The sequence below is a fragment of the Chlamydotis macqueenii genome, chromosome 5, assembly GCF_036417535.1.
Source record: "Chlamydotis macqueenii isolate bChlMac1 chromosome 5, bChlMac1.mat, whole genome shotgun sequence".
In the NCBI taxonomy this organism is placed as follows: Eukaryota; Metazoa; Chordata; class Aves; order Otidiformes; family Otididae; genus Chlamydotis; species Chlamydotis macqueenii.
The window spans coordinates 63,282,900-63,427,078 of NC_141560.1; the positions used below are offsets into that span (position 1 = coordinate 63,282,900).

Consider the following 144,179-nt stretch of genomic DNA (forward strand, 5'->3'; position numbering starts at 1 on the left):
TTACACAACTTCACAAATACTGTCGGTGGGAGGGATACAGCTTAATGTAAGAGGCATTTATTTACCAAAAGGGTCGTTTTGAAGTTTGAATAGCGACTTGAGTGCAAGGTAGTTTATAGATATGACTCCTATAATTTTAACAAATCGATGATAGGATGCAATCCAATAACTAATTAGTATGTACCCATTAACAGTAAATTATCAAGTTTTGATGATATAACGTCAGCAATAGCACTGAAGCCAAAAGAAGTACAACCATTAGCACAGCACCACAGAGACGAGACTCCAGCCAGCCTTCCAGTGCTGAAGCTATTTCGCTGTAATTGGGCCAAAGATTATTTTTAGACAACTTTCATGTGGGCTACAAAGCAAAAGCCCTTCTTAGCCAATGTCTTAAAATGCCACTTAGCCACAGCCTTGTTAGATTGCTTTTTTTAGCTCATGGTTTAGTATTCATATTTTGAACTTTGTCAAGAGCCAAGGAGGAAAATTTGCTGCAGGTGTCAAAACATTTATGACTGTCCAGCAGAGGACATTTCAAAGAAACAGCGAGGCACAGAATGAGCCATTGCTAGCACAATATTGCTGATGTCACTGCCTTGTATTTGATTCCACCTACTTCCAGCCTTCTTTTCCCAGCTATGAAGCAATTTCTTTGAGCTCTTCTCTTCTCAGGAATTAGCCCATTGTTTCACCACCCCACTGCAAGATGTGAGAAGGTATCTGTAAGCAACAGCCATGCTGTCCTCTCTCCAGGACTTATCCTTAGGTCTTAGGAAAACAGTTGTCACCAGACTTCCCATTTTCTTTTGAAATAGACCAGATTGCATGTAATACCTTATTCTTAAAAAACACCACACTGCTCCTAACAGTACGCTTATTCACACGCTTCCTCCTCCTTGCTCCCTTCCCCCTCTTATTTCTTCATCTAGATCATTTTCACAGACAATTGCCACCTCTGATATTTTTGTGACTGTGTGGCAATAGCCAGCAAGTCTTCACTGTATTTGCCCTTCCCTTACCCTCAAGTGTGTGCTTAAATTAGATGCCCTTTTTGCATTCTTGCTACAATTTAGTCCTTAAAGTAAGAAAACAGCAGAGGTGTCTCATAAGTAACTGAAAGCTCATCTTTCATTGGATTAGGGAATTACATTAGCTTCAAACGAGCCAATGTAAGAGACGGGAAAACAATTTTCCAAGAGGCAGTGGAAAATGCCTGCCTAAGTAATAGGCCTAAGTAATAGGCCTGCTTAAACAGCGAGAAGCCCTAGAAAGAACATTAATGCTTCAGGGAAAATATATTTTAACCAAAAGTTAAAGCAAGGGGAAAAAATCTTCAATCATTTCCCTTTAGGACCTTTAAAGTGTTTTCAAATTGGTTTAATAATTTCAGTTAGATAATTAAAAAAATCACTTCTGTGTATATAACTGCAAGATTCCTTCTAGGCTTCCTTTCTAATTGAGTCCTCTTATTCTAAAAAGCCCAGTCCTACTTCTCAACATCTGTCTCCCAGGTTAGGAGATGCATTAAGTCCCTCTAATTACCCTTCCCCACCCCCACCCCCGCCATTGATTTCCATAGCTTTACTCCAGTTCTCTCCATCCACTATGATAATCATAACTACAAGAACCAGGCCTGTCTAAAGGTTGCTCATCAGAAGTGACCATTTTACATGACAACAGACTATCCACCAGAATTAGTATTTCTGAGAGGAATACCTATCACTTTACACAATCTGTATTTTTGTGTCGATGCCTAGAGGCACAGGTTTTGTCTGAAATGCACTAACTTTAAATGTGTGGATTACAATCTGCCCACTACTGAGAGACTGAAGCTTAAATCAAGCGTATAGGCAGCTCTCAGGCAGTTAATGATTAAGGTTATCTTACATCTGATCTTACAGACAGTGGTACTTGGTGAGCTTCCCAAAATCATGTTTATTATCAGAATTGGCTCGACATGACGATGGATGGGCACTCCTTTAAAAAAATAAAATATGTTACTGGTTTAGTGTATTCTGTTTTCTGCTTCAGATTCTTTATATATAGGGTTAACCTCTCTGCTGGATCATTTGGTTTTTCATGATAAACTACAGAAAGAAATATACAGAAAGAACTGCCAAAAGCACTGCTGCGGCAACCAGCTAGCGATAAAGTTATCTAAAGTTATCTTCCAGTAGAGGGGATGAGGTCACAGCAGCTGAAGACAGAACTGCACAGAATCCATTTAAACCATGATATACTATCGATATAGTCCATAAGTCTTCCAAATACTTAAAATGATGGATCTTGCAAAGAAAAAAGAAAGAAATTCAATAACAGACCATGATCATCCCAAAAGCCTAAGATATGGCTTAAAACATAAGGTCATGATTTTTCCCGGCTATTTAAGATTCATCAAATTCAAGCTGTTTATAACAAAAGAGGAAAGTTAAATAATCAGTCACCATATCCCAGTTGCTATCCCTGTTTACAAAATATAGATCTTGTTTGTACACTTGAAAAAAAAATAATCAGCCTTTAGTATTTTCCAAGAAAATGCTACTTTTATGATGGTTTCTGTTCATCAATACATGGCACTAGTAATGGTGAGCAAATGCATGTCGGACTAAATGACATCTTTGTTCTGAATCAGCTATGCTGTACGATGAAAATGCATCTTAATGAAACTCAATGTACCATTATAATACAGTTTCACTGCAATCATTGTACTTTTATGTTTGGCATGAGCCAGTCTCCATTATTCTAAGTGGTTAATGTAAGGAGAGCAGATTGTACTCACTGATATGATTTCCCATTCCTTGATAGGATGTGCTGCAGCTCTGAAGAAAATTATTAGTGAATCAGAGACCATTCACATTCCAATGGTACTATAATTAGAAACCATCTTACATGTCCGAAGTGCAGCAATCCTAATCCCAAGGATAACTGAAGCCTATCTTTTACGGTAACTATTGTCAAGTATGAATAAAAATGCACTTTATATGTCAATAATATTTACACAGTTCTGAAAATATAATCTTACACAATGCTAACCCTTAAAGATATAACAGTTTTTTAGGGCAATGCATAGCCACTAAGTATAGTACAAATAAAGAGCAAATCTTACAGATGCATATAAAGGCTTTTTCTGTTAATTCCTATTTGAATTAATTTATAAGCATAAGCATATTCACAGTAAAATCCATCTGCATTTTAAAGGCTTTGCATAAAATCTTCCAAATAAATTTTGAGATCTATAGGCTACATCATCATCTGAAAATGCACAGATTTATGAGTGTCAACTCCCAACACACAAGGAGAAATATCTGAGTGACGTGTAGATTCTCTTCCAACCTCTTTCATTTCTCAACAGGAAAAAAAAAGAATATGCAACCCATTCCAGTACTATTAAATAAACTTTATTACTGTCAAACCTATTAGTGTTTATTGAGCCGAGATGAAATGGTTCTGCAACAGGAATTTTAAATGGAGTTTGGAGTATGGCATATGAACAGCCAGGAGCAAGGAGCAAGACTGCCTTCAGGATTATTCATGAGTTCTATTATTTCAAAGCTGGCACGGATTGGGCTCTCCTTATTTTTTTATGTGGTGAACTGTGTCTTTTTTGTTCAACCTTATCTGCCTTGATGACTCATTTCATATATGCATGAGGTAGCAAACCCAGATCTCTAGTCTAACGCTCAGTGGAATTCCGCTTTCCCACTCCACAGAAGGTCTCACGACTTCCTTTAGATTGCCAAGTATGCTCCTAAGAGAGTATGATTTCCAGAAGAGATACAGACTATCAAAAACACCATTTCAAAAATGAGGTCATCCTAGAGATATACTTGGTGGCAAGAAATAGGGTTTGACCAAGATTCATGTTTAAAGAAAAAGCACCCGTCATTAACTCAGATGCAAACACAGGCAATCAAAGTACTTCTCTGCGGAATTAGCATGCAGACATTACTCTGCTCTACCAAAATAATCTCATTCCTTCTCCGTCACCCTACACGTACTCGTACACAAGACACAATGCATAGAAGTGGCAACTTTTAAAGATCTTTTTGACAAGTCTGCAGGTAGATCAAGTTTTAATGCTGCCTTTATTCTATATATGCACTCTACCACTTTGTCTTGTAAAAATGTAGCATCTAAATCACTTCTGAAGCCACTGAATTCCCGTTCCTGACATTCTATAGAAGAACAAGACACAATGGGAAAGAAGAGAAAAAACCCCAAACAGAGAAAGCTCACCCAGTTACCAGACTTGAATGCCATTAAACAAGCAACTCTAAGTCTTCCAATTTCTACCTTGTTTTTCCTTATCTCATTTTTGTGTTCTTGGAATAAGGCAGGCATTTTGAATTCGGTAGCACAGAAATAATGAGAGACATGCAGAGACTCATAGTCTCTCTGCCAAAATCTCCAACTTATTGTGGTTGAACACACCATGAACATGTATGAAACATACAGTTTGATCTATACTTTCTATGTAAAACAGCATACTTTCTTCTGATCGTACAGGCTGGCAGAGACTTACCTGAAGAGACAACTAAAAATTCATTTCTTACACAGCTAGTGCTTTTTGCATTTCTGCTAGTCAGTCCAAATTTCCATTTCAGGCACTAAGTCTCTGGTTAATTTTGTATTTCAATTGAAAATTCATCTCTTAAAAATTTATTAATTAGCACTTCTTTCAAGTTGTATAATTGTTAATTAGTTGCTCACTGTTAATTTTAAGTTTGCTGGCACAGACTTTATAAACAGCCCTCTGCATATTGGTTTGTATTGTTGTAATATGACAAATTTAGCAGACCAGACAGATGAATCAGGGAAGGGAGTGGCACACTTCTGAAATCAATAAAACCTATAGATTATAAACTGAAATCAGTATGAACTCAGTAAAAATAATAATATTTTATTAATAACAAATAGTATAGATAAATTTATTGTGGTGGGTCGACCTTGGCTGGCTGCCAGGTGCCCACGAAGCCGTTCTATCACTCCCCCTCCTCAACTGGACAGAGGAGAGAAAATATGACAAAAGGCTCATGTGTCAACATTAAGGACAGGGAGATCTCTAAGGAATTACCATCATGGGCAAAACAGCCCCAACTTGGGGAAACTAAATTGAATTTATTGCCAGTTTAAATCAGAGCACAATAATGAGAAATAAGAACAATCTTAAAATACCTTTCACCCTACCCCTTCCTTCTTCCTGGGCTTAACTTCACTCGCAATTTCTTCACCTCCTTCCCCTCCAGTGGTGCAGGGGGATGGGAAATGGCGATTTCAGTCAGTTCATCAGACTTTGTCTTTGCCACTCCTTCCTCCTCACACTCTTCCCCTGCTCCTTCCCATGAGAGACAGTCCTCCACAAACTACTTCTCCAATGTGGTTCCTTCCCACAGGCAGCAGTTCTTCATTAACTGCTCCAGCATGGGTCCTTTCCATGGGGTGCAGTCCTTCAGGAACAGACTGCTCCAGGGTAGGTCCCCCACAGGGTCACAGGTCCTGCCAGAAAACCTGCCCAGAGTGAGCACCTCTCTCCATGAGTCCATAGGCCCTACCAGGAGCCTGCCTCAGTGAGGGCTTTCCATAGCGTCACGGCCTCCTTCAGGCATCCTCCAGCGTGGAGTCCTCCATGGGCTGCAGGTGGATCTCTGCTCCATCACGGACCTGCATCACGGACGGTGGATCTCTGCTCCATCACGGACGGTCACCACAGGCTGCAGGAGATTCTCTGCTCCAGCGCCTGGAGCACCTCCTCCCTCTCTTTCTTCACTGAGCTTACTGTCCACAGAGTTGTTCCTCCCACATATTCTCACTACTCTCTCTTAGCTGCTGTTGTATAGCAGTTTTTACCTGCTCTTAAATAGGCTATCATGGAGGTGCTACCACCGTTGCTGATGGGCTCAGCCTTGGCCAGCAGCAGGCCCATCTTGGAGCCAGCTGGCATTGGCTCTGTCAGACATGGGAGAAGCTTCTAGCACCTTCTCACAGAAGCCACCCCTGTAGCCCTCCTGCTACCAAAACCTTGCTGGATAAACCCAATACATTTATTCAAATTATTACAATTTATATTAATACACTGTGGTAGTAGTGTTGTGGCCAAGGCCGAGCCGATTGGTAGCAGAATGTTCCGTGATAACGCCTCTGCGATAACGTAGTTAAGAAGGGGGAAACAGAAAAAAAAAAAAAAGAGAAGAGAAGATGTGAAGAAGCTGAGCAGGGGCAGAGGCACAGAGGGGGAGGCGCAGGCCTCATGGGTCTTGCAGGCCTCACCCTCTGGCCTCTCGCCAGGCAGCCGACTGGGCCCAACTCGGCCCGGCCCGGCTGCAAGAAGTGGAGAGGAGATGAGATGGATGATGTGAAGAGATTCTGAGAGGCGTCTGCCAGCCTGTTGTGAAGAACTTTTCTTGTGAGAGGAACGGCTGCAGACGCCAAGGTCAGTTCAGAAGGAGGGGGAGGAGTAATGCGGCTCCTGGCCAAGATTCCCCTGCAGCCTGTGGTGACAACCATGGTGGAGCAGGTTGTCCCCCTGCAGCCCATGGAGGTCCACGGAGGGGCAGAGATCCACTTGGAGCCCGTGAAGGACCCCACATCCGGGGGAGGTGGATGCCTGAAGGTGGCTGTGGCCCGTGGAGGGCCCGCTGGGACAGCTGTTCTGAAGGGACTGAACTCCGTGGAAGAGATGACCCATGCCGGAGCAGTTCCACAAAGGACTGTGGCCCGTGGGAGGGACCCCACGATGGAGCAGGGGAGGAATGTGAGGAGTTCTTCCCCCGACCATGAAGCAGCAGTGTAAAACAACTGACCGCAACCCCCATTCCTTCTTCTCCCCTGTGCCGCTCGGGGGGGGAAGGTAGTAGAGATAATGTTAAGCTTGGGAAGAGGGAGGGGTGGGGGAGGTTATCTTGTTCTCTGTCTCATTATCCTGCTGTTTGTAGTAATAAATGAATAGTTTTCCCCAAGTCGAGTCTGTTTTGCTGATGGTAACTTTAAGGATTTCTCCCTGTCCTTATCTCAGACCTCGAGCTGTTTTTCATTATATTATCTCTCCCTGTTCTCTCAGAGAGTGGGGGGAGTGAGAGAGAGACTGCGTAGTCTGGTCCCGATCAGGGCTGAACTACGACAAGTAGCCACATATCTAAATTAGGATTGGGTCGAACAGCACCAATGTCTTTTCAAATACAGAGAGGAGAGAGCTTCTGGAAGGAACTCCAAACATAAAGAAACAGAAACAAGGGAGAAGGCAGATGCGGTACAATAGTTCACAAATATAGTGGGGCTCTTCTACTTCTCATTAAGAAACAGCATCACAAATGGCATAAATGTGAGAGACAGCATCCGTAAGGAAGGAGCAAAAATGAACAAGGTGAGCAGAAGAGTCACAGCTCACTGCCTGCAAACCCGTGCATCTGAAGTACAGCATAGCAGCTCCTGTACAGATTTTTTTAGAAGCTTTTCCCCTCGAAAGCAGCAAATCTAGTAATTTTCGACAGGGAATCTGAATAACAGATAATAAAGGCTGAGAATTTGGGTACTGAGGGTGGGAATTTGATAGAAAACACATGATTGGACCAATCAGGATCATCAGTATAATGAGATCAACTAAACAGGGCAGAAAAAAAAAAGATGACTAAACTAAAAAAACTAAACTAAAAAGAGATGGCAGAATATCCACGCTGGAAGACCAAAACAACTCTCAACTGAGTGGAAAAAAAATGCGATGTATTAGTATATATTTTAAATAACACATTAGATGCTAAATACAACTTTTTTTGCATAACTTTTCAGGGTATCTCAGTGATGAAAATCTGCCTTTTTTTTAAATGCCATATAAAATCCATTGCAAAAGTGGAAGAGCTGTAGCTTCTGTGCCTTTTACAGATACTTAGAGCGATCTTTGTGAAAACATGAATTCACGCGCATGCACACTCGATACTTTAAAGTATCAGTATTTAAACTGCATATATTGCCAACAGCTGTAGTTTTTCAAACTGTAAGTATCAAGCCAACAGAAGACACTCTCCTAGGTATCAGTGAATGTACCTACAAATGACTGTACATACAGAAGGCAAAAGAAAAAGTCTACATAGCTTAGATGGTGACACAAGCAGTTAACAGCATAGTTTACCACTCCCACTATTTCAAATGTTGGCATTGTCACTGACACTGCAGGCTGCATTGCCTGCTCCTCTCAAACTTCACAACTTTAATTGACTATCCTTAACTTCTCTCAACAGAAAAGCCTTTCAAAAAGTTTTTAAGTACTATCAAGGAGTGGTGGCTAGCATACTGTAACTAGTGCCTTTGTTGGCTAGATAAGTAAAAGACTTGCTTCTCCAAAATTAACATTTTCATGAGCACTTCAAATATCAACACTTAAATACACAGAGATGAATGTGCTAAATTTGTCAAATTAGAACACACTACCAAGCGTATGTATATTGCTCCCTCTACTGGATCAAATCTGTATCATCCATACTGCAATTGCTGGCCCACAAAGTACATATATATATATATAAGGTTTTTGTCTCAAAACTCTGATCTTTTTATCATTTATGGTCGGTTTAGCTACAAAAAAAAATTCTGTCTATATTATGTATTCATTTGCATAACCCTGGACTAAAGGATCCCAACTTTGGAAACTAACTTTGAACCCAAAGAGGAAGGCACATGTCTGACCAGTGTGTAACATTGTATAAATACGGCAAATCAACATACTTTTCTTAAAAGCAGAGTTTTTCTCATGTGTCACAGCATGACATCCCTTCTCCACCTTGCACAAATAACCTTCCTGGCAGGTAGACAGAAGTCTTTCCTCTCCCTTCCCTGCCTGTGTAGACATCAGGGAAGGGTCTTATTCCTGAGGCTTAAGTAGAAAATAATATACTTCTATACTCATTGGTTAAGCAAAACAACAGTACTTTCTCCCATGGGACACATCCATTCTCCCGCTCTACTCCACTCTCATGAGATCCCACCTGGAGTACTGCGTGCACCTCTGAAGTCCCCAGCACAGGAAAGACATGGGCATATTGGAGCAAGCCCAGAGCAGAGCCACAAAAATGATCAGAGGGCTGGAGCACCTCTCCTATGAGGACAGGCAGAGGGAGTGGGGATTGTTCAGCCTGGAGAAGGCTCCAGGAAAACCTTCAGTACCCAAAGAGGGCTTACAAGAAATATGGCGACAAACTTTTTAGCAGGGCTTGTAGCGATAGAAAAAGGGGTGATGGTTTTAAACTAAAGAGGGTACATTCAGACTAGATATAAGAATTTTTTTACAATGAGGGTGGTGAAAAACTGGAACAGGTTGCCCAGAGAGGTGGTTGATGCCCCATCCCTGGAAACATTCAAGGTTAGGCTGGATGGGTCTCTGAGTAACCTGATCTCATTGGGGATGTCCCTGCTTCTTGCAGGGGGGTTGGACTAGATGGCCTTTGAAGGTCCCTTCCAACTCGAACTATTCTATGAGTCTGCAAGGTCCTACTGTAACTTGTATAATTGATTCTTAAGTGCTGAAGACATGTAACAGCAACGTATATAGTGACTCTTCTAATATAAAATTTACATAAACTCTTTGCTGTTTAATACTATCTTTGGGCATGTATTAATAGAAATGCATCACCTCAAGATGCCTATACAATAATAAAAGCAAACCCCAAAATATCCTGACAGCATTCCCCTCAGAAAGAATGTTAGAGTGTAACTCCAGAATGTCATCATCTTAATATCAAAATATCATTATCAAGAACATTATTTGCTTCACAGTAAAAAAGCTATCACTAATTATAGGTTATACAAAGGAGAACATTTTAAGAGTTATGAGAACTGGAAATCTCTGAAATCCGCACTATAAAGATATGTATTATAACCTCTCTAACTCTCCCTGCTGCAGCCTTTGCACTCCTGGTCGTCGTCTTTATTTAATCTCTGTATCTCTAACTTTTGATTCTTGCAGTAACCTTTTCTTTGCTCAGCACATATTTATCTGCATAACTAATGCAGTCAGAAAGAAAAACCAACACTTTGAACATGCTGTAAAAATTCCAGCAGATGGCACCTAAAGACAACATGACCCACTATTTTGACATCAGACATTTATCACACACTTTTTTGCTGTAAGGATTAAAAAAGGAATCTTCAGGTTCATGATTTTAGCATCTAACACATAAAGCCACGTATCACTGTGATTCACTAGTCCACATATTTTAGGAAAATAGAAATATTTATAAACTGTATATTTGACTGATACCAAAAGATGAAAGAAAAATGCTAGAAAAAAGTGTTATCAGTACCTGTGAAATTACACTTGTATTATGCTCTCTCCTCCAAAAGTTTTCCTCTGGTGAACACAGGTACTCTCCTTTTAATTCTCAGCACATTTTTTCCCATTTTGCCCCTTTCAGCTGAAAATCTCTATTCTGTGTTCCAAGAGAGTTATCCTTCTCTTTTCTCTAAGATCAATCTCCAAAAACTTAGAACTGCTGCAATGGATCAAGAGTCAAGATTGACCTTGGCATCCTATCCCTTGCTAGTTGTAATAAATGACCAAAATTGCACAATATACACATGTGTAAATGAATATCCACATTTCACCTCTCACAAATTAAGTACATATACTGGCTTTAACTCTGAATAATGGCATTAATAACCCTATCAAAATGTTTATGAATAGGCTATCCTTGTTTTCCATAAAGGCATCCTTAAAACTGTAAGTTATATTGCAGAAATCCTTGTGCATCACCTATATACCAAAAGATTATTTAGTGTATCTCCAGGGCACGCTAAGATAGTATGAAGCATGCCACTACCGAAGAACAAATAATAGCTAAGACTGTTAACACCACTTTACTGAAAATATTTATCACTGTCATAAATGCTATTTCATGAAACAAATGTTTTTACTAAGGATCTAACCTTTTTCTATTTCTCAGTTCTTTTGAAAAAATTCTTTTAAATTTCTTTTTCGCAATTCTTTTGAAAGCAGATGCTTTGCTTTATCACCCTCTATGTAAGGAATACACTATACAAATTTAAGATTGGGCTTTAAAATCATTAAAAACTTACTGTTTTTCTAATACTCCTTCTCTTCTACCTACATATACACTTACATACACCTTGATATAGTTACATTTTGGTTTTCCCTACTGAATACTAATTAATAATATTTCACCTAATCTCCTTTAATAGTTAAGAGGGGGGGTATCAAGGGTGTGCTTGACAGTGCATTGGTAAGACAGTAGCTACTCTCCTGTGGTGATAGAGAGAGAAAAAAAGAAGTCCAAATCCAGTTATTCAAATTATTACTAATTAAAATGTATGCCAATATTACCCCAATGTCAATTGTGTCAATAAAAAGGAAGCTAAATTAGAGCATAAACAAAGACACATTGAATCAGATTCAAACAAAATAACAATGTATTTTTTGTTTGTTTTGTATATTCACAGATAAACAGGAACTTATTTAGGAAAGATCAGTGGAAGCACGGGGCCTCATGCTGGTTTCAAAAGCAGAGCTCCCTGCAAATTCTGCCTGAGCACCGTTTTGCTTTCAAATGTGATCCACAAAGACTTAGTTAAGGAAGGTTTATTGACTTTTACTATACATTCCCAAATTATTGTGGAAACAAAAAAAAAAAAGACACTTGCACATGCTGTGTCCACCTAAGGCTTAGACTCTCTCCTCCCACTGCCATGTTGAATCAACTATACTGGTGGTTCTTGTCTAACCTACTAAGAACTGGGAGGGTGGAGGGGGGAAAAATCTTATCAGATTTCTCATCTGATTAGTGCTTATTTAAAATATGTGCGTTCCATTCACAAAATATGCAACTTGTACTGGTATTATACTGGTACTGGAATTTTAATAATGTTAGCACACTGCATATTACACAATTGGTTTCAACTCTAAGTCTGAGCACATTCCCTAAACAGTGCACGTAAAAATAAAATAAGGAATTACTCCACCCACTATTTCTCTGCTCCTACCACTTTTCAGGGCACTGACTGTCACTCTTGTGACAGCTAATATCTGTAGACTTGCTAAATTTCAAAAAAAGCATTCACATCAGTATTGGCTCACAGCACAGAGCACTACACTTAAGTACACAGAAGTTCACTTCACTAGAAAAAGGTAATACCAAACTTCTCATTTTATTCCAGGGACAGCTTTAAAAATGGAATTCACTCTAGAGCCTACAGCAGTCTCCTAAGGGCTGTGCATTGTAGAAGCCTGCTCAAGTCTGTATTAGTACTGCAGGGGGCTTTTCACCTCATTTTAAATGAACTTACTGATTGTAACTACCCTCCACAGCCCCTGCAGTCATCAGTCCTTTACCAACAGCACTGGTACAGCACGTACCTCTCTTATTAGGGTTGTCCAGAACACCTCAAATCACCTCAAATCCATCCCAGAAGTCCTCCTGCTGCTGGAAGCCAGAGAGGGTCTTTTTGTCTTGATCTGAGCTCTACAGAAGTAACCAGCAACGTCCCCGACAGCTGCCTAGGGCTGGAGGGAGGGTGTCATGTTTAATGCAAACACAGCTAAGGCTAACAGAATCGTTGCCCATGGAACCGCAAAGAGCCAGTGTTAATGACAGGTCTCGTCCTCAAATCCAAAGGGGGGGAAAGAAAGCAACCAAATAAACACCCCCAAAGCCCCATCCTATAATCCTGAATGTCAGATACTCTTGAGCATTAGCTATCCGTGAGCGAGTACCCTGAAGATGAAATTTACTCTCGCCAACATCCTTCCACCCTCAGTACCTGGTTCCCTTATTTAATGTGTAGCCTGAGGGCAAACAGCTAAAAGACAATTCTTGACAACACCTTCCTCACGTCTTTTAACTCCCTTCAGAACCTGACATGCTCCTGAAGTACCACGTCCCCGGCCTTGAGGTAAAACCTCTGGGTGAAGCACCTGCCCTTTCGCAGGAAAATTCAGCTATGCCGGAAATATCACCCACACTTTGGCTTCATACCGGTCGTGTTAGAGATTCAAAGCTTATTTCGCCGGGGCGTCGCGGGAGAAGGGGAGAAGGGAAAGGAGCCAGCCCTCGCCCGGGCTCCCCGGGCCCGCGACGCCCGGCATGGAGGGCCCCGCGCCCAGCCCGAGGCCGGCCCATCTCCACGCCAACCGCCGTCGGCGGCCGGGGGCTGACGGCGGCCGCCATGACCGAGCAGCGCCCGCCCTGGCCCCTCTACTTCCCCCACTTCCACGACCGCGCCGAGCCCGTCCCACCCCCGGCCGACAGCGGCGGCCCGCGGACGTTCTTCGCAGCCGTGTGCGGGCCGCGGCAGCCCCCGCCCGTTGCCGCCGGGCCGCCCCGCTGGGCCGCGGGGCTGGCGCCCATCGCCTACGAGCCGCTGCGCTTCTTCTGCCCGGCCGCGGCTGCGGAGGAGGGCGGGGGCCCCGTACGGCGGCCCGGGGAGCAGCCACAGCTGGAGGGCGAGATCTGCGAGCTGGGCATCCGCCTCAAGGAGCTGGAGCTGCTGGCGCTCGTCGGCGACGGCTTCGACGCCCAGCAGTGTGCGTGTCCCCCTCCCCATAACCGGGGGGCGGGCACGGGCCCCAAACCGGCCGCGGCTCCCCTCGCTCGGGAGCCGTTGCGGGGTCGCTGCCGCCTCCCAGCACACCTCGGCCTCAAAGGTGGCGGGTTCCTCCATCAGTAACCCGGAAACCTGATGTGAACAGGCAGCCTTGGGTATCGCTGCACCCTCAGCGCCGTAGGCCAGCCAAGGGGACACACAGCGGTGCGAGGCTCCCCAGGCTGGGTCCCCAGCACCTGACTGATCGCGGCAGCAGGTGCCTGGGGGAGCACAAGGGGTGCAGGGAGCAAAACCCTTGTCTGGTGTCATCTACCCCTGTCACTGGTGTGCTGGGGAAACAAATTAAAGGAGGCACAGGAACTACGCATGTGGTTACTTTTGCACAAAGGAAGAAAACCTCCAGAGTCATAAAACCCCCAAAGTCATTAAGCATTAGCCAAAACCAATTCAGACACCTCTTAAATCAGAGGGAGTTTGTACATGCAAAATGTATCCCCACTAATGAAATTCTGTGGTTGTAAATCAGCATTGGTGTAAAGTAAAGGCCACTGATGACCGCAGATAGTTGGAGGCATTAAAAAAAAAAAAAGTTTAATTAATTTGGCATTTTAATTCTAAAACCTACTAGCCATGAAGGAAATACAGGAAATAAAATAGTTCAGCAGATAGTGATTATCAAGAGTTCCAGCAGGGAGGCCAACAACTGTAAGGATGTGATGCTCATTATTTCCTTCAAGGCCACAGGCTGCCAGTCAGGAAACTTTCAGGAGTGCACAGGTTACAAGAACGCAGAAGAATTGTCCATCACATACACACATACAAAGGAAGATCTCAAAAAAATTGCAATAAGTAGTTTTCATACATTTCAGAACAGGAAATTAATAGGTTTTTTTTCCTTTGTCATAGCAATACATACCTTTTTCCATTTTAATACCTACTATTTTCATTATGTGAGAAACTTTAGTTTTCAGGTATTTGCTAGACAAGAAATTGTAAGGAATGTTACTAGTTTGCTTAACACATTATTTGATTTTCTTGAAAGTATTGGGAAGTATTAATGACAAAAGTAATGACAAATTATGTTTCGTTCCTGTTTAGATAAACTTCTGAAAGCACTGAAAGAAGAAAAGATACAAAGCATGAAAGCAAGGCAGAAGCTGAAGAAATAGCCACCAACAGGATGAGGATTATTTCAGCTGGATATTCCGTCACTATATCACTATAGAGTATTTTAATAGATCTTTGATATTATTTTTCTACTTCTTACATGCTAGTACACTAAATTAAAAAATACAGTATATTTTCTTGTTGCCTTTTCTTGTGTGTGATTTGTTTCACATCAGTTAATGATAACACTACTATTTTCTCCAATTACTATAGGCAAACAGGATGGATACTCTTTTCTTCAAAAACACTAAGAAATTAACACTGCTGATGTCAGGATTCCTAGCAAGCCATTCATGATCTTCAAGATACATGGAGCAGGGAAATACAGTAATTACCATACAAAATATAGGGCTTTTTTGGTTTTAATTCTAAATAGGTTAAGTAAGTATACCTGAGAGTAAATAGATATAGTAAAAGTCCTATGCCTCTAAGCAAGCTTTAGAAAACTACTCTCACATTAGCATAAAAATCTATGTTACAATCACAATTTATTCTTTTATTGTCTTTAGTGCACCACAGAATTACAGAAGTTATGGCTTGAGTTATTTTTTGACAGAATAGTCATATAATAGTGACTTTTAACTAACATTTTGCTATTAGTTTAGGATTAATAGTACTTATGCTAAAGCCTGTGGCAGTTTTTGGAGTGACAACTTCCTTATGTTTGGAAGGCTTGTCCTTTCATGAGAAAAAAAAAATGGACAGAGGCAGAGATGACAGATTGAAAATTTGGAGAACATCTGCCATTAAAAAAGTAAACCCATGTAGGGCATCGACAATAACCTAACAAAGTAGTAAATAGGCTCATCAGACTGATAAAAGGATACCAATTACTATTTCCTGTTCTAATTCAAGAGCAATAGATGGCAGCATGAAATAATAAAGTTACCAACCCTGAAGCTATCATATTTTGGCAAGAAGCTTTTTTTTTTTAAAAAAAAAAAAAGTAATATTTTAATCTGTTTTTTCAAAACTGCATTCAAGTTGCTTGACTGTGTAGCATTTTAACACAATACGATATCAACATTTTACTTCCTATTACTGCTTATTAAAGCATTCTCTCTTTTACTATCTTAATCTTTCCAGTCAGATTTTGATCTGCCTTACACAGAGTTTATATTAAAAACATACCTAGTTTATAACTCACATTTGTCAATCAGCGAACTATAGTAATCACATTTTATCAGAGCAGCTAGATGATGTTAAATAGGATTCTTACCATTCGCAACTGCTGTTGTCAACTGGGTGTCTCATTTGCCAATATGGCAATTCACAGTTTTGTCTGCTAATAAATATGTTTTTAATGAAACAAAGCCCGAGCGGGGCTGAGGGGAGTGCACTAAGGCCAGGTTTTGTCCAAAGCTCCCGTGTGCCTCAGGCAGGGCAAGGCGAGAGACCAGGCCCCCGGCCCATGCAGGAAGCCCAGGGCAGGACCGGACACAAAACTACCTGTAACACAGGCCCGTGGCAGGTCTCACGCTAAAACCTCAAAGCGTACTCACAGACACGCTTGCAATGCAGCCCAGGCCAGGGTGGGAGCTGGGGCCGGTGTTTAAGATGGGGCTGCTGGGCCTGTGGGGCAGAGAGCAGGGAGCTTAGGGCAGGGAGGAGGCTGGTCAGGGCCCCTGCAGCCTCCAGGTGGGCCCAAGGCCCCGACAGCCGCCTGCGCGCTGGGTCGAGTGTTCACAGATCAATAGTAGCTACCACAAGCTTCCCCATTTACACTACAAATGCATTATTCACTCCTATATAAACACTCTCTTTCTTCAACTTTCTGAAATCTTTTCTTTAGGCCCACCTTGGCACCATTTAATTCCTGCTTAGCTCTTTAAAGCCTAATTAATGGCATTGTGCTTCTGGCTAAACAGTTCTGTTTTCACTTGTTGGCATCTTTTAAGCTGTTTTACTCCAGACAGCACACCACAAGTAACTTCCAAAGTGGGTTTCTTAAATGAGCTAATTTTATACCTGGTCAGAAACTGCTCACATAACCATCAATGATTTATCTCTTTTTTCCAGTCACATCTTGGAGGCTGAGGTAGTAAATATACAAAAGGTAGATCTAGGTGCCTAAAGAATCAAATTATTACCGAAATACCTTGGAAATCTGTGATTTGGTGTTTTATAGCTCCCTCTGCAGAATGAAGATTAAAAGTCTCTCAAAGTGTTTTGAGGCTAAACCTATGAACAGAAACTGCAATGGTTAATTACTCTGAAAACAGGAACCATATTAGTGCTTAACTAAATACTGCAAGACAAATTTGGACAGGACAAAAAAAGTATACAGGGGCCTTCAAAGGCTTTGCACAGAAGTAAGAGCTTTTAAATCACGTTAGGTAGCACAGGAACTATCTTCATCTCCACAATAATTTCACTCCTAAATCACTCTAAGATTCCAATGGTTATTGCAAGAGCCTAAAAGGATTTCCATTACATATTATCACTGCTCGATAACTATTACTTCCCCTCATTGTTTACCAGCTCTTTCACTTTGCATCCAGCTTTCATCAGCCATTACTCACTCAAAGTTTTCTTGGCTTAAACAAAGCTACTTTTCCTAGGCACACAGTTCAAATCTTTTTCCATCTGTTGTTCAGTTTCTGTCATATGGCCTTTATGCTAAAACAACATGTCATGTTTAATTACCGGGTGATAATGCAAGGAATAACATCAGTTGATATGTAATCTCAATTAAAGTTGCCTGGGGACACACATCTACTGAAAAAAAATAATTTAGTTCACATGCCAAACCAAGGCAGAATCGTTTCCCTTGGCTGGCATCAACCAGGGCACTCTGCTATCAGGTCAAAGTCCTTTCACTGAGGCATCTCAGCATTCCAAGGAGATCATTAAGGGATGGTGGCTATCTTCACTGGAAAGCCAATTTGGCCTTCTGTGTGTGAAGTAGCAGTTACAAAAGTAACTTAAGAGACTGTAGGGAAAACACGGGACATAGGATGAAATATTTCTGCCTTGAAGGAATCCCTGTTTGTACACTCAATTGGAAATACTAAGCATATGCATGTGTATGAATTTGGTGAAAGAGTGATAAGCTTGTATTAGCAACCTAGACAAGCAACCAGTTAAATATAATGGTGCATCTGTTGATTCTCATTTGTCCATGAACATTTTATTTACCTTTACTTTTCTTCTGTTTCCACCTGACCTTGTTACATCTGGTAATTTTCCCTCATCTCTGTAGGCTTATGGGTTCATCTCAAAACTCATCTATTCATTGCTTCCTTTGTAAAACTTAAACATATATTAAATAAAATAAAATGAGCACTCTTAACGCAGGGTTTTTTAATTCATAAAGTATATATCATTCTTTTTTTTTTAGTTGTTTCTGTTCTCTTTGACTGCTCCGGGAAGGCTAAACCTGACATTTAGATGCTGGCACAGCTCAGATCTCTTTCATATAGCTGCCTTGTGACTCAACAAATCTATCTCTATTGCATTCAAGAAAGAAACATTAGGCTAAAATTTTGATTCACGGGCAGAGATCTCAAAACATCAGTAGGTTGCTCCCATTTCCTATTCTTAACAAAGAAGGTTTCTCAAAAAGCAGAGTGTCACGTCCTCTCAGCCAGCCTGAGGGCTGAGCAATGACAGCTCTTTCGCTGAAACAGCCGTGTCTACACCTTCAGTGATACTCAGGTGCTCCCCAAAGAGTGCCATCAGGTCTTTCACTTCTGAAACTTGAAGCAGCTTTGGCTGCTTTATGATGGGGAAAATTCATTACAAAGCCATTTCAAAACAAGAATACATTTAATCTTTAAAGTATTTTATACCAAGCAGTTGGATCCATCAAATTTTAGACTGCTTTATTTTAGAGTTTGCTATGTTAAAATTCTCCAAATAGATACTCAGCTATATTACAATGGATCATTACAATGTCAATTAATCTTCAAGTAAAGCTGCATTAATTAGCTCAGGGACAGATTACAGAGGAAATCCAAAAGCACTAAGCTATCAGAAAATTATCTTTCTGTGCTCAGGAGCGAATGCTGCAGGATCGACTCACCTGTACTGAAAATTCAGAGCTAATACCTCAACATAAAGTAGGGAAATCAAAATTATCTTAGAATCATAGAATCATAGAATCACATGGTTGGATGGGATCTATAAGATCATCTAGTCCAACCGTCTTCCCACTACCATTGCTGCCGCAGCTACTAAACCATATCCTGTAGCTTCTCATCAAGCCGCCTCTTGAACACTGCCAGGGACGGAGACTCCACCACCTCCCTGGGCAGGCCGTTCCAGTGCCTTACCACTCTTTGAGAGAAAAAGTTTTTCCTCAAGTCCAATCTAAACCTCCTCTGGTACAACTTGTGGCCATTTCCTCGGGTCCTGCTTGTTGCCTGGAAGAAGAGGCCAAACCCCTGTTCATCACAACCTGCCTTCAGGAAGCTATAGAGTGCAATGAGGTCTCCCCTGAGCCTCCTCTTCTCCAGACTAAACAATCCCAACTCTCTCAGCCGCTCCTCATAAGACTTGTGCTCCAGACCCCTCACCAGCTTTGTTGCCCTTCTCTGGACACGTTCCAGGGCTTCAATGTCTTTCTTGTAGTGAGGGGCCCAAAACTGAACACAATACTCGAGGTGCGGCCTCACCAGTGCCGAATACAGGGGGATGATTACCTCCCTGCTCCTGCTGGCCACACTATTTCTAATGCAGGCCAGGATGCCGTTGGCCCTCTTGGCCACCTGGGCAGACTGTCGGCTCATGTTCAGCTGAGCATCAACCAACACCCCCAGGTCCCTTTCCTCTTCACAGTCCTCCAGCCACTCAGCTCCGAGCCTATAGCGCTGCATGGGGTTATTGTGGCCAAAATGCAGGACCCGACACTTGGCCTTGTTGAACCTCATGCCATTCAGCTCAGCCCAGCTCTCCAGCCTATCCAGATCCCTCTGAAGGGCCTCCCTACCCTCAGGCAGATCAACACCACCACCCAACTTGGTGTCATCTGCAAACTTACTGAGGGTACACTCAATCCCCTCGTCTAGGTCATCAATAAAGATATTGAACAAGATGGGCCCAAGTACCGACCCCTGGGGGACACCACTTGTAACAGGCTGCCAGCTGGACTTGACTCCATTAACTACTACCCGCTGGGCACGGCCCCCTAGCCAGTTCTTTATCCAAAGAAGGGTATACCTACCCAGTCCACAGGCAGCCAGTTTCCCTAGGAGAATACTGTGAGAGACTGTGTCAAAGGCCTTGCTGAAGTCCAGGTGTAGACCACATCAACAGCCTTTCCTTCATCCACCAGTCTGGTCACCCAGTCGTAAAAGGAAATGAGGTTGGTCAAGCACGACCTGCCTTTCGTGAACCCGTGCTGGCTGGGCCTGATCCCCTGGATGCCACTCATATGCCAAGTGATCTCACCCAAGATGATTTGCTCCATAACTTTCCCAGGTACTGAGGTCAGGCTGACAGGCCTGTAGTTCCCTGGATCCTCCTTACGGCCCTTCTTGTAGATGGGAGTCACATCGGCAAGCCTCCAGTCCTCCGGGACCTCCCCAGATAACCAGGACCGCTGGTAGATGGCCGAGAGCGGCTCGGCAGTCACCCCCGCCAACTCCCTTAGCACCCTAGGATGGAGCCCGTCCGGTCCCATGGACTTGTGGCAGTCCAGATGGAGAAGGAGCTCTCTAACTGTCTCCACCTGTACCACAGGGGGTGTACTCGGCCTGGCATCCCAGACTTCCAGATTAGGGCATAAAGTGCCCTGAGGATAACTGATCTGCCTATTAAAGGCAGAAGTAAAGAAGGCGTTGAGGACCTCAGCCTTCTCCTTATGCTCAGTGATCACATTCCCCGCTGCATCAAGTAAAGCAGCACTTAACTCTAGGAAGCTTGTCCTCTTTTGTTTGTTTGGGAGCTAGTGTTTCTTAAGATCACAGACATCTAAATACTTCATCAAAGAGGTACCATAAGAGGTGCTAATCAGGAAGCAGTCAATAAGTTGTGCATTTGGCCTTTCTAAGGAAAGATGTAATTATTAATAACACCAGTCCGTTGTTTAGTGTTACACGCTACAAACATACACTTGCAAAATAGGCTGAGATTTTGGTATATCTTGAGAAAAGCCAGAACAACCCCTTGAGACAATTTAAGCACTCACAGTCACAACTTATACATATATATATAACTGTATCTTAAGTATACCATCTGTCCAGAACCTTAGTAGTGATACGTACACTAGGAACTTCATTTATCCTCTATTTTGGGAAGATCCTTTCCAACATCTCTTTTTCTCTGAAACTACAAAGACAGGCTTAGATGTGTTCCTTGTAGTAAAATGAACTTTTTATTCCAAATTTATTGCATCACAAAAGCACTACTGTCAAAAGCACATACCTGCATTTTCCCTTTTCTTTTCATTTCACTTCAGACTGATAGCAGGAAACTTAGACCTGAGTAAATATCAATAAAAATCACAGTAACTGACTGAATAATAGGGGAAGGTATAGAGGATGTTAAGGTGAGAACAAAAATTCCGAAAGGAAACACAGGATCATAAGATGTCCTCAAAACCCACGGTCTTGCTGGTTACTCTCCTCACCTCATAAGGCAGGAAAATGTCTTTCTTCAGAGGGAACACCACCGCTGATATACATGATTTTAATTTGTGGAGTTCTTAAAATTCCTTTCCTGTTGTCTGCCAGGTTCTGCCTTAAGAGCATGAGCAGTGGGACCCCTACACAGCCCAGAGGCCTGGCAGCTCCAAGGCAAAGGCATGCTTATGCTTTAAAGTACCTGATCTACAGAAAAGGACACGGCAGGAACAACCAGTAAGTAGCAGCATAGATTTTAAGACATATTTTATTTAATGTGCAAAATTGCCAAGAAAAAAACATGTACAAGTTCAACTAAGCTACAGCCACTAACATGAAAGAAACTATTCTTTGTATTTGTAAGCTTCATTTCTAGAATCACCCTATGGTTCAGAGTAAAAACAGCTGTTTGGTAATGACCCAGAACATTTTAAATGCCTCCTTTTCAGCGATACATAAAATTCTACCATTGATAAGGTTTTACGTCTGTCATTGCAAAAGGAACCAGTTCTTGGAGATTCCCTTTCTGATTGCATAGTATAAATTTTAATTAATTATTTTCTTCCTCTTTCAGTTTAATCTCTACACTTAGCTTTACAAATCACGCTCTTAACTGGCTTCAGAAAACTAATTTTCCCATTTACAGCTGAAACACTTACAAATTTTGAGCAATTTTCACAGACACAGCCATTACAGTTTAGTTGAATCAAGCTGTGAACAACAAAGATAATATGGATATTTGTAATCATGCAGAGCTAGTTCTTTCCATAATTCAAAGATGTAAGAAAAGTTGATTTCATCAGAAAGTGAAATCTGTTGCAAGAGAAATGAGACAATTTATTGATATAACATCTCTGTAAAAAAGCGTAGAAGCTGTTTTTGGAAAGGCTTCCTAGAACATACTGAAATAGTATGAGGAAGTGGAGATTTTTTCTTGTAAATTCATGTATATTTAAATGCTACCAGAGGAACAGGTAACTTACAGTCTTGAACAATTACCAAGCTCCATTAAATAGTAAGTAGCGCTTCATACTAAAGTATCCACTTCCACTCTAAGGTTTCAATTTTTTTAACATTATGAGTTCATTCAGCCTCTCACCAGCGGTGTGAGCAGAGACAGTCCCTTCACCGTGCTTTATGGAGGGTGACACTGAGGCACAGTCAGATTAAGCACCTTGCCCAGGACCAATCCAAAATTATGAAGAAGGGACAACCAACTTCTTATCTTCTAATTTCCAGCTACCCATAACTAGATAGCATTGCACAATTTAAAGATACTTGTGATAGTTAATTCACTGAGATAATACTGGATCAATCCTGCTCTCCTTGAGCAGGTATTTTACCAATAACTTCAATGGAAGACGTTATCTATATTCATGTCACCTTAATACTAATATGACATCTGTAAGTATCACAAAGCAGAACATCAGCCAAAAGCACACAGTGCCATAGCTAATTAAAAATGATATCACATATATTTGTTACTACTTCTGTCACACCAGCAGTATATCAGCAAGCTAATAAAGAGTGCACCTGTTTGTGTACACCGATGTAAAAGTCAAAATCAAAATGCACACCTACAGCAAGAAAGAAATTAAATTAAAATAAAGAGTCAAAGGATATAGTATTATCTCTGCTGTACACGTATCCTTTCTAACGAGACCAAAAAAACTGCCCAGAACAGACCCTTGGTTGGGTCTGAGCTGTTTCTGCTGGGTTCCTAAATCCTAAACCAAAATTCAAGCCTTAGTAAGATGGGTTGTATCTTACTTTCAAAGATTTTTGGCTTTACAGTCTTTTCTTTTTTTCTTTCATATCAGATATGACCTTGAACACAGTTTGAAGAAACAACACCAACGTGAAATGAAAAAAGTCTTCCTGGTCTGTCATAGAAAGAAATACTAAAATTAATTTGGTGGAGGGTAAAGTGGTGTTTTGTTTTGTTTTGTTTTTATTTGCAGTGTTGAAAGCAGTAGATAAAGGAAAGGACAAAGAATAAACCTCAAGTTTACTTACTTTCTGATGTCCCATGTTTGTAACTCTGAAATAGAATATGCTGTTAATGTTGCTATTTTGGCACTCTTTAAACAAATGAAGAAATCAAAAGCTAACCAAATATATAAAATCAATTCTAAGCAGTTAACGTCAAGACTCTTTGACCTGCCATGGTAATCAATTCACAATTACTTAGTGTCCATCCACTGCTGAAATAGAAGGTTTACCCCCTATCCTTCTACTATAGTCACTTGCTTTTTGGATCCTGGTGAATGCCTGGCATAGGCTGCTGTATTCTGCTGCATCACATCTCAAGGTATCCATTGATTAAGTTTGCTGATGATGCAGGACCTAAAAGCCACTGATTACTTGCAAAAAGCCACAGTTAAGGACCCACAAATTTGTGTTTTAATAGTTTAAAAAAAAAAAAAAATCTTATACACAGGCACTCTTTAGAAGGTCCCACTGGAGGTTGCAAAAGGCAGTGCTGCTTGCCAGATAAATGAGATTTTAACTGATGCCAACGTGTGTTAATGCTGTTTAGACATTGGTTTACAAAGCATAGAAATGCAGTAAGCTGCAGTGAGGAGGGACATACTTTGGAAGGAAAAAAAATCACGTCCTCTCTAAATACTGTACTCAGTGGAATGAGCTTTCTGTGTAATTTACAATCCTTTGGACCCATTATTGCCTAAGTTACAAAATTATTTACAGAATGTAATATAGTTTCAAGCTACTTCTTGGGAAAGAATTGAGCATGGAAATTCATGAAAAGTCAGGCACTTTTAAAACAAGAATTATTTTTAACAAATGCAAAAATATCAAATTTCTGAAACATCTCTTCATGTTATTGTAATTATTTTTGAGATATCTGCTATACATTTGACCACCTAACTACTTAAAATCCATTTCTCGTCTTTCATGAGCTTCATAACAGAAGAACTGGGAGCTAAGTCTTCATTACTGCCTCTGAACACCTTAAGGAACCTGAAGTGTATGAGGACAAAGAGATGGATAAAAGACCTAGTTTTCAAAAAATATTTTTTTACATATTTTTTGGTATCATCCTCAAATATATATATATATATATATATATGAGGATTATACCGTATTCCTATTGAAAATCCTTGAGGATTTTTCAATAGGAATATGGTATCAAAGTGATTTTTAAAACATGAAATATATGATTTTGGGGCATCTCATCAGTTTTAAAAATTAGAATCTAAACCACCTTTCTGCCATACCACTTTAGTGGCTGTAGTTTTTACATCTGTTGGTATTAAGGACTGCTCAAAGGGCAAGTGTGTTACATAGGGTAGTCTGTCGCCCTCCAGAGCCCCATTGAAATCCCTGTCCCATCTCCCATGTCTTGTATACAGTCCAAGCAATAACTTTCCTGGATAAGAGGAATCCCCAGATGTGCAGTTTTCAGATTGTTTTTCACTCACTGCGCGTGGCAAAACATTTTTCATCAAGAATGTGGAATGCAGTTATTCTCAATAGAGATTCTGCAGTATTAACCAGGTATGCCTTTATGACTTGGCCATCTTGAAACTTTCTTTTAAAGAGCAAGTCAGTACCCAATTCATTTACTAACCTATATAAATCTCATTTCCACAAGTCAAGCTTTGCATTATTTATTTGTGGGAGAAAGGCAAGACTTAAAAAAAAAAAAAATTCTAAATGAGCACTCATTCTCATTTTGCATGTCTACACTTTAAAATGGAAAAATATAACTTTGAAATATTTTGATAAGAAAAAAAAATCTTATTCAGTTCTGGAGTTATGGTCAAAAAATTAACCCATGCAAAGGAAGTCTAGCACAGAAAGTATAAGTTAACCTTTTGACATACCAACTGCATATAGCACTGTTAAAAAGTCTGCAGTGCTATGCCTAAATAACATTATAGTAAACAAGCTTGAGCTAATTCATTTCTCTTTGAACACATACTGCTTTGTAAAAATTGGTTAGCAGACCAGTAACGCATCTGGAGTCATCACAGAGAACTCGGTATATGTTATTTACCCCATACACTTATTTTTAGAGTTACATCTGTCTTACTCAAAAAAGCTGTATGCTTGTACCCTTTTATGGAGGGGGGAGTAAGGGGTGAGAGGAGAGATCTCCTCCATCAGCCACAGCAGCACGCTGAGCAGAAAGGGTACTCTGTACACACTCTGACTAGTGAGCAGTCCTGATCTTAGCAGACCAAACTTTCCCTTTTTCATAAAGTCTTTTTTTTAAAAAAAAAAAAGCCTAATGGCATTGATATGCTAAGATACTGTATGATCATGTCTTTTTTTCCCTCCCTTCTAATGATGTAGTAGAATATACAGAAGATGCCATACTACTCGGTGGTTTATTACAAGAAATTACTCTGAGTAACTGGGAACCACTCGTGTTAACGATGCTACTCTCATGTGGAGCCACACAGAGAATGAACATGGCTTACAAGAAGGAGTGGAAGCATTAATTGATACAGTCTTTTGTGATAGGACTGAGTCTTAATTTATACATATCTGTCATTGACAATGAAAGGAATGCACTTTGCCAAGGACAGCTGCCAAACACGACCATTTTCTGGTAGGTGTGATTTAGCACACAACAGAAGATTCATGGCTTCCAGACTGTACTCCTGACCTGTTAAGATCCTTCATATTATCTGACACTTGTTCTCTTCCTATCCCATTTCATGTCAGTGAAGTATGGGAAGCCACTGAGATTTGCTTATGAACAAGAAATGCAAGGTCAGGACCGTAACTGATTTATAGCATCCTTGGACACTACTCAGAGCTGCTCAGAGATCTACATGATGAACAAGGTCAGCAAAATGAAGTGACTTCTCCTGCCAGCTCAGAAAACTTGCTGCTTTCAAGCTCCCTCAGATTTTTACAAGAGTTAACTGCCAGCTTCTATTTGCAATGCGGGACTGAAAATGTGCATTAAAGTGTAATTAATTCTTTACATTCAGACATCTTGAAATATAACAAAAGCTGTAGTTTGTACATGTCATCAAACAAGACAGAGGCCTCACTTCATTTCTGCCACTCAATCCAGTGCTGCTTTTTCTACCTACTTCGCATTTTTATCTTACATTTTCTTTCCTCCATGTCTCACCTTTTCAAAGTCAGTCTGAAAAAGAAATGATCATTACTGTCGTGGTTTTGTTAGTGAGGGGGGGCCTAAGGTGGTAGCTTCTGTAGGAAACTGCTAGAAGTCGCTCCCCTTTGTTCAGTGGACTCGGCCGGGCCTAGGGCGGGCCTGCTGCCGGCCAAGGCCGAGCCAATTGGTAGCAGAATGTCCCATGATAACGCCTCTGCGATAATGTATTTAAGAAAGGGAAAACAGAAAAAAAAAAAAAGAGAGATGAGAAGATGTGAAGAAGCTGAGTGGGGGGCAGAGGCGCAGAGGGGGAGGCGCAGGCCTCATGGGCCTTGCAGGCCTCACCCTCTGGCCTCTTGCCAGGCAGCCAACTGGGCCCGACTCGGTCCAGCCCGGCTGCAAGAAGTGGAGAGGAGACGAGAAGTGAATAAGATGTAAAAAAGATCCTGAGAGACATCTACCAGCCTGTTGTGAGGAACGGCTGCAGACACCAAGGTCAGTTCAGAAGTGAGGGGGAGGAGTAAAGCAGCTCCTGGCCAAGATTCCCCTGCAGCCTGTGGTGACGACCATGGTGGAGCAGGTTGTCCCCCTGCAGCCCATGGAGGTCCACGGAGGAGCAGAGATCCACTTGGAGCCCGTGAAGGGCCCCACACCGGGGGAGGTGGATGCCTGAAGGTGGCTGTGGCCCGTGGAGGGCCCGCTGGGACAGCTGTTCTGGAGAGACCCCAACCCCCCAACCATGAAGCAGTGGCATGAAACAACATGTGATGAACTGACTGCAACCCCCATTCCCTCTTCCCCCCTGTGCCGCTCGGGGCGGGGGGAAGGTAGTAGAGATAATGTTAAGCTTGGGAAGAGGGAGGGGTGGAGGGAGGTTATCTTGTTCCCTGTCTCATTATCCTGCTGTTTGCAGTAATAAATGAATAGTTTTCCCCAAGTCGAGTCTGTTTTGCCCGTGATGGTAACTTTAAGGATTTCTCCCTGTCCTTATCTCAAACCTCGAGCCGTTTTTCCTTATATTTTCTCTCCCTGTTCTCTCGGAGGGTGGGGGGAGTGAGAGAGAGACTGCGTAGTCTGGTCCTGATCGGGCCTGAACTACGACAATTACTTATGATAATTTCCCCATTGCTATAGAAAGAATTTACGTGCACTTCTATCAAGTTCTATCCATGATATTGTTAGATACAAATATTATTACTATTATTACTACACTGAGTGCTAGAGCTTCTCTCAAATCCAAATAAAATGTTTTCCTCAAAATAATACTGACAAGGACTATCTTTTTAAAGTTACTGTTTTACTGATGTTCATAAATGTCACACACAGTATGCCTACTGAGAGTGGTCCTTACACACATACTGAGAAGTAACTTTACGTGCGCTTCATTTCCAGATGTTTCTACTGGTGATTTATAAGTCTGAAGACAAATAGTGGTTGGAACATCAACTTTTTGTACACAGAAAACAGTATTTTCACATAAACATTTAACATAATTTTAAAGAAAACTGGGACATTCAGTAGAAAAACCTTAATGACTAATTTGTTATCAGTAAAAATGGAATGAATATATTTTGATAAGGTTATAATTTTAAACAGGTATACTTTCTTCTTTTAAATCAATGTTGAAAAACTATACTGTAGTTGTAGCCATACAAAATGTTTATTATATTACAAATTATTTGTACACTGTATTTTCATTTTATCATTTCTTTGTGCTCAGACAGTATAAATATTACAGCATGATTTTTCTTTCCCAGGAATGTCCTTACTGTCTTGGTATAATCTTACTTAAAAAAAAAACATACAGGAACATATTACAAACAAGATAAAAAGCCATTACGAATGAAGAATGTAAAATATCTTTGTGAATAAAGTGCACCACAATGGTTTTAGAGTGATGGTTAAGGGAATATTCAATAGACTGCACATCGTCAATACAATACCAAACAAAATTAATTTTGAAAGTCTAACAGGTCTTCCTCAGTGGTATGAAGAGTACTTTGTTTAACTTTATTGAAATATTTTTTCTTTCTAGAAGGCTATTTAAATGTTTTTATTTGGGATTTTTCTATTTGTTCATTTTGTTTGCATGTAGGCATTCAAACCCTGCACATCTACATAATTTCCAAACTTTTACATTTTCAGTATGGCAAGATATACACTTCATCCTGTAAGATATACAAGGCTTTACCCTAATTTTCAGTACAGATTTGCATACAAAGCTGTATCTCAAAGATGCTGTTTAAATCTGGTATGTCCTACCTCCTCTGACTCTTTTGGGAGTATATCATAACATCACCCTTTCCAGCTGTAGGGCTTCGACACTCCCATCCATGCGATTGCTGCTGCTTCCATACTCGCAGCATTAGAATAACTCTGCAAAACTGGAGTCTAAGATATAGAACTGTGTTTCACAGCACATTTCACTCCCCATTGCATAGAAAGGCCTATCTATTTGCAAAATTTCACTGGGCTAAATAGAAGAATCATTTAACAGCTGAGGTAATAAAGCTGATGCAAAACGTGTCTGGCACAATTTACTGTAGATTTCACTTACCACGTTAGCATAAGTCAGTTATGAACCAGCTTGGGCTGCATAACAATAAACCACTCTTCAATTATGTCTGCACTTATGTTAGAGTGATTTAAATGGCTGAAAAAATAAGTAGAATATTGTTCTGCTTATTGTATGAAACTTGCATGTATAAACAAAACCCAATAGAGAAGAAACTCAGCCTTGCTGTCAGTTAGTAAAGTTCCCACTGAAGCCAACCAGAACCAGTCTTTTTATGGCATGGTGAGTTTGGCCCAGTATTTTTAAGTTGTTATTTTTAAGTGTGATATTCCTAGGCAGCTATTAATTCAATACAAAAAGACATTTGGATGTATTGTATTACACTGATAAGATCAGTATTAGTTAGCTGATAGGTAATTAAGACAGTCGCCTGTCTTTACTAGGCTTATATTTATATGAAAGATTGAGTTTCTTTGGTTGTTTAGTATCCAAGTCACCCAAATGTATATTTTTGTACTCCAGACATAGCATGTTTACAGTGATCATTAAAATTACTAGGGGTTTTTTTATTTTTTTTTCTTTTTCCTTTTTTTGCACTTGGTTTATGGAAATTTTCTGACCATAGCAGACTAGTCACATATAAATATACAGCACATATATACATAGGAATTACAAAAATACATTTTATTTATATTTGATTTTTAAATAATAAAAATGAAATTTCACATTTCTTTAAAGATTAGCTAGCATTCAAAAAGCTTCTGCACTATTTAAGGTATTGGAGCAGAAGATATCTGTTTATTCTAGGATAACTATGTATCACAATCTCAGTCAGGGTTTATAATATAATTATTTGGGGAAAAATAGCTCTAAGAGTTTGTGCTTTATCAATTTCTTCTCCTATTTCCTATTCTAGTCTCCCGTCTCCTCCTCTTATTTTACTGATGTTCAAAAAGCTAAACCAAGTTCCCTTTCTCATCTCAGTAAAGACCAAAGAAACTCAGGGAAATGAAATGATCAGACAAAATAGCATAAGCAATTAAGGATAACTAAATAACTTACTGAAATGAAGGACATTACCTTTGACTCCAGTTGACATCAAACATGCCCAACATAACAAATTTTGCAACAACTTCAGTTCTCAAAGCTACTTGTCGAAGGAACTAAAAACAATTGTTCATGATCTCCAATTGTTTTGTATAACTGCAAAAGATGAACTATTGTCCCATTCAACTGGTTTGATTTTCTTTTGGGATTGGATTCATACAGCAATGCAGTTTAACAATTAGTGACCTTTATCTTGCACAATATAAAGTTAGCATAATTTCTGGAAATTATCCCTTTTTCACAGGACATTAGTATTTTTGTTAATTCATGTAACTGTTTACTTATTTACATGTTAATATAATAATCAGGTCCTCTACATTCAGAATTTCCTGGGTGTGCATTCACTGTTCCAGTGTAATCAAAATCAACTGCAGCTTCACGTAGCACTTTCTGGCATCAGTTTAGTAGATATCATTGTTTAAGAAAGAGAAAAAAAGCACTGTGTTAAACAGAGGTTTTCTTGTCCAAGCAGGTGTATTCATTATTCCAGGTTGGAAAGATTTGCTCAAAGGTCTCAGGTTTACCAGCTTCACATGCATTCGAAGTGAAAAGCCTGAATACAGAGCAAACGTGAATAACCTTTTTTCATTTCTCCTGGAAGCTTCTAGCACCAATATCCTTTGTTGGCTCTTCATGCATTGTATTCTGCCACGTTGAAAAAAATCTCTTCCATAACTCATCAGTGGCATTCAGGGACAAGGTAGGCACCAATTATCAAAATATCATTCACCTTCTTCACAGTCTTCTCTTCTTTCCCTTCTTTGTACTGTTAATAGGATGAGAAGAATCGGGGCTATTTACAGGACACTTATTTGTATTAGTTACTCATCTCGAATTCTTTTGGTTTGAATACAGTCTCTAGAATGAAAAGGCTGAATGACTCTGCATTGCTGAATTCAGCATCCCTTACACAATGTCCTGCAGCAAACAATTAACATGGCCACTGTCACATCTACTGTGGCCTTTAGCCAACCATGTTCTCCTGTATTTTCTTTAATCAAAGTTTTGACATGTAGAAATTATTTTCAGCAGCTCTACCTTTGGGCCTGCAAATGAAACATCATGTGGCGCAAACATGTTCAGCAGCATCTCTAGTGATGATGGGTCATAGTATGAGAGCTAAGTGACAGACAATTGCATATGATCTATCTTATCCATATTAAACAGTTACCTGGCAGCATTTCCTTAGCTCACAAGCAGAATTATGCATTTTCAGAGTCCTGTTGCTCTACTTTAAGTCATTTCATAGTGTTGAGTTTTCAGACAGAGAAAAATTGCCATCACTTTGGCACAATTCACAGCAAGTTTGTAACTGAAAATTAAGAGTTGCTTTCCTGGCTACACCCCAGGTTGCATGATACAAGTACCGTGCACAAAATATACTAGACCTGGAACTCAAACATATCTGTTTGCTTCTTGGCCAGTTTAGCAACTTCTTCTCTTATTGCCTTTACAAGGGCAGCTGTAGAAATGTTGGTGAGAGGAGTGTCAGACGGGTCATTTTCTGTCAGGCTCTGCTGAGAAGCTGCAGTGGATGGCAAAGGAGCTTGTTCCAGGCTGGGATGCATGCTCGCTTGCTGGCTGTATTGGCGAGGAAGTCGTGAAGGAGAATTATGTTGGTAGCGGGGCCTCGGGTAAGCCTCGATGTATCCAGGCAGTGGTACCTGTAGAGCATTGTAATTATACAAAATTATACAGAACAACTGATCTGTAATGCCACCAACCAGGTAACACAAACCTCCATGGGGCAGAGTAAGATGTAACAGATAGGACCACATGAAGAGAACATAAACCTCATACTCCTAAGCATCTGTTTGCAAATGTCTATCTTGGCATGTGCCATTTATGCCCATGTCAACATACCAAATACTCAGCTCCTCAGACTATGGCAGCAAAAACACCTTGCAGGGGAAAAATTGCATGTCCTAATTTATCATCACTGCAAAAAGTCAAAGCAGGAAAGCTTTTCTGAAAGTGTGTCCCCTGCTTACTATTCCTCCTAAACATTTCAGTTTTAAACAGACAGCACCACTACATTTCAGGACACTGAAAAGCCTAGAACAGAAAAGTAGAGTTTGCTGATTTGCAGCCACTGTCTAATACAAGTAAGTCAAGTCTCTGGACTTACTGTTCCTAAAAAAACCTCATTAGATCCAGAGAACATGGATAAAAAAGTCTATAAAACAGGAATCTACAGCCCTTCATTTTGAGGAAGGCTTTATGTTGCTACAGAAGGCAACCCATAACCTGTTACTAGGACAAGATAATTTCTTCTTGAGAAAAAACTTACCAGTTAATCATTCTAGTCAATGCCAATGACAAGTAATTAAGGAAAGTTCAGTGATGCCCTTTTATGAACTGAGTGACTCAGAAAACTACACTTATCTACACTATACTCAGAATACTACATTTATAAGTTAACTGATAGGTTTCCACAATGTTTAATTAATGAAAAGTTAACTTTGTAATTCTTTTTGCTTTAAATGGGGAAACTACCTGTATTTCACTTTCCAAATACATTATGGTTTTATGTAAGGGTATAATACAGGTGGTTGGGCAGATGCTAATTTTTGCATTTCAGTCAGACAGAGGTGTAAGGTGCTTCATCCACTGGAGCTAAGGCTTTGGCAGGTATGCCAGAAGGAAAATTTCAGAATTGTAGGTGTCCGCTCTATACGATCCATCAAAAGATGAAGAGAATGTCAAACACTTTGAGTATGGTGTGATAAGACAAACACAGGAAGCAGCCATGATATGAAAGTGATCGTTAACTGCAATTGCCTGTCTTTAGTTTACAATAGATTATTCAAGACAAACATTTCAGTAGTATAACATGTGAACACACCACTAGAGGCCAGCAGGTTACTATTTCCACTAAGCAGCGTCTAGCAATTTGGAAAATAAATGCTTTGTCGGATACAGTTCCCTTTTCCCACAAAACTTAGTGCTTCAATACTTACCTTTTAACTGAGAAAATTGTACACTACAGTAAATTGAGCTTATAAGATAACTCTTTGTTGTCACATCTCCTGTTTCCTGTGACCCCGTGTTTATAGTCCAGCTCATGGAAATGCATGAAAAGTAAAGAATTTCAATTTTCATCCTATAATTATTAAGCCTCTGTTCTTACTAATTGTCAGGAAAACCTTGGAAACATGATCGAGCTATAATCTAGAGGCTCAGAAAGCATCCAGAAACTCAAACTCCAAGGATTACTTTAGATTTTTTTTTTTTTTTGCAGTTTTATTCAGGCTTTCTGACAGTATTATGTTGCTCACACTATTACTAGTTCCTCTAGTAATGATTTTCAAATAAAGACAATTTCTTGACAGATTTGCAATCATTGGGAGGTGCATGGGTAAGTGAAGTTAAAAGGAATGTTTGTTTCCTTTGAATTCTATCTTGCCATAGTTATTTTTTACACAGCTTCTTGCATCCCTCTCCATTCCTCTGTGGTCCACCGGCACTAAGTGTCTTCCCACCTCTTTCCCTGAAGACAAGGAAACCCACAACAGGGTTACACTCTTTTCCTTCCAGAGGAAGGAACTGGGGGCTGGAGACTTGCATTCCAGTTTTGTCCAGTTTGTTTTCAGTCTCCTCTTTTGACAAGTGATATCTGACTTTTTTTTTTCATGGAACTGCAGCCAAGGAGTAGGGATACAAAAGGGAAAAAGAATGGAAGACAAGTAAAATACTTCTCTTGTTTTGCTTTGTTTTTGTTTTGTTTTTTTTTTTTCTTCTTAAAGAAAAAGATTTAAATGATTGCTCAGATACAATAGGCCTCCTGGATTTAAAATGTCAGCAGGGTTAGAAACAACCAAAAGAACGCAATCCCCAAATAAATAAATAAAACAATGACAAGAAAAAGAGTTTTCACGCTTTAAAGGGCAGCTCTGGGAAGGGAATCTGTACGTTGGCATCAAAAGCCTCCAGGTGTCAGGGGCACATCAGCAGATGTGCTCAGTTTACAGATAAACATACTTATTTTTTTCTTGACAGTTCAGCCTACAAATTCAGTCTTGCATCTGACAGTCAAACTGAATTCTTTTCCTCGCAGGCATCAGGAGCAGTAATAAAGATTTGGCAGCAAACAGACGCCCCCAGGAACATTTATATGACCGTGTTGTCTCTTGTTTAGCTGCTCAAAGCCCACTATTAGACTCCAACTGCAAATCACTAAAATATTCTGTTGATGATATGCACAAGGAAAGAGAATCCATTTCCCAGTTTGCTTAGCTGAAGTGGTTCTGCATAAATACCAGATGTGAGCTTGAGCAGCAGAATTTATCTTTTTTTTTCCTAGTGGAAGAAAAGCCCTAAATTTTAGAAATTGTTTCAAACATGATAAACTAGTGCAATTCATTTTAGGATGTCTCAACTTTATTTCTTTGAAATGTAGGTATACTTTGGGCTAAAAATTACATCTGTCTCAGACTAGGATTGTGCAATTAATTATTTAATTTATGATCTGTCACTACAGCCTGCAGTAGGGCTTGAAACTGTGCAACAGGGCTGCAGCAGAGCCGGGAGCAAGGATTTGGGAGTCAAGCTGTCTTGAGAGAAGCCTTCAGGAGGGAAAGATGCTCCCCAGCTTCCAAACAGCACACAACCCATGTTGAGAGCCAGCATCACCTACTCCTGCCATGTGCCTGTCCAAATATTTAACCTCTGTCATGGGAAAGAAAAGCGGTACCTAAGCCGCCAACTGTGAATGCGTGTCAGTCCCTAACATAGTGAGTGATTTAACTCTTTAAAAGACCAGTTCATAGGATGGACAGCTGAAGTATTTATGCCCCCTCTCATAACTTTTCACTACTAGAGATGATTACCATTCAGGGAAGAATTATCTTGCTCAGATTCTTTGCTGATCACTTAGCAGTGCTTAAAACCCCTCCTCTGCAAATCACAGAAAATATAGGTAGCTAGAAAAGCAAGGATGCTTACTGAGTCTGCCCACTGCCCTGGCAGTTCATTCTCTCCAGCATAGGGCATCCAGGCTTGGTTCCTGTATGCGGTTGGTGGTGTTGGGATAAAATAGCCTGTGAAGCCAGGTCGGTTTGCTGCTGGTATAGCAAACACTGCTGGTACAGTACTTCCTATTAGGAAAGAGAGTAGATATAATTAATAGCTGACATTTTCAGTTATAAATTAGAAGAAATGCTTATGAAGTAACTGGCCTCAGTAATTTTTTTTTTTTAATTTGTGTGAATGATCTGACTAGAACATCTCTGTAATGCTGGGAAATACTGGAGAAGGCAAGACTTGCAGTTGTCTATATAATTGTGCACAGCCTTCAGACAAAGATATGACGACTTAGTCCTTAGGACTTGATCCTTGTAACAACTGATCTTCATCAAAACTTTGAATCATTAGAAAGAAAAGGCTTTATTTCCTCTTACATTTGCTTCCTTGTATTCAATTTTTAGCTGTTGTTACCACAGGTTTCAGAGTAGTGCCCCTTTTTTTTTTTTTCAACAGCAGTTTATAGAGCATTCAGTTTACACAGTAAAACTGTCTTAATATCTCTGGGCACAAAACCTACAAAAACGAGTGAGTGATACATTTAAAAAGCTGTAATCTCAACAGCCCCATCATAAAACTTCAACGTTCCCACAAAAAATACCAAGGCTCTACCTGCTCAGTTCCTTTTCCAGGAACAGTCTATGACTGCAATAAATTATGCAGCTATGAGTTAAATATTTCCAAGGAAACTTGTTGACACCAAATCTGGTTTATCCCATCTTGATCAAGATGTATGCATAGAGATGTCCAGGAAGCCTTCTACTAAAATTCCACTACCGTACTCCAAGTTGAGTGGGAGAAAACAGACTTCCTTGTATGAGGTTCAGCCAAATCTCTGGATATAGTTACATCTGCTCTTTCAGGTAGGGTTTATAACTGGGGCTCACAGAGCTGCAGAGAACAATGTGCTTCTTGCTGCAATTACACAGATTATCCACAGGATATAACACTAGTCTGTCTGGAAGATCAGCATCTTCTCGCACACTCCCGCTATTTCCCTTGAGAGAAGCCGTTATAACTCCATGTATTTCCCAAATTTAGAATAAAATATAAACAACTTGCTTGTCCAGTAAGATTTCCTTCCTCTAGTGTCTATTTAGATTCGAAGACAGACACCAGCAGTGTACCACTGCTATACTATGGTCAAATAAAATCCTCATGCATAAACCCTGGGTGGGAAAGCTCTGTATCATCTTTATCAGGTAGAAAATAAAGCATGTAGATGATGTGCTTTGAGTACTCAGTTTTAATACATGTATTTTACTTTTCAGATTCACAGAATGTAGTAAAAATAACATCATTTATGTGACAGTAGAAGAGCCAGTAATCCCGGTAATCATCCTTGCTCCTGAACACTTTGCAAGAGGGTTACGCTGCTTACTGTGATAGAGGCTGAGAACACTGCATGAGCACATACACAGAGACAGAAAGACTCGAACAATGACACCCATCCCCAACGTAGTCTCCACAAAACCAGTGATTTATAAGTTTTCAACAATTGTCTGTGTAGTTCTAGGCCAGAAGGGCTATGGATGCAATCAGGGCTTGCAAAGAGGAGAAAAGTATCTTTCGTAGCACAATTCTCTCCAGAGCAGAAATGTATCACCTGTTTCAACACTGTCTCAAAAAAAAAAAAAAACAAACGTAAAATCATTTAAAAAATGGAAGAACAATGACAGATATGCTAAAATATAGACTAAAAACTTCTATGTTATGCTTGACATTTACACAGTGTTTTCTACTGTTAGGGATTAAGTCTTAGATTTCATTTTGACATTGAGTTGTAGTGGCTTTCCACCTATGTCAGGGAGGATGTTGCAGTTACTCAGCCCTCAGAGAAGCAGCCGTCATGAAATTGCTATGGACCAGTGGGATCTATGACGTATGCCTGCACAGCTGGTAGCCATATGGTATCTTACAGGACCTCTATCCCAATTCCTCCAGCCCCTTCATTTGGAAGGAGGCGGGCTAAGAGAAGAGGTGTGGGCAATCTTTGTTCTTCCCGAGTCACAGACAGCACAAGGTTTGCTATTTTAAATGAGTTAGCAAGGCTGGAAATAAGCATTCTTCAGACATGTACAGAGAAGAAAGTGCTGCTCCTGTAGATGACACATGGCTTCTACACCAAAATGCTTCTTTAATTTAACCACACCAAAATGAGCTCCTATTCAAATGAACACTCAATTAGCTGATATAATACCTTATCCCAATTCTTACTGCAACATAATTATCTTAGAGCTGATGTTGACGGCTGCATGAGAGCAACATTAGGCCTTTTCATGCCAAATCAGCACCTGCAGCAATGTTTCTTCATGTATTGAGGCAACAAAAATTTATTTTCTTATCAGAACATTAGAAATCCTTGTTTTACAGTATCCTGTATTGCAGGTTTCTCACAACTCTCCTTGTCTTTCCCTGTATTACAGCCTTTTGTAGCATCTATCATTTATTAAAGTTTCTTCCAACTACCCCCAGAATAATTCTGCCAAACTCCACAATGTACATAAAGGTCACTTCGTCTTTTCTGAAATGCAGCCACTCTGCAGCGGTGACACAACATACCTGTTTTTAACATACAGTAATAAAGTCTCCACATCACTGGAAATTATTTAAAAAATGTATCACACAAAACACATTATTGCAGACATAGAGAAAGAGCTCTTGGTAGTGTGGCATATTTTATAGCTTGAAATGCTTTAAAATGAGAGAGTGAGCATCTGCTCTTTTCAGATTCACATGCACCGTTTGCAGAAGGTATGACAAGAAGCAGGAGTAGAATGGATCCTTCAAACCTACTGTATTTAATTAATTGACAACACATTTGCATATCCACATTATTATTTTCAAAAAAAAGATGTTGAATACAATGCAAATAACTATTACTTCTGAGGAAGCTAATTTCAAAAATTTTTTTTCTGGCAGATTATCAGAGCAATGTCTAATAAACCTACTAATTTCAAAACTTTGAAGTGACAATCTAAAATTTTTTTAATCTTGTAAGCTCTTTTCTATAGCTCTTCAAGAAAACATATTTTGCCAATGAGAAGCTCTTTCAAATATTTTCACAGCTAAAAGTTATCCAGATATCATCAAAACAGTGTATTGGCTTAATCTCATAATTAAATCAACTCACTGATAAACAAAATTCCTATCAAAAGGACCAGGAACTCACTAGGCCTTTAAAACTGGGATATTTAGACTCAAAACAAGTTCTGCACTTGAGCAGAAACTACCTTCTCCAAAACAGGAGGGGAGATGAGCTAATGGATTACCTTTGACAATGCAGAAGCGCTGCTGCCTTGTATTTTGAAGGGAAGGGGGCACATATCTTCAACTCACCCCCCTCAGCAGCCCATTGTGACAAGACTAGGGGTTACGTTTTTCAAGAGGAAATAGGAAGTCATAAAACTCATCCCACAGTCAGCTTGGAAACCTCAGTCTTGCACATGCTATTCTTCCTGCCCACTTGTTTTTCCTCCTTTTCCTTACAAACTAAGCAGAGCTGAATGCTATTAAGCCTCCTGCAATACTACTTACAGCTCCATCGTAGATACTCTGTTTTCAAGTGCTTGGCCTGATATTCTTGACAGATAAAATTATGGAAGGATCCACCTCATTTCTCCATTCCACTCAGAACCCCATTATCCGTCTCTCCCACTTTGGTTGTTTCTGCACAACACAACACACGAGTCATGCAGCCGTCCCAGTACTGCAACTTTGGCTTTTGCCAGTCAACATCCTCCATGCCAGCTCTAAAAATTCCACTGGATTTCGTGGTACAGATGAACTGTTTTGCTGGGCTTTAATAATTCAGAGTCCTTATCACTGAGCCAGCAGAATGCCATACTTGAACAAAGACCATCTGGTACACTACTGCTGGATCTTACCTTCAGAAATGACCATTTCCTAGTCCTTCTCCAGGATGAGTGGTATTTTACAATGCTGCTGATGCTGCATTTACAAAGGTGCAATCCTTTGTAGGTCTCCCTCAGTTACACCAGAAAAAAAAAACACCTAATAGCCTTTCTCCAAATAACCATCTGTATTTGCTATATCCCATACATTCATTTATATGCAAAATAAATTCTGAGGCTCTGAAAGCTGCAAGTTTGGTGTGTGTTATTTTTTCACCTGAGTGAAAAGCTGATTGATCAAGTGGACCAACAGACATTGGAGCTCTCGAACCAGGTGCAAAAGATGCCTGATCATGATGCTGGACCTGATCTGCACCACTGGACTCAGGTATTCTCACTTTGCTGCCAATATCTGATGTAGACCTGTGCATTAAGAAAGAAAAAAAAAAAAAGAAACTTTTGTCATTCTGACTGACAGATGAGATTCACCACCACATACATGCCTATCAGCTACAGTATGACAAGCCAGCTAGGAACGAGCTATCTGATCTTGCTCTGGCATGACAGAAGTTTGGGGAACAACCAGAGAGCTGTAAGTCTAGAGAAGTCTGAGAACAACTTCTTCAGCCTGGTTGCTGCTTTGCCAATGCATGTCATTACCATTGCTTAGAGTCTTTGCTTGCTGCTTCAAACAAATGTCTGTGACATGCAACACAAAAACCACAGCTTTACCACAGTCATTCAACACAAGACTGTAGGCAATACTGTGTTACTACAGTATATATGACATGGTCTCATATAGTAGGAGACTACTATGGTAAGTAACATTAACTGCACTTGGGAGGTACTAACATCTTTTAAAATGGTGTGTCCCAGTTGCTGTAGAGCTAAAATGTAATGAATGAACAAGAATATGTCAACAGACAGCGTCCGTATCCTGAATATTTGGACACAGTTATGGTATCGTTAGCAGCCGCTCAGAAGTTTCCTTTGGCCTCAGTGCTCCACAGCAACTCTCAGCAGGCCTGTGGTGCCTCAAATTGCAGTTGGCACCAGGCAGCATCTAACAGCACAGCACCGAAGGCTAAATGAGTTCATCCACCAATAAAAGTGTAAAAATTCCTTGAAATGCATTTTATAGAGTGCCTCACTGTGAGGAAGAGGCAAAATATATGCGCTGAGCTAAGGCAATCAGGCTTTTGCATGCATTTGGCTTCAGAAACGCAGGTATGAGATATCTGAAAGCTAGGCAGAAATCCTCAGACACAGGGTACTGAGAAACATCTTACAGTTCATCCATATCCCATTGCAAATCCTTACAATAGAGAAAAGCAGGGAGAATGACAGTGCGAATTATCTACCGCACATCTGCAATACAATACGCCATTATGCGTGTTAAGTCAAAGCATGTTTTAGAAGAAACTGGAGCCTGGATTTCCTAATGTTATTGAAACTGATTAGCTAATAGAAAGGAAAAATCACTGTTACTCCTTTCCTCTTTGTGTTAAAATGAAATAAAAACAACATGTTTCTAATTTCATGAATGTGTCTTTATAAGTGGTTTGTAAGTGTCTCTTCAGGGTTTGCCCCAGTTATTATTACAACAGTGTTTTTTAGAGCTTATACCTAAAATAAAACAAGATATAAATACCTCCTAAGAGAGGCAACAGCCACAGGACCTGTTCTGGGAGGGACAGGAGGAGGAGGAGAACCCATTACCATCTCAGGAAGCTGAGAAAATCTGTAAGCCTGTAAAGGAGAAAAATTAGTCTTTTTCTGAAACACCAATAGATCTCGCTCAAATAAAAACAAAAGAAAGTCAGAAATGAAAAACCTGCTTTGTGTGCTGGCCAGCAGGAAGTTAACTTTTGCGGGATCAATAGTAATTGCATTTTATTTAAGAATTTACAGTGGGTGATTTTAGGATATGGAAGAAAACATGAACAAATAAGTTCAGAGCCAAGACGAAGTCTAATTAAAATAAAATGTATTAAACATTATCTCTGTGACATTTCTAACCTTGCTGGCAAAGCAGATCTGTTATGATTACGTGAGACTCAACAGCTTTGGACTCACACACAAAAAAATCTCGGTATTTTCACTTCCTCCAGAAACAAAGTATTTTAAAGATACAGAAAGCATCCTCACAGCAGCATCTAATGAATTGAAGCTGCCTGTGAGCAATGCATATTTCAAGCTCTTCCTTTCAGCCTTCAAGAGATGAAAAGAAAATTCTTCAGAAAATCCTCAAGCTCTGTAACTTTCTAAAGCAATAATGATGGTCTCAAACCATTCTGAAGAAGCAATACTTTGTTCAGAGGAACACAGGACCAACCCACTAAGTCACAAAATTAAGCATCTTACCCATAGTAATTCTGGATTTAATCACTAATACATGTAAAGGACGAATAAACGTGTGTGTGAAACCCATGGCATCCAAGAAATTATATGTAGGGTAATTTTTTCTTTTTTTCTTACATTTTTTCAAGTATTAAAAAATTTTTTACTTTTTTTTTAAGTAAAATTAAAATTTGTCTTCTAAATTCTTTGTACTTGTATAGTTTGTCAGTCCAAGCACATATACAGGCTGGATGTAGAATGGATTGACAGCAGCCCTGAGGAGAAGGATGTGGGGGTACTGGTGGATGAGAAGCTCAACGTGAACAGGCAATGCGCCCTTGCGGCCCAGAAGGCCAACCGCATCCTGGGCTGCATCAAGAAAAGCGTGGCCAGCAGGTCGAGGGAGGTGATTCTCCGCCTCCACTCTGCCCTGGTGAGACCCCACCTGGAGTACTGTGTCCAGTTCTGGAGCCCCCAACATAAGGAGGACATGACCTGTTGGAGTGAATCCAGAGGAGGCCACAAAGATGATCAGAGAGCTGAGCACCTCTCCTATGAGGGCAGGCTGAGAGTCTCTCCTATGAGACAGCCTGGAGAAGAGGAGGCTCTGGGCAGACCTTAAAGCCTTCCAGTACCTCAAGGGGGCTTATAGGAAAGATGGGGAGAAACTCTTTAGCAGAGCCTGTTGCAATAGGACGAGGGGTAATGGTTTTCAACTAGAGGCAAGTAGATTAAGATCAGGCATCACGAAAAAAATTTTTGCAATGAGGGTGGTGGAACACAGGAACAGGTTGCCCAGAGAGGTGGTGGATGCCCCATCCCTGGAAACATTCAAGGCCAGGTTGGATGGGGCACTGAGCAACCTGATCTGGTTGGAGATGTCCCTCCTTCTTGCAGGGGGGGTGAACTAGATGACCTTTGAAGGTCCCTTCCAACCCAAACTGTTCCATGATTCTATGATTCTAGATTAGAGGTCATAATTTTGCTAAATATGCTTAAAGACAGAAGAGTGATATCTCTCTTGTATTTCATCGACAGTTTTCTTCAACACATAGGTTGTTTGTTTTTTTTTTTTAATTCTGCTTTTACTGACAACGCTTCAAAGCAATGCACAGGATTATATATCAGATCACAGCAATAGCAAATAACAACTTATGAGGAGGCTGTCCAGTATCAAGACATAGGCATTTTAACAAAAACTGGAGTTCAAAGTCCAATGGTGGAACTTTCGCCCTCTAAGCAAAAGATGTCTGGTTTAGCCAAAGAAGCTCCCTCCACAAAGAGCAGAGAAAACTAAAATCACGTTACCGTGGGATGAGTCACTCTCTCTCTCCTGCCTGTAGAAAGAGCCTACAGAATTTACATGATTAGCGGAGACTTAACACCTACATTTAGGTTTGAATTTGGCAATATAAATCCCACACTAAATATCAAAAACCACTCTCTTTCAGTAACCATCTTTAAAAATTACACATTTAGACAGTGTTCCAGTACCTTCTTTCTGAAATAGCTGCAAAACCAGGTTAACACAGAGGAAAGGTAACCTATCAAATACTGACTTTTGATGTCACTGTCTTTAAGGGAAAAGCGATACAGACTAAGCATCTTCCTCCCGCCTCTCACTGCCACCTCTTTTCAAGCAGGGTAGAGTCCCTCAAAGGCATGTCTATGAAAATAATTCTTCCTTTCATGCTACCTACAAAGTCTCCTAATATTTATTTTCACCATGCTACAATGGTATTTAAAGTATTTCTAAATTTAGGTGGGAAAAAAAAAAATTGTCTAAAAAGGCAATGGTACATTTCCTAGCCAGGGGTCAGAAATACTGATTTTTAATGAAAGAACTGTATAGAAAAAAAAAATGCTATTTGCATCAAAGAAAACCTCAATTAGATTTCTTCTAATAGTGCTGGACTTGAAGTGGTCCTCAATGCCTCTTCTGCATCTGAAAAACTGGCAGTGCTCCCACATGCTGAACCAAACACTTCCTTCTGGCTTCACAAGCTTTTCATCCCATATCTTGCTCTCAGCATGCATTTGTACCAAGTACAAAATTCTTCTTTCCCCCCCCAACTCCTCTGTTTTAAAGGAACAGTCTGTGAGATAGTGTTCCAGAGTGGTCGGTGACTCCAGATACTGTTTGAGCATAACAGGGTATACAGAAACACAGAGGTAGATTTGGGTTTTCTCTTGTGTGTTAGTGGATGTGCTTCAGAATATGGACAAAGGAGGAATTTTAAGGGATCACAAAGAACAGTTAAAAAAAAAACATGCTGTGACTTGCACTGAAAATTTTTTGGGGAAAAAAGTAAAATAGAAAAATGAAGCACTTATTTTTCTGCTTACATAGGAGATGAACAATTTTGAGTGAGTGGCAATACTTTGCTAATGGCTGGGCAGAGGGAATCCTGTAAAGGTGAAAAATCCTGTTAGAAGATCTACTACACCGCGTCGAGGAACAGTCTGCCCTGGGAGACAGCAGTCAGTCCTCTGTGCTGAGCTTCCACAGACACCAAAATGGTTATGAGAGGGAGCTCCAATAAAATTTCTATAATTTCTCCAATGGGTTGGGGCTTTAGTGTTTTCCTGCATGCCACACAAATGAAAAAAAAGATGTTCAGAGGCTGAATTAAACTAGTTTTACTGTAGAGGCCTGTCTGTTACAGATTTAGATGAGTCCTTAGGTTCTAGGCTAAGAGGCACTTCACCAAAATTCATACACTGTTGTAAATCTAATCAGAAAAAAAAAAACAATCCTGATTTTTTTTTTATCTGATTTCACAGAAAATTTGCCTAATTTTATTCTTCAGAATAAGTTTACCCTTTTAAAAAAGTGTTTTATCACTTCTGTTGTTCACAAAAAAAATACCCAACCAAACAACCACAAAAGCAACTTTAAAAAACCACGTATTCTGCATGGATTCTAAACTCTGTTTTGTTGAAAAATGAGGACTTGTGTAATAAAAAAGGCTATAACAATCACTGGCAGAGGTAATCAAATTGAGATTCAGGACAGACTGCACAGGTACGAGACTGCAGACCCCACACCACCCATTCAGGAAGAAATGCCAGTGAAGGAGTCTGTTGTGGCTAAAACACAATTTAAAAAGCAAACCACTGAATAATTTTTTAAATGTAATAAGTGCAATTTAGCAGAGAAACTTCAGCCTTTGGGCCCAGGTGATATGCAACACAATCCTCTGGAAGATAAAGTCCAGCTATCAGTAGACGCCTGCACCAGTGTCTTCTACAACCCACAAAAGTCTAAGGTACCACCTGTCAGAATGCAGGAAAGAAAAATTAAATCAGCATATGATAACTAAAATCTAAAGGAGAAACTTTGCAGTTAGCTTTAAGGCTACATTTCCTTGGTTGCAGTATTAAAATATTTTTACCACCTCCAAATAACAGATTTGTCTTGGGTGAAATTATTCAATGTTGCATTTTAATTACAGAAATTTCCATCTCCTTACATCTCAAAGGAATTAAAGAGGTAATATCTTTGTTTACTCATTGAATGATTTAACTAAGTTGATTATTAAGTTGCAATCCAGGAATAATGCAAACTTATTGATTTCAGCTGGATTTGGTTTTGCTTTGCTAGGTGTCCTGGTTTATACTTCATTTAGTAACTGTTATTGAAAGTGGTTGAACTTTGGTAAAATACTCTCACTTTACCTCGTTAAATGAAGGGAAGCTCTGAGGACTGGACCAGTCACTCAGCTTGCAAGTCTGTCCGTCAGCACCTGTTGTACGGTGCTAGGTCTCACCTTGAGACCCAGAGCTCTGTTACTCTCACTCCTCTTTCCAGAGCACTAAAGAGGTAGGAACTGGTCCAGCCTTGTAATCAAGAGGTTTGTTTTTTGTTTGTCTTTTCCCTGGCCATAGCTCTCTGCTCAACTCAGCTGTGTGAATTTCCAAAGCAGTAACGTGATCTGCCAAGGTACAATGCTGGCGACTGGGCTCAATGCTATAACTCCACCTTCCAGTCATAGCATACCAGCTAGATGACAAGGAGCCAGCTAAGTGTTGCTCATCCCATTTTTTGAGGCTCCAGAACAGCACTAAGAGCTGGCATTTTACTAGTTTTTCTCTCCCAGGAGAAGGCACAAGCCCCATATGAAGCAATCCTGCTATCACAGGTCACCCAATGCCTGTTTTGCAAACAGGCATTCCCTCACAAGAGCTACAGATAGTTTAGGTATTAATGTTAGCATGTAAAAGCCACAAAAGGTCTCAAAAGGGAAAAGAAAATGGAAAAGGAGAAAGATGCATGCACACACTGGAGAGATGCACAACTGTTTGATGGTAGGAGGTAGGACTAGCCAAAAAAAAAAAAAAAAAAAAGCTAAAAAAAAAAAAAAATCAAAGATCTATAACTTGGAGGAGACCTGAAGAAATGTAGACCTGAAGAGCGGTGCTGGTCCCTTGAAAGCATATGGCACAAATACTTAGGAACAGAGGCATCACTGAGATGGAGATCTGCATGCAGATTTTTGCTGATTTGCCTCAATCCATTTACCATCTCTGCTTTATAATGGTAGAGCATGTCTGTGCTAGAAATCTTATGCAGTGCTTGTATCACCTATGAAATGCCTTTGCATTCAGTTTCATAAAAGCTAAAGGTGCGCTCAAGTTACTGGAAAGTTTTTGAGATCTTGTAAAATGTTTAGTCTAGTCTAACTGGACTGCGAAGAGCCAGATCTGAGAGTCAGGGAATGAAGACCATTATATTTGTCTTGTATCTAAAGACCCAACAGTAAAGCCAATGTCCACGTGTGTTCCACCTAAGCAGGCAAAATGCTCCTGAATCCAGATTTCAAATTATAATAGCATTGTTAATGTTGACTTTTAATTGCCACTAAGCACTGAATTTTAAGGAAGGGCAAAAATAAATAATTCTTGGTTTGCAGAGGTAACATGCTGTCCTGTATTACAAACATCCCTAAGTTGCCGGAGGCTGCTCACTCACCCCTCAGCTCGCTGAGCACGGACACCTTCTCCACGTGTCAGCTAACCCATTCCCAAGCACTCCCCATCACAGCTGAGCAGACATATCCCAGGCAGGCAAACAGCTGCTAGGGTGCTGAGGGCAGTAATTCTTCCATGTTTTCCGACCCACAAGTCTCTTCCCACACGTCTTGACTGGATATTTTCAATTCCAATCCCATATCCCCATTTAAGAACAAACCAGTAAATGGTGTGGTTAAAGTACAGCTCACATTTGTGAAAGTCATAAGCAGTAAACTATGAATTAATAGCCCTTATCCACATTCCAGCAGACTATGCCTATCCTAATCTGTGCCAATCAGCTATCTTCAGGGAATGTTTTAACACTATCTTCAAAATGCCAGAAAGATAAGCAAATGCTTAGAATCCTAAACATGCAGATAATTTAGAAGAGTGATAAGTCTTAGAAAGAAAACAGTGAAGCATTCACCAAAACAGTATGGCTATTACATTTTTTAAGACATATCTGTCGCCATATAATATTTTTAATTTCATTTTAGAAAGACTCTCTGAAGTGTCAATGTAATTTGACTACCCATTAGCTGTCTCTTAAGCTTGTAATTGAATTCTCACCATAAAATGAGATTATATGCTGTATGAAGTTCACCCAACCAATTTCAAACTGCCAGAAATAACCTTTAGCATGATTTAAATAGCACCAGCCTGAACCTCTGCAGGCAGTGCCATTGGCTTTCAAGTATGTCCAGAATAGTTCAGAAGCAGCATCCCTTAATGTATTTTTTTATTGTCATGGAAGGAGGTCATAGTAATAGTTATTTTGAACTGAGGACATTTTTCTGCATTATCCTGTTATTCTACTAGAGTAAGGGACTCAATGTAAAATGCATTATTTTAAAAAAATATATTCTTTTCCACCAAAAAAAAGCCTTAAAATGAATAAACTTTCACACTGATATTGATAGATGGGCTATTTCTCATTTAAAAGCAATCATCTCTGATTTAGATTTGTACCTGACATATAAGAAGGAAAATATGTTGTTGAGTTTCACAATACCACATGTGGGAATTCAGGCATAGTTTCACACACCAAAGGTGTGCACAGTGCTACTGTGACCGCTACTTAGATACCTACAAAATTCCATTAACAATTTCCACCCATAGATTTAAGTTCTTAATTCATTTATTACTTCTCTGAGGTAAGGACATGTTAGTCACAATTTGAGGCTAGAAAATGAAGGATAAGGAGTGACTTACATAAGGTCAACCAAGAAACCTGTGGAATTAAACCATCTCTAGAGTCCCAAGTCAATAGCTATAACTGCAAGGTTGTCAGTAACATCTCACATTTCAGGTCACTCTGATTATTACGTTTGGTTCACTCTCTTGCGATGATGTTCTTCAGTGGTGGACCTCATGCAGGAGTGTAGAGTGTTTCATACCCCGCTGCCTACATAGTTCTACAAAACCAGATTGCTTCCTAATATGCATTTAGTGAATAGTAGGAGACATGCAAACAAGTTCTTGATCTGTTGAACAGCCTGGAGCTTAGTGCAGCCTTTTCTTTCAAGCACAGTTTTACAAGGCAACCTTGCTGCTAAAATAGATACTGAGTCTTCCTACAAAAGACAGGTATGGGTAAGCATATATGCATACATACACTCCACTACCCATACTTATTTACTCTAAGCACAGCTTTACATCTGGTTTTAAGCATGTAAACGGGGCTGCTACTTTAAGAAATGTGTCTCAAAGTAGAAATATCTGTTTGATATTACAGTATACTAAAGAGAAGTTTCACTTACTGGTCTTGGTAAACTGTACTGATACAATTCTGGTCTGTATGTGGGTACCCACTGGACCCCCCCTCTAGGTCGGCTCATGGTACCAGGAGCACTGGTCACAACCTCCGAGTAGGGCAAGTGCGGTGCTGAGCTGTATGCCTCCTGCCTGCTCTGTCCTCCGTGGCCTGCAGAGGCCAGGCTGAAAGCCTCTTCCAAGAGCATATGCATCTGCTGTCGAACCTCATCAATGGAGGGCTGAGAACTTAAAGTTGAGGTCTCCGAGTGGCCTTTGGCCTGACGGGACCTGGTGTAATTCCGAGGCTCGTTGACACGGTCAACATTTGTTTCTTCTATTAATTCAGGCTCAGTCTGTTGGATGGAATAAAAGCACGTATATGTAAAAAGCTTACAAGACAGTATTCATGCTGCTTCACACAAAAAACATTGTCAAACACAGATGTAACATAAACAAAATCAGGAATTGTGACAATATAGATGCATGACAAATATTGGAAAGGAGTGATATGATGTAGGCAAGTATAGCAGCCAGGGACTCAAAGACTCATTTATATCCTCCATTGTTTGCTGTGAATGCTACAGAGCGTCCCTACTAGTTGAGTAAATTGTCAATGATTCACTTAAAAACAATTAGATTTAATGTTTAAATTATTTTCTTAGTTGTTAGTATCAATGGGAGTAGAACTGTGCCAGGAGGAGTATGACTCCCTAAAGAGAACCATTACTATGCAGGACCCCTTACAAGGGACTGCTTGTTATAGCTGCATGGACTGAAATTCTTTTGTCCATTCTCACACGTTAAGATTTCAGAAGAATTAAAGTTTACGAGTTTTCCTGAACTTTCTAACCCAATGAGGACCACTACCAATGACACCACAAACTAGGTCCTGTCCCTTGCAGAAAATATCCTGACCCAGCTCAGTCATCTTACCTAGCCACCAAACAGCAGTTATTATAAAATTTATCCAAAACTAACGTGGCAACAGTGAATGAAGTATGTATTCTAATGAGCAGATAGTACTTGTGCAGCTTAACTTGAAGGAGTTACTCCTAAGGTAATTCCTTCTCTATAGATAACTATAAAGAGAAATCACTTCCCTGATTTTTTTTTTGCCTGTACCTCCAAGACAGAAAAAATCATCATATTGTAAGAAAACAGTGAAATACCTAACTTCATCTATCTTCTGTAGGATTAGTTTTACAGACTATAGTTTTTTTAAAAAATAGATGTTAAAAAGGCAATCTGAAAAAGTAACCAATTTCAAATTCTTTAAATATCAGTAAAATAAATTCAAGATGCTAGGATAAGTGGGATGAAGAATAGGATATACACCTTCTTCTATATATAGCATGTGGTTAGAATTGTGTTATTTAAAATAGCCACAAATGAAAGCATACAACAGGATGTTATTATTAAAAATTCCAGCACTACCCTGATAATTTACTTGAGTGCTCTGTAGCTCCTGCTGTGGCAAACCTTTTTTTCCATTAATAGCACAATAGGTTTCTATATACCCGACTAGATAAGCAACTGTGCCCTCAACCTTTTGCAAGCTATGTATGGTCATACATATTATAGGACAACCATAGTACGCATTTCTTTATCTGCAGAGTCAAAGAACAAGCTGCCTTTCTTCTGCTATCAGCCATTCAGAGAAGAGTTACACGGTTAGCCTAAAAACTGACCATAAGTTTAAATAAAAGGTCTTAATTTGTTTTATCTCTCAGCTGTTATAAATAAAGCATTATTTTGTATTTAATGACAATAGAGCAATTAAAAAAGTAAAATGAAGACAATAAATAATCATTTCAATATTAGAATTTAATCGTAATTTATACATTTATATTTTTATGATATATTATCCAAATTCAAAACGACAAACCCAACTTTAGGCTTCCTAAGAGATACACACATCAGATTGCATGAGGAACAACGTAACAGCACAAACTTATCTTCAACTGAAAAACTTTGTAGGAAATCTTCAACTAAATAGTTTCAGTTCATTTTCTTCCTGCATTTTGATTCCGCTGTTATTTTTGTTGTTACAGGGTAGGGTAAATAAAAATCAGGTGCATTTTAGAAGCTTAACTATAAAATGCAATGGTATCTTGTATGCATAAGTGCAACCAAAGAGCCTCTGAAATCACACTGTCCCAACTGGATGATTAAGAACCATGGCTCTATTATTTCCTCATGACTGTAAAAATGTCAATGAATGGAATCCCACAAGAAACCAATTAGTACCCAATGCTGAAATGAATCAGGTTCTCTACTACAACCCTCTTGGTGAAGCCATTAGACCTCTATGAAATGTTTAAAATATATCATATAAATAAAGAAAGCATATTAGCACTCAACAATAAGTCAGCTTTGATTTAGCAATATAAAAATTGGCATGAATATTTTGGAGGAGACTGGTAGCTATTACTTTTCCTCAAGTTTTAAAATTTATTTCAATTCATCCTGTCACTTTCTGATGTATGTCATTTGCTTTCCTATCAACTGAAACACATAAGTATCATAAGTAGATGTCATTATATGTTAATGTTACCATTATAAAAAAAAAAGATACTGTTCATACATCATTACTGTAAAATACAAGGAACTGTAATTACATTAATTACATTACATTAAGAAGAAAAAAAGTCCTGTCCTGAGAGACAGACTTTACAAACTTCTGGCATAACTCTGCTGCTGCAATTATATCAATAAAATTATTCATGTGAAGTTTAATCCATAAGCTTTTTTAAAAGTTGCATTAATTTAAATATATCAATAAAATTATACCATTATTTTCTATATTGATCTCTTCAATATCTATAAGGTCATTTTCTTCCTTTTACACCAAAAACAGCCTAAGTATTTTCTGCCCTAGTATAAAGCTCATTAGCGGTCTAGATGTTCTAGACTCTTTCACTGTAGCATTTACTGTACTCACCATTGTCTGTGAATGTGTTGGAAACAATAAATATGTTAATAAAGTCTCCTTAATCTACTTGCTAGGTGATGATACTAAACCCTGTTGGGATTATTTAAAATTGAAAGATAGGTACTGTTTAATACTAATCCATTTATAAAAGATGCTCTAAAGACAAATAATACACTCAGAACATCAAACAGTAGAATGTATGCTCCAAAAGAATACGCAAAGCTATGTATTCTATACAGACAAGTATGTAACTCATATCCTGAACAGTTTCTATCTCTGAGAAAAAGAACCATGACTCAGAGCAATATCACAAAAAATATCATTATTGGGAATGAAATATTTTTAGAAAACCATAATGGAAATACTAGAAAGGGGAACCACAGAAACCCAATAGTATGAAATGGCAGATTTCTGAGCTCTTACTTCCTTCTCCTATTGAAAGGACAAGGCAAAAATCAGGCAGATCATAAACTCTCAGGGTTTGGTTGTGCCTATCAGTCTAGCAGTCCTTAAGGAGTTTTCTTCAAGACTCTGGGGAATCTTAGTCTCTTTTCTTAAAAAAAAAAAACAAAAACAAAAACAAACAAACAAGCAACAAAAAAAAAAACAACCAAAAACCAAAAGTGCAAAGCATTTATCATGGTTGGAAAGATAAAGCTCAACAAATAACCTAGGCATACTGATAACAGCTAAAAAAAAAAAAAAAGAAAGCAACTTGTTAATCTGTAAAAAAATCTCATGACTTGAAGATAATATGGGCTATTTTCTTCATTAATTTAATCATTTGGAACCGCTTATGAAAGACAAATTTTGCCATTCTTCAGTGGGACTTGTTGCTAAATAATCTAGGAGGAAGAGGTCAGTAGGAGTCTGAGAAAGCTGGAACCTTTAGAACAACAGATCAGACGTCAAAAAAGTGCTACAAGATGTAACTAGATAAAAAAGAAAGGGCATAAGATTCAGGATGAGAACTAGCCCTTTTTCAGAGACCTTTTTCACACATTTTCAGAGGTCATATTTACAGAGGTGTTCAGTTGCACCACTGGTGAGATCCATATGAATTCCATGCATATATATCAATATATTCCCCGCCTGTAGGTATCCTGGGAGACCCAGCCTGTCAGACGCTTGGCACAGTTCTGAGGAACCTCAAACAGGAGCGAGGGAAACCAGCCCACACTGCAAGCGGAGGCTTGGGAACTAAATTTCAATATCCTGTCCCATTTTAGCCTGGCATCTTTCTGCTTTCACATGGGAAATACATTCAGAGTTAGAAGAGGTGCACTGCGGTGAATTTGCAACGCATCAGGCAAAAGGAATTTTATGTAACTTATCAGTAAAAAAGATTGTGCCACAGACAGCTTGTCCAACTGAAATCTTAAAAGAAAGGCAAAACCAAACTTGTATGCGATATGCACAGATGTCTGAGTTTAAAATTACTTTTAGGACATTTTAGAATCTGTGTAAGCTCATTAATCTACTTTCAAGGCTTTTAACAAATTTTCTTTAAAATATATTTTATATATCATATATACAATATATTACAATATATTTTTAAATCTTCTGCTAAATAGTTATGGCATATTAATTTTGAACTAATAGCAGGAGGCCATGCATGCTGCTGGAATATTTTCAACATTCATTTTAGGAAAATATTACCTACAAAAAAACTAGCTTTTTATTAGCATCTTAAAAAAATTCCTGGCTTTCTTGAAACATATGATTTTCAACATACTGAGGGAAGATTGGCTTGACAATGTTTTTATCTAAGAAAGCTCCAAAAAATAAAGGAAATGTAAGGAGGGGCAGAATCTTCTCTTTGCAAAACGTAAGATCTATTTCAATAGGTTATACCTTTCTTTTTCCAGGCTACAGTGATGTATTCTAATCCCTCAGAAAGCAGTGAACCAGTCATTCTACTTACATGGCACAACATGACTCATGCAACCTGATGGGAGGCGTCCAAATGCTGGAAATCATTTAAGAAATCTGACACCTACCACATGCACCAAAGAATTCTGTAAGACTTAAACTCCCCTGAACGCATCCCCTGACCTTGGTACATTCCCTCACCTTGCTAAAAACGCATCCCTGGCAGCTGAGTTGACGATTAAGCCCCACACAAAATGCTTGTCATCTACAGTTTAGAGGATGAACAACCACCAGATGAACTTCTTTATTTTCCAGAATGGTTTAGACCTTTTCTAGGGACTGATCCCAGGAATGGCTGAGCTACAGCATTTTGTACATGCGATGAAGGATTGAAAAATTCTACATGACCTCAGTGTGGGGGCTATTTTTGTCCTAATTCTGGATGCACACAGTGTCAACTTGCGCCCAGTGTATGTTCAGTCTGCACAAGACAACTCATTTGCTTTGTGTTGGCCGCATGAGTTCCTTGGATCATAAACCAGCATCTCCTCTGGCTGGTTTTGACATTTACCTATTCAAAACTCTCCCAATTCTGATGTAGTAAGAGAATAATATCTATTCCTAGGGGATTCCCACAAAACACTGGCATCTGGACTTAAGCGAAATTCCCAGAAGTTGGTTGTTCACTCTTCTGAATCAAGAGAGCAGCATCAGGGGTACAAAACAGAGGATTTTAACAACAATGAAAAAAGCTCACTATCAAGTAAGTGGCCACATACTTAGAACTATCTAAATTCAAAATTCAATACTTTGGCAAATAATGAGTTTCATGGCAAATGTTTTGTTTGCATTTCAGACTGTAAAATGATGTACAGCTGTAAAGTATGTGAAGAGTTGGTTCTCTGCGTATCCTGAGCTTTTTTCAGGTTGCTGAGTGCACACAGCGTACTGTAACATTAAATACCCAAGGGCACTCTGGCTTGTAGCTTATCAGTAGTCTCCTGGGTTTAGGAGTAAGTTAAGACTTTGCTGAGCAAATTTCACTGCATGTATCTCAAACTTACATCATATCCACTGTTGCGGATTCCACGCCTAGGTCTTTCTCGAGTCACAAGAAGATCCATCTCAGTTTCTCCTGGGCTAGGACTGTTCAAAGACTGCCTGCTTCTGTATACAGAGTTCTTCATCGGTTGCCTAGAAAACATGAAACAAGAAAAGAGTAAAACAAAAAAAAAAAAAAAAAAAAAAAAGGACAGGCAGAAGTTTTCAATACTTATCTTTATTCTAAAATTATGAGGTTCCTAAAAATGCCACTTTATTATAGAATATTCTTTCTATGTATATGGAAGTGCTAGAAATCAGTAACATTATTAAAAGATCATTAATTTTGTTTACTGTTAAAGAATATACAGCTATGTAAAAGACATGGATATCATATGTGGGAGCTTATAAGATGAAATATAGAATCATGGAATAGTTTGGGTTGGAAGGGACCTTTAAAGGCCATCTAGCTCACCCCCCCTGCAAGGAGCAGGGACATCTCCATCCAGATCAGGTTGCTCAGTGCCCCGTTCAACCTGGCCTTGAATGTTTCCAGGGATGGGGCATCCACCACCTCTCTGGGCAACCTGTTTCAGTGTTCCACCACCCTCATTGTAAAAAAACATTTTTTCCCTATATCAAGTCTGAATCTACCTCCCTCTATTTTAAAACCATTACCATATATCCCAAGAAGATATCAGAACCCTTTTAAACTCAGCTGATATGGTTCAAATTCATGAAAAATAAATAGGTGCTATTATAAAAAAAAACTAATAGAATCTCCCACACACTTGGATGGGGAGCAGAGGTTTGGTTGCTGATCCTGAGCAATGAGAGAGAAATGGAATAATGCTCCACTCAAACAAACACCCAGCAAAGCAAATGGGAAGAGGGAGAGGAGTGGGAGGGAACTGCTTGCAAGACACTGGTTTTAGATAGCCAGTTTGGTAACTGGCCACAACTTTATCAGAGAGCTGTACTCCCTGGGATTAAACCGCTTCCAGCACAGCTCCGAGCAGCACTGGGGCAAGGGCATCCCTAGGCATCGAGCTTTCACCACTGTGTGCTCAGAAGCAAGGGGAGGCAAATGTAATAGAAAGACAGCATATATCTCAGTATCCAAAATATCCTGTAATCTTTTCAACGCAACCATTTCTTCCCTTGTTACTGGTTACAGAAAAACAAATAGAGCATTCCTCTGTAAGATACAGAACATATCTGTACATAAACTCTTCAAGAGTGGTTGCCAAATTGTGATACAGGAACTTCATGCTTCATCAAGTTGCATCTTTTAAGAAGGCTACATCTAAACCAGAAAAGTTTAGATATTGTTCTCATAGTCTATCTGGCCATTGGACATTTTCTTGCATATCCCAGAGGAGTGCTTCTCCCATTGTAAATCAATAGCAGATCAAATAACAGCATGCCAGTTTCATTTATTAACACAGTAATTACACTGTTGTTAGAGCCTGATATAAAGTTATCCTTGCCTAGGCATGCTATTTTTCTGCTTTGTTCAACTATTCCATTCAAAATATTAAAAGTAGATCAGGTCATCTGACATGTCTGCTGCATGTTGCTTACTTTGCACAGGGGATCTGAAGATCTCCATAGTGAAGCAAGAGAAGTTGCACTATTATGGCTGAATTCACACTTTCAGTCTCCGTTTGCAAGGTAAGGTCTACACCTAAATACTTGCATCGTGCTATCAGATGGATCCCCAACATGAGCTGGGGCCCACTGGACCAGCCCTGGTGACTATGCTTAGCAGACAACAGTAAGAGATACAGCAAAGGTGGAACAACAAAGGTTTTGAAGTGACCTGCTTCTTCAGTGTCTGCATTTGAGTCAGATGGACAGCTATCCATATCTGCCAGGATACATGGTCCCTTCCTCCACTACTTGAAGACAACAGTTCTCAATTAACCCTCACAGACTGACTGGAAACGTGCACTTATTCCTTGTCTTCCAAAGGTTGTCCTGGGTAGCTAGTACTGCCCAATTAGGGATGTAGTGGTGTTGTGTGTCCACAATATTATTTTGCTCAGTTATTAGTGAGAAACATCCTTAGTGTATCACATTCATCCAAGTACATTTTTACATTAGAAAACTTCAGAAATGAGAAGCATTTTTTGGCCTTCAATCAAATCTTAGCAAAAGATTGCTGCGGTGGTAGGAGGTTCTGCTCAGTGGCAGGATGATTTTGAGTCTACAGCAAGGGAGGGTTTCAAAGGCAACAAAGATCACTCAGAGCACAACAACATTTCAGCCATAACTGACTAATTGTGGGAATCAAGAGTTGAAAGCAGAAATCTGGAAGGGGGCTGTTGAAGGGAAAAGACTTGAGTGGCTTTTACGACATTCTCCTATGCTTGCCAGGTAACTTGAACGATATCTTGTACTGAGATTTGATTGAAGGCCAAAAAATGCTTGCATTAAAGTTAAGTGAGCTTAAGGCTGAGAGCTCTATTTGAGTTAATGAGTGGGGTAGAAGTAAGGTCTCCAGAGTTTGAAATGTTAGAGACTGCCTGAACTGATTACAAAGAGATCTACTACAATATCTGAGATACTGAAAAGCCTAGGACCATTCCTCTACGTGACATAAGAGGAAACCACATTAAGTAGCCTGGTCCATTCAGCAATTACAAAGACTTCATGGTTTAACCTCTCAAGAACCATAAATGAAATGAAAAGACAACACAGTCCAAATGAATGCACTGATAAGAAGAAATAATTCTTCAGATATTAGAGATTTGGTTACTTTTTGCATTGACAGATTAGAGCAGCAGAAATTGGTTTGCAGAAATCCAGAAAGATATACATTTACAGGATCAGACAGGATAAAAGGTAGGACAAAAAAATTTCAATTTCATGCTTCTGGTTAAACAAAGTACTCCAGGATGTACTTAATTTTAAGGCAACTTTGAAAAATTTGTGTGATTTTTAATCAATTCATGCGCCTGTTTGAAAGTCCCAAATGGATTGTCAAAGCAAAAGACAAACAGAGATTTTGGAATAAATTTCCCCTATCAAAACAATATTGAATAAATTCAAGTGCCTTATCTTGTTTCTTCCAAGACTATGCTGTCAGTATTACCAGAAAACATAAGGAACGAGGTTATGCTAAGGCTAATCAGATCTGACAATCTTTACATTCCTAGATTAAAGGTCTCTAAAATTTCATACATGTTTTACGATAGGTCCATAAATACTCAGTTGATGCAGTTGTGATATATTTTCTAAGAGATCTGAATATACAGTGCTCTAATACAAGCAGATTCTTGACCTGATTACAGACTATTAAAGAAAATCCCAGAGTAGTGCATATCATCAGTAGGGTCTTAAAAATTGCCTTCAGATTGCCAATTAGCTCATTTAAGAAAGTTTTGCTAATGGGAAAGGAGGTATGAACGCTAACAACTGGCATTCAAATGGGTTAGCAAGTGCCTTCTGGGAACATAACTGGAACATTTTAAAACATGAATTCTATGGTACGGAAGACTAAAAGGTACTAAGAGCATAAAGCTGTTTGTTCTTGAACAAATCAAATTATTTAGTAGCAATGTTTTGTAAAATCACTTTTAAATACAATTTAAAACAAATCCAAAATGTAAAGGTGATCTTGAATAATGTCATCAACTGCATCTTTATTTTGTGATATAATGCTGGAAATGTTGTAATAATGGGATTTAAGTTGTGGAATATATACAAAACAAAAAAGTGGAATAGACCTTTTCCCTAGAAACTTCGGAATCTTTGACTTCCTCCCAAATGAGAGGAAGCTTCATTTTTTAAAAAAATGAAGCTATTTTTCAGTTTTTAATTGCTCTAACTATAATGACATAAAAATTATTCAAAGCAGAAAAAGCTAGAAATCAAATCTTCTAAATTTTATACTAACTTAGATTGCTTTATAAGCAATTTTATTTCATTGCAGAAATACAATTTTATTGATTCATTTATCAATAACTGAAACCCACATTATCTTGTTGTATTATTCAAGGTTTTCCTCCAGCATATGCCATATTAGACATCTTGTTTTTAGTTAGAAAAATGACGACAATAATTCTGTCACATACATTGCAGCCTATCAAGTTCAATTCCAGGTCTTAGTATAGAAATTTTAGCCTAGACTTTGGAATTGGTTTGTTTGCAAACACCTGCAACATCTGTGAAGTTCACAAAATGCTTTGTGTCTTTATAGAAAGTGCATCAGAAATGGTTCTTCTCTCTTCTTATGTAGGGATATAGGCTATATATTTAACAAGTAGATCCATCAGTCAGCCTTTTATGGTTGAGCTACACAATGAAATAGCCCTCTACAGCAGTATACCTGCCTTCAAGCAGTTTGTATCATGCCGGTGATCACTATCTCAAATAGACTATGACAGGTTTACACAACACATCAGAAAACACGCAGGAAAAAAAAAAAAGTATTCCAGGACCTTTCAGCACATTGGCACAGGAAGAAACAAACATCAGTATATTTAACAAAAAGCAGATGGCTAGCATTAAAGCTTCATGTGTAATGTTTTAAACATTTCCTACATGGCATGTGACACAAAATAAGTATCCAAAGTAATGCCTCAGTCCTTCTCTATATGTACAGCACACAGTTTCTACTGCTCCATCTGTATCTTCCAGACAGACCATGCAGACAGAGCAGGACTCCTATGTACTAAGGGTTCAGTATCTTACCTTTTCAGTGTGCTTAGAGCAATTTATTCCTCCCTCACTGGAAAACTGCACAAGGAAATGATGCCCCAGACCCTCCAGCAAGGACATAACACACAGTTAAGTCAGCATCCTTTTTTCTTCAGTGACCAATGTGACCCTGGGAAACCGCCCATCAAGGGCAGTATCTCTCAGTCATTTACCTCTAGACTCAGTTCATCTGATCACAACTTTTGCCCATATTCTGAGCCAACGCTGCTTTTATATTTCCCATTACAGTTGTCTTCATCTGTGTGCCCCAAGGGTAATTGCTGAAGTGGCACTGTGTGCAAAGACTGTGTCTCCACCAAAGCTTTGATTGCAGTCATGATTTATGCTCATAGGAAAATTTTGGTCTGAACTTTCCAGGAGATGGGATGCAAGATTGCACCTCCAGGCATGAGGGCCGTTTCCAGAGGAAATGTACTTCAGTATTGCTTTTTCTCTCATGGATCAAGTGCTGCTGGTCCCTGATTACAGTAAGAACCAGAGCCCTCGTGGTGCAAGGCACAGTGGCAAACACACTCTTTTATAATCCTTCACACCTCCACCACTCCTAAGGAAGAGGAATCGGCACACTATGCCATTCCTGAGGTACGACTAGTGTGATCTCAATGTGTCAAGTTGTGCTTCAGAGAGCACAAGCAACAGAGCAGGTCCACCCACCCAGCCACCCACCGCAGGCTCAGGCAGAATCAGGATGTACACTCCCGCCTCGTTTCTAAAATGGGGAGATGAATACTACCAGTGTGCCATCTTCAAGAGACAGTGAAATGTTAATCAAATATTAGTACTGTTATGCAATATGCCAGCTTCATGTCACAGATGAGCAAATTATGACTATCTGTTAAAGGCACAGGAAGATCACCAGTAACAGGTACACACACAACCTTACAGATACCATCCCTGCAGGAATTACCGAAATACATGGACAATGTACTGGTTGTGTTATCTTATGCCTACCACAATAGTTATAATCAGATAAAAATAACAACAAAATAATAACACCACTGAACATTGGAAAAGAATGAATTCAGATGCTAACTTCCTGGCTTAAGTCCACTCTTAGTATTATCAAAAACATTACTACCACTTTTTTCTATTTACCTTACTTGGAAAATGACTCACAAGAACTTGCATCAGTCCCTTCCCCTATTTTTTTTTCTATTTCTTTCTTTTTAATCACATTGCAGTTGTATCAGATGATATATTTTGATAAACAATTACGGGTTACATAAATTTTCTTCATGAAGTAGGAGGGGCCAGCTGACCATACAACAAACAGTTGGCTCATTAAGAACGGCCCCTTTGATTCCCTACAACCTCTGGACATGAACTTTTCTCCCACACAAAGAACTGCATATAAAAAGTCTCACCTGTTCTTAGGCTCACCAAACGGAGATGAGACATCTGCATCCGGATCCAAAATGTGGTCAAGTTCTTTCTGGTTTTTTTCATACATCCTTTTTCTCTCTGTCAGCACCTTGCTGTTATCAACCTGCGGGAAATCATAGTACCCTTTCCTCTTGGCTTTCAAGCGCAGCTTATTGCGGTAATGTTCTATATCGGACTTCTGCTTCAAAGCCTTGTTCACCTAGAAGGCAAAAATTTGTTTAAAGGATGGTGCTGGGCTGGCTACTTCCAAACGATATTGTCAGAGTGTGTTTGATGCACTGCATGTGTCATTTTACAGAGCGCATTTTGTAACACACCGTGCCATCTGTAAGCAGCGAGGAACTGCAAGTGAACAGAGTCGCTGCATTTTTATTGCTTGGCAGATGGTTAAATAATTTTAGCCTAAAAACTATGTACCATCACAACAGTGACTCAGATACACCCACTGAAGAACAACACCAATGGTGTTAGCCAATTGTCGTGACCCAACACTATGCTTGCTTTTGGGCACCGCAGGGAGAACTCACCGATGAAAACTCTTCTAGGGTCCAGTAAGTACAGAGACATCACCCCTGACTACACAAAACCTTAAATAAGTCATCACTGATGGCTGTGGAAGAATTCCTGTGAAATATCATCATATGTTCCTTTTATTTATATGCTTCCTTACAAATCTGCTATAGGCCCCTGTCAGAGACAGGATCCTTAAATAAACGGGTGTTTGGTCTGACCTGGTACAGGTCCCATGGATGCTCCTAAATATTGAGAAAATTTCCCTTCTGCTTCAAATTATCAGTTACATGGAAATGAGTAATTTACTTGGGCTTTGTGCTTCCAGAGTCAAATTCTACAATCTTCTCACAAATATCAAGAAATGTATGTACAAGAGATCACACAGCACCATGCATGCCATCCTGTTGACTTACAGAAAATAGATGCTGAAATCTAAATAAGCCTTTCTCTGAGTTTGGAAACTACGTGGCACGTCAGGGCTTAAAATACAATTATGAACTGGAGCATGACAGACTGCTCTAATCCAGGACCACATGGGAAGCCTGATGACACTGTCATTTACTGTGTCTCTGGCAGTGGCCCTCCCTGTTGCTTTTAAACAGCATCAGGGTGATTCTGACCGATCTTTAAATGATTGTCATAGTGCAAGTTTGCAAGCAAGACACCTCTGTCATGTCCCCACCACATTTAACAACTATATAAAAGCTTCAGTCCTTTGTAAATGGATCAGTCTTGATTAAATCTACATAAAAACTTGAATAATCATGCAAGTGTTGGAGCCAAAGCACTGGGTTTGGCCAGCACCTGGATCAAACGCTTGTGCCATCCCACTTTGTTCCCAGGAAGAAACTGTACCCTCTGTGCAGAGGCTGGAATCCAGCCTGTGCAAAGCTGTGGTCCTGTTGCATCCCTTCTTGCTCTGAATGAGGTGTCTTGCTCAGTACAGAAAGATCAGCTTGGCACCCAGATGATCTATATACATTTCCATGCTCAGCCACAGGATTCACATAGACAAAGATCTTATTCTGCTCTCTGCCTTCAGTACTCATTTTGTTAAAATGAATATGGTAGAAGAGAAGGATATTGGGAAGGTACGAATATAGAAAATTGCATCTTCAAAGGTCACATGCATTCATAGGTGCATTGTAAAAGAGCAGATCTTAAATTTTCAGACCTCAGAGCCCACAACGCTAATGGGACTTTAGCATCAGGGTGAAAAGCTCTTACCAGTCCTCAACTCTGACAGGCACAGAATTGTTCCACCTGTGGATGCAGTCAGAGAAACAGCTGGAGACATTATCAGACAGTCCTTACCTCTCCATTAATCATGGCAGATTCCTGGCTCCTGTCTGATGCAGCATGAACAGCAGGTAGAGCCACAGGTTTGATAGCTATCAGCTGTACCGATCCGGAAGAGGTGTCGAAGGGGTCAATGGCAGATTTGGCAATGTTATCAAAGAGAATGCCTCCTTCCTCTTCATCACTTACGGGCACTAAAGTACATCAAACTTATTCAGCATAAAGACACAGATATTTTTACTGCATGTTCAAGGTGAAATTCAGCGATTAATGATGTGCTCAGTATGCTCAAGGAGCAGACATGGGAGACATTTACACTGGAAAAAAATCCTATTAGATTATAGATAACATTATGTATTCAATGGATTATCTGGCACTCCCTCAAAGAAGGTTGATTTCCATTCTGTACTAATAATATGCAAAAAAAAAGAAGAAAAAGAATGACACAGAAAATTGTATGAAAATGACAATGAAAGTCAAAGCACATCTTTTCCTAGGTTTCACATGGAAAAGACATTATACACGTGCACAGGCACACACATCTCCATCAGTAGTTGATACTCCATCAATATCAGCCAAGGCATCAGTAGTTACACCTGATCTGACCCAAGTGCTGCTCTTGTGTCTTATACTGCAAGAGCACTGGCATTCTCAAAATTTGAAAAATAAACCTACTGATTTTAGCAAAAGTTATTAATGCTAAAAATGCCATCTGTTAAAATGAAAGCCTTACTCTTGTGTGTTAAAACACACTTAAGAAACTGATGGTGTCCAAGTTTATGTTATTTTTTTGCTTTGCAAAGCAGCACCTCAGGTGGCTGTAAAGTTAAACCATTACAATTTCTTAAGAGATAGGAGAAGGCTTCTGAAAATCTTTACAATTAAATGGCATGGCAAAGCATCTTTAGCTTTAGACTTTTATATAAAAGGATAACTCTCTCACATACAACTGAGCCCTTTCTCCTCCAAATTTTGTTTGTAAACCCACATCACCTTGTCAGCTGTTGAATCTTAAACCTTTTATCCTCATTTTGGAAAAAAAGAATGACTTCAAAGCACGAGCACAAATTCTACAAAGAGATTCTTGCAAGCATTTTTGCATAATTATGCTATTAGAGGGAAGAATGTTTGCTCCATCTCCTAACTGACAGGAGCAGAGATCCTCTGCTAAAGAACAAAGTGGGCTGCTCTAAATTTATTTCCTCTGAAAATACACTCTGTTTTAATATTTAATCACTGCACAAATTACAATGGACTTGTATAAATCCAGCAGTTTAGACAGACAGTGATTTTAGTAAGAAAATATTTGACGGTGGTAACATAAAATATGAACCCACTGAGTAAGCTCATTATCTATCTGTCTGTACTCAGCATGGACTGGAGTTGACACTACTTGAGCTTTTGAGAAATAGATGGGTTAAATCACTCTGTCATTAAATATTGTCCCTCTGGCACCACAGAACTGTCCAAATACAGCAGAGCAGTCTTTAGTGGGTCTGAAATCCCGTCGTCCCTACTGGGGTTGTTCAAATACTCTGAATTTGTATGCTCACCAGAGCGAGCAGATCACAAACCTGGCTCAGTGAAATTACCTGCCAGACTGCCGCTGACAACCGTGCCGCCAGCACACCACACCAGCAAAACCAGATGAACGAAGAGATACTTGCCTGTCACAGATCACACTTGAACAAGAAGGCATTGACATTACAATGAGTATAAAAGTGAAGCATGGATGTTCTTCCCTGGGGGCATTTTGAATCAGTTCAGCTCTCATGTTAAGTCACCAGATGCAGTTCTGGAAGACAGATGTTGTCTGTAATTCACTGCTGAAACTTCCACGCTGCCCTAAAAAGGTACCTCCACTGCGACACGACTATCTCCAAGAGAGAAAAAGTTTGTCTGAATTGTATTTTTCACCAGCAAAGATGGTCTTTCAGGATGATTACAGCTCAGGCGAGCCTGGATAGTATCTCATCAGCGGTCCAAGTACAAGAAGTTGTGGAATTGCTTCCTTTGGCTGCCTGTCACAGCACTTGCCTGAACTGGATGAGCCTGAAAACCCTGGCTAAGCATCAACTTGCAAAACGTGGTTCTTTCCAAACACCCTCTGTTGACCCTACTTCAAGCAGAATGGCCATCTACCAGCGCTCCTGGTTATCTGGGGAGGTCCCGGAGGACTGGAGGCTTGCCGATGTGACTCCCATCTACAAGAAGGGCCGTAAGGAGGATCCGGGGAACTACAGGCCTGTCAGCCTGACCTCAGTACCCGGGAAAGTTAGGAGCAAATCATCTTGGGTGAGATCACTCGGCATATGCATGGCATCCAGGGGATCAGGCCCAGCCAGCACGGGTTCACGAAAGGCAGGTCGTGCTTGACCAACCTCATTTCCTTTTACGACTGGGTGACCAGACTGGTGGATGAGGGAAAGGCTGTTGATGTGGTCTACCTGGAGTTCAGCAAAGCCTTTGACACGGTCTCTCACAGTATTCTCCTAGGGAAACTGGCTGCCCATGGACTGGGTAGGTATACCCTTCTTTGGATAAAGAACTGGCTAGGGAGCCATGCCCAGCGGGTAGTAGTTAATGGAGTCAAGTCCAGCTGGCAGCCTGTTACAAGTGGTGTCCCCCAGGGGTCGGTACGTGGGCCCATCTTGTTCAATATCTTTATTGATGACCTAGACGAGGGGATTGAGTGTACCCTCAGTAAGTTTGCAGATGACACCAAGTTGGGTGGTGGTGTTGATCTGCCTGAGGGTAGGGAGGCCCTTCAGAGGGATCTGGATAGGCTGGATCACTGGGCTGAGCTGAATGGCATGAGGTTCAACAAGGCCAAGTGCCGGGTCCTGCATTTTGGCCACAATAACCCCATGCAGTGCTATAGGCTCGGAGCTGAGTGGCTGGAGGACTGTGAAGAGGAAAGGGACCTGAGGGTGTTGGTTGATGCTCAGCTGAACATGAGCCGACAGTGTGCCCAGGTGGCCAAGAGGGCCAATGGCATCCTGGCCTGCATTAGAAATAGTGTGGCCAGCAGGAGCAGGGAGGTAATCATCCCCCTGTATTCGGCACTGGTGAGGCCGCACCTTGAGTATTGTGTTCAGTTTTGGGCCCCTCACTACAAGAAAGACATTGAAGCCCTGGAACGTGTCCAGAGAAGGGCAACAAAGCTGGTGAGGGGTCTGGAGCACAAGTCTTATGAGGAGCAGCTGAGAGAGTTGAGATTGTTTAGTCTGGAGAAGAGGAGGCTCAGGGGAGATCTCATTGCACTCTACAGCTTCCTGAAGGCAGGTTGAGATGAGCAGGGGTTTGGCCTCTTCTCCCAGGCAACAAGCAGGACCTGAGGAAATGGCCACAAGCTGTACCAGAGGAGGTTTAGATTGGACGTGAGGAAAAACTTTTTCTCCCAAAGAGTGGTAAGGCACTGGAACGGCCTGCCCAGGGAGGTGGTGGAGTCGCCGTCCCTGGCAGTGTTCAAGAGGCGGCTTGATGAGGAGCTATAAGATATGGTTTAGTAGCTGTGGCAGCAATGGTAGTGGGAAGACGGTTGGACTAGATGATCTTATAGATCCCATCCAATCATGTGCTTCTATGATTCTATGAAGAAATGCAGCTGTGTTTCCACCCCAGTGTTTCAGAAGGACTGCGCTTGCTGAGACCTCAGCAGTGATCTCCAGGCACCCGCAGAGAGCATTGACTACCTACAGATGCATGGGTTGCCTCCACAGACCTCATTTCAGGATCAGAAACAGAGAATTTTGCTTAATTAAACAGAATTCCTCTGGTTCAGAGACTCATTAAAGGAAAGAAAAAATAAGGATAAAAAGAATCAGGAATCACAGATGACAGCTACCTTCTGATGTAGTAGATTAACACCACAGAGGACCCTCATCAGAATCAGCCCTCTCATTGGTGAGCACATGGCCTGAATCTAGTGTAGAGCTATTGGCATGGAAATAATAGCCAAATGGGACTAGAAATTGGGAAGTCTCTTCCAATTTAGCTTAGCATTTGTTCATTAATTGGCATTTAAAATATAAAAGTAGTTTTTTCCATTGCCCTTTTTTTCACTGATGAGCAATAAAGAGAGTCTGTGACCAGCAGTTACTGGCACGCTGCTGCCATTTGTATTGGCACTGAACCATAAGCAAGTACTGGGGGAATTTTAGTATTTCCTCCTATCCATCTCTTTCCAAGAGAATTTACAGCAAGCATTTCTAACATGATTGAACCACAGCAACCTCTAAACTTTAAAAAACAAACCAAGGGGAGCTCAGAGAAAAGTCAGAGTCCTGGAGTGTTTGTTTCTGCTGTGAATCCCTGCCCTGGGACAGTCCACCCATCTGCACGGCTCAGTTGGGCGAGCGACTGGCCAGCGCAGGAAACCTCAGAAAGCTGCCCAGATATTCTGTATAGTTGCTTACCATAAGCATACTTGCTTATTATAATTAGCAACACAGATTTAAAGTGATCCTTTTAATTTCTGCTCTTAAACAGATGTAGACCAACATTTTCAAGGATTTATTGTTCTTCTACTCTTGCTTGCCCTGTCTGTGTGCACACATAGCAAGACTTAAGTTCAGCAGTGGAAAAGGGCAAAAAATGACTTAATCACCTGCTTAACAGTAATTTCCCAACTCTGAAACATTTTGTGTTAGATCTCTCATGCCACATGATCCATTGAGACTGAATTACTCCTAACTAAAGTAGGAGTGACTAAAGTATACGAAGATATACCCAAAGCAATCATCTATTCAGATCAAGTGCCAACTGCAGTGAAGATCAGCGTGGCACTGGGTCTCTGAAGCGCAGTACCATTGCTGAAGCTCTATCTCCACATCACTGCAGCTATCAGTAGTCAAGATTTGCTAGATAAAGATAAAGCTGCTTCAGGGATACCAGCCTCCCCTTTCAGTGTAGCTCTGCACTCCTTCCCGCTGGCAATGCCCACTTGTGCCACCAGCCCCAGCCAGGGGAAAAGGGCTGTAAAACTGTGGTCTGAACAGTTAAGAAAGAGTTAGACAGGTGGAATATTCTATTTTTATCTAGTTATTAATTTATATTCAAATAAATAAAAGTTATACTTTAGTTGGCCTAAGATTTCAATGTGAAGGCCATAGAAGATTTCTTCTCTCCTCTCATGCTCTGCCTTTTCTTTGGCCATTCAATGAAGCAGTAAAAATTTTCAGGGATTTATTTTGCATGAAGGGAATGCAAACATTGTAACTATACCTATAGTGTATGCCTATCGCTTGACAAAGGACAAATGATGCCAAAGATGTGAAAGACTATCTCCTTAGGAAAGAGCCTGCACATCAGTATTTCAAACAGAAATCCTGACTCCTGAAAGTAAATTAATAATGAGGAAATAAATTTAATTTTAGATAAAATCTCTCTATATAGAAAAAAATAGACATTTTCTACACCATCTAAATCGTTCCATTTTTCAGCTGACTGTCTCCAGAAAGGTATGAACAAGAGCTGCTAGCAATAAAGAAATGTATGCTTCTGAAGGAGTTTATAAGTCTCTAAGTAAAATACAAGGTTAACATCAATATCTGAACCTATTCAGGATGAAATACCTCTCTATACGATACTGCAGTGTAACAGAATATATACTTGTGTATACACACCCTTTCCAAAACAATGCTCAACTGTAAGACAGTGCAATTCTAAGGCTTTCATGAACAGCAGAAATCTATTTTCAAAGAAGCTGACAGCTCAAAGACTAATGGAAGAAGCTCATGATTCCTCCTGGATATTATTTTCCCATATGCAAAGTCCGCTAAACACCAGGCTGTGTGTCTGACGTGTTGCAGTCCTGGGTTTGCCTGCAACCCTAAAATAGGCATTAAAATAGGCAGGTCATTTGAGATGTCTAAATTGACTCTTACAGGTTTTTAATGAAACTGTAATACATGGTATGTCTACTCTTCTGTTAGTTCCTTACTACATTCACTTTCTATGAACATTTTTTGTCCTTATAAGCAGAAGCAAAGATATATTTCCCTGTGGTTACATCTTCTCCTCCAATCATATCTGCCTCATCTATATATCAAAGTCTTTCAAAAAAGAGACCATGTATGTCATAATGTTTATACAGCATCCATCAGACCCTTTTCTTGGCCAGCACTTCTGTAATACCATCCTAGGCATGTTTAATAATTTTAAAATAAATATTTAACTGACACAGATGATGACTATACAAAGAAGATAGGAAAGGCATGAGAACTTACAACAGGAGCAGCTTATTTAAGAAAGTAGTGCTCTATGAGCTTTAAAAAGCTTTACAGAAAGAGTTTTCTGTTTGCACAATAAAACCATGCATTTGTCGTCTTCAATGCTGACATATCAGTGAAAAATCACAACCATCCAAACTGCGGCTGATTCCGATGGCCTGAACATCTACACGTGCTTCGCACCGTTGCTGGGATGAGAACTGCTGCCAGACTCAATTAGTGGCAGAGTAAAGCCCATCCAGAGGGGAAGGCAGACGATAGGTTACAACACCTGGCTGCCTCTTGCAAACCAAAACCAAGCGGAGAAAGCAGCAGGAAATGGTATTGGCTATATCTGCAGAAACTAAAGGTTCACTGTGACCAGCAGGATGCTAGCAGGGTCACAGCGCTCTCTGTATTTAAAACACACACACCAAAAAAAAAAAAAAAAAAAAAAAAAAAAGCCAGTGGAAGACATGGAAACAGCATGGGAAATATTGGGCTATGTCACATAAGCTAAAATCTTGGGACACAAAAAAAAAACCAAACCAAACAAACAAACAAAAAAGAAACAAAAAAAACCACCAAAACCAAAAAATGAAATCAACATGTCAAACTTTCAGGAGGGTCAAGGAGAATAGTAACTGGTACCAATAAAAGGGATTTCATCTGAACAAGTGGATTCTGTTAATTCTTCCCCCCCACCATGGTTAAACGTCAGGAAGTTACTCCAGAAAAGCCTAGGAGTTTACTGTGAGGGGGTGAAGAGTTAGATAAAGATCCCCACTAACACTCTTTCTGGGGCAAATGAAGCTAATGCTTCAGGATAAGAGTGAATGATGAAAATAACAGACTCCTCTCTCTGCAGCACAAATTCTTCCTAGCACTCTGATTTCTCAGTCTGTCAGAGACACAGGCTTCACAAAAGGGAATCATCTCACTTAAAATCTGCACATATGCTCTAATGCTGCTGCTGGGCTCCTTCCATACTGGAAAGAGAAAAGTGAGCATGGCCAGAGCAGAGAGATCTGTCCCGATTAGCTATGGACCCTCTGGAATCACTAGAGGGTCTACCTGGTTAAGTCAGGTTAGCAAGCCAACTTTCAAGGACCAAAATTCAGCAAGATGAAGCCTTTCCCACCCTAACTTGCATTTCGCCCCCAGCAGTGATGGGCAGACAAAGAGTGGTGGATGTTTGCTAGGATATGCCAGATCCTCTAGCTAACTCTGTGTCAAAGCAGACTGCTACATCGCTGCTACTGGATTGCTGTTGCTGTATTTCATTTTCATTCGAGTCACTACAGACAACTGCTCAAAAATTCAGAAAAGCTGTCTCTGATGCTGAGCTGCCACATCAGACAGTGTGAAAACTATTGGCCCGCACTTCTGCAGAATAAAGGAGGTAGTGTATCATAGCCTGGCTGAGGGACATCCAAAAATCCTTTTGATTTTAGCTAAGCTAATAATACAGCCAAGTTTTCCTCCCTAGTATTTTGTTCCCACAGACACCTGATTTTCAGACATGCCTACAAAGAACAGAAGAAAAAAGAATTAAAAATTTATATTACAGCTTCTGCCTGGACAGAGAAAATTATAACCTTAGAGTCTGATGTTTTAAAAAGGAGTGATACCCTTGACTGAAGGACTTCTGAAATGTTACAGAAGACAGTATCCAAGCATTTGGAAGATGAGAAGTGCTCCAGCTAGGATTCTTAAGAGGAGGAAAGGAAGGTTTCTTACACAAGTCTGACTCTTTGCAAACACTCACCTGCGACACGTGTCATTTTGTGATGATCAGGTTCAAGTATAAAGCCAGACTCAACCATGAGTTCTCAACCCAAAAGGTATGTAGTCATACGCTTCATTAAGAACTGCTAGCAAACAAAAGCTTTCATTTTTCTCAAAACAAGCAATCATGCCCTCTCAAAGATGCTAACGGGGAAGACTGCAAGATCAAACACTTCAGGGTTGGAAAAATGATGCAGATAACTTTCAAAGCCTTCATTTTGTGAGGAGCTGGTGAAAGGAAATTTTTTATTTTAGGCTACTATATTTCTTGAGGTACGTGTGTGTTCAGCCATTTGCTTGCCTCTCCCTGAATGATGTTAGGCCTGATAAAATGATAGGTGAAAGTGCTAATATCCTGTTGTTCTCTTCCACTCTCTCTTACAAACCTGTCTCAGAAATTGCCAGTACCTCTGTAGGCTGATTCATTCATCTCACAGTCCTCTAACATCTGCAATTGAGCACTTTAAAAAAAAAAAAAAAAAAAAAAAAAAAACGGTTTTAATACTTCCCCACCCCCGACCCCCCAAGTCCCCAAAGTAAATGAAAGAAGAACTCATCAACTTTTAGAAAGGAAGCTTCCTATTAAAGTATTAATAAACGTTTTAATGTTTTCCAAGAAAACAAAATGAAAAAAGTGCAATTATCTTACCAAAATTTATCACTATTGTAATCCAAAAAGATATTTTATTCATGTTTTCTGTAGAAATAATGCTCAGTTAGAGTTCTGCTGATCCTCCAAAACGTCAGGTCCTTAAGGCAAGCCTGTCAGTCTATGCTGGCTTCATATTGATCACTCTCAGCCCTGACACACTCCATTTGGAGTCAATTTTGATACAAGCCATATAAACTTTATGTACTGAGGTAACATCCAGTGCTGTCATTTTCCCAAGTAACTAAATGTCAGCAAGAAATAGAATCTAAAATTGGTCTGTAACTATGGCAACTAATGAGCCATTCTAACTTGGAGTCCCCAAATCAAACATGTGACCATCAAGGGATTCATTCCAGTTCTAAGATGCTGCTTTTCAGAGAAGAAAATATGCTGCTGCTTTTGCTGACATGCGTATAAGAGGCGTCAGCCTACAACCGGGCTAGAGAGCTGGAGCAGGTTCAGACAAAGAACTCAGAGAAAAGTAGCTTCTTTCTTAAACTGGAAGGAAAAATAGCCAACATATTCTATTGATGCTAAATCATGCTGGATAAAGATAAAACCCTGCAAAACCAACAAAATATCAGATTGCAACTGTTTGAAATCATAGTACAGGGGAACAAAGCGTATGCTCCATGATGAAAAGTAATGAGTGCCCTTAATTTAAACTTCAATAGGCATTTGAGACTACACAACTCAAAAGCCAAAAACATAAGTATACGAATAAATGTGGAGCCAGCTCCATAATTCTGGTAAGGGGGAGGCCATTTCATCTCACATGACCATGTCTTCCTTCTCAGGAGCTGTTCTGAATGGGTTGTATGAGGAAACTCTCTTAAACATATCTTAAAAGATATGCCTACAGCTAAAAAGTCTCCATCTCTTTACCAGGGAACAATATATTTATTCCCCTTCATATCTGTGTCTGGAAACTACCATGTGACCCTTTGTAGGGCCATGACAGTCAAGTAAAGGAAGTTCCTCTAGAAGTAGCTGAAGTCTCTACCAGGAGGACTCTAACTCTGCAGAAGAGGTGTTTCATGCACAGGTTCCTTCAAAGTCATAATAGTCAGATGGAAACAGCCTGTTTCATATTTTGTATATACGCTGTACTACTACTTTTTAAAAGGGTAAACCCAGCTTTTCCTTTTTGCCCCAGGAACTCAAGATTTTGGTCCTAGCATGTGGTAGGAACAAATGACAAGAATTCATATTATGAATGGAGTTATACACTGAAGATGTTCTCCCTATGGTGCTAGAACTAGAAATCATTTAGGTACTTTTAACAAGGAGCACCTTGACCATATTAAGTAACATAAGTATTCAGCCTTTTTTTCAGAAGACAGAAAACATAAAATAAACACGTAAATAAAGCAGTTATTAGTTTTCCAGCATAATTTGAAAAGTGCATAGTTTTTGTTATAAGAAAGTTGAAGCTAAAATTATAATGAAATTAAGATTTAAAATAAAGTGTCACTATTCCCTTGTACTACATTGAAAGGTTTAAGTAGCATGTGTATGTTCTAGAAACACACTACAGTCCAGATCAGAAGAGAGAATGTTAGGTGTTAGTCAGCTCTTTAACAAAGAAACTGAAAGTTCTTACCAATTTTCCTCGAAGATTTAAAACCTAACAAAACAAAAAAAGACCTTCGCTAAATTATTTCGCCTACACGCGTAAACATCACCTGTCATTGGTTTTGAATATTGGCTTTCCTAGGTAGGGAGAGAAAAAAAAAAAACAAACTAGCACAAATTACAGCTTTTAACACTGGAAACCATAAATGTTGTTGTCTCGTAAAATGAGCTACGTTTGAAACAGTGAAAAAATAATTACAACCCTTGAAACTTAGAACAATGAAATATTGTTATGCTGTCTATGAAAAAAAGACCTCTCTGAGAAAGACCAGTCAGAACACTTATTACAGGTCTGGAGTAATCAGTAAAGGCACAGGTCTGTCAGAGGCAGGCAGTACAGGCGACAAACACATAACAAAAGAAAACTAACAACTTCACTTCTCCATGCGTGAATTTGCAAACGTGCCTAAATCTCAGTGAAGCTGATGTAAAAACAGAGTACTGCAGTTCTGTCAGTGATATGGTCCCCACAAGATGCTATGCTCCACAGGGGACACTTAAAAAACACCGTATGATTTTACTGTACAGAACAAAGGCCATGTCTGGTGCTATGCATCTGTCTCTACCGCACCGTATTCCTGCTAAAGCAGCAAGGCCTTTGCGTGACACTTTAGTATTAGGTGTAACGATCACCAAGGGACGATATGATTTCATACCACGATCGCCTCCACAGAGGTTACTCAGGTGATTTACTGGAGAAAGGAAAAAGAGCTCTACACTCATATTTTCTCTTTATCCGAGTCCTCCTTTCCACACTGACATTTTTAACAAAGAAGAATTACAGACTTGTGTTTGTGACAGAATCTGATGAGATCACATCCAGTTTAATTACCTCCCTTTACAGGGAAATGATCAACTGGTTCAACCACAGTGTTTTCTATTCATACGGAAAATATAGGTATGGAAGCAAAGCCATAACTCAGGAGACACAAGCAGAGAGACAGACCAAAGAAAAGCAAGGAAGAAAGGGGATTGCATTCTACTCTCATCAGATGTTCCCGATACATCTCAAGTCACAAGGTCACCACCATCAACCAAGGGCTTGTAAAAAACATCCAATGTAACTTCATAGGAGCATCAGGAAAAGCTGTCATGAAGCACTGATAACAAAAAGGTATTATGAGGAGGATAAGAGATGGAAAGTTAAAGCTCTGGACGTCTCACATTTTCTCAAATTATTTTTTGCCTAATTTATTCATCTTCATCAGACCCAGGCCAGGTCAGCAACAGCAGTAATGGAAATTAATATCTTAGTGGAGAAAAAAAGCTGTAAACCCTGTCCACCTACTATACAGCTTAATGTCTTCATTCCTTTACTGCCATTTAAAGAAAAAAAAAAAAAGAAAAAAAGAAAAACAAAAGAAAGAAATCTTGCAAAGCCCCACACAAAGAGTAAACACTGTACTGCTTTATGTGAGGTTGAGAAACAGTTATAGCAGTAAAGGGAAAATAAAAAAATAGAAAAACAAACCAACTACAAACAGAAAATGCCTAAGTACTGCAGAAGGTAAAGGAAGATGGTTTCAACACAGCTGGGGCCAGCGTGGGTATGGCTGCAGGGGCGGCTGCAAGCAGCTTTCATCAGGAAACACTTCTCACCGTTTCTTTTCCTTCCTTCGTCCTTTGTCACTTTTTGCGGTGCCATTACTTTCTGGAGGGAGCTCCGGCTGGAGCTGGGTTTTCCTGACCCGTTGCTGATGATGGAGCCGTTCTGACTTGGGGACCGGCTGCAAGTAACCATAGCAACAAGGGAGGCTGTGAGTTCTTCCTTATAAACCTCGTTTCAAGGTTATTTCATTCACACAGTTTGCATCACTGAGATTTCAAGTCTGATTTTGTACCAAAAGGAGACAGAATATAAACTGCTCACAGAAACTAAAGGCAGGAAGAGAGTGACGGCAGGAGAACACTTCTCAATTAGCTTAGGGCTGATAGGCATCTTAGTGGCACCGAAAGCAAACACTTCTCACGCACAACCCCCACAATGACAGAAGCAGCAGTGCAGAGTACAAAAAAAAAAAATCCTGTTATCAGAATCCTGTCATTTATACAGCTAAAATAAAGCAGCCCTTTGTTTTTACATACATGGCTAAACTAATTCCTTTATTATTTAGCCTGCATTTACACTCAACTGTTTTGTCAGCCACAATGCAAAATTCATTCACTTCACAGTTACGCAAACACAATGTGATAAGAAAATACTTTTTTTCCACATAACGTGGTTTAGCCAGCATCATTATTTGCTGAAACTCCTGAGAAAGTGCTTGTTTTACTCAGCCATTGCATATCCTCGCCCTGAAACTGGTCCCTGCAGAGGGGGAGGAGGGAGGGCAGAGCAGAACCGCTGCCAGCGTTCAGTCCCAACGAGGGGCAAGAACAGAAATGAGCAGCGCAACGCTGAGCTGCACTGGGACCAAGCACTCAGTAGATGTTCTCACCTTTTGGAGTGGGTAAATTACTCAAACCCTAATGCACAAGTTGGGAAACACAGGCCAAAGTAGATGTTAAATTTGGTGCTACTCCACATCTGAACACAGAGTGACATTGTTTCTACATGTGAAAATTGCCTCAACGGGAATGAAAACTCTCTACAAGACCTGTATGGTTTCTCACACACCTGTCTGCGGTCATGGCCAATGACAGGATAACATAGAGAGGTTGCATTGGAGAAAAAAAAAAAAAAAAAAAAAAAGAAAAAACCCCACCAACTTAGTCACAAGGACTTTCATTTACAGAGAAATAATGAAATTAAGTTCTACTGCTGTCATAATGGCTTTATATCCAGAAAATGGTACTGAAGCAAAACAACTGTAAACACCATCCTGAAAATTATTGCCAACACTACATTGCCAGCTTGAAACATTCATTTACTTCCAGTTCTGACTGCCCTGTCTGGGGTAAGCAGAGAGCATTTACCGTGGTCAGAACAGGAAGGGACAAGTATGAGAAAAGTCATTCTTAGGGACTCACTTTTGAAGACAGCCTAGATGGAAATTTATATAATTTGAGACAGGCTCTTTCCGGCTGCAGGACTTTAGGAGAACTCAGCATGCAACCCAGCTCAGCCCAGCCTGGGGATCTTCTTATGAAACTCTATTGAGACTAAATAGTCTTGAAAAGTAGCATTTCTCCCCTATAAATCTGTCTGTCACTGCTAATGAATAATCTCAGCCCAGTAAAAAATTCATCCAGGGACAGACCAACACCTGAAACAAATCTGGTCTACTTGGGAACAAGGAAAAGAACCAAATGCTGACAGTTTACACAACGATTTCTGCTGCCACTAATCTAAATAGTAATTCTTTTTAAGTGGCTGTCATGTTATTAACTGTGAAGTTTCTGATCAGTTACCAGCCACTTCGTGGCAGTCTGATTTAAATTAACCTTTCCAGGCTGCAAAGTAGCCTAGATGAAAGAGCAAATACATAATGGTCAAGAAATATTTCTTCATCTTCAGAAACCATTAAATTCCATCCCCAGACACACCTCCTGGGAATGAAAAAAAGACTAAAATTCTGCATATTCTCACTTACTCAAGTAATCACCCTGAAGGAGGCAAAACTAACTCTTAGTTATTTGCTTAGAAAGGCACCAAGGTTCCACCCATTTTATAAGGAGAATAACTTTCCAGTGAATTCCTGGATCAATTTACTTAACACTGTTTGTTTAAAATTGTGCAGATTAAGTAGATTGGGATTTCCGTGCTCATTCAAAGGACTGAGTGAAGTGCTTAATCTCTTTTTTTAGAGGATTGCTTAATAGGGATAGTTTACATTTTTTGTGTGTATTTACACATGGCTTTGGAGAGGCTTCAAAACATTTTAAAGAACAGTTCCTGCAAAGACTTAACCTGTGGCGGCCCAGCACCAGCAACCACAGCCAGCGTCATGGCCACCTTCCATTTGTCACTTCATCAGAGGATGAAGAGTTCAAAAAGGACAAGTGCTGTTTGTTTCATATGGACTATATAACCTGACCCTCGTGGAATGAGTGATTTATGGTGTGAACAACACATGGCTGACAGTAAAGGGCAGAGTAAGTTTACACCCAAACCCAGCGAAGCAATTGCAGGAACGAGGGGAGTTCTCAGCTGGCTTACTCTTCTCCATCGGTACTCCCTGCAGACAGTTCTCTCCGTATTCTAGGTGAGGCACTACACAACCAGAGAAGTATGCTAAAACAGATATGCCAGGTCAGGATTCCTCTGGTTCCATTTTCCTGTGGGGAAAATGTCAGTTTATGACCAACAGGGAGGTCTACCTCCCATGAAGAGCAGCAGCGCCAGATCCTCCAGCCCCGTGCCGTGCAGGCAGACACCTTCCAGCGCAGATGGCTCCAGTGCGTCCCTGTCACAGTACACAGCAATACTGCGCTGAGTTTTCCAAGCTTTTCCATTACTCCAAAGGGGTAAACACCATTGTGCATTGACAAATACAAGATGAGGTGACAACTATGGAGATTTGATTTTCTGTAGAATTTCTCCGCACTCGTCAGATAATTTTCTTTTATGTTATCAAGACACTTCAAGAAGCAAGGACTGTGTGATGCCAGTGAACTAAACAACAGCTGGTACCTCTATTCAGGCTGTCTACCTAACAGTTTTATTTTCCTCTATTCCCTTCAGTGTCATTCTTCAGCAATAAAAAGTTGATGATCCTCCACTCTAAATAAATGTCAAAAGAGCGAGTCACGGAAGAATGGACTTGAAGCATGCAGAACAGCTAGGATAAAGGGATAATGTGCTTTCCCTGCCTGAGATGACTGAGACAACAAATAGTGACCTTCAGCTATTCTGAGGAGGATTCAGGGTAGACATGAGGTAAAACTTCCTAATGGGAAAGGCAGCGAATAACAGATTGCTTGAGGAGGCTGTGGTCATCCTACCACTGGAAGACTTTAAAAAAAGGTAGATAAAATTCAGTTAAGGCTGTATTTGACCCTGCAGCGGACAAGAGGAAGAGTTAGATAACTTCCTGGGGACTTCCTGTGGGATCTGTGATCCTACGACCCTGTAGACTTACTATGAAGAAACTGCAAACCCTGGACATTTTACCCTAGACACTGACGTCATCTAGTCTATTCTTACACTCTCAAAAGTTTTTTCCTGCTGTAGAAGCTTTGGATCTAGAGGTCTTGCATAATTTAGTGGATGTTTAGGCCCTTCTGCTAACAAAAACATTGGGTCCAATTCTGGAGTGACAGAGTGTCAGCGGAGCTATATCAACTTAGAGTGGCTGAGGTCCCGTCTTTTGCTTCACTTGAGAAATGATCAGTGTTCATTCTCCAGATCCCATGTTTTGTTTGTTCATCTCTTGTACAACATCAGCTTGCATCTGAAAGCCACTTCCCATTTACCTCCTCTATGCATGTACAATCTATGAAGACCTCACCTCATTTTATCTTGCATTTTGCAGTAATCTTACACATCCAGCACAGACCAGTGTTATGCCAAGAATACATCATGGAGAAACCATCTGCCACACACAGATCCTGGGTGCCAAACCTTAGAGTTTTCTTCCTAAGCAAACAGCAGTATGTACCCATTTCCACCCAGCTCCAGAAACATGCCAGTCCGTACCTTTTCCTTGTTTCGTTGGATTTGGCAGTTTTGATGGTGCTCCCATCCTGAGTAATTTCTCTCTCCTGGGAGGCAGGAGCATCTCTAACTGGAAGTGGAAGTACGACAGTCTCCTGAGTTACAGGTAAAACCTCATCTTCAGCTCCCTGCTGACCTAAGTGTTGCTTGGCATAGTCAAAGCCTTGTACTGGCTGAAAAAAAAAAAAAAAAAAAAAAAAAAAAAAGTAGGAGGAAAAAAAGAAGTTTCCAGCATGTTAATACAAAATTTCCACTTCAATATAAAATTTTCCACTACTCTTTACTGTCTTGAATTACATAAGCTACAGGTCAAAATATGGAGATTGCAATATGAATGCCCAACAAAGCAATTTTCTGATGAGATCTCCATTCCACATATTTTTTACATGATTATTTATCATAAAATTGATGTTGGCTAACCTTTCTTACCCTTCTGAAACACCCCCAGAAATTCCTTTAACAGACAATGGAAGAGTGAACATAGAGAAGAAATAAAAAAATAGGAGGGAGAAAAATAAGCCCATAGAGAAAATAGAAAACTTTCTCTATGAAAAAAAATCTCTGAAGAGGATGGGAGTAATTTATTCCAAATCAAGACAAAGTAAAAAAGGCACATATAAAAATTTCATGGGCAACATTTTCCAGAAAATGATCTTTTGCAGATCACTGAAATTATATTTCCCCTGGCTTGCTAGCTGCCTACTGGGAAGGTTGTTATTGACTTCACTTGTTTCTCTCGGGAAGTTGCATTTGCAAGAGCCTTGCAGCAAGGCAGCCGAGGGCTGTGTGCCCTGCCTCTCCTGCCCCGCAGCCCGGCCAGGCTTTCCCTGCTGCCTTTGCAAGGAACAAGCAGAACTGATACATGCCTTCTGGGCAAAGCAGTCACAGGAAGGTGCATTCTCTTAATGGAAAAATTAAAGCATTTAAGTAAAACTTTACTTTCCAAATTGCATCTTCTATTGGAAAAAAGAGAGACTGAAAAAAAAAAAAAAAAAACCAACCCAACAGTCAATCACTCAAAGAAGTTCCTGAACCACCTCTGGAAAAAAAACTATGTAACATATAAAAATGTTCTTGCGAGACTACATCGAATTAATTGACCAAAAACTGGAAGGATGCTCTTCCTGAGGTACAAAGAGTATTGACAGAATGCTAAAAAAGCACCATAAAACACTTCAAAGGTGAGCAATGGTGATTTTCACCCTCAAACATACTTTGGAAAACACATCTGAATTAGACAGTTAATACCTGAAGTGTCTCTCAGGTTCCTGTCATGTTGTCATTGAAAATTATAGTTCCAGAAGAAAATCAGCTGGATAAAACAAAAAAATGATTCTCTTGTTCTGTCCCTTACTAAATCTAGGCTATAGCTATAAATACAGATAAATTTCATAGGCTATCTCAGTCTGAAAAAAAAAAAAAGGAGCTGTCTTTTATTTTTCAAAACAAAACATGCTTTTTGTTTACGGCGATCTGCATCACATTCCCAATATTTGATCTGAGGTTGCTGATTTCCTATGTGCTCATGGACTTCAGTATTCCTCTGGTAAGTGCATTAAGGAAATGCTACCTGGGCTGATGCTGATTTGGGAGAGCAGATATCTCCACACATTACCACGATGGAACCTGCAACGTATCAGAGAAATGCCAGTTCACCATCACCACCCATGGCACGTCATTATGATATCGCCCCCGATGAAGCCTTCTGCTTGCCCTCCTCCAAAGGCAGGGTACCACAAAAACAGCCACCAAATTAGCTACAAAAGGAGGAAACTAAGAAAGGGAAGGGAATGAAGAAAGAGGAAGCAGAAGTTGTGTGAAGGACAGCTACAAACAACTACTACACATCACCCTAGATGGTAATATTTTTTACTAAAATAATATTTTCCGACATTATTATCTATATTAGCTGTTAGCCAAAACCATTCTAGTTATTCTGCAAAAAAAAAAAAGATAACAAAAGAGAATAGTAATTAAATTGGTTATTTCTCCCTTTATGCCTTTGAAAGAGTAGAAGTTACAACCTATACTTCATACCTTATTAAAAAAAAAAAAAAAAGAACAAAAACAAGCAAAACCAAACCAGAAGCAGCAGAACACAAGAATTTCTGCAGAGCTCTGCTGAGTCCCAGTTTGGATCTGCCAAAGGAAGAAAATGAAGGATTATTTTAATCTCAATTCTACTTACCACCATGTCTAGTAACAAACTGCATTAAAGGAAGAGCTGAAAAAGCCATCCTCATCAGCGGACATACTGCGTTAAATAAAATTTGATCTTGGAACCCTGCTCTGTAAAAGCCCACAGGAGCAGATGGCTTTACCACCCCTGAAGGGAACTGGCAAGACTAAATCACGATCAGGCACTGCTGAAGCACTGCAAGTATAGATGTCCAATACGGCCACAACACTGAGAAAGACTGAAGGACTAGGATTTCAATACTGCTTCTGAAATAATAAATGAATTATGAGACCATTAAATTACACTGCCTGGCAAAGGGCAGACTGAACATAGGGAGATGTTTATGGGACTTTTTTCCTTGTAATGATCATAAAAAAAGACATTAATATTAAAAAAAAAGAAGAAAGAAAAAAGAAAATAAAAGAAAATAAAAGAAAATTAAAAAGGATGATCAGCCCCTCCCCTCTACATATATAATCAGGTACACAAACAGTTTCTCTGATCTTTTTTCCCCCATGCCCTTTATCAAATTGATAGTGGTTGTCTTCTCATGGCCTGCAGTATTTGCTTTTGCTTGCAGGTTTTAGACTGCAGATCTTATCTCTGTTTACCTGCAAGCTTATTCTTTCATGCTCTAAAAGAAAGGAAAGGTGACAAATCAGATTACAGCCTTTAGAAAAGCATGCTGTGAGTTAGAGAGCAAGGGAGGTAAAAGCTAACAGCTATCCAAAACCTCAAAGTAAAAACAGTATCTCAAAATAAAAACATTAAAATGAATTCCAACCAGAATTTCACCAATCTGAACGTATACTACTTTTAATTTTACCACTGGAGAGTCAATTGCAAAAAAAACTGTAACAGTCCCTTTTCCCTGCAACTTAGTCCAGATGTCCCTGACTGCTAAGGCAATTCAGAAAAGCAGCACAATTCCTAAGAAAGACACTATCAACTACACTATGTACGAGAGGTCATTTCTCAAACTTCATTTATTTAGCCTTCAGTCTGTTACAACCAAAAAGTCATTCCTTAATTACCAGGCACAGGCAGCACCCCTGCTGTCACATTACATCACCTCCCCCAGCTACAGAAGGATATTTAACACTAAATGTTTCGTTACCCCTCCATGCTGTGTTCGTGCATCCTATCCCGCGGGCGCAGGATGGAGCTTCTGGAGGGAGGTGGCAGGCAGCTCTGCTCTGCGAGGACCCACAGCCTCCCGCTGCTCCCGGCAGTGACAGGACTGCGGCGATGAACAGGCAGCTCTGCTCTCTGCCAGTCCCCTTGGTACAGGACTTTTGAAATCTGAACACATAAAACGGCACCACTGAAAACAAAACTAGCCGAAATCCAGGGTTGTGGGTATCCCATAATATTCTTTTTTCCTCTCTACACTGCTTGTTGGATATTCAAAAGGTATTAAAAAAATCGCTCCAGTGATTCAACAGCAAATCAGAAAAAACACACAGAAACAAAATATTAAAGCTGTTTCTTAAACTAAAAATCACTCTGCTGTGACTCCACTTACAGAACAGATTCAGCATCGAGTAGTCGCGGGCACTTTTCTAAGCCATGAAATACAATATATTCATGTAAAATGTGATACAGATACGTGCCCAGCAGCTATTTGTATTGCCAAACTGCATGAAAAGTAGCAGTTACAGTTCAAGTAATTACCACTCTGCCTGATATCCCTAACACTGGAATTGAAAATAAAACTGTTCTTTTCAAAATGGCCTTATTTCATTATCTTCCCAAAATACGTTTCTTAGCCTTATTTCAAGTAACTATGCTGAAATCAGGAATGACAGAACCAGTCCATTCCCAATCCCACTGCAGAATTTATCTTCCACAGTCCGTATACCAGCACATACCCTAAACTAGACCTGGCTGAACATTTTTGATGGACCCATCACTGTGCAAATAAGCGAAAAATCAATTTAGCGTTCATTTTGAAGTGCATCACTTTTTATATAATGAATTAAATTAAATTTTATGGAGACTCAAAATATACTCCAAAAGGGGAAATGCGCTCTAGAAGCGGACTACTGCACTCCAGTTGCAAATGTGAGCAAGTCTGCAGGAAAATCTCCTGAAACAAGCATAGTGTGGATGCCGGGAGCTCAGCATCAGTTGTTTCGTTGTACAGATCCAACTCTTGTCTGACCACATTGGCTGCTGATACAAACATAACTTGACTGAACAGGTTTTAACCTGACCATGTACCTTACAGCCTGATTAAATCTGATTTCTCAGGAAATAAAGGTTCAACTTTCTCTTTCTTTTTGGAATAACAACTATGAAATATTAAAATACTTTCAAGTTTTTTTCCATGCTGCAGCTTCAACTAGCAGTCTTTTCTTCTCAATAGCAACTTTCTTCAACTGTAAGGCGCCCTATAATGATGGCGAGCTTAAAACCATGTACAAATGTAGTCTCATTTTTATCCTATAGCTGGGACTAAGACTGGGAACCAAGTGGTGCTTGGTGTTTGCAACAGCCCCTAAATAAAGCATGATCTGCATTTTAGAGGTTTCAATGGGACTTTACATGATATCAACGCAGTGGTATTAATTTTTGTTTGTGTTTGTGATATTGCTTGTTTCACTTCTGCAGATCTAGTCTTAACACTAGTTTGGTAAGACTGGATAAATAGATGAGCATACTAGAACTCAAATGGAAATTTCTTTTTTGTATCATTTTTGATAGAAATGTCTTTTTCCAACTGGCACCAGCTGCACCCATCTGCAGCTAACCTAAGATGAGAAAGCTGTCATATGCATCATGCCTCCCTTCAACATTCCTTCCAATCTACATTTTTCAGCAGAAGCAATAGAGCTGAAATGACAATAATCCTGCTGTCTGTAGCACTAAGAAACCAAAGAAGAAAAATTATCATTTCAATCCCATGCCAGTGTAAAAGAACAAAGCCAGCTAAAAGGGTGAACGAGCAGTATGACTTATACACACACTTTGTAGGCTAAAAAACTCCTGTTCAAGTGGCCTTGTTCAAGAACCATTTAATAGCAGAATTAAGAAGGCAGACTTTTTCCACTACAGAGACAAATCAGTGTTCTGTCACATTTTTCTGTTAGAGACAGAAATCAAACTGGAAACACATTTGATTTGGAAAAAAAAAAAGTCCTATAATTGATATGGGTCAGTAAATTTAAGGAAAATGTAATTGTTCTAAACCCAATCAACAATATCCATAAATAAATTAGAAAGTCCAAAACATCTGGGGGGAAAAAAAAAGAAAAAAAAACACCAAAAAAACACCACACACCAGCAGTGGGAGAAATTTCCCAAAAAAAATTCACAGAAAGATTTTTCTGGATTAGCAGTTGGGTGGAGAACCTGTGCTCAGGAGCAGGTCTGAACTCCTGCCAAAGCCCAGAGCTTCAGACATTGCCATGCACAGCAAGTTGGAGCAGCTCAGGTCATGGGTTGGAGAATGAGGTCCTACAGGAGACGTGCTGCTGACAACGCCTAGGCATGATATCCCAATTCCTCAACTTTATGAAGGAAGCAACTGCCCTGAGTAAAGCCTACTCAGCCCTAATGGCTCAGTGCCTTGGTTATTCTGTCAGTGCTACCTATGCGGCAAGGTACAAGCGGTAAAGGAAGTTGATGAGTCCTAAGTAAAACAGAAGGGCAATTGCTGTGATCGGCAGTAACAAGGACAGAGAAGTGCAAAGATCCAACCTGTAAGTAATGGCCATTTCAATTCCAAACATCCTTCAACTACATCCAGCAGAGAAACACAGTTAAAACCTCAGAAAGCAAATGGACATCTTGGATCTGGAGATCAGTCACTCACTTTAGCTCTCTGAGGCAGGTTCATCATGGTGTCTGGTTTGAAGTCGTTCTTGTTCTTTCTGCACAGAACCGCTGTGATGATGATGATGATAACCGTCACCACAGCAATGGGAGCCAGCACCGCTGCAATGATCCACAGGTTGTTCGGGGGGTTCTTCACCACAGCTACAGAAAATTGCAAACCAATGTTGGTAGGTTTGACTGTGCAAACGCAAGATTTAAATTGCTTCCAAAACAGTCTTCAACTGGCTCCATAGAATAACTAGTATAAAAGCATTGTTAGTAATCTAGCTATACCTTTGTATCCTTTAAGAAAATGAATCAACAGTACCGTTGAATTCACAAACCCCTGGGCTCTCTTATTTTACTTAGTTACAGCCATCAACTCCAAAGTGAAATGCTAGAGATGCCATGTTAGAGATCAGTCCAATGGTTCATTTAGAGAATAAACAAAAAAAAAAGTAAAAGTAATACATCCTTAATTATTTTTCAAACACAAAACCAACTTATAGTAAGGTAGCATGTGTGTTAAATTTATACACACGGAGTCCACACCTGGTGTCAAAGACTTACTGGCTCAGCAAGAGTAAACCAGGAGAGTTTTTTCAAGAACAATGAAGGTAAGCACGCTGTCGTAGTTCAGTCCCAATCGGGACCAGACTACGCAGTCTCTCTCTCACTCCCCCCAGCCTCCAAGAGAACAGGGGGAGATAATATAAGGAAAAAAGGCTTGAGGTTTGAGATAAGGATGGGGAGAAAATCCTTAACGTTACTGTTATGGGCAAAACAGAGTCAACCTGAGGAAAACTATTCATTTATTACTACAAACAGCAGGATAATGAGACAGAGAACAAGATAACCTTTCCCCTACCCCTCCCTCTTCCCAAGCTTAACATTATCTCTACTACCTTCCCCCCTCTGAGCGGCACTGGGGGGAAGAGGGAATGGGGGTTGCGGTCAGTTCATCACATGTTGTTTTACGCTGCTGCTTCATGGATGGGGGAAGAACTCCTCACATTCCTCCCCTGCTCCAGCATGGAGTCCCTCCCACGGGCCACAGTCCTTTGGTGAAACTGCTCCGGCGTGGGTCATCTCTTCCACGGGGTGCAGTCCCTCCAGAACAGCTGCCCCAGCGGGCCCTCCACAGGCCACAGCCTTCTTCAGGCATCCACCTCCCCTGATGTGGGGTCCTTCACGGGCTCCAAGTGGATCTCTGCTCCTCCATGGGCCTCCATGGGCTGCAGGGGGACAACCTGCTCCACCATGGTCGGCACCACAGGCTGCAGGGGAATCTTGGCCAGGAGCCGCATTACTCCTCCCCCTCCTTCTGAACTGACCTTGGCGTCTGCAGCCGTTCCTTTCACAAGAAAAGTTCTTCACAACAGGCTGGCAGACGCCTCTCAGAATCTCTTCACATCATCCATCTCATCTCCTCTCCACTTCTTGCAGCCAGGCCGGGCCGAGTCAGGCCCAGTTGGCTGCCCAGTGGGAGGCCAGAGGGTGAGGCCTGCAAGGCCCGTGAGGCCTGCGCCTCCCCTCTGCACCTCTGCCCCCACTCAGCTTCTTCACATCTTAAATCCCTTCTTAAATACCTTATCGCAGAGGCATTATCACGGAACATTCTGCTACCAATCGGCTCGGCCTTGGCCAGCAGCAGGTCCGCCCTGGGCTCGGCCGAGTCCACTGAACAAAGGGGAGCAACTTCCAGCAGTTTCCTACAGAAGCTACCACCTCAGGCCCCCCCTCACTAAACAAAATCAAAACACACGCTAATAGTTATTATCAATATCAACAGGGCAATAAAGGAAATTCTTCTCTTGTGCTCTAGAAAGACTTTATCATAGTTAAGGTCAAAATGAATTTATTGTTTCTGAAGGAGGGGAAATGAGGAGGCTGGAAAGAGCTACTTGCAGATATATTAATAAAGGCATCAGGAAAATGGTACACTTCAGAAATGCAGTGATGCTAAAACATTTTTGATTCCATTTTATCAGAATAAAGTCTCTTAGTATGAACCCTCAACTCGTACACACATAAAAGATTCTCCTGTGACACATCCCTGATTTTCTCACTTAATTTTTTTCTGGAAAAACACCAGATAATCTCCTTATGATGCTGTTTTTAGTTTTAGTAAAATATTTTGTGGACTTCACAGTGCTGTCTCTATTTTCCCATGTCCACTGGTTGGTGGTGTGGACAGGCAATTGTGAGAATATCAGCGTAAAGCAGTCTTTCCCATTTCCTAAGGGACTAGCACTTTCAAATGTCATTGAGCTTATTAGCTGTCAGAGACACTCATCATCTTTCAGAATCAGACTTCAAACGCTTACCATTTGTTCAACAGCAGTTACAAAAGCCAGCCGAAAGTCTGTATGAAACTTGAGCCTATTTTCTGTGTAAATCCACAACTTTTTGCAAAGCCAGCGTAGGTTGTTGGGTGATGTAGGAATAGCATCATTAGGTACATACCTTGCACACAGTGTAACAGTAATGGGATGCTTAAAGACTGTCCAAAAAGCCAGGTTGAAGCCTTTCAAGGTTCACTTCAATAGACTTGCATAATTCTAAATTCTTGACTTTGGGCATTTAGTTTGGAGTGTGGTGAAGGAAACTGAACCTGAATTTTATCAGATAATAGCAATTATAATTATAGATTGCTGTTGTGGGAGCAGCAAACAGTTGTTGAAAAATTATTCTTCTTTCTAGGGAACACAGAGGAAATTATGACCTTATGTGTAATAAGATAGGCATTTAGGAATCCTGATTTACATCTTTAATTCAGTTACCAGCTTCCAATGTAAAATGAAGTCAATCCATGGTTCATTCAACTTAAGACTTCAGTGGATTTTGAAGCAAGCCTTTCATTTTGCTATAACTCAGTCCCTCACTTCTAAAACAGAAACATCCATATTTTTTGTTATTATTCATCTGTCTTGTCTACCCAGACTGCGAGGTCCTGAGGGCAGATGTCTTTTCTTACTGCATTTTGGTAGAGAACTTTTCATTCTGCTATAACAGATATTATAATGAGTAAAAATGAAATGCACACAAAGTATTTTCTTTGGGAATACAACGAAAGACTACAAATACCATGTCCAAAACGAAAGAAGTTGATTTTTTCTATAATAAGGTATAAAGATAGAACCATCTCCTACATTTCAAATACTCTAGCTTCAGAATCTCAGTTACCTGAGGTCATAATTTCAATTTCTGTATATTCTCTTCTTACAGTATTCTGTGCATATTTAACTTGTATGAAAATCTACAGATTAAACAAGGCTGCTTTATCAGACCACGGAAGTACAAAGTTAGATCATGAGCAGCAGATGTCATATAATTACCTAAGTAGTTATATAAATCACAAAACTGCACAAAGAGTTAGGAAACTGATATATATTATCTATAGTTACTTCAGCAAAACTTATATTAAATAAATATTATCATGGAAAACAAAGTCATTTAGAACTTAAATACTAGACTTCATGGGAGCAGGAATGGAGATTCCTGGTTTTAGTCCAATTAAAGTCAGTAACAGACCATGATAAAATTAAGGATTTGGTACAGTATACAGTGCATTCTCTGGAAATTATATCATACTTTATTCTTCTAAATCAATCACATGTTTATGGATGATACGTTGATTACTTATTACAGTGGTTCCTTCTTTTTCTATCACCATTATATGTAATTATTTCAGGATCACTACTCCTTCAGGCAGAAATAATGGCACCAGGGAGCCCCATGTTATATGCTGTTAAGCCAATAAGGAGATCCAGTACAGAAGTCCACTATATAATTTTAATTCCATCTGGATAAATATCTTCGCAAAATGGAGAGATTCAGTCAGCTAAAGGCATTGATTCATACATTAAGCTGTTATTGCAGAAAAAACCTCCAATCTCCACAAGTTTATGACTGTGAGTCAACTATACAGGAATTAAAAAATAAAAATTTAAGAAGACACCTGTGCCCACAATCACTCAGTAAGTGATGCAAGTCTTAAAAGAGAAATTCAAAAACACTTTACTTTTTGCGAGTGGATTACTTTTTTTGGCTGCATTATTCTGGATGATGCTACCATATCTTGAATCTGAAAATTGCCCGTACACATAAGTAGCTCTGCTGAACTTCACTTATCTGATTTCTGTCTAAAACATATCTTTAACAACCATGTGGTCCACTCTACAAACGTCTTACTGAAAACAATTATTAAAAAAAATAAATCCCTTTGAGACAGAAATTATTACATTCTTTTAAACAAGTCAGAAATACGGGACATTTTGATAGCTCCCATATTTTACTTTGGGACAAGTTATCTGAATAGCAATTTAGCCCCAGCAGTCATTACCCTGCAGTCTCATGGTTTCGTCAGCATCAGAATTAATTCTGACTTTACAGTTCTATAAAGTTGTTCAGTTCATAGAACTGTATGTGCATCAAACTAGTTGTATAGCAGCGCTTCCAGTGATTGGCTAAAAAACAGTTGGTACATAGCTTTGATTTACTATGAGAAATTAAGAATAGAAGAAATAAAAGACTAAACCACAGAATTTTAAAAAGGACTCTTACGATCAGCTTGAACTTGGATAACATAACCTAGTGTCAAGGCCATCCTCTGGGAGTCAACAGTACTCAGAATTTTGGCAGCTGCAGTGCCCAGCAAAGGTTTCCCATTGTACAAAGTATAGTATGTCAGTTCAGCCGGCTCCTTGGGTCCTGGAATACGTTGGATTTTTACCATCTTTCAGGGAGAGGAGAAAAAAAAAAAAAAAAAACAAACAAAAAGAAAATGAGAAAAATAAAAGTAAATAAACTGTGTTTATATTATACCACTGCAAAGCCTGCCAGGAGCTACTTGAAGGCAGTGCACACAGGGAACTCCTTCAAGACCCCATATAAGCACAGGCTCCATGCAAATTTTCTCACAGGATCAGAGCTTCTCCCCTTCATAGCCTAGGCTATTAGATTAGTGAGGACTGACTGCCTTCTTAAAATCTTTTTAAACATAATCCTAAGGTAAAACCCTATGCTATGAAAAGCATGCAGTAAAAAGGAGGAAAGGATCAAATGTTTGGATGCTACAGTCCTCTGTAAAGAGGGAATTCTTAAAAATCTGTCCCAATACTGAAAATTATACTTGCAACGTTGCAGTGGAAAAATTCCCTCATATTTTACTTCTACACTCACTATTTTTCATCCCACACTGACAATAAATAGAACCATGCTTTTTACATTTTATTCTGCAGAATATCAGCAGAATTTTTACATTGTACCTCTGTCTTTCTTGAGACTAGAGGAAATGTCAAACACCTTTAACGATGGGAGGGAAAAGGAGTTTTGTTATTCTTCTCCGTTATGTTATTGACTAAAATATGTCATGTTTTCATGGAAAATTTACAAAGGTTCACACTTCTGGCAAGTAAAAACATATTCCTTCATTTAAGTTCTTTCAGTGGGGAAAAACACAGAATTGTGGGCAAATGAGAAAAGTAGTAATTTGTTTTTATATCTCACAACAAGCAATTACTGAAAAACATCACGTAATTAAAAAAAAGCAGTAACTTGTCATGCAATTTTTGAAGACAGATCCTCTTTGAATCCCCCACAACTAGCATCAGGTGGCTAAATTAGTGACAAAACAAAACTTGATCGTTTCAAAATACTGAAAGGGAAATGTTGCTAAATAAGAGAAAGATGATTAATAAATTACTCAGGACTGAAATCTCTACTTCATAATGTGATCTGTAGTCACATGATTTGATTACTAACCTTCTATAAAGACTGCTTCATACATTTTTTTTTTTTTTAACAAGAATTTCTAGCTTTATTGAGTTACCTAGGAAACTTTTTTTAAATCTAAGAACAAAAGCCTGGAACTCTTCATTATGCTGAACATGAGACTTTATGCTAAAATACGTACTTTGTACCAATCCTCATAGCAACCAAAGAGATAGTGGTTTTTAACACTGATTAACTAATGACAGTTTTTAGAAGATGAGAGGCATGCAAACATGGCTGACTTTAGAAAAAGAAAACCATTAGTAACACCATGCATTTTGCACTTGCAGCTTTGGTATTAATGAAAAAAGATGGGAAACCTCAACCCAGTTAAACAGGGGTTTTTTCACCCAAACTGAGACAGAACACATGCAAACAAAGCCCCTTTTTTCCACACATATCTAGGCTCAGTCGATGTTGGATTGACCACCTGCACAGTGTAGCTGCCCACGGTCGTGGCACGTTTGAATCGCCTTCCTTGCTGATGGGACATCATAAACAGCGGGGCCAAACGCTGCTCCATTAACCTCGCAAAGCTCTGATTGTTCAGTCCCAGTAACGCAATGTCAACCCCTTGAATAACTGTGGGAATGGAGAAAATCACATATCAGCACATTTTAGATGGACAAATGAAGTAACGCGTGGTCTGCAGGGCAGTTTGGGACAGGGATGTACTGACTAGATTAGAATAAAAAATAACTGGACATAATTACACCCCCTCAGAAATTCCCAGCAGGGATATAATGTGCTTCTGTTTCAGCTCCTGCACTGTTGTTCCCTGATAATGTCAATGATGTGTCAGAATAAAATCCTCCAAAAACAGTCTTAGGCCCTCAGTTTACCAAAATGGCTCCAGCAAGCACCTAATCTATGATCTTCAATGTAAAAAGTAAGGGAAAACCTATCTGAGAGCTGCCAGTTTTCACGCTTATCGTCAGATGCTCCTGTTAACTAAACGACAGTTTTTCATCCAGCAGTTCTGAATTCTGAAGTTAGAATTTTGTCAGTTTGACTCAGTTTGAAACAAAATGCCATATGGTTGAGAGCACTAAAAACTAAGTAAACATTTCCTAAGTAAAAATTAATGTAAAATTTAAAAGACACTGACTTTCCATAAAGTTCAAATAAGTGATATTGCATGCTAATTTCATTCATACAAATATATGATTTTTCAATATTATTTTTTAAAAAAATCTTTTGGGACCACTAAGATTTTTTTTTTAAAAAACACTGCTTACATTGTAATTTCAATAATACTCCACTACAGCAAGTGCACAAATCTATTTCATGTCAGGCTCGTTTTCTCTTGCTCTCCTGAGCAGTAAACAATTCCAGGTACAGACGCACCTATTAGAAAGGCTTTAGTATCATAGAATCACAGAACACTTTGGGTTGGAAGGGACCTTTAAAAGTCATCTAGTCCAACCCCCCTGCAAAGAGCAGGGACATCTCCAACCACATCAGGTTGCTCAGAGCCTCATCCAACCTGGCCTTGAATGTTTCCAGTGATGGGGCATCAACCACCACTCCGGGCAACCTGTTCCAATGTTTCCTTACCTTCATTGTAAAAAAAAATTCTTCCTCTTGTCTAATCTAAATCTACCCTCTTTTAGTATCTACTCACTCAAAGATATCTGGGGAAAGGGTCTCTTCTTGACAGTTATCACTTCTAAAGTCAAAATGATTGTGAATGAGAACGTGATACCAGTGAAATGACTGTGATAAAACAAGTATTGTGAAGCCCAATAGCATTCTCTGCACCTTCTTTTCCACCAACAGAAAGTTATGTGCTTAATGGTTCAGATGAAGGATGCAAAAATTCCTGGACCCAGACAGAGTCAGCAAATCACAAACTTCCGCAGTTTAACAGAGCGCCTTTCTTCCTGGATTATGTCTACAAACCTGTTTTGATTTCAGATTTAAATCCAAGTTCCAGGGGGGTGGGAGAAGCTTATTTGCATTTTAAAACTCTGAGAAGATAATACTGCTCTCAGAAGTGCTTAAACCAAAGTGGCATAAACTCTGACATGAGTGTTGGACACAGGAGATGTCTCTGTTCAAGATGATGAATCACAGTTATGCCCCAGAGTAACGTTAAATACATTTGCCCACTTGAATGCAAGAGGAAGGTTCAGTGGGCAGCCACTTACTTCTGTGTAAAATTACTGCACCAATGTGTTTATATAATCAAGCACTAAAAATTATTTTCTGAAGTGCATGGAAGAGCAAAGGAGATTAAAATGTACCTGTTATCACCCAGTAGTCTCTAGTTGACTCTGAGACATCAAGGTTTGGATACTCCAAAGCTTTAAAATAAAAGTTGAAATTATGTCATCATATTCCAACATCATACACATTATATGTCCCAAAACTATTTGGTTAACCAGAAAGTGGCAAATAAATTTGAACTATAGCCCAAGAGGAGAGCTGGAGGCAGAATTTTCAGGATTGCAATCTTTCTTCTGTCTGAAAAAGGACATCAGGTGCAACCAGTACAGGTGCTGCCATACAAAGTGGAACACACATCTTCTGTTGTCAAAATATTGGCTGGTACATTGTCTGGGGCAAAGCACATTATTGCCCATTAGTAAAAATTATATATAATATGGACATGTTTATGTTATATACATTTCTGCTGCTTTCTCTCTGAGAGTAATCCCCTGGGGAAAACAAGATTACATTCTATGGTGATTCTGTGATTTAATCCTTACTTAACCCAGACCACTATTTTAACCTAAAATAATACTAAAATAAACCAAGATCAGATTCCACCAGTCACAGAGTGTAGTTCCACACGAATTACAAACGAGACTAAGGAAACTGTGAGCACACCTTAGACTGTGGTACTCCCACTCTGCACCATTTAAGGTATTACTATCATATGTGTTTACATCTGTGAAAAACTGATGTTTGCCGTTCTGATGCCTTTTGTTAGCTTTCCCATCTCCAAAGCGCATTAGGCTGTAAAGTTCAATATGCTGCTAATTCATTATACAGCTCAGCATTTTTTCAATAGATTTATGCAACACAGAAAGCATTAATACTTGGAACTTAATTCAGAAAATATCCATGCCTTGCATGTTGATACACTGCTATTGAGTTACCTTGATTTTTAAATTCCAGAATGGCTCAAAATAGTAAACAATGTAAAGCATCTGATTATGTACAGTAACTGCTTTTGGGGAGGGATTTCAGAGTGTGTCCTGAGCTGTGCATTTCCGTGACAGACTGTGAAGACTCTGGAGGAGCCCCTGGACCCTACTGGGAAATAACACACTCCGAGAACAGCAGCGGTGTTTGATAAACTGAAACTGCACTGCCACATAAATAAGCATCGAACGCTTTTCAAAGTACACATTTGCACAAGACACGCTATCAGTCTGGAGCCATAAACACTACGTGCACATTAAGTTCATGAGTTTGCAACATACCTGCTGTGCTGGGAATAAAACCAAGATCTCCAAAATGAAATATAAGCCATTAGTTGTTAAAGGACCGCCAGCTAAAGACTTTATCGGGTCAGTTCATCATGTGCGGGGATCAGCGGGAGAACTGCGATACCACACGAGAGACTTGCTGTGTGACAAACAGCTTTCACAGCTCCCAACTACCAAGCCTATGCCTGTATTGCCTTTGTGAGAAGCACCATAACAGTTTTTCTATGCAACAGGTCAGACACTTGAACCAAGCGCAGGCATCATCAAAACTTCCTCAGGCTTTCTCCTTGTGCTCCTGGATGCCCCGCAAAGACAAGTCCTGCACACAGGGCACTTTTTGGACAGGATCATCCACTAGCCACGAAAACGCAGAAGCCTGTCTCATGATGAATGGTGCCCATCCCTTTCTATGTCCTCACACACACCTTTGTCAACAGCCTCCCTCCATCTCCCCATGTCTTGATGAAAACACAAGCGTACCCTGAGATGTGGCTCCTACCCTGTGATGAAAAGTCCAATTCAGAAGTACACCAACGTAGTGCAAGAGCTCATCATCAGGCAGCTTCACCTATTTGTTTGCAAATATCCAATTTAGACAAGTAACGCCTCCAAGAATAAGACACGCTCCTTCTTTTTCGAGGATTTGCAGAGTCACCAGCGTTAGCTGTGATCCCTGCCTGCCTCGCACCGGAGAGCGACCGCTTACCCCACAGCAGAGTGCTCGTTCGGCAAGTAACTGGTGCAGAATTGCACAAGGTAATTGCAAACAGTCCAACAGCATCCAAGTGCTGTTGGACTATTGGCAAATAAAATGGACCGACAGAACGTAATTTGTGTTTTCCCCAGTGCTCACTTTCCAGCAGCCCGGTTCTGCTTTTTCTTAGAATCAGAAAATGAACAAGTACCTTAATAATTTCATTTAAAGCTACAAATCCCCTCAGTTCAGTGTTCTGATCATAAAGATGTATTTGGCTCTATCCTCACGTGCCAAATAATTTTAATACTTGTGAAATGAAAAATTACAAATTACTCCATCACTGGTGTAGCCTTATCAGTGAGTCTGACAGTTACCAGAAGCTTAACAAGATCTTTCCTGGTATTTGAGCACAGCATTTCAAATTTAACAAGCATCTCGTGAAGATTTACATGCAGTGAGATCAGCTGAAAGCTGCCCTTCCCTAACCAGAGTCCATCACCACACACAGACATACCCACTTTGTCCCTGCCTCCTCTCACTTCCAGTGAACTCTGATCTCCAGTGAAGGGATAAGCTGGCTCTACAGTGAGCTTATTTTCACATACTAAGCTTAATAAGTAGATTAAACAGAAATCCCCATAATCAAATGTCTTGTCCCTTCATTCATTTTAGGGAAATTAGCATGCAGTTAGAGAGCAGATACGCTGCACAGGCTGCCAGACACACAACTTTCCCTTCCTCTCTGTACCTCTGAAAATTTAAATACAAGCAAACTATTGACACTGAAGTGCTCAGACCACTTGTTAAGCTGAGGACGAAGTTCAGCAAATATACCAACAACTTTTTAAACAGAGAAGTGTAGATTGAGCTCACCCACTCCCCAAACACGCACCCAAAGCGCGCAGCCCAGCCCTGCGACTGAAGCAAGCACCGGGGGTGAGTCTTCCACCAAAGGAAAGGGCTACGCTGAAAATGAACTTTATGTGCTGTGCTAAGTTTTCCTGAAATGGAGAATTGAGGAAGTTTCATGGATTGTTTTACATAAAACTACAATTTTATTTTGTTTGGAACCTGGTATGGGTATTTTTTAATTAACAACAGCATATATGTGTTTTTCACAATTATCTGACAGTGTTTCCAGCAGCTGAAGTAAACACTTAACTCAGAACCCTGCCCTACCTAATCCCTCCCATCTTTTTTTTTTTTTCCTTTAAGAAAAAAAAAAATGTTTAAAAAGCAGTCAGCAAAAAAAACCCCTACAATCTGTGGGCTTATGGTGCTTGCAAAGCCAAAGCCCGACACTGGCTAATTAAAGGAGCCACGTGCTGGGAAGCGCGTACTTACATTCTGCAATGGTGAGAGGCGGGTAGGTGAGATAGAAACCCACCAGCTCTGCTGACAGTTGATTAAGGAGGTTGCTGGAAACAGTGCCATTTAGAGTTGTGCTTTGATTGTTCACTACGTAAAACAGAGTGACAGCTTGGGAGACATTGGAGGTGTTCAAAATCTGAAACAGAGGTAAAGAAATAATGTATAGTTGTGTTTCAGCTCAGCTGGAAAAAAAGAAAAAATAAAAACAAACACCAACAAAAACCACAGTGCAAACAAACTGGGAAGAAGTTAAGTTGAACAATGGATTAGATACAGCTCACTCAGCATGAGTATGTAAAACAGTTGTGATACTTTAATTCCTGCTTTAGCACATGTGGAGTTACTGGAGGACAGCAGCAGTCAGAAAAGGTGCAGTCAGGACTGAAAATATTTTTCCCCGTTTTTTACCAGGAAATGTAAGATGAGGGAGAGGATGCTTATCAGAAAGAAAAAACATTCAGTATTGGATGCAGAGGAATTAGGCCTGTATGTCTTGCTCTCTTTGCTGCCTTCTTGGTGCAGTTATCCAGACCCACACCTTTTCCATATGAAATAAAGTGATACCATGTCTCTTCTGTTCCTAGCATCGTATGATCACTGGCTCTCCTCCTCATGTTAGCTCTATGTCAGTCTCTTCCTGGGCCCAAATCTGATCACTGTATTTAAGGAACAATTCTATTTGTTGAGTACTGGATCAGATCCTCAAACATCAGTTTCAGGCAGGAAGCAGATAGGCAAAGTTGGGGCAGGAACAGAAAAAACATGTTTTCTCAGAAAACTCATGCCCGAGGACAAGAGGGATATTTTTTGACTACTGATACTGTAGGTAGGGCTGACAGCATTCATGAATGTTATTTAAATACCCTGGTTTTATGATTTGGATCACTAAGTAAAAATATAAAACACAGTATAATAAAAGCATGAGAAGAAGAGTTTGAGGCCAGGCTAAAGGTCTGCCCAGCTGAGGTCCACTCACAGACGGCCGGCAGCAGGTGGTTGAAGAACAAGCACAGGGCAGGAGGAGAGCGCTTTTTTCTGCAGTGTAAGGTTAGCCCACAGCTATGATCTGAGCCATAAATTACATGCTTGGGTTTAAAAAGGGTTGATGACTTTTTATTTTATATGTTTGGCCAATTGCTTTTTGTAACTTTCATGTCTTTTCTCCAGTTACATCTGGTTATCTTCAAGATCTAATTACCCACTCTCTGAAAGGATTCGTTTTTTCATTTAAACCTGAGTAGTTCTGTTATGGGAAACTCTAAAGGATCACTCCTGATTCACTACACCATTCATGGTCAGAGAACCACGGCCAATTTAATTTCTCCTTGCGTAGAAGTTGTTTCATGCCTTCTACCCATGTTGCTGCCATTCTCTCTATTCTTGTAGTGCAGCAATGCCTTTCTGAATCAGCTCCGCCTGCTCCCAGACTGTTCCTCAGTTTGTAATTAATCTAAAACACTCAGTACTATTTTCTGTTGCACTGACTTAATCTTTTGCATGGTACTGGAATAATTTCAGAAAAAATGTACCATGAAGATCACACCCTTGAGCATACTGCAGGAGGTCATCTCTTGCCACGCACTCTTCTGCCTCTCCGAGTTCCTCCAGTTTGAACACAAGCTCACAAAAGACAGTACTAAATAAGCAGAGATCTGCTGATCATTTTTCTCCTCCTGATAAGCTACGTGCAAATTGTTCTGAGGAGCTCAAGTCCATACATGGAGTTTTATCACATGTCAAATAAATATCATAATATCACCCAGAGGATAAGTTATTTATTCCTAAAGTATTGCACAGAGCATAAGGCTGTTGATTAAGCATACAGAGTTCTGCAAAAATCAGGCCCTTAGTAATGAATTTAGGTCTGCGAGCGTGGGACTGGAATGCACACAAAAAAAGAAAGAAATATATTCCATTAGCTTAGATCTTACAAACATCTATGCGTGACACTGTCTTGATACCTGAATAGCCTTGCTAAGAGCAACTAGTGTGTCAGAATAACATATTCAGTAAAAATATAAATTTGGAAAAATATTTTTTTACATATGTATTTTTATTTGAATTTCACTTAAATGATTTAACTGCAAACAGTAAAATTCGAATTCATTAAAATAATAGTAACAATCTTGTATGAATCATGCATTTAAAAGTTCTCCTGCAATAAATAAAACAATCTTATTTCATATAAAAGCATAAACTTACTTCCATAGTGGCTATCAAAGACATTCTGTTGAAATACAAGCATACACACAGGAAAGAATAACCCAGAGAGTCTGGCAACAGGCACTGGCAAAGCACACAGCATTGTACCTGAACTGTTAAGTTGTTGCTGGTGTTTAAGACCTTTCGTTCAGCATCCTGAAACGCTCTCTGTAACCGTTGCTCCATGGTCTGAACAAACTTGCATGACTGTATGTTGTCTGTTTGACCTACAAACTGCAGCTCTGGAAAAGGAACAAGGTATTTGTATGTGGACAAAATATTCTTGGTTGCATAATTTCTGTAATGTCTAACAGCAAGATAATCAATTCACAAATTAAGCAGGTGAAAATAATGCCATATAAGATCAGTTTATATCATTCAAATGCTGCACTAAACTAGCCTTAATTAAGACAAAATGTGAGAATTAAATTGCATTATTAGAGCTGATACTCTCCACAAACAAATAGAGGTTGTTTCTGCAGTGATATATAACATGGTAAGACGAGCTCACTGTACAAATATTTACTCACAGCCAAGCAGTAACTGAAATAATTCTCAAACACAAGTTATACTCTTAAATCTTGCAGGTCATTTCCTCCTGCAAGACCTGCTCAATCACAATATTGATTCTCATTCTGTTTGTGCTAGGAAACACATCCTTAACTGGGTAATTGCAGTATATGTATATAAACATGTAAGCCCACACATAAGAAATCTTTTTACAACAGAACATGTTTTACAGCACTGTCTGCCCCCTCGGAGCTGATAGGGTTCTGCTGCACTGCAACTGCTCTGTGCTGATGCTTGCTACAGAACAGAGGGGTTGCACAGCCACCCTGGGTCCGACAGCTGGGACCCGCATCAAATCCTGTGGGTCCAGCCAGAACCATATATACATATATCACATCGTCACGCTTCTCATCTGATCGTCTTCAAAAGAAATGCACTGGGTTACTGCACAACCCCTCCATTAAAGTCCATTTTAATAAAACGTCAAGCATATTGGTGTGACTCATCCCCAAAGCTATGCCGCTTCATTTCACAGCAGTGCCAACAGAGGTGACAGCAGAGCATCATGCGGGACAGGGATGCACACAAAGCATCCCTGCCTGCACCAGGAAAATCAACACATGAAAGCAAAGCAGAGCTTGTCCTGCTGCTGCGCTAGGAGCAAGGGCTGAGGCAGGATGGCAGAGGGAAGGAGGACCATCGCCCCTGCGCACTGAACCAGTAACACACACACACACACACCCCCAGCGCAGGCACGCAGGACCTCACTCACCTGTTTTCAGCTGGAAGTGGTACGCGGGAAGGGGCTTCCACGGCAGGGCCAGTGCCGCGACAGACTGGAGATGCGGTACATGCTGCTTTATGTCTGCTGTGGCATTGCTAACACCGTAAGCAAGAAGCCTTTCAATTACAGCAGCTGGCATAAAAACCAGTCTGCCCCGTGTAACATAGTAACCAACGGTTACATTATTTGACTGCTCCAGGATTTCAACCTAAAACACACAGGGAAACATATTTTTCAAATTTTGTTTGCAGTTCAACCACTATTTGATGGGACTTCTCATCCTGAATAGAGCTCCCTTGCAGGGTTTTTATCCTGTAATCCTCTCTAAACCCTACAGAACCAGTTAGTGTCATACCAGACACCGTATTAGCAGAACTGCTCAGGGAGTAGTTCAGATCCAGCCCATGTAAATCGTGCTCCGAACTGAAGCAGTGCAGCATTGCTACCACAGCTCACACGGCTCTAATTTAGACTGGGGCTTCATTAATGTATAGGCACTGGGACATTTTACTTACAAAGGTTAAAATACAGAGGATCCAGAGAACATCCAACTCCTACATCGTACCTGAAGTTCACTGACTTTGTGCAGTTGTCTGTCATTACAGTTTTGGAGACAGATTTTTGAAAGACAAAAGTTTCCAATATTTGGTTCTTCAACCTCAACTGTCTCTTCTATACTATTTTTCCTGTACTGTCGCAGATGTTTAAGCTATCACCTCTATTAGTAGAAATGACAGGCCATAAGAATGAACACACTGTGAGCCAAAACATGGGTTGACTTTTACCTCATGTTTAGGTAAAACCTTTTACCTAGCTGGTTTCCTCTGTTAGAAAAAGGCAGCTTCTCTCAGGTTTACAAGAAGTTGTGAGAATAAGTCTGACAGTTTTCATTGCTGCTCCTGAGACTCAGGAATATACAATTCCCAAACTCACTAACATCATCCAAACTTGCAGCAATAGAGCATGGGGACAAAAGTCAACCTGATGCTCTCTATTTTGAGCAAAATTACTTTTCTCCTTCCCTGTGGCTTGGTGAATATAACCCATAACATCCTTGGAGTCAGCACAAACCCCAGACTAAGCGCAGGGAACCTGTGTTGCAGAGAAGAGTGCCCCAGCGATCCAGCTAAGGCTGCTCTGGCACGCAGCAATGCAGAGCTTGCTGCTATTTAGCTGCAAAGCGATGAACGTGTCTCCCTCATTTATTTTCAATAAAACGTGCTTTCTCCCTGCTGGGGATTTTCATCCCTGTGGAATTGCACTTGTCAGGTGCTGGGTTTCCAAACCAGGGAGCGAACTGACAGCTGTGACACCTCATTTACCAGCCCTGCTCTTGCCATTGATCCAGGCTGAGCAGAGCAGCACTTGGCTGCCAGTGAACCAGAGTCCCTCCTGTGCTGCAGGGGGAGGAGGAAAGCGCTGTCAGTAGTTGTTTCCCAGAACAAACAAACAAACAAAAAAAATTACATTTCTCCCTTCCACATCTTCAAATAAAATGGCAAAAGCTTTGGAGCAGTCCTTATATTTCTGGAGCCCAGAGTTGGTGCCACCTATGCCTGCTTTTCATAGGAAAAGCTCAGTGCTCCTCTCCAAGAGCCTTCCTGCATCTAGAAAGTCCACCGGAGCTGCAGCCAGCTAGGATTCTCTTGGTGGGAGAGCTGTTTCATTGAGATCATGCAGGCAAGCCAAGCATGCTTACCTGAGCACTGACATTTTGGCTGAAAGCTTGTCTCAGCGCTTGATTGAGTCCTTTTCTCACACTCTCCTTGAAGGCATTGCTGATCAGCATCCTTCTTGTGTTCATAAATAGAACTGTGGAACAACAAAAGCCACATGTTGGTTTAATACATTCCCATGCTACTGCTTGCCTTTTTTTTTTTTTTTAATTGTTTTATGTTGAGCTAGCTGGGTGGAGATCATCAAAGCAGCAAGGACTCGCAGCAGCTCCAATGGGAGCAAGAAATGCAGGGGCTCAGCAGTGTCCTGGAGCTCCCTATTCACCCCACAGCAACAGCCCGTTGTTTCCAGAGTGTGGTCTAACAAATGCAATTTCTTTTGCAGCCACAAAAAGACTTTGCCATGCTGCCATTCTGAGCGAGGCCTGATGCCACTCCATTGCTTTCAGACAGACTGGTACAGCATTCCCAGGGCACTGTGCTGGCGCTGCGCAGGCAGCCCTACGTAAAGGACATGTGCTTCACACCTTCACAGCTGGCAGTAAGTAAACAAGGAAACGTGTTACTCCACTGCTACAATTATTTTCCATTTAGGAATTGTCTGTACACTTTCTTTATTAGCATTATCACCAGCTTTTTCTTTTTCTCTTACAATTTGCAGAAAGATTGTTATAGCTGCGCTTAAGTCCTTTCAATCATATACTGTATACAAGCTACTACTATCTTTAGAAATAGTTGTTGCACTCATCATGCTACTGATGTAGATATTTAGCACCTACTAAACACATATTAGGTCCCAAAGCTGCTTATTTCATAGTCCCCAGTATTATTCAGCTCTATACAAGGTCATAAACCCTTTTATGCAGCTATTCTGTGCTGAGATCTCCAAGATACACACATTTTCTGGCACTGTGGTGTGCTGCCATAAGGAGCGCATGTGAAGCCTGGGCGAGGGACCTCTCCAGACCCCTTTAGTTCAGAGTTCCTACACCTAAGGAAAAGCTGTCTGTGAAGAAAACAGCTAGAGCCAGAAGTGGTTCTGTTCACGTAGAAAGCTCAAAATCCTCTTGGTTTGAAGTGTACAACTCTAAATACTAAACACTATTTTCAAATGAATTTTTAATGATAGAATTAGGTGTTCATAGAAGAACAGAGTTAGGTATTCATAAGTAAACAGGGCCAAACGCTGACACAGGTCAGCGCACTGTCTTCTTCAGTGACACAGACTCCTTGATGCAAAGCAAGAACCAAACCATCATGTTATATGGGGCTGTCCCTCTGCAGAGGTGGTGGGATCAGCTAGATCCCTGCAGTGACCCACTGAACGTCAGACCACCTGGTCTCACTACCTCACCTGACACATTCATTGTGAAATCCAAGCGATGAATAAAGCTGATGCCATCCCTAGCAACCCTGCTTTTTTATCTGATTTGTCAGTGCAGCAGCCTGGACCTCAGATTAATCATTAATGCCCCCACCTCCTTTGACGCTTGAGTACATTGCCCACTCAGCACCAGTTGCCCCTCACAGACAAGCGAGGTCCTTTCAGCAAATCTGGTGGCCCCACGTACCTGTTTTAACCATAAGGTTCCTGGAGAGCCGGCAGTCCAGGGAAGGAGCTGCTGTCATGTTAGCAAAAGCGGCCGCTGCTGTGGTTTCGGGAGGAGCAGAGGTGTTTTCCACAGGAGTAAGGGGAAGCCTAGTTGTTTTCGCTGATGCTGTAACAGACGTCAAAGCTGCTGTAATTGTCAGTGGATATGGGGTTGACGTTTTGGTGATTTCTGAGCTTGGGAACTTCTGGGTGTCAGTTACTGTTGTTTCTATCTGCCTTGGTACATGTGCTGTGGGTGCAAGTGTGGAAACCGTGACCGTGCTGCTTTCAGGGGCTATAAGCACGGCTGTCGTGCCCATGGGTGACGCAGTTGTGGTTCTTGTTGCAAAAGGAAAATCTGTATGTGTTCCTACTGAGCTTAAATCCGATGCCAATTTTGTGGCAGTGTTATTTTTTGTTAGTGTCAGTATCGGTGTGCTTAAAGCCATCACAGATGGCAAAGGTGTATTTTCAGTGCCTAGAGAAAAGAAGGAAGAAGCTGGCACTGGTGAAGCTGGAGATGATTTTCTTGTTAGTGGTTTTGCTTCTGAAGTTCCTACTGTAGGTATTGCACCAGAAGATACTCCAGATAACACTGTAATGACAGAATGGGTAAAGTTGGTTGTTGACAAAAAAGGAGAAGTTAGTGGTGTTGGTGATGCATGGACAGAAGATATGATGACTGATTGCAGAGCACTGGTGGTAGGGGTTTGCAATGGGATGCCCTTGGTAGCTTTATTAGAGGTATTACTGGGAACTAGACTGTGTCTTGTAGCACTTGCATCCCACTCCTCCACACTAAACATAGCTGGATTTTTATCAGATGTAACCAAATAACCAGAGGACTCTAACTGGTCATCTGCAAATTCCAGCCAACTTCCAGAACCAATGTTGTAGTCTGTAACAAAACTGTGCAAGAGAGTCAAACTCGAAGGCTTGGTTAGAGGAAAGGGGGCCTCTGTTGGCAGTGTGCTGTGCATGGCACTGTCTTCATGGCTGGCTGAAAGAGTCAAGTTGCCAGCAAGCTGAAAAGCCAATGTTTGTGTTGTGCCTAAGGTTTTTTCCAGTAAAGTAATCTTTCCAGCATCAGTTGTTTGTGATTCTAGAGAGGTGGAGAAAGCACCTGTATCATTCACAGAAGGCAGATGTAAACGGAGAGGTGCTTCATAGTGTGTGTTGATATTAATGTCTCCAACAGTAAAGAAAGCACCAGCGTTTTCAGCTGTGCTTCCACGCTTTTTTTGCAGGGAGTCAGGCATTGTCAAAGTGGTAGCAAGGGACGAATACTGAACAGGGGATGTTTTCAGTGCAAATGCATCTATATCAAATTCTGGAAAACCATTTGACTTATTTCCAGCAAAGGGTGAATTTGAAATGTTTTGACTAGAGTTTGCATATGTATGGTTTGCTGGAGGGGTGGAAAAGAGTGGCTGCTTATTTGTATTCCTTTTCTTTTCCAGACTTGAAACTACCGAGTATGGTGCATGGTACTCGGTTTCCAACGGAGGGGTACTTGGAGGAACTCCTCTTGTCGCCATTTTTCCTGTAGTTTTTACCAAAGGAATATTACTGCCAGCTGAAGACAGCAATGCAGTACTGATCCATGTAGAAGCTGAACTTGCTACTTCAGCAGAGCTGACAGAATCTAAATTACTTTCAGAATCCACATTCGAAATCCCGGAAAAGCCAGAGCCGTGGCTGTCCATCACAGTTGTCATGGAAACAAGTGATGGCAGCATACCCCACACAGGAGGTACAACAGAGGCGAGCAGCTTTCTATCAACTGAAGGTAATGTCTGATCAGAGGTAAAATGATTTAAAGCTCTTGGAGGTGAATATTCTGCATGTGGGGTCACAACAGTGGGTACTCTCATATTTCTGTCCTCATTTGCAATTACATCTGGACTTTTGGCAGCACCAGGTGGAAGATAAACAGTCACAAAGGTATCAGGAGCAGATGTATTTGTGATAGCAGGTTCAAGTTTAGAAAGGCTTGTAGTGGAAGTAATTAACAGCCCTGCAGCTAGGTTAGGACTAGTCACGCCTGTTTCCAAAGTGCCTAGCATCTTTGATCCTTTGAGGAGTTTACTGGTTTGGATATCTGGAGAAACTTTGGAAAGCTGAGATCCATAAGGCAGAACACTATCAGCATTAAAGTTCACAGACATCTTTGCTGTCGCCCCTCTTGTGAAAGGTTGTTGAGCACTTCTTGCCACAGGAAAGCTATCAGAAGTTGGGAGCGTATGTGCAGAAGCAGTTGTCATTTGCACACCCTTTACCTGATAAGCTCGATCAGTCAGGTCTTCTTCAGAAGTCTGATTCAGAGCCACCACCGAGTGCCACAAGGAAACAGTCAAAGGGATTTGCAAAGTATCCACATCGGCTGCTGCCGTGCTGGGACTGTTTGTGCGTGCTGTCCTAGTAAAAGTATCATTTGTCTCACTTAGCAATGGAGACCTTGTGCCTGTTGAAGAGGAGTGTGTTGCATTTCTAAAGAGAAAATCTGTTTCGCTTCTAAATGCTCGTAGTGGCAGCACTGCATTGCGAGTGTGCTTTGCATCTGGAATAAGTGATTTTGGCAGTGAAAGGGAAGACATGCTCCCTGTTGAGCTGGAGACCTCAGCCAGGCTCTTGGAAGCTGATGATGTGAAAGGTGCACTGGTAGAGCCTGTAGTGCAATTAGTCAGTGCTGGAGAAGACTGAGGATTACTCATTTGGGGTACTAGATGTGGAGGACCCACAGGATGGAAGACTGATGTACGAACCTCTGCTTTATCCTGAAAAACTCGTGATGGTAGAGGAGCAATGTCACTATTTCTGTCAGTCAACACTGGTTTAAATGGCTGACTGTTTGATTTTACTCCAGTAGAAGATACATTATACATACTCTCATTAGGAAACCGTGACAGGCTTCTGGAAGTTACTGGCAGGGAAGACTGATATGTTTTTGACACAGGAATATCAGAGTATACAGACAAAAAAGAGGTCCTTTCTGAAGAAGACCCTTTTCCCACTCTTTCTGTGAACGCAAAGAGATTGAAAGGCATGGTACCCGTAAACAACTCAGGACCCTTTCTGTGATTCACCATACTGGAATTTACTACAGTAACCATGCTTAGAGGACTATTTCTGCTTTCACTAACCTGAAAGCTGGCTGAATCTGTATTGAAGAAACCTTCAGGATCTGCAGACAAAGGCACTTTGATGGGAAGTACAGCTGGTTTAGAAAAAATAATGGTATGAGGTGACTGAATTACGAATGAGGAGAATGATGGTGATGGAACAGCAGCAAGGATGTCTGATCCTGATGTGCTTTCTTTTGACATGGAGGGTGTTTCTAATGGTATTAGCTGAAATGGCACAGCTGTACTCAAACGTGTCACTGACGGTGTAGTGGACAATGTGGCAAACATACCAAGTTGAGGCAAACCTGATACAGCAGCTATTTCATCTGCATCTTGAGATGAAGACCTCAGAGGCGACTCAGCTGAAACTTCAGCAGGTTCCTGGGATGCACTGTTTCCACTGCCTTGATAAAGGGTGGGCAACAGATGAGTTTGATCTAAAGTCCTGGTACGTGTGCCAGTCAGTGTTGTCTTAATCATCTGCAGCAAGTTTGCATTCTCCAAAGTCTGTCCCATAGAAATATCAGCTACTGAGGAAGTCTCAGTTTCTGTGGAAGGTCGTGTTGGTGATAGTATAGATCTCCAATTAGGAAAAGATCCTGTAGAAGGAGCAACGTTGATATGCCGTTGCCTGATGCCTGTAAAATAATAAGTAAAATGAGTATATTGTTCCCCAAAAGGAAGAGGAGTTGTCTTGTTGCAACAAATCATGACACAACACGCATTATGTTTAGTAAAATTAGGGAACTTTTGTTTTGTATTCAAAGAGAAAAAAATTAGAGAAAGTTAAAACCACCCCACAAAAAAAAAAAAAAAAAAAAAGAGTGAAGGCTACAATCTGATAGATTATAAACCCCCCAAGTAATTTTATCTGACAGAAGAATAAGGAAAGCTTCCTAGACCATACTATCTAGAAATACTACTTTTAACTAGGATGGTTCAACCTACTAAAAGACACTTTCTTAAGCTTGGAATAATTCTTGAGGTTATCATCAGTCACCCTGTGTCAAAATATTATGTGAGAAGATGGGTTTAGAAGCAGTGTAGAAAGGGAATGGATTTTGACAACCAAGCTTCACTGACTTGGCATGCAGTCTGACACGGGAATAGAGTCAGCATTGGCTGGGTTCCTGCAAGATGCATCTGGAGGTGTTCATCTTGCCAGTTCTAATAATGCATGCAATTATAGACACAAAAGGAAGAAAATAAAAGAGGGATGAACATGAGGAAAGGGGGATAAGATCCAAAACAAATTAGGAAATTAAACTCCTTTTTTGATATGTGCAGATGTACAACACATCATTTCAAACACCAGCTTACTCTACATTCAACACCATAATGTTCCTAGGCTTTGTTTTCTCAAAATGATTACAGTTATTCTAAAATTGTAGCATGGGAAATCTCACATTTTTACTAATTTAAAGATTAAGATTCACTCAAGAGTAAAATTTAAGGGTTGTTTTTTTTTTTTCCCCTACCCGCCCCCACCAAGATAATGGACTAAAACTCAGTACTGGCACTGGATACCACATCAAGCTGTGCCCCTTGCACAGCTAAACAGGGGCACAATACGGAGCCAGTCCCTGCCCTCCACCTCCAGCGCATCTGGATCAGACACAGAGGATGCCAACCTCCTCCATACCCATAATGGCATGGAAGAGTAAGCAGGGGCAGACCTTCAAACACGTAATTATAAATGGACATGAGTTCTAGCCACCAACAAACCCAAAGGTCAGAGCCAACAGCATTGAAGGGGATCAGCCTGCACAAAGAGGGGCCGGCAGCAGAACACTACACAATGCAAGAGAGGAAAATGGGTCATGCTGCACCTATTTAAAGCCAAGTTTCTTTCTTGTGATGCCCTTGTGCTACACCGCCCATCATCCATATGCGCAGGCCAAAGCAGATGATTAGACTAGCTCCTTCGGGCTCCTGTGTGCATTCAACAGGAACATGCTGGAATTATGTTCAGCATGGCATTTTCACTCTATAAATAAAAACAACCCACAAAAAAAAAACCCCAAACAAACAAATCTTAGATTTTCCATTTTATCCCTAAATTTAAGAGTTTTAGCCATGGTGAAGAATGGCCATTATTATCTTTCCTCCACTGAAATGCACAAATGAATACAGAATCCAGAAACAGGTCTTTTCAGGGGAGCAGCTCCAGGATGGATAACAAAACAGAGCTCTGTCCTTCTAGTAACTAAAAAAAGCCCCCAGACCTTTCACTTAACATAGGTTAATTTGCACACTAGTATTTTGGAGAAAAGCAAAGGTAGGCAGGCACAGGGCTACCTACAGCAACAAGAGATAAGCAGGCAAAGGGCAAACCCAATCAGCTTTTATGAAGTTGCACCAGAAGATCAGCCGGCTGGACAGGAGGCTGCAGAGTCCACCAAGGAACCTGACCCACCAGCACAAAAGTAATGCTTTTGTATTTGCACCATGGCTGCTGATGTGTCATTGGACCTGAGACCTAAGTGAGTGGTGTGGCCTAATTTCTGACGTTCTACATGCTCCACCATATGCTGGGAGGCACACTGTGACTTAGACTGTGTTTTGGTGGCTTTTCCTTCCCTGGTACAGTCAGGCAGCTTTTTAACAGAAGGTAGGAAAGAAGACTACATGTATTTTGCTCAACTCTAACGGATTCAAATATATGCTTGAAATTAAGAACAAGATGACATGCTTTGCAAAAATCAGGCCTTAGGCAACCTGCAGCTTAAATTTCTGTGAGGTCATCTCTGCTGATGAAGTCATAATTATCTGATCTGTTACATCACAAACTGTGTTACATCACACCTCTGAACTGAAATGTGGTGCTGAAAAGTGAATGCAAAGCCTTCACATGTGATTTCATCTAGCACTTATCAAATGCAAGTCCTAAATGGGAATTAAACAAGTCAATGGTTTCTTGCTTTCTAAAACAGCAAAACCTGTCAACATCAATCCGCACAGAGTCTGCGCCACTCTTCAAATATTTCTTCACACTTTGGTTTAATGACAATGATTACAAGCAGAGAGACAATATAAACCTGAAAAAGTGTTGAACTGATGTTACCACATTTTGACAAGAAGTAAAGGAAAGCTCAAATAATGCAAAGAAGATAAATCACTAAATAAAAATGTCTTCTAACCACTGCTTAATTCTAATTCTTCAGCTCTTGTTTCTTCCATTCCATACCAACTGTCAACTTTTTTCTTTACTTCCATTAATGAAGTAAAGCTCTTGAGCAACTGAAGGTTAAAAAAAACAATACAATGCTGGTATTCCAGTGCCATAAATTTAATTGCATTCTACCTTTATGGAAAGATACTGACTATCAGCACCTATTTCAAACTTCTCCCATAAATCCAACATCCTGGTAGTGACTGGACACAGCACACAAAAGGCAAAAATCAAGAAGTCCATGTACTGGGAGAATAATGAAGTACATACTTTTCACTTGATAATTGATGGGATGATATCAACAACTACACATCCTTATCAAAAAACTGTGCAAACCAAGACGGTATCATGGAGAAAAAGGCAGACATGGGAAAACACTTCATTTCTACATCTATCAACAGCTGAAAACACTTGATAAAAGGAGAATGCAACCAATCCAAACCAACATGAATGTCACAATGAGAAAACCATCCTGCATACATTGTGCGCTGAGCCATTGCTTATACATACCAGTAGCTGTTTCTCACATTTCAGGATTACCTGTTATTCTTTCATACTTCAGGTTATTGACTAACTACCATCTCCAACAAGCCTAAAACCCATTTAACAGTAACCTCATTACAACAATCATCATTGATTAGGGATTCTTCCATTTGCAATAATGAGAAACATCTCCAATATGCCACAGCAGGAAGTTAAAAATTCATCTAGTTTAGAGAAAAATCACAGCTTTATCATTTTTAAGATGATTTGTGCACACCTAAAGGAGTAAGAGGTATCGAAGAGCAGAGGTGACCAAGAGGAAGATCAACATCTCTTCCCACCTCACCTCCACTAAAGTAAAAGGGATGGCAATGGGGAGCACATTAGCATATGAATTCTGTGCCTGTCTAAAGGTTGAAGATGATGCATATGCCTAATCAATGAGTGACAGTAAAAAAGGACAATGAAGTTGTGCACCTCTGGAGCAACAAGTCTCACTTATCATCCAACTTCTGCTACTGCTCCCAAGACACCACAGTTGCATGTTGGTCTTCACAAAGACTTGTTTATTTCTAGTGAGACAACAAATTGGAAAGCAAATCTGCCCTGGAAAAAGTAGCAGCTAACAAAAATGCCTGTCTATTTGCCATGCCAATAGAATATCTCAATTTGGAAGGGATTCATAAGATCATCGAGTCCAACTCCCTGCTTCTTGGAGGCCTACCTAAAACTAAACCATATGACTAAGAACATTGTCCAGATGATCCTTGAACTCTGACAGGCTTGGTGCCATGAACCACTTCCCTGGGGAGCCTGTTCCAGTGACCGACCACCCTCTCAATGAAGAACCTTTTCCCAATGGCCAATCTGAACATCCCCTGATGCAGCTTCATTCCATTTCCTTGTGTCTTATCGCTGGTCACCAGAGAGGAGATCAGCACCTCCCTCTCCACTGCTCTCCTTGAGGAAGCTGTAGACTGCGATGAGGTCATCCCTCAGCCTTCTCTTCTGCAAGGTGAACAAACTGAGTGACCTCAGCTACTCCTAGTAAATCTTGCCCTCGAGGCCTTTCACCATCTTGGTTGCCCTCCTCTGGACACTCTCATAGTCTGATGTCCCCTTTAAATCAAGGTGCCCAAAACTGCATACAGTACTTGAAGTGGGGCTACACCAGTGCAGTATACAAAGAGATCAAATTGCTTATCTGGGTTGCTGATATTTAAAAACATGGTCCTGTTTGCTTTATGCCATAAGGCAGTAAAGATCTGTGACATGCAACACGAGCATTCTGTGGACGTCACAGCACATACTCTCTCGTCTGTCCTGCCTGCCTGCTGGTAGGCAATCAGCAAGAGGAGCAGCCATGGAGAAACCTGTAGGACCCCAACAGCAGAGCTCCTCTCAGGACAGATGAGTATCTGTTGGTTAATGTGCTCACAAAATGAATTCATCTCCAATTGAATTAAAACCAAAAAAACACAACCAAAAACCCAAAACAACCCACAACAGTCAGGATTCAAACATTTCCCTCCACAAAAAGGCTAAAAAAAAAAAGTTTGACAACCTCAACTGAGTAACAGTCTACAACTCTACTGAAGGAAATAAAATGGCTATCCAGAGTTTCCTTCACACTGCCATGGCAGATGACAAATACCATTTTACCACTTTTGAGTCATTACGAAAGATCAGCTCAAAGGTATCTTCAAATGACAGAAGACTTTTGTTGTCTTGACTTCCACTTCATTATTCACAGATCATCTGTGTTAGTAACATTTAAGAGTGAAGCTGATTAAAAGGACATTTGAAAATTTTATTGTATGACTGACCAAGACATCCTCCCATGATAAGTCAAGTACATATCTTTTCATGACCTTCAGCATATTGAAAATAGGATTTCAATCCTCAAATGAATTTGCTTTAATCATTAATTTCTGAGACAAAAAAAAAATGACTAAAATTAATTCACAACTGCTATTAACTCTTGTAAAGGCTAAAGTTTAATAATACAACAGTATCTACGCACGAGTAACTAGAGCCATCTAAAGCACAGAAGAAATCCAAACATTAAATTACACAAGCAATCTGGATTTTATACAGGTCTAAATCAATCAGCCCGAAAGCAAAGTGATTCCAAAGGGAACTCAAAATAAAATCAACACCTCCCCTCAAAAAAAAAAAAAAAAAACAAAAAAAAAAACCCACCCCAGCTTGTCCAAAACACAATTACTTCAAACATATAAAAAAATAACAGCCTGCTTACAAGATAAGTACTGTTGAGAGTGACCATTTGCCACCTTACTCCAGTCTACCCAGAAATAGATAGCACTGTCCTAGGGCTGCATCACCTCTTAAAAACAATGCCACTATTATATCAAAAAAGCATCTTTTTTCCCCCTTCTCACAAGTATGAAGTTTCCTGCTTATTATTGTTTTACCATGAGAGGCTGAGGGATCAAAGATGAGATGCGACCCATATGGGATACACTAGGGAAATAAACAGAAGAATCCCTGTTACACCAGTGGGAAAAGGCACCACCCTACCCAAAAAGTTATACAGTTTACTTCCACTGTTGGAGGACATTAAGCCTACGCAGGCTGATGTTAGCATCAACATGCACGTTATCTGAGCTACCCCATAGTTTCAAAAAAAATCTATTTTTTTTTATTCTTGAATAGTTCACATTTGGAGAAATGGCACAAGGAATACAGATTTCATGGGTCAAAGGATATGAAATATGCTACCAATAATGCACAAGTACTCAGTAAAGCGTTTATAAAAATGTAGCATACCAAAATTTTATTGTTACTCGCTGTGCAGGATGGTAAAACTTAATTATGCCCTCATAATATCTGTTATTCCAGCCTTCCTTTGATGAAATTATTACATCACAACTTGTGCATGCTACACATCTGACCTTTGGCACCATTCCACAAAGACATTTGCAGCTTAATTTCACACCTTTGGCATATCGTTTAACCCAGAAGTCATTTCTAGCCAAGTCAAAAAGCCTACGTATAAATAACACGTACTGAGCCCTGGTTCACACGCCCTGTTTCTGCAGTGGCTGTGGTTTGGCTTTTCCCCCAGAGGAACCCACCCAGAGGGATTTCCAAGCTCAGTCAGGTCACTGGAAGGGAGAGCACGCAAATACATGCATTCTTCTCAGCTGCAAACCCACGGGTACCACAGCAGGAAGGGATGGTGGAGAGACGGGGAAAACTGCTTCCTTGCGATCGCACCAGCTTTCTCAAAAAGCAGAGGTAAATAAACCAGCAAAACAAGTCCTGTTCTCGGGTCTCCTTTGATATCAATTTCTTCATGCAGACTATGATAAAAGTTTACAGTAATTCAGTAGACTGATTCTCACATTCAATTGAGTTGTAATTTTTCTCAAATTAGATATTGACCTTCCAGATCCAAAATTCTGACCTCGAGGATTAAAACACAGATCCTCTTACAAGCACCTGAGCTTGTTTCACATCCTAGCCTCTACGCACTTGTAAGACTCAACAACTACAAGAGCCAGTCAATAAAAACAATCACCATGTCCCCTAAAAAAGCCTTCATCTCAATGATCCTAGAAAATGACACCTAAAAACTATTCTTAATTTACTTTTGACAACTAGGAAAAATATTTTGTCCCCAAACCACTGGAATTTGCCTAAATAAATTTTTCAGTGAGGTACTATATTGCACAAATTTTTCTTCTCAACAAAAAAAAAGTTTGGCGTTACAATAAATAAAAGAAAAAAAAAGTTTGGACACAGTATTGGGCCATCTCATCGCATGGCCATATTTTTGCCCATGTGAAAATCAAAGCAGCAATCTCTTCTGTTAGGAACATTTGTGCACCTTTCCCTTCCCCCACAGATTTCCCTTTGGGTACTACGGGAAATGCACCAGCAAAGCTACATTGAAGGCAACCTCTTCGCTATGAAAGGAAAAGAGGGCTGCAATGAAAATGTACCTCTCTCCTGCTTTCAACAGTGTCCTGCCTTCATTGCTTACCCAGCCCAAACATGAGCTGGCTGGGATTTGGGAGAGCACAGCCGAGCCTGCAAAGGCTTCATGGCTGTCATCAGCATCACTTCAGGAACCAACAGACTGGTGCGAGTTGTACCAAGTGCCAGCCTCGCCTGGGGGTAAAACGTGTCATCTCCGCCACGCGGACAGCTCTGCCGGGATGCTTTAACTGCGTCCGGCAAGCAGGGACAGAGACGAAGAGCAGCGTAAGAGACAATAGATTAGCCAGGGTAAAATAACACGCTCCTGTTGTCGAGGAAGCAATTCTGCCACCAGCAATTCCAGCTGCATCATCTGCATGTTGTATTCACAGGGCAGACATTCAGCCGGATCATTAGGAAATGCAGGAGAGAAGAGCGTGGCAAAGGAGAATTTCATTGCGACGCAATGCTGCACGATAATTGCACATAATCATCATATAGAAACCAGAATGCGCTATGGGGGCTCTTGCCCTTGCTCCCACCGAATGCAACTATTACCATTTCTGCCAGAATGTATCAGATTATTCACATAATTTAAGTGAATGAATTACTTTTTTAAATTTTTATTGCTTATTTAGCAACACTTCTAGGATCAATGCTTTTGTGAGCCTGACAGCCTGCTTTAGCACACTGCTTATTTATATATTTATTTGTAAACACACATTTATACAAACTTTTGTATAGGAATTGTCTGTATTCAGGGAAGTTTATATAGACACTGCTAGCAGCATCAGCATAAATGATTTAATGAACAGTGTAGCAAAAAAATTCAAGGTCATTTTGGAACATGCAATACCAAAGCTGCCAGCTCTCATAATTTTACCTTGAGTCTTACAATAGGAGGGGCTTTTTAGTGATGGGAGAACCAAACACTACCAAAAGAAACATCCCTTAAGTGAAACAGACTGTATTGGCATTGCAGCTTTCATTCTTTACGTGAAAAATCCAGAATTCTTGTGGTCATGGGATAAATGAAAACTAAAACATTTTAAAACCTCATTATTTTTAAGCAAATCACATTTTTTAAAGGACTGCTTTTTTTTTTTTTTTTTTTTTTTAATTTCCAGAGCTAGGACAGACTGTAACGGTGAAACTAAATTCTGAATGGGCATGAGAAGAGTTTTGGGCCCAAACTCTGATCTGCTTAGACTGTTTGGGAGGTAGGCAGCAAAGTACAGGAAATGTGGACTCAGCTCAGTTTTTCCATGAGTAGTTACAAGTCAAGAACAGTACAGCTTTCTTATTATGCACAATAAAAATGCATTTTCTTAACTACAGGCTAATCCTTTAATAAAGCTTTCAGAGTTTAAACTCGTCCTGCAAAATCAAATACAAGAGGATACTGAAGAAAGTCCTTACTAAAAGTCATGTAAGGTTATTCAACAAAGCAAAAAAAAAAATTAGTATCTCCTGAACTTTTTTAAAGTGCTTTCAAAAGGTTGAACTGTGCACCAAATTACATAATACCATATATTTTGACATGCGGGTTAGGTAATTGTGAATGTTCCCTTAAGCCAAAAAGCTTTCTGCTCACCAAAGCAAGCACATCTTCAAGGGAATATTTTTCTGCATGTAACGTTTGAGGCTGTAACTCGTGTGTGAAGACCCTCTGGACTACGCTCTGCCAGCACTAGGACAGGCACTCGCTCAACCCACAACAGCAGCGCCAGCTTGGGCCACCCTGCCCAAAGCTCCGCTCCCCACCGGAGGGGAGACACCCGCATTGGGGCTGCGGCGGAAGTCTAAGCCAGGACACCAAAACACCAATGTGCAGGTACATATTCCTCTGGGTCTTCAGGTGCGAGAGCCTCCAGCAGAGATGGTAACAAGCAGGTCGGTGGCACGAGCATCTTTCAAGGGCATGAATGTTACTTCTTTGAGTGCTGCTCCTTTTACAGATGAGCAAGCCTATGAGCAGAGAGTGCTTGGATTACAGCACGTTATAGACCAGAACAGTTTCAGAGAAGAAAATGAAATCCAAGAATTGCTGATTATGACAGCATCGGCTCTACCCGATACGTAGATGTACTAGATGCATCAGCTGTGAAAGTGTACATTATATGGCTGTAGTAAGCTGTGTGCGACCCAAATGCCTGACACCATGTCCAGACAACCCTAAAACTTTTTAATTTCAACTTAGTTCATCCATTTCAGAGCTGTGAAGTTAAAGTTACTAAATGCAACCCACATGTAAGCACCACGGTTAGGGGAGGAGGAGCTCTCTGTGTTTTCCAGTGACTATTTCAGGCCAGGTTGTGCCCTGGGCACTCTCATGCTTGCCCTGGATGATATGGTGGTAGATCCTCACTGTGTCTATCCCAGCAAGATAACCCAGAGAGAAGTTAATCCTCTCTAAGGAGAGATCTCAGAGGTGCCACATATACAGGATCAGTACAAGGACAGAGGTTTTCACAATGTCTTTTGCTACTCTCAAGCTCCTTCCACCACCTGTGGCCTCTGACTGTAATGCAGGATAAAGAGGTGAACACCAGCAAAGAAATGTAGGTCATGCACTGAAGCATCCTGCTTTCTCTGTCTGCATAGCATTCAGTACTGCCCCACTGATAATGCGTTCAAAGTATTAAAGCCATTGCTCTTAAGGGAAAAACAAAAACAAAAACAAAAACAACACCAAAACAAAACAAAAAAACCACACACCAAAAAAAAGCCACAATCAACACTATCTTATTGATTTTTAGATTAGAAAAATTTCTGTTCACACTGAAGATTGTCTGAAAAGACCATTCAACATTTGAAGTAAATAACATACCTTTAAAAAAAATTCAACAATAATCAAGTTCAAATTCTATTTTCTCTTCAAGATTTGCACCATAAAAAACAAAACAAAAAAAAGTGTTTATCCATCCTGCCATACAATGCCATTTCTGAATGTGAAAAAGCAGAGTCTATTACTTGGCCCCATAATACACAAAGATTAAATCAGCGAATATATACGATCCACTACCACAAATGAACTAATAGACAAATATTGAGTCAAAATGTGGCACGTCCTTCTTTGCAGGGCACTCCTCTTTATGTCAATGAATGAGACTATAAACACAAGCTCTTGCTGAGAAAGAGTCCATGTAAAATGGATGTTTTTTCTTAGATAAGAAAAATTATTTTCCTGAGCAGGCTTGAGAGCACTGAAGGTAAGGGACAGCATGGAGAGCTGCTTTTTAAGGCTTTGGGTTTTTTTTCTTCTCTCTCTCCACTTAAAAAAAAACCCAGAAACTAGGAAGAAAGCCTGACACACATCATCCTAATTTGTTCTTTCTTATGAACTGACTTTTCAGAAATTATCAATTTAAAGGCAATCCCTTATAAAAAAAAAAACCCACTATTTTTTTTTCCAATATTGCCCTTTGATTCCTACCTTTTACAAATGTAGCAAGGGCCCTCTGTCAAGAGGAGGGAAATCACTTTCCTATGAAGGAAACTTTTGGCTTCCAGGGAGCTGTCAGAGAGCTTCTTGAGGTCAAGTCAGAATGACGGAGCAGCAACTAAATTCTTCGGAACAACAAATCAACCTGCAAATTTGCTATGACTTGCAGTGGATACTCAACATGAAGTACAATATACATTACAACTAAAAATTACATCTTAATGAACTATGCATATCAACTAGGTAATTAATTCTTAAGCTCCTTTTCTGCTCTGCAGTAGATGAGGACTTGGCTCAGGCCAGAAACTATCATGCAAATGTTTAAAAATTATTTCCATTTTCTATGACTTTCATTGTGCTTTGCACGGCTCATTAGCCTTTATTTTCAGGATCTTCTCTTTGCCATGTGAAAGTGGCAATAACTCAAGTTTATAGCAATATGTCACCTCATTTCACTTTCTCACCTTTTGGAAATCGCTGCAAATACTTGTCTGACAGGACACTGTTACTGTCCGTAAAAAAAAAAAAAAAAAAAAAAAAATCAGCCACCCCCATTGACAGAGTACTAGAGGCTAAAAGCACAAAGGGGGAGTCCAGTCCCTGGTGGTCAAAAGGTTAAATAACTGCCCGGTCAAATTTAACTTTCCAGTCGTTAATTAAAATACAGCAGAAATATTATACAAATGCAAATACATGACATCTGCTTCTGAATCTGAAAAATAAATGGTAACACTGGCAGTTTGTGGGGTTCCCAGGAACGCTGGAGAAACACCATAGCTCCCAGCCTAGCTGCAGGCTCCCCTACAAGCGATGCACACTCCGACCACCACCGGGACGCAGCTGCCCCCATCTGCGCCTTGCCAATTTCCTTGCAAAAGCGACGGACCTCTGCATCATTTGGGAAGCCCCGTCCCTCCTACGGGGAGCTCGGTCCTATACAGGCTGTATCCCTGCACTTCTCTGACTCATTCAGATGCAAGTTATATATTCTACAGCGGTTTGGTATTTAATTTACAGGCATCAACATACAAGTACAGGCATCAAATGCTGCAAACCCAAAGTTCAAAAAGACCCAAACACACGGATAAAGCAGGTAAGATGTACTTAAAAACCGTAACTCTGCTCTTGCATTAGCTGCCTAAATATAAAAAATATCAGTACCAATCAGGGATGCGGTATTAAAAAAACTATTCTTTTCCCTAAAAATAAAGGTATTAGCATTTTTTGTCAAATAATTAGACAGCAACCTCTTCCCTGTGAAATACAAGAAAAAAAAGCAGGATCACAGCTACAAGCACAATAGCTTGAAGTCACTTTTAATTGTAAAACCAGTAAATAGTTAACAGCAAGCAGCTGGTTTCCTAAAAATAAGATGCATTGCCTGGAACAAAGAGCATTATTAGAAAGAAAAATGCTGCTATTTCCAGACGGTGCCTGAACACCACTGCACATGTGGACCTCCTAATTTAAATCTCTGAAGTCCTATAGAAAGGTTTGGGGCTCATGGTATAAAACAATTAAAATATTCCCTCTGAAAAGTTTAAAGCAAGCCAAATAAGATATATTTTCTCCTCTGTAGCAGTATGGTTTGCTTGGCTGTCTTCTGCTGTGCTTTAGTTCACAGGACACACGTGCTTTGGCGCATTGCACCTTACAGAATGGTAAAAATGGCTCTGGTAGGAAAGCAATTGAAAATTGTATCCCCAACTTAAATCTGTCTTTCTAACTTTAATTTAACTGAGAACTAACCCTGAAAAAGCCTGGCTCTGTGACCCACTTTGGGTACCAACACAACACCTCTTGTCACTTGATGGCTGCCCTTATCGCTAAAGTTTCAGAAGATTTTGTTCTCTAAAAATTCCTGGAAGCTATTTCCAAAAACAGCCTCTAACCAAACCAGACCATGACTTCATTCCAGCCACTCAGTTAATCTTTAGAGACACGCGTGGTCACTTCTAACAAAAAGAGAAAGATGATGCACTGCTCAGACAGGCTTTTCCTTTGCACATACACTGTGCAAACATTTTGTATTTTGCATTTATGTAAGTATAACTGAATGTCTGGAGTTTAAAGCTCTCAGGCTGACCAGGATTTTAGGAGCATTACTACTACACTGTCAGACACAGGCACTATATAGCATTTAAGAAGGTCTTCCATTAACCTGCTCTATGCTGGTACTGCTATTGAAATGAGATAATTCAAATGAGACAGGGATAACTGGGGGAAACTAATTAATACAGAGTATTTTTTTTAAATGAAAGAAAGATATACAAAGAGAAAAGGCATGAAGGAAGAAGGCGCTGAAACCACCGGGTCATGCAGCCATTCATTTTACTTGTTATCAATTAAGAGTTGCTCAGGTGTCAAAATACCAGCGTTAAGATTTGAGTCCCTGATGCTACCAAAAAGTAATCCTGACCATCCGAGGCATTGCTCCAGGTAAGATCAGAAGCGTAAGGTAAAATTTTCTTCCCATAACCTTCCTGACAGGTGACTTATTGCACAGATCAGGGCAGCACTTTATCAAATTCCTTAAGTCAGATTTATGCCACTTCCAGGTACTTTTTCAACACACACTCTTCCTCACTGTCAAGATTTACTGGCCTGGATGCCAGGAAAACAAGGAACCATGAGCACAAACATAGCCACAGAGGTGACACATCACACTTACGAGAAGTAATTTTTGTTCAAAGACTGCTGCTCTTTCATCAACCAGGACATCGTTACACTAAACTGGTGACTTGATGGATGATCCACCATTAAGTAGAACTAAAATTGTGAGCACAGTAGCGAATTAAAGTGTGGATGCTTGAACATACAAAAAAAAAAAAATCAGAAGAGGTTCATGACACTTGCACAAGAAGAAAAAAATCTCTAAGTTATTTTTTCAAGTATAGATTTGGCTCAGATAGATCTACCTCATGATTTTTTTTTAAGTTCTCTCAATGAATGGTGCTGCTTTGCCACCTTCTTCTCCAGAGTCTGTCCTTCCCTGCAAGCCCCAAGAGGAACCTATCCTGTTCCCCAACAGCTCTCACACTACGTCTACTGCAGCTCCGTCTGCTCCTCTGCCCCTTTGTAACAGTCCAAGAGTCTCAAGTGGGAGCCTGGATCACCCGCAGAGCAAAGGCGAGCCAACATGGTGAATTAATACAGAATTGGCCAAAAGTTAGCCAAAGAGACAGCCTTTTTCGCACAATGCCAAACAGGCTACCATGAAAGGGCAAAGAAAAGCAGCTGGGGGGAAAAAAAAAATTAAAAAAAAAATAAAATCAATAGAAGTTCTAGCTTCACAATTACCTATGCCGAGCCCCAGTTCTGATCTGGGTGGCAGCAATGGATCCCCAGGAACACCCAAAATGCTTCTTTGCACCAGGGTAACAAGAGCATGACAAGGTGAAGAACGATCTCAAGGCAGCCCCTCAACCACAGAGAGACTCCGCTGGCCCCACAGGGAGAGGAACACGAGACACCCCCTTCTTTGGGGTCTGGGCTAAATGGCAGGTACTATTTTGGACTACCTTAAACTGAAGGCAAATGCTTTATTTGCAGGAGAGGGAGAAGTGGGATTGTAAATTCTGGTCACAGTCTAAAGGTTTGTCTTGTTGACTTTCACATTAATTTATACGGTTTTACTAAAACTGATTTAAATCTTAAATAAAGAGTAATAATTCATTTCATTCTTCACTGATTACTGCTTTTTCATTAACAGTTGATTCCTAAAATAGTACAAGGGGTGTATCCAGAACTCCAATTAAAAAACTACATTATAACAATTTTCTGCATGAATCAAAGATTTGTCATCTCAGAAATTGTAATTTCAAAGTGATAAATACGCTTCAGTCTCATTCCCTTTCTGCAAACCACCAGGCACCATGGTTCTCATCCAAAAGCTTATTTTACTGCAGCAACTATTAAAAACCTCTGTCTAGACATATTAAAATGTTGACAATAACAAAAATAAATTTTGACAACAGAACGCAGTATATTACATGACTTAATAGCATCAATCACAGGGTCTCACTTTGCACTATTACAATGAGGTTGCGTTGCTATGAAATAAGATGGTTTGTGGCAGTGCAAAATTTAGCTTGAAGCTAAAAAATTAAATACTACACATCTACCTCCATAATAAAGAAACACTGCTATAGCATGGCAGTGAAGAAACAGGGAGCCTCTGCTACAGGGGGAGCCAGGATGTGTTCAAACTCTGTCTCCCTGTGTGGGACTAGTTGTATTCTGCCATGAAAGCAGAATTTTCTCATCATCTGAGTAAGGTTTTGCACAGCAGGAAAGGGGAGGGGGAAAAAAAAAAAAACAACAAAAAAAAACCCACAAAAAACCAAACCACAAAACAAAACCATGAGCTGATCCAAGCTGTCAATTCAATTTGTTTATAAGAACTATTTAAATCAAAATACGATTGAAAGAAGAAATGCTTTCTTCTTATTCAACTGGGTTTTTAAAAATTAATTACACAAATACATTCCAACTTGCTGTAAGCATAGTAAATCTAATCCCCACTGCCCTGAACCTGCTGTTATCACTTGCCTTTTTGTAAAGTAAGCATAAAGCTCATTTAAACTCAGGACACTTAATACCATCTCATCACAGGAGGAGACTGAGACCGCTAGCATTGCACCTGAACTCCTGTTTTAAAGCCCATCCTTTCTACAACAGTTGTGTCAATCGGCCTTAATGCAAAAGAGTAAACACTTATCTTCCGATCCAACAGCATTTCGGACTTGCTTTGCACAGCTGCAGACAGCTGTAACAGCAGCAGGGCAGGGATGAATCAGGCCCGCTGCAGCTGCACGTGCTTCAGTGATTCACTGCATCGCAAATCCAGGAGCACATCTTGCCACTTGCTCGCTGAAAGTTTGTGATATTTTTTTAAACCCTATAAAGATCTGATATCATAAATCATTTTTACTTAGTGTGTGTGTGTGTGTGCATATATATATATATATATTTTTTTTTTAACCACACACATTTTGGTCACCAGCTTTCCCAGGGACTCAAGGCTAATGAGAAACAGAAAGTCTAAATGAAAAAACTAAAAATTTGAGAAATCACCCAGCAGTACATCCAGTCAGGCCAAGTGTAAAAGCAACAGAAAGTAGTTCATGGATAGCACTACAGGCAAGTTACATGTTCTGGATTACAACAAGAAATAAATTAAATTTTATGTATTTATTAAGCTGTAGCTTTTTTCCCATGTAAACTACTGTGTTGATCACCTTCATTCTCCAGGTATCACCACCATACAGAAAGAGATACGTTAAGAATCAGTAACACAGTGTACTATATATATGCAAGTAATCTAGGCGGAAAAAAATCGCCAATTTAAATTTGATACTCAGTAGATCAAAATACAGTACACTGAAAAAGTATTGAGTAGATTACAGACAGCAGGTTAAAGTGGGAGACACTGCACCTCTGCTCAGGTCAACCCAGGAAATCTAATTTACCAAGAACAACATAATTGATGCAGTGTAATTACTGTAACTGTCAACATCAAAGTCTTTGAAATCTCCTGGCACTATCATACGAAACAAAGAAATCTTCAGGAACTTTATTTAATTGTAGATGCACATTAGTCATGCTGTCATGCGCCTGCTATCACACAACGTGCCTAGAGGTATGCATTTCAGTTATTCAAGAAATGCCATAACAGGCTAAGTACAAACAACATTCGAGAGGCAAAAATATTTAGCAGATCCTCTCAGTGTGGAGAGGGGCTACAAAGTTAAAAATGGATTAGTATATTCAGTATTCCACAAGCATTCAGACATTCTGCGCCATGCTGATCCAACTTCCGAGCCAACCTGCAGCCAAACCACGTTTGCTGGGGGGATTTTCAGGAACAGTCACCAGAGATTTAACTACAACTTTTCTCAGACTCCAGCAAAATTAGTCCTTGGTGGCCTACAGTTTCTTCAGGAAAATGTGGTCTCTTTAAACAAAGATAAATAAATGTTCAGGTAAGGTTTGCACCAATGCCAAGAATAACATTGCTCCCTACTTACAAGATATAAAAAAATGCCAAAAAAAAAAAAAAAGTTAAACAATATGATCTGCTGCTTGGCTACCAGCTAGCTCATAATTCAACAAGCAGGCTTGCCTGCAGGCAAGCCATTTCTTTAAAATTTCTTTAAATAAATAAATAAATAGGAAAAAAACCCAACAAAAAAAAAACCACCACCACTGCATTTTCAGGTAGAAAATTGATAATGTTTCTTTCTAGATTTTATTATATATTGAAATACATATATACACACACATATATATGCGCATAAAAAATTGCTTAGGTAAACTAAAACATAACCACCACTTCAACATCCAGGACATTCATAAAGCATCATCAAGAAAGTTTTTATCTAAAATAATGAGTATCTACTTCAACTAAGCAATAATTTATTTATTTTTTAATAACAAACAAGTCCATTACCCAAGCTTTACTTTCCTGTGGCATGCCAATTTCCCCTCTTTACCATCTCTGCTGTTTCTAGAAGGGAGCAGTAGTATTTCTTTATTTATTTATGGTGACACTTACAAACCTGATGGACTGAACTCCAGCATCAGTCACTGCAGCACAGCAATCTGATTTCCCGAGCTGCTTACCCCTAGCAATGTCCGTCGATTACGCAATGGCCTGGGGATGCTTAGCACTTGAAAGATAAGCTGTTCCTACAAAGATAGCTAAATGTGGAATTCTTGTCCCAAAATTAAGACCCAAAATATTTCGGTTTCAGCTATTTGGCCTAAAGTACATCTGTTGCTGAACACAGACACAATAATTTCTAAGAAAACAGAAATATAAATGTGAGAACCTAGAATTAAGAATATTGCATTGCTGGGGGATTTCTTCGCACCATCTCTCTACAATGAATTCAGTAAACAATAATTTAAAATTTTATGCATGTACATAACATTAAAGATTTATACGGTAGCTTGGTCTGCAGCTTCTGAAGTACATAAATACATTAACACAATATGAAAGATTCTCAGAGATTTATCGTAGTTCTAGGGGCTTTGAAAGTGGTCTTTGGTTCTGTTTTTTTTTTCTCCTCCCACGAGCTTCACAAAACCCAGATGAAAAGCTGCAAATCCCAGTTATTATCAAGGGGGGCTGAAGCCTTCTGGTACTTCAGAGTGAGAGAGCAGCCAAACTCCCAAGGAAAACAACACCACATCACAATTAAAGACCAGGCAAGAAACACTGAAATACAGATTCTGTGGAAAGAGGTTGAGAAGAAGACAATTGGAAGGCAATGAGGAGCAAGGGGATGGCATGGGAAAGGGAGCACCCAGCAGTGTGAGCAGGGAATGGAGCACATCTGACATATGCCCATCATCCAAATTAAAAACAAACTGCCTGAGGGAGCTTCTGGACCCAACTTAACAAAAATAAAATAAAAAAAAACCCCATAACATCACAAAACTGGAAAGCTTTGCTAATTGTTCTAGACTCCCTCAACTCACCCAAGTCAATCTTGATGTCTTGAAACCCGGCTCGCTGATTTTGAAAGTGCAGGAATATCAATTACGCATATATATATATCATATATTCTCCAAAAAAGAGGCTCAGTTTGCAAGCTCCTCATCAGCTGAAGTGCCTGAAAATAATTTTATAAACATCTAACAAGTACTTGGCATTTACAAGCTGCCAGGCACAAAGCAATCAACATTTTCATCCGGAGTCTGGACATCTGCCCTCTATGATCTGCCCTTTCAAAAATAATAGCATTAAATTAAAAATAAATTTTCAAAATCAAAATTTATGTATTGTGCTATCCTGCGTACATTGCTACTTAGGTAATTGAGTATTTTTGAGAAAGGTGAAATTTAACACTGAAGCAATACCTGTTTATGGAAATAAATACACCTGATTTCCAAGCATATGCTGGTCTAAATGGTGCTAGAATTAAAATAAGGGCGGGGGGGGGGGGGGGGGAACACCAAAAAAAACCAACCAACCAGCAAGTGATTCCAAACCACCTGAAGACAATGGGAAAGGATTTTATTTTAAATAGTTCCATTTAAAAGGCAAGGTTTAATTATTTAATCTATTGAAGTATATTGATTCAAAAAGCCTCACAAAATTTATTCAAAAAATAAGATATTTCAAATAAAACATTATTTTTTCAGACATGCTCAGAGAGTACATAATCTGAATGTAAATAATACAAAGTTTTACTTAAACATTTTGTTTCATGTCAATCGGAAACACTTGTGAGAAGGCTGATTGACTCAAAATGAAGGTGTTGAGGAAGTTAATCTGAAGCAAAATCCTTTTTTCTGATTTGGCTGCAGTAAAACCAAAAAAACCCATTACTCTAAGTCACTTTAATTAGATTGCTTGCTGCCTTACAAAATGTTGTCTATTTCTCATTAGATAAAGACAATTAAAATAATCCATCTCTGAGCAGAGAAACACATTTTGCCATAAGTACTATTTATTGAAAAGGTTGAACGTTGGTCTGCTGTTGCTGTATGCTCTCATCTGTAGCATCGGGAATATGGAAGAGAAGTACCAGCCAGGGAATAAAAGGCCATACACACCAATCACACATTCAAAATGTCCTAGCTTAAAAACGCTCATCATTCATAACAAAAGCCTTGTTCTGCCCTTGACTCAGAGCCCAGCACCTTCCCTTGGTCCAGAAGCCTGCACACCAGCATCTCCTGGAAGATGCCTCACTCCTGTCCTCAGCCGAGGGGATGCACGGCTCCCCTGAGAGCCTGGCCCTTAAAGCACTCCCTGCCTTACAACACCGTATGAAGTAGTTCTGCTTTTCCAGAATATTTGTCTCCCACAGCAAGGGAAGATAAGGGCTTGTGATTGGTGTCTCAAGTCAGCCCATGGACCCAACACAGAAGGAACCAGACCATGTCCTATGTAAATTTAAACTGCAGTGCCAAATGCTAAACACGCCAGTGAATTTGAAAGAGTTGTAAGAAAAAGTACTAAATATTGTTAATGGGGCAAGCTAGGCAATTAATAGACCATTAGGTTAACTCCCTACTAAATGTGAAGGTTTTGAGCGTAATCTTTTCAAACGCAACAAAATGCATCGGTCTAAGTTAAACAAATTACTAGAGCTGCTACCACTGCTGGGGCCACAATTAAACCACAGACACCCAGAGACAAGACATCCGTACCACTGTGTAACTACCAGGTAACCCATTGCAGGGGGCACGGCTTTGGGACCATCCGCTTCAGACCCCCAAGCCTGCCCGCGGCCAAGCACTCTCCACCAGCCACTGCTGACTCCCAGCCTCCAGGTTAACGACAGCACCGACGGAAAGCGCTCTCCTGCCCCTTGGCTGGAAAAGGTACTCGCTATGCTTGGCCATGCCTGTTGACTGCAACACAAACATCCCAACCTATGATCCTCTTATGGCAACAGCTTCTAGCAAACAATGTGCAAGTTGCCTAATTGTTACAAATAGAGGCAGCTTGTTGACACCTAAACAGACTCACAGCCGGGCAATTACATATTTCTATATACATCTCTATATACATTTCTATATATATCTCTCTGACTTGGATGCTCATTTTGGATACAATTTATTACGAAAAAATGCAAGCTATCAAACCAGATGAGTTTGCACACCAGGAATAAAAGCAGATCATTCTTAGAAAAGGGTTAGGCTGAAAGAAAACAAATATTTTCTTCTAACAGTAAGGGAACAAAGTCGCTGCATTTCCAATGAGACCAAGAGTAACCTTTCCAACACACAGAGGGGCAAGATTTTACAAAGTATTCACCCAAAACTAATGTCACAGTACTAATTCCCAGTGGCTGCTCATTAAAATATCACAGCTTTGAAAGACAGGGCATAAAACAAACACTTTCCTAAACTCTTCAGATGCCAGCAGATGAAGAAGTGCCTCTCAGGATTTCAGTCAAGAGAGAAAGAGTTGCAACTAGAAAACAAACATGCTAGGCTTTCTTCAAACAGCTGAGCCCATACAAACTCGCATCAGCCTCGCTCTTTAGTTTGGTGACTGCACTGAGTCCAAAACTGGACTAAGCGTGATGAACAAGCCTGCTGAGCGTGCAGGAGGGAAGGGGGACAATTTCCCTGCTTGTCTATTCTTGCACATACTATTTCTAGTTTAACAAGATAATTACTTTACCCAGAACCACAAGAAAAAAAATAGTATCTTCTTTACATGACAAGGAAACAGTCCTGCATGCATGCCCAGTCTTCTGAACTCTTTCCATGAAAGACCCAGAGGAGACCAGGCACATGTGCCATCTCACACAGCACCACATCCCTCCAGCAATCAGCTCCATGCATTCTGCCCGGGGTTTAACAGAGTTTATGCTGGCTTTCTGTGGTGTGCTCTCATCCATCTGCTCTCCTGTGCGTATTTTCATTAGCATTAAAGCCAATACTGTGCATGAGTGAAATCACAGCCAGATGATTTGCACGGCTCCGGAGAGAAATGTTTTGGTATTCTGTTCCTCTGTCCCTAGCTGAGCAACCCAGCCTCCTCACAGCACCCACTTAACACTACGATGACCATTTTTCTCCTGCTAGTTCATGCTGCAAAACAAATTCCTCCTCTAGGACAGATACTTTTCAAGCCTGAAATGCTACATATGTTCCCAAAGTACCAGCAGAAGCCCTTTAGCGAGCTGTCAGATCGGCCAAAATCTATGGGTCCAACGCTCACAGCAGGCATATACCAGCCACAAGCCTGAAGTGAAAAAGGAAGGAAAATCAGGTCACTCCAATAAAACCAATACTTACCTTTATTTCTTATCTGGTCTAGATCTGCTGTCTTCAGTCTAGCAGAAAACTCAGCATTTACTAAAACCAGACCATTTTATTTTTCAGGGGCAGAAGTCAAGAGCAACTACACAGAGAGGGATTTCTTTTCAGACCATCACTACAATGCTCCCAAAGACCAGGCAGCACTGCCGTAACCTTGAAAAAAGCCTTTGCAGACCACAGCACCTGCTTCTCCTGATTAATAGCCCTGCCCTCAACTACTCAGTGACAAACATTTACAACAAAGAAGCTAATTATGGGAGTGGTGAAAGAGGAGGCAAATCATCCTCAGGGGGCAACTGACCTTCTTGCCTTGATGAAGCTTACTAATAGGTTTAGTAGGTTATTATTAAAAATATTTTCTATGTGAGAGATTTTCTTTATAATCCACAGTCCCAGGACACACAGAAAACACATTTTTCCAATCAGTTAATAACCATCATTTTATTTTTCAAACTGCATAAGTAGCCACCGGATGATAAAAATATGCATTAAATGATTCATTTATGCTTACGCACCTGCTTCCATAGAACATCCCACAGCACAGTCCTACAGAATCTGTACAACAAAATGACATGAAGGGGACTTTAGGAGACAGAAGCCCAATTTTGCTCTGATTCAAGACAAAAACAATTCACAGCTCAAACCTCTAGGCACTTTAGAAGTTCAAGTACATTTATATTTATCACCTCCCATCCCCTGTTTACTCAGCGAAAGCTATGTGTTACTTTTATTGGTCCAAGAGTAAAGTGATAAAATACTTGCTTACCACATTTTCTTCTAAATAAAAGTACAATTTTATGTAACTCACTTCAAAAGAACCTATAATGTACACATTTCTTGCATGTATTGTTACTAGGAATACACAGACAATTGCAGACTGATAGGTCCTGAGAAAAACACCTCAAATTCCTCAAAAAAAATAATAATTAAAAAATATATATACAGTGGAAGAAGAACAAGTGAAGACTAAGACAAATGAAAAACCCCCAAAATTATTAAAATTTAGTTCTTTCTTTTCAGTTTACCAGGCATAATGCATGCTGATTCATTAGGTAGAAGTAGGCTTGTTTTCCCATTATCATTAATACATTTTAGCAAATTAAAGATAATTTTAAAAAATTACCTGCCACTTGTATTGGCAAAACAATACAGGAAAGCTGCAAATACTCTAAAAACTGTTGTTCTAGAGAAAAGCAGTTACGTTTTGGACATGCTGATTGATTGTTGTGCATGCACAAAGGCCTAAACACATTCCTCAGTGCTTAAGCACAAATACATCTTGACAATGTTTTATATTTTTGTTTTTCTTAAAATCTGCAGAAATTTAAGGACAAACTAATCCACACAACTGTGAGGTGAAGTGGTTACACAAATCTGAACTGTCAGCGTCACAAGACCATCCTCTGCCTGTTCCTTCTGGGATCAGTTCATCAGCGCAATTCTGCATTAGGGCACTTTTATTTACAATGCCAGGCAGATTTTTCACTATAAACAATACTACTAATTCAAAGAAATAATGGGATATTTAAATCTTTTCTATCCTTGGACCCAAGACGGAGATGCTCAAATGTCATTAGTAGGATCACCCACATTTCAGGCATACAACCTGAAGCTCTTGGCCGTGGCATTAAACACACCTTGGTGCACATTTAACATCTAACCGATTAAATAAACAAAAATACATTTTATACTTTTAAATATTATTTCTTTACCTTTTAAAATAAAAATTAGTAGTCATAGCAATATATAAAAAACTTTAGAAATAACATCTGAGATGAAATGGTGATTTGACTTGCAGGACAACCCTGCATTTCTTTCTATTCTCTAACTGTCAGTCACACAGAACAGGTCTCCTCCCCTTCATCTAGAGAGAAGAGGATTAAGACCCATAAAACCTCTATGATGATGAAATCCTGGAGTTTGCCCTGATTCTTCTCCCTTATAAAGACACACAGCAGACGTATAGATCGCACCAGCTTTTTGTGTGCACTCCAGGCTGCTCCTCCAGCCTGACTCCCAGGAGCCTGGAGAAACCAGAGCTTCATCTCTCAGTGGTTGCATCTCCTGCTTCCACTTAACGGTTGGAGAGAGAAGGGAAAGATCACAAAGGGCTTTCTGAGCAGGACAACGAAACTGAAGATCTGTGGCGCTAATTAATGGTCGCTGCCCTTCTCCACCAAACACAGAGATCAGGCAGGTCCCACTGCCAAGACCACCACCTCTCCACAACAGCTTGAAGAAGATGACCAGTGCTACCAAGGTGCACACAAGATTCGTATTTCTTTATCGTAAAACGAGAAAAGATAAAGCATAAGGAGTAAATGCTAAAAATATGTCATGCCGGAAATGTGACTCATGCCCACCCCTGGTCTCCTGCCAAACATTTTAAATACTCCCTCTCCCTTCCCATATCTGACCCACTCCCATTAATTCTTTTCAGACGGCTAACTCTGCAGGGCACAGCCCCAAATGTGAAAAATGCTCTGCTTTATCAGCCGTGCTACACTGTCACCTTACAGGCGCTGCAAGGTCACGGCACAGCAAATACATCTGCCACGCTGCAGCCACAGTTTAACACAGCTCCACGTAAGGCTTCAGGGCAGGGTGATTTCAAGATTATTTTATTTAAAAACAACTGATTTCACTTGCTCACCCCCTCCGACCTGCACCCTCCCGCGCACCGACTCGAGCGTGCCCAGGCTCGCTGCCGTACCGCCGGGCCCCGAGGAGCGCAGCCGCGGCCATGCTCTCTGGGCCGGACTCCCCACAGCAATGCTGGGGAAAAGCCCCATCACACCTCTGGCCTCTTCCCAGGCTTGCAGCCCACTGCTGGGATTTTTGTACCATACGGAACTGACACTGGGCTACGATTTCTGTCTCTCTGTGGGCTCCATCCTTGCTCTTCATTGTTCTGCAATTACCACTCAATGAAGAGCCCAGTGATTCCCCGTTTGCAGGAGTCGGAGTGTCCTGTGTTTTGATCTTACACCCCTTTTCTGCCATCCTTTCCCTTGTTTCTGTACCAACACCCCCACTCCCTCTCTGAGCACACCGATCTCACCATTCCCACCAAACCTCTCCTCAGCAGACTACCATGGAAACGTGTTTTCCGTGTTTCACAGTTTTAACTGTGACATCCACTACACAATATTCCATAACACATTTTGAAGGCTGTTTTGCCTGAGGTCACTTAATACTTTGTCCAACATAAAATACAAGGAAATGCCAAAGAAGTGGAAGCTCTCTAGTAGGTGTTTCACCTCCACCGATGATTTCTATATGATTATAAAGAACTACTTTTTACCCTCCACATGATGTGAAAACACACATTATGCAATCACCATCTTCACTAATAGTATGACATACTTTAATAATTACCCTGTCAGCAAGATCAGCATGAACTCAAGTGAACAACTTGTTGAAGGATGAAGTGATAATAGTGTTATAAATGGATTGCCAACTAGGTCAAAACAAAATGGGCTGTACAGATTTTCCTTAATTATCACACATTTAATGGCCTGCTAGACCTACAGGCCATACAAACACAGGTTTACTGTGAAAGACACTGCCCTGAGCATGGCCCTAAGAGTATTCCTGGACATTACATTCCTGGACATCAGCCGTCGCAAAGAGGCTGCCATCCTGCTACTCAAGACTCTGCAAGACAACAGAGAGCTTTTCAACCACATTCACCGCACTGATAGAAAAAGGATCTTTAATCTAATTTGGCAGCTTCAAGAGAATTATAAATTAAGAAAACTGATTGATTTTATTAAACTAAAATTAATGGCAATATAAAGTAAAATGTTAGCAAGCTTGATTAACTTTCTCAAAGATACATCTGATGTTACCTGACAATTATTTTAGTACAAAAGGAAGACTGAAGGTGAGTAAACCAGACATTCAGTGGTGAAAAAAACCCTCTCAGCTTTACTGCAAGAAGACTATAAAGCAATAGATTTAGTTTAAATGTTCCTAAAATATTTTTCTCAGATAAATATGATGAAAATATACCATGATCTTCATAGAAAACAAAAAGTTGAACAGTGGCATTTAAGGTAAATGAAAAATTGAATGAAACTTCAGTATCCTAATAGAAATGGTTCCATAATTAGTACCTAAGTGTTCTTTTATTTTTCACATATTCTATAATGATATTTCACAAAGAAAATCAAGGAATAGTGAATTAAATAATTATGTTGTATGCAAAATGACACAGAGTCATTTAATAAATATTTATTTATATATTTATATATTAATATATTTATATTAATAATATTTATTAATCTAATAAAGTATTCATCTGTATGCAACACAAAGCTGATGGTTTCATAACCTGGAATTTTCAAATATCAACTACCACTACAAAATCTTGTTATTTTATGATGCATTATCTGCCCTGTTTTACAGACACCTGCCTCAGGGAAGGTGGTACCACAGCTGGTGGCGTAACTTCTCAAGGGTCTCACAACAAGTCAGAGGACACACGCAACACCCAAATCAGAAGCCTTCACTCAGAGTCCTGGGTTTGACAAGCTCAATACCATGTTCTCACTTTCTATTATTTTCACTGACATAACACAAAGATTTTGCACAACAGTGCTGAATATCTCTTTCTCTCTTTTAACCAAAAACTGAAACCTGATGTTACAAATGTTACTCCAATTGGAAAGTCAAGTATTCAAAAATTAGAAAATGTTCCTCCACAACAGCCTTTCATTGCCCACAGACATGCCACCCTTTGCTCTGAATTCTTGCCTTATTCAGCAGAGGGGCTGGATAGCAAGCAATCAAGAATTAAGATGTCTGTTCTCCTTTTTTTTAATCATTCTCTTCATACCATATATTTGTCATATTTGCTGCGTGCACCAGATTTCAGTAATCAGTTCTTGTTTAATATTTATTGCTGGGGATGCTGTCTCTAACAAAATCATCTCATTCACTCTCAAAAAAAAACCCAACAAAAAAAAACCCATGAGTTTTCACATCAGGAATCTGAGCTACAAGAAAATTAATTAATTAATTAATGCCAAACTTTGTCAGCTCCTCACTTCTTTTGGATATAAATTTGAAATCCCAAGAACCTGATTTTTCTGAGTATATTGCACTCGGGATGTCAGAATCCAAACCAGATACTAATTACTTCATTTTCTGTACTGTCTTTTGAGGGAAGCAAATATATTCTGATAGGCAGAAAAATATAAATAGAAAGATAACTGGCATACACATTTTTCATATCCTTACAAAGCAATCTACCTCTTTCTCTCTCTTCTCTGGTATTGTCCCCAAAGATATTTTAATTCATACTTCTCTAACTATACTCTGAGCACCTGTATTCATGCACTTAGCTTTGGAAGTTGCTGCTTTTCTTTCAGATTTGAAAGATGAAGAAAGGCTTGTGCATCTAAAGCATGCCATTTTGCCAACTCTGCAAACTGTTCCTAATAAAATATCTCATCTCCCCCTATAAACATTGTCCTGTTCATATCCCTAGACCATCCTAGTTACAGCAGTGCTGTTAACAAGGTGAGTTGAAAAAGTACAAAGCTCATTACACAGAAAAAAATATGAATCTTAAATTCACTTCTCTGCTGACCATCTTTTCACCCATCCCGATCAGAGATTTTGTATATGTGGTATGCACTAAAGCTTAAGCAGAACTTACCCAAACACTAAACCATAATAAGGCAAAGACACAGGGAGTGGTATCTGAACTCACATTTATCCAGATCTCTATAGACAGCAAAGCCATAGCCTTTTCATATTGGGTCTGTAAATGACAAAACATCAAAGTTCTATTGCAAATAATCCTAGAATTTGCATTCTTTAAAAAAAATCTTAAAATTGTCAATATGGAAAGCAATAAACTCTATAGCCATTTCCAGTGGACTTGGTGCTAGATTGAAAGGTGTAAACATTTCTGCTAAATTAGGAAAAAATCAACTATTGATTGCAAGGAGTTAAAAATAGCTGAATCAAGTCATTAAAAAATCATTAAGATTTGTATTTTCCTTTGTTCCTCTTGAATGCTAGAAATATCTCATTTAGCAGAAATATTAATGGTTAAGAGATGATTTCTCCACAGAAGAAAATCAGACAAATGGCATATTTTTAACAAATGCTTTTAATTTACAGAATGAGTTTTGATGTGCCTCTGATTATGTGTATTTCTGACTGGCTCCTAGTTACAGAGAGATAAGTGCTTTTCTAGAGGAGCCTGACTTGATATGTATGCTCCATTTTTTTATACCATTCAGCATTAAATCAGGAGGCATGATCGTTACCCTGTACAAATGAAACCAATACTTTCATTTAAATAATACTACAAAATGTTTATCAAGTAGTTTGCTTTTAAAGGAAGCTAACAGCGTATTTGGCATCATTAAATTAAATGTGGATTTACCTCTGAAACCAAGAGAGTCAGGAGCAGGGTCAATGCTTCACTGAAATATGTATTAATCACTCGCATTAAGTCAAAATGGTCATCTTTTTATTTGTTACAAATCAATGTAAATCCACTAATGTTATGGTCAAATCATGCCAAGGAAAGGTCTGTTCACTTTAATATTGTTTCATAATCACTTAAGGAAGTACATATTCTTATCATGGAATCATAGAAACATAGAATAATTTGGGTGGGAAGGGACCTTTAAAGGTCATCTAGTCCACCCTCCCTGCAAGGAGCAGGGACATCTCCAACCAGATCAGGTTGCTCAGAGCCCGGTCCAACCTGGCCTTGAATGTTTCCAGGGATGTGGCATCCACCACCTCTCTGGGCAACCTGTGCCAGCGTTTCAAGCAAGTGCATAGTTCTCTTGCAACTATTTACCATTTTAATTATTTTGTTATTTGTGATCAGCTTGCTTGGAAAGTGTTACCTTAAGAGAGAACTTGTGATTTCTCTTTGGAATAGATTTAAATGCCTAGAAAAAGAACAGCGATCCCCTCGGAGTAGACACTGCCTGTAGTACTTGAGCAGCACCAGTGGCATGCCCAGTGCAGTTATGGTCCCTTTCGACTCTCAGAACAGAAAAGAGCTTCCACAAAAAGCAGGCAGAGACCATGCCCAGCCAAAGGTAGCTTTCGTGAGGCAGACAGAGCAGGGGAAAAGTGGGTAGAACAGGCAGGCCAGAAGGAGATGGGTAGTATGTAGGTGGCGTGTGCCAGCAGGAAAAGTGCGAGAAAAGAACGGCTGTGGTGGGATCATAAAAGTGAAAATTATGCATCCACACATTTTATACAAATTGTTTCCAAGTACAAGCTGAAGTAATGCTTTGTATATGCAATGTGACAGTAGAGCCCTAAAACCAGTCTTACTGGGTAGAAATATGAAGAATTTTTTTTACTTAAATTGGGAAGCTGAAAAAGGACTGTAGTGCTCTCTGACATGGGATGACAGATTTATTATTAAGTGAAAGGATCAAAGGAATGCAACTTTAAAAAGCAAGCGACAGAGCACATGAGAAAGGCTGGGATTCTTTTAAAGACTATCTGAGAGGGAAGTAGACATTTTCAAAATATGTAAATACATAATATTAAAAAACTATTAAAGTATTCATCATAGAAATTTATCAGCAACAAGCTAAATCAGAATGTGAAGAGACTCTAAAAACGAGATTGTAAGATAAAGATTTTCAGGGGTGTAGCTTAGGTTGCATTTGGACAGTCAGAGCAAGCAGATATTCCCCTGAATGTTACCAGGTAAAAGTGCATGTGCTGCAATTATATTCCATTTAGACAGGCGTTTTTAAAATGAGTGTCTTAGAAGCTCACTTACCTGCATCAGAGTCACAGAATGCTTCAGTACTGCAACAGCCTCTGCAGATACATGACCTTGCCATGTTGTTATATCAGCTCCTACAAACCTGAAACTCATAAATCAAAACTCCAGTACCTTCTCTACAAACTACAAATATTCTTTAATTAAGCATATAGTAGTTAAATCAGAGATCAAAGATACTTGTATTTTGTGTATTCTGTATATTCAGTACCCAAGGGAATCGTGTGAGAGATTTCTGTAACTCTGAAATGGATTCAGGGCTCCAGGGCTCAGATTTGACAATAATTCATTGTGTGAGCCTCTGGAAGGTATTTAATCTCTTTGTGCTTTTGTGCCCCACTTGCAGTACATGTAAAAAATGATCACGTGAGAGGCAGTGGTCTCATCTGAATTAATTTAATGCTTACAGACGTTCAGCATAATTCTTGACTAAAAGGATTACAAGTAGAAGAGGAAATGCTATCGCTGTTTCCCTTCCTAAGAAAACAGCAAGGGGGCTGGCTTATATCATTGTAGAAAAGCTTTACCTGAGAAGGAAGAAAAGTGAGGTATTTCAAATATGAGAAGAGTAGGCTTTTATGAGAATAGTGAGTCTGCCAACTAGGCTGACGGCCTTGTGAATTAGAGACCTTTCCAATGAGTGTTGTGATAGTGCAACACACCAAATGAGAAAAAGCTAAAAAAGAAAATCCTAAAGCTGTAGAATAATTAGCTTTCAATGTTACTGTAGAAAACACCGATGTGTAAAAATTCCACCAGCACAAAACTCAGATCACGATTCAGTTATTCTGGAGGTTTTCTATTCACCAGAATGGCCCAGATGATCAGAATAGCAAACACTTCCCTGGCAAACAGCTCACGTTAATAAATAAGGCACAAAATAAACATATCATGTAGAAAATTCACTCGCATCACACACAGTTTTAAAGCTGCTATTATAAATCCATTGCAAACAGTCAAAGCTGACTTTGAAAAGAACCTGCCCAAAGCATGTGGAATTTGCAGGAGGCTATAGGAGGTTTATCAGGATGGGATTAACAACCCAAGTCTTTTCTCTCGGATTTGTTGCTCAGAATATTTGTGTCATCAAAAAATGTAAATTGAGTCTTTGAAGTAGTCTTCCTATAATGAACCTCACTGGTTTTCAACCAAAGGGTATAGAAACTGCAACACAAAAAAAAATTTTTTAATCTGTGTTTAGTTGGACCCTTGATGTTGCAACTGAGGCAACAATATTCACTGCTCTGGATAAAAGACAGCAATAATGTAGTATTGGAAGGCAAGGAAGGACTCATTTTACAGCATGCAGGATCTAAGCAAAATCACAATTATTTATTTTATGGCCTTAAATAATTAAATATTGAATAACTAAAAAAACTAACAATTTTTTAGATTTCATTTTCAAAGCAACTCTGAAATGGCTATTGTTTGGGTTTGCTGTAATGTAATTGCTCCTGAATGAGAATTGCTGATGCTGCTGACAAGAGATGGAGTCAAGATCCCTGTCAAGAAGATGCAGATCTTCAGGCTTCCCTCCAATCCCACAGCTAAGAAAATATTATTATTGAGTAAGCTGTTCAGGGCACAGAGCTCTGAATTTTCTCCCCTTCCAGTGAAGCAAGATTTACAGATGGCAACTAAAAAAAAAAAAGTTATGACTCTGAACCCCACCAAGCATAAGCTCAGGATTAACCTTTCTGGACAGAGAAGGAACCCTAATTCATCCATACTTCTAACCATTCAGTGACAATGCTCATAAAACATTATTTCAAAATGGTAAGAAAGGAAGTGAAGCCAGTGGTTCCTCTCAAGTCTCTTGTAACTTAAAGCTTGTACAAAACTAGTCTGTGGATTAACAGAAGTTTTACAATACCATTGATCTTTTTTTGGCTGCCTTTCTACTCATGAGGTCTCCCTCTTGGTAAATATTGTCCGAAAATTCCTGATTGTATGTACATCACAAAGCAATACTATGTATGGTACTAGATAGATTACCTTTATATTTATCTAGTCTGTGGAGAAATAAAAATCTACAGCAATAAAAGACATTAAAGACAAAAAGGTGTGCTAACATAGACTTACTGCTTCCCATGAGCATAGGTTAACACCAAGGGTAGCTGGTGAGTGGGAGGTTGCCTAACAGGCAACAGCAAGTGCATTGGTAGATGTTTCACTAGAGTTACATCCACAACTCCACGGTGAGAAGATCAGTTATTAGTTACATTTTGTCAGTATTTCCCAAAGCCCTTATAGCTCCTTTTCTGTCCCCAGGCTAGTACATCATTATCACTCAGTCAGAAAACCTGGTGCACTGGCGTGTATGCGTAGTGGGATGGAGAAACCTGTGTTACTCATACCACAGAAAATGCATCCCCTAGATAAGAGTAAACTGTGAAAGGACTCATGAGTTAGGAGTAATAAATAAAATGGTTGTTCTGGTACCTAACACTGATTGATTCTTCTAAACCTCTCTACATTATAAAAATTACTATTACAGGCAACAAAGGCAGGTAATACACTCTCAGGCACTATAATAACGTACCCTTCTCATCATAAGTTGGCAGCAGGAAAAGTTCTCCATTTTTTTGTCCAGAGCTGTGAATTTGTGAGGCTATCCAAATAGAAAGGTATCAGCAACTCCGTGTTTTACTTTACACCCCAGCTTTCTTACAATAGTTCCTTCAGCTCCCTTTCCATTACATCCAAATAGGGTTTTTAAAATTTTCACTTTCCCCACACACCATCTCTATTCTTCTCATGTTGTGAAGGGTTGGCAGGACTGATTTCATGAGCTGTGCCTATCATGATCATATGTGCTTTCTGGATAACTTCTGGGTCAGCCTCCAGAAGATGCACTGCTTCTTTCAGTTCATAAGGTATAAGAAAAGCTGGTCTAGGAGATGGTTCTTCAGATGCAAAGCTAATTCCCTCCCCCCTCTCCCCCACCACCAAAAGGCAGTAGACGGGACATAGTAATATTTTTTTCTACCTAGATAAAGCTTAGGACTCAGCAAGTGCTTTGAATGGACATGCTCAGTGTTACCACTGACTTGGACACCGTTAGCATGATTGCACTGGAAACAAATACAAATATGTTTAAAATAAAATACAGAATGAGGTCAAGAAATTTAACAGCTAAGCTATTCCATAGCACAATGAGTATTTCAAGAGAAGCAAGAAGCCTATACTAAGGTTATAGCAGACTATTCTTGTAGTCTGGTTTAATGGGATTACTAAACACAGGACAGCTTAATTGTGAAGGTCCAATTTGTACACATTTTTCCTGTCCCATTTCCAACACTGAATTTTATAAATTTCACATCAAGCATTTGCAACACAGAATTTCTTAGTTTCTTGCTCTTCCACAACTACACTATAATTTATGTGCCATATTGTTCCATTTCTCACTTAAATGCATCAGATTTTCTTGCAATTTATTTTGTTTATAACAAAATCTGAAAACATTTGACCTATTAGAGCATAACTGTACCTATCCTAACTGGAAAGGATTCTCTATAGATGTTATGAGGGATGTCAAATGATCAAATTAGAATTTCCTTTGTCAATAAGCATTTTCCAGTAGTACCTGCTTACATCCCTTAGAATGCTCTGGCAGTAACTGGCAATGAATCAGACTGTAAGGTCTACAGGACATTTCACAAGAACAAAGCGAGAATCAATTACCACTTCTTGCATACCCTGGAGAAGGAAGTTTGAGTTTGTGTATGGATTCACTCCCAGAAGATACCAACTCAAATACTCACAATTGCAGTTAAAAAAGATTTTCCATCACTAGGAAGGACAGGCAAGGACAGGCAAGGATTCCTCAAGCTCTATGATGTATGCCCCTCATCTCCACCCTCACACTAAAGTCAGCAAATATTGTGGAAAAGTAAATTACCGGGCAAAATCTAATTTTGGGTTGAGTGAAACAGTTAACAAGTTCAATCAGTCATTTCAGAGAACATTTTGTTAGCTCTATTGAAAGTTTCCATGATTCTCCCCACAACCATGTTAGCTGAATTTTCCTGCTGCTAGCAGTTCATCTCAGAACACACCGTTTTGGGAACAAGCAAATAACAAGTGACAGGTGTGACTCAGCCAACTCTAACTAAAACTGAAGCGTTACAGCAGCTATTGACAGGCTGAAGGGGAAAATGGGAGAAAGTAGAGTTACAGTGATGGTCTCAACCTAAGAGTCCTAGGGATATTTACACAGTCAGCAGATTGACTGACACAGTCAGGTCTAATTCATGGCAGGACTATAGGAGCAAAGGAATATGTTTGTAAGAGACAGAGAATAACAAGGCTATGTCAAGATTTTTGCACTGTGCCTGACTGCAGTAAAATCAGTCCTGGCCAGTAATAATACCATCAGCTGTCACTGGCAAAGAGCTGTATTTTATTTCTAATGTGAAATTGGAGCCTTGTAGGCTAATAAAAAATCCTGATGAATCTTAAGTATTAATGGAGTCCACAGTATTGTGTTGTCCTTTCAAAATAAGTCTAGTTGGAGAAATTCTTGGTGCAGCTTGAAAAGAACATCCTGATAAGGCTCCAGGATTGCACGTGCATGGCCAGCATCATCTCATGTTTTCTCTGTTGTTTACTGGAGTTCTTCTGATAATTCATGTAATTTTGCTCCTGCATACCAACTGATTCAGTATTTCAGTTGATTTAAGAATTACAACTGACATATTTTATCTTGTCAAAGAGCATTTGCCTCTTGGAGGAAGTCAAAACTGGAAGCAAGGTACCAGAGGGAGATTACTTCAGTGCCCCTGGAGCATGGAGGCCTACAGGGTGCAAAACTCTTGATATCCCTTGGCATCCTAAGGACCATAGCAGGAGAGAAAGAGATCTGGAAGTCAAGAAAAATGCCAATGAAAACACAGACCTTCAGTCAGGTCAAGTGTGTCGTATCAGTAAAGAACAGATTTTGACCACTGCTGTGCAGCAGAGGAGAGCTAAACTACCAGAGCAGGTGTAAGAGTTTGTGTCACTGATAAACCATGTAGGGTATCACTCGCTACTGCCACTGGGAACAGTGGCTTCAGGAAACAGCAATACACCAAAAAACTCAAAACCAAAAAAACCACCGATGCTTTACCTCTTGAGAAGATCATTCACGTTAGCAATACAATTCTGCATTGTACTTAAAACCGAAACTTTGGAGATCTTTCAGAGTGGGAGCCTGGAAGCGGCTGTGGGCTGAACCCTTTGAACAGCATCACAAAATGCCTGAGCTATGTAGAGCCAATTTATTGCAAAGCACTTGCTGCAAGGTAGCAATGAAGTCTACCTCCCTCCCCTCTCAGTTTTGCTGATGGTAGTTTTCATGTGCTACTGGATCACTCCACATAATGATCCATGTTGAAATCATTAGGAAACAGTTCAGGTTTTTCTACCTTAATGACTGACACAATAAACTGCGTCTTATTTAACTGCTCCATTGTCCGAGCTTGTAAATGTAACTTTCCAGAGCTGCCTTGCTTCTCCACTACCTTTATTTCAAATGGCCTTAGCCATATCACACTGAGATACTTCCAGTGTGAATTAGAAGCCTACTTAATTATTCCATGGAACAATTCTGATATACATATGGATAGTGAAAACAAAGCTACAAGGCCAAATTTTACCTCCACGTACCTGTGTAGGATGCAAGGTGACTTGATTTAAACCACGAGGAGAGGTGTTGAGGGCTGAATTTAATGCATCCACTCATTATTTTTGTAGTTGTTCCATAAAAGACTGTCTTTCTTGGGGCTAATCACATATAACAGCCAAGTCCATAGTAATATAATCATATGAGTCCAGTCTCAGGCCTCAGTTTGCTCAGAGAGGCTTTGGAGTCTCCACCAGTAAAGCTACCTGTCCAGCCTGGTGCACCAATACTTCAAGTATTTCTACCATATTTCATTCCTAGAAGTTCAGGTGCTGACTTGTACACTGAGGAGGAAGACAGTTGGCCTCAACGAGTCATGAAAACGTCACAAACCTTTGCAAAAATGCATGCTTTCTATTTGGCCACAGGCTGCTGTCACTGTCCATGCCTCCCAGCAAGTCACCAGAGGAATGGTGGCTAAAGAGTGGCTGACTTGACAGAGATCATTATTATTATTGTTATTTTACAGGTGAAGAGAAGCGAATGCCCTTCTGCAGTTGTTTAGAAGTAAAGGTTTGCCTATCTCATACATCTCCCCTCACAAAGTTTGCCACAGCCCTGAACCCTTCATTGCAGGGTTTGTTTGCAGCCTCCTCATTTAGGGATTTCAAACCCACAAAACTGAGATTAAGCACCACACAAGCAAATCTTAAATTATCTTCTCTGATGTAGGACTTGAATATTGCCTTTGGGAATGAAGCAAACCATAAACAGACATGTTAAATATGATTTTGCTAGTAATCTCACAACTGCTAAGGAGGGGTTCTTGCCTTTGCAGCGATTCTGTGATTTTAAGTTTCACATACGGTGTCGTTTTATTTTGTGGGTGACCTCCAACTCTGCAAAGGTTTTTAGGTGTGTTGTTATAAATTTAAGTCTGAAATGAGCTGACCTGCTTAATGTGGATGTCTATAGAACTTAATGAAACAATTTAGGGCTTCTTTTTTTTCCTGACAAGGGACCTTGATTTCTCACAGCTACAACAGAGATATCTAAACACAAATTGCAATTTACAGTGCTGTTTAAAAAAAAAGAAAACAAATCTTCTGCACAATTTGGTGATATCTACAAAGCCTATTTCCCACAGTTCCATTTATTTACTAGAAATCTTCCTTTTTATTTTCCTGATATCTTCCTGGAAATTCTTCTGTCTCTGTCCCTACACTTTGCGGGGGAAAGTGTATTGGAAATCTCAGGTCTTCACAAAATAGTGGACATGCTTTTGCTGCAGAGCAGCACCTGTAGCGGCTGGTGCATCGACTGGAGAAGGTGTAGCATTCACTTGTGCAGCGCAGGGGCTAGCTCCTGGCAGGGGAAGGGAAAATGAGTAGGTGGTCCATATGTTTCTGAACAATCTTCACTGCTCAGTTCAATCCTTTCTTGCTGGCAGATGCAACCTTCTCTAAAGGACACCATCTTGGACAAAATCTTCTGTTACTACTGTTCTAACTATTTTTTCTACCTCTGCCTCCTCCTACCTACTGTTTTTCTAAGCCTTTTTGAAGCTTTTTCTTCACTAATGCCTTCTTCCAAGCAAGGCAGCAGAAACTGTGACTGAGAACAAGTCCTGGTACCCCACCGGGTGTTCATGGCTGAGACCATCGCTGACTGCATGATAAAGTTTCTCCTTCCAGAAGAGGTTTTGTAAATCATTGGCTCAGACTCTGTGCAATGTTGCAGCACAGAGTTATAGTGCAGGTTTTTTATGCTTGGAAATGGGAATGAAATAGGAAAGAGTGCAGCTCATTTTCAGTTTAGTGCCTTTTAGTAAAAGAAGTATTAAGAGGTCATTATTAGCATGGTGAGGGGTTCCTCTGAAGTTACACACAGATACAGTAATAGCTGTGCCACTGTACATATAGGAATTGTGATGCAGGGAACACTCATCTCTACCTACTGGTCAATAACCAGAATACTGATGCTGTGCCAGATCACGTCTATGATATCTATGAGCAGCGGGTCACCTTCCACACACGGGTCTCGAGCATTGGAGTGTGGCATGCCAGGATTCTGCTCTGCACGATGGAGTGCCTTGCAGGAGTGGGATGGTAAGGGGAACAGGCAGTCCTTGGTTCTGCGTGGACCAGACCTGGAATTGTGCATCAATGCAGTGACTCCATAGATTATCTTTAGTCACTATTTAAGTACTGATATTCATTCTTCGGAGCCCTTGAGAGAGGGCTGTTGTTCAGGAGAATATGGTCATGGAGCAGATCTCCTGATAGATAAGAGTTGTTATGAAGGCATTTGGCTCTGAGAGTAACCACAGGGCTCTGCAGATCCTACAGAAGAGATCCTGGCACTTTTTTCCCTTACTATGGTTGTAGCTGTATACCTGTGGGGTAATTGGGAGGGAAATACCTTAGAGAAAGTCATAGAGAATGGATGAGGCTGGCAGGCACCTCTGGAGGTCACAGAGTCCAGTACCTCCCATTAAAGCAGAGTCAACCAGAGCAGGTTGCTCATGGCCATGTCCAGTCAGGTTTTAAACATCTCCAAGGGTGGAGACTCCATAGCTTCTGTGGGCAAAGGTGGAGCGCTTGACCATCCTTACAATAAAAAAGGTTTTTCTGCCAAAGAGAATGATACTTTGACACAATGAATAAACTGAGGTTATAAACTATTCTTTTATGGTAAGATACATCTGTTTTCTATAGAATTCTTCAGCGACCCTATACGAATCCAAAGAGTGCTTTCTGTTGAGCTGAAGAGGTTTTTTAAAGAAGTTTATTTTCTATAAAGCACATCAATTCCACCCTTCTAAAATTCTACAGGCCTATTCTCCCAGGGTTTATTATCCCCAAAATCCAGGTCAAGAGCGGTGTTCATCTCCTGCTCACTCCAAACCTTAAAACCAACTGGAATAGGTACTACGTCATGTCTGCAAATTGCACGCTCCTCCACAGCGTGTTCTGCAGTTGTACAGACTCCGTGGTCAGCAGTAGTGCTACTGCTGCAAGCCCCACAGGTGATATTCAGATATTTGTTTCAATAACAAACCAAAATAATCTAGTCTGAGCATAGCAAACTGCCACTGTAGAAGTGTTCACGATAAACTGGACGTTTTCCAAATAGACCTGAAGCTAAATACTTACTTAATTTTTGTTGCATATTAATAGACTTTCAAAAATGGCTGATGTGAGCTTTTGATGCACCAGGAAGCTCAATTGGTCAGGGGCAGCCAAAATCACAGCTGCATTTGTGGTGCTAATTCTAGTCATTCATGCCACAAAAATACACAGGAGGAGCATTTTCCAAGAAGGGAAGGATAGTGTTTCTGTTCCTCTGTTTATTGCACCAGGGGCTGAGTCATCACAGCCTCAACAAATATTCTGTAATTAGAGTTGTTCATTTTAACAATACTAAAGAGATCCGGAGAAATAGCTGTAAATATTTATTACCATTTCAAGACTAAAATACATTTGCCACACTGCATCCTGCCAGGTAGCCTCCTTGGCAGCTCACTCAGAGAGGAATGAAAATTTCCCTCTCAAAGGAGGGCTAACACTGTGAAGCCCTTTTTATAAAGCAGCATGAATCATAACAAAGAGAAGACTTAAAATGAAGGAAGGGTAGGAAATACCCTACTGTTGAGGTGCTGGTCTGGGACTCAGGACATCTGAGTTTAACACCCAGATCTCGTCTAGAGCTTTGATCTTGACACAGTTAACGTGACAGGCAGTGCCGTACCAGAGGCATCACTGGTGGGGACTCCTGTAGCTGACGTTGCTCAATTATTTCCATAATGCCCTGTTTTCTCTTCCTTGTATGTTTGACAAAGTGGAATATTCAAGAGGAGGTTTTGATACACAGGCAATTCTTTAATTTGCAGATGTAGGGATGTGGCATTTCAGTAAAATAGATTAATTTTTTTAAGAAAACAAAATTAAGGAGCAAATGTGCTATTTTGTGCTCTCAAAAATTACTGCAGATTTTTCTTCGAGAAATAGAAGTATACAGATGCTCTGGAGCAGGGGTGTGAAATACAGAAATGGAGCTCTCTTACTGTCAGAAATGTGTCGTTTACCATCCCTCTGACTATCTAGCCAAATCTACTCGTTACAAGACTCTGAAAAATGACATATCACTTATTGTACAGACTTGTTAG

General features: G+C 40.1%; 2 protein-coding genes across 3 annotated transcripts; one reads left to right on the top strand and one right to left on the bottom strand.

Moving 5' to 3' along the window:
* Positions 1–13,164: 13,164 nt before the first annotated feature.
* On the top strand, positions 13,165–14,711 carry C5H11orf91 (chromosome 5 C11orf91 homolog). The gene is made up of 2 exons (XM_086747989.1): positions 13,165–13,522; positions 14,641–14,711. The coding sequence occupies exons 1-2, from the start codon at positions 13,165–13,167 to the stop codon at positions 14,709–14,711; spliced, it is 429 nt and encodes a 142-aa protein (XP_086604115.1).
* A 13,295-nt stretch (positions 14,712–28,006) lies between these two features.
* On the bottom strand, positions 28,007–105,431 carry KIAA1549L (KIAA1549 like). Of its 2 annotated transcripts, none has more exons than XM_086749813.1 (20): positions 105,081–105,431; positions 101,646–102,260; positions 100,098–100,210; positions 98,387–98,606; positions 97,213–97,346; positions 94,876–95,038; positions 91,644–91,703; positions 89,828–89,979; positions 88,189–88,360; positions 83,621–83,784; positions 77,607–77,797; positions 73,628–73,755; positions 61,757–61,935; positions 59,911–60,128; positions 53,845–53,974; positions 47,982–48,329; positions 40,520–40,617; positions 39,146–39,291; positions 34,937–35,088; positions 28,007–31,656 (listed from the first exon to the last, which is right to left on the bottom strand). In XM_086749813.1, the coding sequence occupies exons 1-20, from the start codon at positions 105,304–105,306 to the stop codon at positions 31,375–31,377; spliced, it is 3,891 nt and encodes a 1,296-aa protein (XP_086605939.1). In that variant the 5' UTR covers positions 105,307–105,431; the 3' UTR covers positions 28,007–31,374. The 2 variants fall into 2 exon arrangements, with proteins under 2 accessions (XP_086605939.1, XP_086605938.1); XM_086749812.1 differs by lacking the exon at positions 105,081–105,431 and adding an exon at positions 71,997–72,020 and having other exon boundaries at positions 101,646–103,383.
* Positions 105,432–144,179: the final 38,748 nt, after the last annotated feature.

Coding starts and splice junctions, on each gene's coding strand:
- C5H11orf91 (XM_086747989.1), top strand. CDS start 13,165: ATGACCGAGCAGCGCCCGCCCTGGCCCCTCTACTTCCCCCACTTCCAC. Junction 13,523..14,640: donor CGGCTTCGACGCCCAGCAGT/GTGCGTGTCCCC, acceptor GTTCCTGTTTAG/ATAAACTTCTGAAAGCACTG.
- KIAA1549L (XM_086749812.1), bottom strand. CDS start 103,383: ATGACAACTGTGATGGACAGCCACGGCTCTGGCTTTTCCGGGATTTCG. Junction 97,347..98,386: donor CCACTTCCAGCTGAAAACAG/GTGAGTGAGGTC, acceptor TTCCTTTTCCAG/AGCTGCAGTTTGTAGGTCAA. Junction 61,936..71,996: donor TAAATCTTCGAGGAAAATTG/GTAAGAACTTTC, acceptor GATGTACTTTAG/TGCCCGTAAGTGATGAAGAG.